The sequence below is a fragment of the Bombina bombina genome, chromosome 1 (assembly GCF_027579735.1).
Source record: "Bombina bombina isolate aBomBom1 chromosome 1, aBomBom1.pri, whole genome shotgun sequence".
Classification (NCBI taxonomy): Eukaryota; Metazoa; Chordata; class Amphibia; order Anura; family Bombinatoridae; genus Bombina; species Bombina bombina.
This window is the reverse complement of record NC_069499.1, coordinates 1444041903-1444186081: the sequence shown is the minus strand read 5'-3', so window position 1 is coordinate 1444186081 and position 144179 is coordinate 1444041903. Positions and strand designations below refer to the sequence as shown.

At 40.0% G+C, this 144179-nt stretch overlaps 1 protein-coding gene across 1 annotated transcript; it reads right to left on the bottom strand.

Moving 5' to 3' along the window:
- Positions 1-66971: 66971 nt before the first annotated feature.
- Positions 66972-140041, bottom strand: LOC128666095 (vomeronasal type-2 receptor 26-like). Its single transcript, XM_053720497.1, has 4 exons — positions 140012-140041; positions 139451-139678; positions 111890-112013; positions 66972-67879 (listed from the first exon to the last, which is right to left on the bottom strand). Exons 1-4 carry the CDS (start codon positions 140039-140041, stop codon positions 66972-66974), a joined length of 1290 nt encoding a protein of 429 aa, XP_053576472.1.
- Positions 140042-144179: the final 4138 nt, after the last annotated feature.

Sequence of the window (144179 nt, the reverse complement as noted above, 5' to 3'; positions counted from 1 at the left end):
TCTCGGTTCCTAAAATCGATGCCATACCTGTACTCTATTATTAAAAAGGATGGCATATGTGGTGTTTTATGCTGTTGTGCCTGTTGAGGGTCTTGGGCTATCGTATAAAAAGGCTGAAGGAGAACGACCTGTACTGGGTGTCCAAGCACGTTTTTTTGTTCAATTTCCCGGTTCCTAAAAATTATCTCTGGGTTCCTAAAATCAATGCCATATCTGTAATCTATTGTACAAAAGGATGGCATATGTGGTGTTTCCTGCTGTTGTTTCTGTTGAGGGTCCGGGACCCTCTTATAAATAGGCTGAAGGAGAACGAAGTGTACTGGTTGTCCAAGCATGTTTTTTTGTTCAATTTCCCGGTTCCTAAAAATGATCTCCGGGTCCCTAAAATCAATTCCATGTCTGTAATCTCTTGTGCAAAAGGATGGCATATGTGGTGTTTCATGATGTTGTGCCTGTTGAGGGTCGTGGGCCATCGTATAAAAAGACTGAAGGAGAACAACCTGTACTGGGTGTCCAAGCACGTTTTTTGTTAATTTTCCCGGTTCCTAAAAATTATCTCCGGGTTCCTAAAATCAATGCCATACCTTTAAGCTATTGTGCAAAAGGAAGGATGGCATATGTGGTGTTTCATGCTGTTGTGCCTGTTTAGGGTCGTGGGCCATCATATAAAAAGGCTGAAGGAGAACGACCTGTACTGGGTGTCCAAGCATCTTTTTCCATCTCCCCGTTCCTAAAAATTATCTCTGGGTTCCTAAAATCAATGCCATACCTATACTCTATTATTAAAAAGGATGGCATACGTGGTGTTTCATGCTGTTGTGCCTGTTGAGGGTCTTGGGCCATCGTATAAAAAGGCTAAGGAGAAAAACCTGTACTGGGTGTCCAAGCATGTTTTTTGTTCCATTTCCCGGTTCCTAAATATTATCTCCGGGTTCCTAAAATCAATGCCATATCTGTAATCTATTGTGCAAAAGGATGGCATATGTGGTGTTTCCTGCTGTTGTTTCTGTTGAGGGTCCAGGACCCTCTTATAAAAAGGCTGAAGGAGAACGATGTGTACTGGTTGTCCAAGCATGTTTTTTTGTTCAATTTCCCGGTTCCTAAAAATTATCTCCGGGTTCCTAAAATGGATGCCATACCTGTACTCTATAGTGCAAAAGGATGGCATATGTGGTGTTTCCTGCTGTTGTTTCTGTTGAGGGTCCGGGACCCTCTTATAAAAAGGCTGAAGGAGAACAAAGTGTACTGGTTGTCCAAGCATGGTTTTTTGTTCAATTTCCCGGTTCCTAAAAATTATCTCTGGGTTCCTAAAATGGATGCCATACCTGTACTCTATTGTGCAAAAGGATGGCTTATGTGGTGTTTCATGCTGTTGTTTCTGTTGAGGGTCCTGGAACCTCTTATTAAAAGGCTGAAGGAGAACGAGCTGTACTGGGTGTCCAAGCATGTTTTTTTGTTCAATTTCCCGGTTCCTACAAATTATCCGGGTTCCTAAAATCAATGCCATACCTGTACTCTATTGTTCAAAAGGATTGCATATGTGGTGTTTCCTGCTGTTGTTTCTGTTGAGGGTCCTGGACCCTCGTATAAAAAAGCTAAAGGAAAACGAAGTGTACTGGGTGTCCAATCATTTTTTTGTTCAATTTCCCGGTTCCTAAAAATTATCTCTGGGTATCTAAAATGGATATCAGGAAAAAAGAGTACTGGATGCTCCGGTAAAATTTAACAAATTTATTTATACTTCATTAAAACAACAAAATCATGGAGAAGCAGATAGACACGATTGCAGGCGCAGCACCAGGGCTTACGCGTTTCGGCTGTGAAGCCTTAATCATAGCATACAGGTGCTGGGCCTGACAGGTGCACTTAACACCTTAGGTTGATTCTCATTGGTTAAAAGAAAATTTAAAAGAAAAACAACCCGCCCGCTTGGAAGTGTCATAGACTGAATATAGTGTTAGAGAAGCAAATAACAATATCACAACTGGCATATATACAATGAATGATTGCAAAAAACCTTATATATGCAAAAAACAATTCAAATGATGTTTAGAGCATAAACTAAGATAAGATGATTTAAGGACAAAACACTGAATGTAATGAAATAGGGGAAAGATGAGACAAAGGTACTGATAATACAAGAGAGTGATATGCTCTAAATATCCACAAAACTATAATGCTAAACAAATGTCAGTACCTACTAAATCTGCGAGTATGACTTGCAATAAAATAATCATCAAAGGAATCAGGACTGCTAGTGAGAGCATACACGAAGTGTACATAATGATATATAATATGGAATGTATATTCGCAAAACGAAACAATAGATAAAGTTCAAAAAACTAACTAAATAGTGAACTAGATATATCATCTGTATCTAACCTGATATAGTGTGATGAAAAAAGAAGAAAAAAGGTATGAAAAAATGGCGAGCAAAAAGGCTATCTATAAGTGAGGCATTCAAACCCAGGGGAGATAACAAAGAACTGGAATTATTCCCAGTAATTTATTAAATCATACCTGGAGTTAAGTCCTTTAGGTATTCTGGTGTCAAGTTTAAACATCCAGAATGCCTCTCGTTTGGCCAGTAGTTTGCTGAGGTTACCACCTCTACTAGGCAGGACAACTTTTTCAATGATGCACCATTTCAATGATCTAAGATTATTGCCATGTTTACCATAGAAATGGAGTACCAACGGAGTAGTGGCTTTTCCTATGTTAAAAGATGACAAATGTTCCCTAAATCTGGAGTTCATATCCCTAGAGGTGAGTCCTACATACTGCAGATGGCATTCGGTGCAAGAAATGAGATATATGACATTGCTAGCTGTACAATTGAGACAGGTTTTGATGTCAAATGTTTGGCCAGTAATATAAGACGTAAAATTATTGGTGACCTGAACAAAGTCACAGGGTTTACAACGTCTGCTACCACATTTGAACATCCCACAGTGTCTCAACCAAGAGCTTTGATTAGTCTCAATCTTTTTAAGTTCTGTAGGTGCTAGGATGCCCCCTAGTGTGTTACTTTTTCTATAGGAACATTTAAGCCCCTTCTCATCTGTAGTCACTAGTTTGTCATCTGCAGCCAGTAAGGCGAAGTGTTTTTTAACTATGCTGCATACTTTGTTGTACTCTGTGCTGAACTGTGTAACGAAGTACACTCCTTGGGACGATTTTGACCTGTCACACTTTGGTTTATCTTGTAAGAGTGTCTTCCTATCTATATGTTCAAGGGACATTTTAGCCCTTGTAACATCGTGTGAAGGATACCCTCTTTCTCGAAGTCTTACTGACAGAGAATCAGCTTCTTTGTCATAGGTAGCTCTGTCAGAACAATTTCTCTTTAATCTGGTAAATTGTCCCTTGGCAACAGCGAATCTCATTTGTATGGGATGACTGCTGTTGCCATGCAACAGGGTATTCCCAGATATGGGTTTACGATACACACTCATGGAGACACCACTGTCCTGGGCACCTGTGAGAGTGAGATCCAAAAAGTTAATGTGCGTGTTGTGTACCTCATATGTGAATTTTAGATTCAAATCGTTAGAATTCAGAAATTCCAAAAAGAGTGGCACATCTGACTGACTGCCTGACCATACCAAGAGGAGGTTATCGATGTACCTCCTGTAAAATTTGATATCCTGTTTGAAGGGATTCCCATTTTCAAAGATGTGGCACAGCTCCCACCAACCTAGGTAGAGGTTGGCGTACGAGGGAGCAAACTTGGCTCCCATGGCCGTGCCACATCTCTGGAGATAGAACTCTCCCTCAAACCTGAAAAAATTGTGTGTAAGAAGGAACTCAATTACAGTGATGACAAAATTTTGGAACTCTGGGGAAAGGTCGCTGTGATTTTGGAGGAAGGAGGAAATTGCTTGCAGGCCTTGCGTATGAGGTATAGATGAATAAAGGGCTACTGCATCTATGGTTAACCATGCGTATTCATCCTTCCATTGAAACGTCTCCAGAATATTGATTATATGTTTTGTGTCACGAACATATGACACTAGGGATAGTACCATAGGTTGTAAAATCGAATCGACCCACTGTGAGAGGTGCTCCAAAAGGGAGTCGATCCCACTCACAATGGGTCTGCCTTGTACTTGTGTAGTGCTTTTGTGTACTTTTGGGAAATGGTGGAAACAGGGGATCCTTGGAAATTGTACATCTAAATATTTAACAGTCTTATCATCCAGGAAACCCTGTTCCCTACCATCATCTAAAATGTGTTTCAATTGTGATTTAAAGATGTTAGTAGGATCCCTGTGGAGTTTTTCATAGTCGTCTGTATTATGAAGCTGACGTTTAGCCTCAGCAATATAATCACTCCTGTTCATTACGACTACTGCCCCGCCTTTATCGGCGGGGCGTATGACTATCTGATTGTTACCCCTAAGTTCAGCTAGGGCATTTTTCTGTTTAAGTGTAAGATTTTGTTTAACTTTCTTGGTTTCTTTTTGAAGCTTAATTAAGTCCATCTCAACTCTCTGTTGGTAAGTTTCTAAAATTTGGCCTCTACTCATAATAGGATAGAAATTGGATTTCTCCATGAGTGTGGTACCTCTGTTGGTGAAATCTGTATCTGTGCTAGACTCAGTTGCTAGGGTTTGAAGGGCAACTACGTCACACATTTCTGCAAAATCACTGATGTTATTAGTCATGAATGGTATAGATGTAGCTCGTTCAACTGACGCAGTATGTGTACTGAAAAAATGTTTTTTCAGGGTCAGGTTTCTTATGAGACGATTTACATCTATAAGTGTTTGAAAAAGATTAAAATTGCTCGTAGGTGAGAAGCCTAAGCCTAAATCTAAAACAGAATGTTGTTGTGATGTCAAATTCACAGATGAAAGATTAATGACATTTGTAATCATTTGTATTTGCTCAGTGGCTTGTTCCCCCTGCGTGGGTATCTGGCTTGACCGACTTTGGTCGATCCTCCATTGTGTGTTTGATCTAGGGCCTGTGGAAAAACCTGTTCCAGATCATTGGAGGCTAGACTGGTACTTGGTGTAACTGTAGTAGGGGGAACGTTAGGCATATTTGTTGTGGTATATCGATTATTAGTATATTCTTGTGAGTGTTGCTCTTTATGTCTCACTATGGGTACATTTTCAGGGGCTGGGGTATATGTCTGTTTGTTCTTGAGTATGCCTGTAGGAATAGAGGGCATATTTTGAGCAATAGGAATATCGCTAGTCGTAGGAGGGGCAGCAGCAGACGTAGAGAGTTTATTACCCTCATCTGAGGAGCCATCATTATCGCTACTTGAGAAAGAGACATTTCTGGAATTAGATCTATGTCTTCTACGTCCTCTGTTGCCCCTCCATGTGCCTGAGGGGAATTGATTACGTCTGTACTCTCCCCTTTGCTTACGGTTCCAAATGTATACAGAGTCACTCTGATAATCAGAGCGATCTCTTAAAAATTTGGAGTGCTTATTCTCCATTATTAAACTCTTGCCTCTTGCTACCATGCCCCTGAGAATAGAGTCAAATTTAGCAAACTGAGGGTCTGAAATACGTTTGTCCATTTCCACTTGTAAGTCCATGATCTCTTTTTTGATAGTGTCCAGTTGTTTAGATTTATAGCTCCTTAGCATCATCATCAGTCGGGAAGAGCATTCGGAAAGGACCTCATTCCAATCTTTTACGAATTCTTTGTCGCTGGTATCCACATCAAAGGAAGGAAATTTATAGACTCTCAGTCCTCTGGGTATCATACCTTCTTGCATATATTTATCGAAGGCCCATACATCCCATTGTACTTTGCACTCTTTTAGGAGTAAGGATTCCATTAATTCAAAAAGAGAACTGAGTGAAAGAACTTCCTTGCTGTCTGAAAAGATCTGTTCGTAATCAGACTGATGATTACTCCTGGCTGTTGCAGGCATTAGTGAGAAGAAATCTCTGTTTATATTTGCTTGACTAGTATTAGACAGTTGGTTCTCCATGTTTATAAAGTAATAGAGTTCTCAAAAAGTCCCAAGTGTGAGAAAACTTCACCTGCTGTATCCTAAAGGTACCTCCAGTAGTACCTGAGAGAACACAATATAGGCAGAGGAAGATGACAGTCAGGTGAGTCACACTAACGTAGTATATACAGCAATAATCGTTGCACAATGCAACTGCCCAAAAACCCCAAACAACAAATGGATAAAGTCACTTTAGATACACACTCGCATATAGGCAGGTGTCAGCGTTAGGTAAATATGTAGATATCGTAGGAGACAATGGGAACACTGGCATGTCATATGCCAGACTCACCTCAAACTGGTGGTTCCTCAGCTCTCAAAAAACGAACTGCTGTCGGCTGACTCGTGCTAAACGGTATGTGATGAAGTCGCTGTGCAGTCGATAGCTGGTTCCGAGTCTGTGTAAACTTCCGAGGAATGGCAGCATCTAGATCGGCATTCACCTCTGTATCCACCTCCGTGTGAGTATATAGGAGGGATAGGAAATCCGATGATGTGCAGCGGGTAAATCTGCAGCAGCGGCAACTTATGATGTGCAGCGGGTAAATCTGCAGCAGCAGCAACTTAGAGGAGGGGGGTAGGGCAGTTGCAAAGAGGGACTGGAGGAACTCAGGAGCGGCAGCAAACCAGTGAGTCTGGAGAAATGAACATCAGGAAAAAAGAGTACTGGATGCTCCGGTAAAATGTAACAAATTTATTGATACTTCATTAAAACAACAAAATCATGGAGAAGCAGATAGACACGATTGCAGGCGCAGCACCAGGGCTTACGCGTTTTGGCTGTGAAGCCTTAATCATAGCATACAGGTGCTGGGCCTGACAGGTGCACTTAACACCTTAGGTTGATTCTCATTGGTTAAAAGAAAATGTTTTCATACCTTTTTTCTTCTTTTTTCATCACACTATATCAGGTTAGATACAGATGATATATCTAGTTCACTATTTAGTTAGTTTTTTTAACTTTATCTATTGTTTCGTTTGCAAATATACATTCCATATTATATATCATTATGTACACTTCGTGTACACTTCGTGTATGCTCGCACTAGCAGTCCTGATTCCTTTGATGATTATTTTATTGCAAGTCATACTCGCAGATTTAGTAGGTACTGACATTTGTTTAGCATTATAGTTTTGTGGATATTTAGAGCATATCACTCTCTTGTATTATCAGTACCTTTGTCTCATCTTTCCCCTATTTCATTACATTCAGTGTTTTGTCCTTAAATCATCTTATCTTAGTTTATGCTCTAAACATCATTTGAATTGTTTTTTGCATATATAAGGTTTTTTGCAATCATTCATTTTATATATGCCAGTTGTGATATTGTTATTTGCTTCTCTAACACTATATTCAGTCTATGACACTTCCAAGCGGGCGGGTTGTTTTTCTTTTAAATTTTCTTTTAACCAATGAGAATCAACCTAAGGTGTTAAGTGCACCTGTCAGGCCCAGCACCTGTATGCTATGATTAAGGCTTCACAGCCGAAACGCGTAAGCCCTGGTGCTGCGCCTGCAATCGTGTCTATCTGCTTCTCCATGATTTTGTTGTTTTAATGAAGTATCAATAAATTTGTTAAATTTTACCGGAGCATCCAGTACTCTTTTTTCCTGATGTTCATTTCTCCAGACTCACTGGTTTGCTGCCGCTCCTGAGTTCCTCCAGTCCCTCTTTGCAACTGCCCTACCCCCCTCCTCTAAGTTGCCGCTGCTGCAGATTTACCCGCTGCACATCATAAGTTGCCGCTGCTGCAGATTTACCCGCTGCACATCATCGGATTTCCTATCCCTCCTGTATACTCACACGGAGGTGGATACAGAGGTGAATGCCGATCTAGATGCTGCCATTCCTCGGAAGTTTACACAGACTCGGAACCAGCTATCGACTGCACAGCGACTTCATCACATACCGTTTAGCACGAGTCAGCCGACAGCAGTTCGTTTTTTGAGAGCTGAGGAACCACCAGTTTGAGGTGAGTCTGGCATATGACATGCCAGTGTTCCCATTGTCTCCTACGATATCTACATATTTACCTAACGCTGACACCTGCCTATATGCGAGTGTGTATCTAAAGTGACTTTATCCATTTGTTGTTTGGGGTTTTTGGGCAGTTGCATTGTGCAACGATTATTGCTGTATATACTACGTTAGTGTGACTCACCTGACTTTCATCTTCCTCTGCCTATATTGTATCTAAAATGGATGCCATACCTGTACTTTATTGTTCAAAAGGATGGCATATGTAGTGTTTCCTGCTGTTGTTTCTGTTGGGGGTCCGGGACCCTCGTATAAAAAAGCTGAAGGAGAACGACCTGCACTGGGTGTCCAAGCATGTTTTTTTGTTCAATTTCCCGGTTCCTAAAAATTATCTCCGGGTTTCTAAAATCGATGCCATACCTGTACTCTATTGTGCAAAAGGATGGCAAATGTGGTGTTTTCTGCTGTTGTTTCTGTTGAGGGTCCAGGACCCTCTTATAAAAAGGCTGAAGGAGAACGAAGTGTACTGGTTGTCCAAGCATGTTTTTTTGTTCAATTACCCGGTTCCTAAGAATTATCTCCGGGTTCCTAAAATGGATGCCATACCTGTAATCTATTGTGCAAAAGGATGGCATATGTGGTGTTTCCTGCTGTTGTTTCTGTTGAGGGTCCAGGAACCTCTTATAAAAAGGCTGAAGGAGAACGATGTGTACTGGTTGTCCAAGCATGTTTTTTGTTCAATTTCCCGGTTCCTAAAAATTATCTCCGGGTTCCTAAAATGGATGCCATACCTGTACTCTATTGTGCAAAAGGATGGCATATGTGGTGTTTCATGCTGTTGTTTCTGTTGAGGGTCCTGGACCCTTTTATTAAAAGGCTGAAGGAGAACGACCTGTACTGGGTGTCCAAGCATGTTTTTTTGTTCAATTTCCCGGTTCCTACAAATTTTCCGGGTTCCTAAAATCAATGCCATACCTTTACTTTATTGTTCAAAAGGATTGCATATGTGGTGTTTCCTGCTGTTGTTTCTGTTGAGGGTCCAGGACCCTCGTCTAAAAAGGCTGAAGGAGAACGACCTGTACTGGGTGTACTGTCCAAACATCTTTTTCCATCTCCCGGTTCCTAAAAATTATCTCTGGGTTTCTAAAATCAATGCCATACCTGTATTGGATTATTCAAAAGGATGGCATATGTAACTGGTACAACAGGATTTCTCTTATCTAGTACAGAAAAATGTAATATGTGTTACACCTGAATAGTTATTAACACTATGTAGAAGTATTAACAGATGTTTCAGGTGTGGTTATTATAATAATGTACCAGAAGATACAAAAGTATACTGAAGTTGATGGAATTAATTTTATCAGTATGACAACTTATCTTATTAACTTCATAAGACAAGAGTATAAAGATTAAGTGAGTAAAAGTCAATAGTATTCTATTAAGATTCAAATCTTATCAGATATTGCATCACATGTAGTTGGGTCTTTGAAAAGTATCCTTGCATAGTATGAGGACTTGCGTACAAGTTAAACTTAGTATAATCTTCAGCTAAGATATTGCATTAGTTAGGCGATTAGGAGGAAACAGTCATTCATAAGTAGTAAACTAGGGTAAAAGCGGACAACTGATAGAAGATTGTTTGATCAGGTTATTAGACTTTAGACACTCAGATAGATGAAGCTGTACCTTAAAGTCAGTCTCGCCTTCTTACCGGAGACTTTAGGCTGCTGAAATTAGTTGCGATGCAAAGACTTACTGTGTTCCGGTCTGTTCTGAGAATGGCGTCTGACGTCAGAGCACGAGTTGCGGCAGAAAGCCGAATGTAAGAAACTTAATCTGTAAATTGTAAGCGAATGATTAAATGTTCAAAGTATCTTTACCACTCTGTATGCAGAATCCTTGGTAAAGGTAGTTTGAGAGAATTGTGATAGTAAATCCACGAAGACAATCTGTAATCCGATGTAAACGTTAGCAGAAAAACTGAAAAGAGACTTGCACAAAGACTGTTAGAAATTAGTAGCAAGCAGAGAAATTGTAGCAGTATTTTTTAAAGGCAATAGTTCTGAAGAAATTCAGGATCTTAAATCCAGCTGATATTAGAGAATTTAAGTAATCCAGGAGCTTAGGAGAAGTTGTACTACCGTGGCAGTTGTAACAAATTACTAAGCAAGGAATGACAGTTTTGCAGGTGTTATAAAGGGGGTGTGGAAGCATGATAGGTCAGCCAGAATTTAAAGGTATACACACAACTTATGAAACCTGACAGCATATGTGCTGTTTCCTGCTGTTGTTTCTGTTGAGGATCCTGGACCCTCGCCTAAAAAGGCTGAAGGAGAACGACCTGTACTGGGTGTACTGTCCAAGCATCTTTTTCCATCTCCAGGTTCCTAAAAATTATCTCCGGGTTCCTAAAATCGATGCCATACCTGTACTCTATTGTTCAAAAGGATGGCATATGTGGTGTTTCCTGCTGTTTTTTCTGTTGAAGGTCCGGGACCCCAATTTCCTGGTTCCAAAAAATTATCTCTGGGTTTCTAAAATGGATGTCATACCTGTATTCTATTATTAAAAAGGTTGGCATATGTGGTGTTTCATGCTGTTGTGCCTGTTGAGGGTCGTGGGCCATCGTATAAAAAGGCTGAAGGAGAACGACCTGTACTGGGTGTTCAAGCATCTTTTTCCATCTCCCGGTTCCTAAAAATTATCTCTGGGTTCCTAAAATCGATGCCATACCTGTACTCTATTATTAAAAAGGATGGCATATGTGGTGTTTCATGCTGTTGTGCCTGTTGAGGGTCTTGGGCTATCGTATAAAAAGGCTGAAGGAGAACGACCTGTACTGGGTGTCCAAGCACGTTTTTTTGTTCAATTTCCCGGTTCCTAAAAATGATCTCTGGGTTCCTAAAATCAATGCCATATCTGTAATCTATTGTACAAAAGGATGGCATATGTGGTGTTTCCTGCTGTTGTTTCTGTTGAGGGTCCGGGACCCTCTTATAAAAAGGCTGAAGGAGAACGAAGTGTACTGGTTGTCCAAGCATGTTTTTTTGTTCAATTTCCCGGTTCCTAAAAATGATCTCCGGGTCCCTAAAATCAATTCCATGTCTGTAATCTCTTGTGCAAAAGGATGGCATATGTGGTGTTTCATGATGTTGTGCCTGTTGAGGGTCGTGGCCATTGTATAAAAAGGCTGAAGGAGAACGACCTGTACTGGGTGTCCAAGCATCTTTTTCCATCTCCCCGTTCCTAAAAATTATCTCTGGGTTCCTAAAATCAATGCCATACCTGTACTCTATTATTAAAAAGGATGGCATACGTGGTGTTTCATGCTGTTGTGCCTGTTGAGGGTCTTGGGCCATCGTATAAAAAGGCTGAAGGAGAAAAAACTGTACTGGGTGTCCAAGCATGTTTTTTGTTCCATTTCCCGGTTCCTAAATATTATCTCCGGGTTCCTAAAATCAATGCCATATCTGTACTCTATTGTGCAAAAGGATGGCATATGTGGTGTTTCCTGCTGTTGTTTCTGTTGAGGGTCCAGGACCCTCTTATAAAAAGGCTGAAGCAGAACGATGTGTACTGGTTGTCCAAGCATGTTTTTTGTTCAATTTCCCGGTTCCTAAAAATTATCTCCGGGTTCCTAAAATGGATGCCATACCTGTACTCTATAGTGCAAAAGGATGGCATATGTGGTGTTGCATGCTGTTGTTTCTTTGTTTCTGTTGAGGGTCCTGGACCCTCTTATAAAAAGGCTGAAGGAGAACGACCTGTACTGGGTGTCCAAGCATGTTTTTTTGTTCAATTTCCCGGTTCCTGAAAATTATCTCCGGGTTTCTAAAATCGATATCATACCTGTACTCTATTGTTCAAAAGGATGGCATATGTGGTGTTTCCTGCTGTTGTTTCTGTTGAGGGTCCGGGACCCTCTTATAAAAAGGCTGAAGGAGAACAAAGTGTACTGGTTGTCCAAGCATGGTTTTTTTGTTCAATTTCCCGGTTCCTAAAAATTATCTCTGGGTTCCTAAAATGGATGCCATACCTGTACTCTATTGTGCAAAAGGATGGCTTATGTGGTGTTTCATGCTGTTGTTTCTGTTGAGGGTCCTGGAACCTCTTATTAAAAGGCTGAAGGAGAACGAGCTGTACTGGGTGTCCAAGCATGTTTTTTTGTTCAATTTCCCGGTTCCTACAAATTATCCGGGTTCCTAAAATCAATGCCATACCTGTACTCTATTGTTCAAAAGGATTGCATATGTGGTGTTTCCTGCTGTTGTTTCTGTTGAGGGTCCTGGACCCTCGTATAAAAAAGCTAAAGGAAAACGAAGTGTACTGGGTGTCCAATCATTTTTTTGTTCAATTTCCCGGTTCCTAAAAATTATCTCTGGGTATCTAAAATGGATGCCATACCTGTACTTTATTGTTCAAAAGGATGGCATATGTAGTGTTTCCTGCTGTTGTTTCTGTTGGGGGTCCGGGACCCTCGTATAAAAAAGCTGAAGGAGAACGACCTGTACTGGGTGTCCAAGCATGTTTTTTTGTTCAATTTCCCGGTTCCTAAAAATTATCTCCGGGTTTCTAAAATCGATGCCATACCTGTACTCTATTGTGCAAAAGGATGGCAAATGTGGTGTTTTCTGCTGTTGTTTCTGTTGAGGGTCCAGGACCCTCTTATAAAAAGGCTGAAGGAGAACGAAGTGTACTGGTTGTCCAAGCATGGTTTTTTGTTCAATTACCCGGTTCCTAAGAATTATCTCCGGGTTCCTAAAATTGATGCCATACCTGTAATCTATTGTGCAAAAGGATGGCATATGTGGTGTTTGATGCTGTTGTTTCTGTTGAGGGTCCTGGACCCTCTTCTTAAAAGGCTGAAGGAGAACGACCTGTACTGGGTGTCCAAGCATGTTTTTTTGTTCAATTTCCCGGTTCCTACAAATTATCCGGGTTCCTAAAATCAATGCCATACCTTTACTCTATTGTTCAAAAGGATTGCACATGTGGTGTTTCCTGCTGTTGTTTCTGTTGAGGGTCCTGGACCCTCGTCTAAAAAGGCTGAAGGAGAACGACCTGTACTGGGTGTACTGTCCAAACATCTTTTTCCATCTCCCGGTTCCTAAAAATTATCTCTGGGTTTCTAAAATCAATGCCATACCTGTATTGGATTATTCAAAAGGATGGCATATGTGCTGTTTCCTGCTGTTGTTTCTGTTGAGGATCCTGGATCCTCGCCTAAAAAGGCTGAAGGAGAACGACCTGTACTGGTTGTACTGTCCAAGCATCTTTTTCCATCTCCAGGTTCCTAAAAATTATCTCCGGGTTCCTAAAATCGATGCCATACCTGTACTCTATTGTTCAAAAGGATGGCATATGTGGTGTTTCCTACTGTTTTTTCTGTTGAAGGTCCGGGACCCCAATTTCCTGGTTCCAAAAAATTATCTCTGGGTTTCTAAAATGGATGTCATACCTGTATTCTATTATTAAAAAGGTTGGCATATGTGGTGTTTCATGCTGTTGTGCCTGTTGAGGGTCGTGGGCCATCGTATAAAAAGGCTGAAGGAGAACGACCTGTACTGGGTGTTCAAGCATCTTTTTCCATCTCCCGGTTCCTAAAAATTATCTCTGGGTTCCTAAAATCGATGCCATACCTGTACTCTATTATTAAAAAGGATGGCATATGTGGTGTTTCATGCTGTTGTGCCTGTTGAGGGTCTTGGGCTATCGTATAAAAAGGCTGAAGGAGAACGACCTGTACTGGGTGTCCAAGCACGTTTTTTTGTTCAATTTCCCGGTTCCTAAAAATGATCTCTGGGTTCCTAAAATCAATGCCATATCTGTAATCTATTGTACAAAAGGATGGCATATGTGGTGTTTCCTGCTGTTGTTTCTGTTGAGGGTCCGGGACCCTCTTATAAAAAGGCTGAAGGAGAACGAAGTGTACTGGTTGTCCAAGCATGTTTTTTGGTTCAATTTCCCGGTTCCTAAAAATTATCTCCGGGTCCCTAAAATCAATTCCATGTCTGTAATCTCTTGTGCAAAAGGATGGCATATGTGGTGTTTCATGATGTTGTGCCTGTTGAGGGTCGTGGCCATTGTATAAAAAGGCTGAAGGAGAACGACCTGTACTGGGTGTCCAAGCATCTTTTTCCATCTCCCCGTTCCTAAAAATTATCTCTGGGTTCCTAAAATCAATGCCATACCTGTACTCTATTATTAAAAAGGATGGCATACGTGGTGTTTCATGCTGTTGTGCCTGTTGAGGGTCTTGGGCCATCGTATAAAAAGGCTGAAGGAGAAAAAAACTGTACTGGGTGTCCAAGCATGTTTTTTGTTCCATTTCCCGGTTCCTAAATATTATCTCCGGGTTCCTAAAATCAATGCCATATCTGTAATCTATTGTGCAAAAGGATGGCATATGTGGTGTTTCCTGCTGTTGTTTCTGTTGAGGGTCCAGGACCCTCTTATAAAAAGGCTGAAGCAGAAAGATGTGTACTGGTTGTCCAAGCATGTTTTTTGTTCAATTTCCCGGTTCCTAAAAATTATCTCCGGGTTCCTAAAATGGATGCCATACCTGTACTCTATAGTGCAAAAGGATGGCATATGTGGTGTTGCATGCTGTTGTTTCTTTGTTTCTGTTGAGGGTCCTGGACCCTCTTATAAAAAGGCTGAAGGAGAACGACCTGTACTGGGTGTCCAAGCATGTTTTTTTGTTCAATTTCCCGGTTCCTGAAAATTATCTCCGGGTTTCTAAAATCGATATCATACCTGTACTCTATTGTTCAAAAGGATGGCATATGTGGTGTTTCCTGCTGTTGTTTCTGTTGAGGGTCCGGGACCCTCTTATAAAAAGGCTGAAGGAGAACAAAGTGTACTGGTTGTCCAAGCATCGTTTTTTGTTCAATTTCCCGGTTCCTAAAAATTATCTCTGGGTTCCTAAAATGGATGCCATACCTGTACTCTATTGTGCAAAAGGATGGCTTATGTGGTGTTTCATGCTGTTGTTTCTGTTGAGGGTCCTGGAACCTCTTATTAAAAGGCTGAAGGAGAACGAGCTGTACTGGGTGTCCAAGCATGTTTTTTTGTTCAATTTCCCGGTTCCTACAAATTATCCGGGTTCCTAAAATCAATGCCATACCTGTACTCTATTGTTCAAAAGGATTGCATATGTGGTGTTTCCTGCTGTTGTTTCTGTTGAGGGTCCTGGACCCTCGTATAAAAAAGCTAAAGGAAAACGAAGTGTACTGGGTGTCCAATCATTTTTTTGTTCAATTTCCCGGTTCCTAAAAATTATCTCTGGGTATCTAAAATGGATGCCATACCTGTACTTTATTGTTCAAAAGGATGGCATATGTAGTGTTTCCTGCTGTTGTTTCTGTTGGGGGTCCGGGACCCTCGTATAAAAAAGCTGAAGGAGAACGACCTGTACTGGGTGTCCAAGCATGTTTTTTTGTTCAATTTCCCGGTTCCTAAAAATTATCTCCGGGTTTCTAAAATCGATGCCATACCTGTACTCTATTGTGCAAAAGGATGGCAAATGTGGTGTTTTCTGCTGTTGTTTCTGTTGAGGGTCCAGGACCCTCTTATAAAAAGGCTGAAGGAGAACGAAGTGTACTGGTTGTCCAAGCATGGTTTTTTGTTCAATTACCCGGTTCCTAAGAATTATCTCCGGGTTCCTAAAATGGATGCCATACCTGTAATCTATTGTGCAAAAGGATGGCATATGTGGTGTTTGATGCTGTTGTTTCTGTTGAGGGTCCTGGACCCTCTTCTTAAAAGGCTGAAGGAGAACGACCTGTACTGGGTGTCCAAGCATGTTTTTTTGTTCAATTTCCCGGTTCCTACAAATTATCCGGGTTCCTAAAATCAATGCCATACCTTTACTCTATTGTTCAAAAGGATTGCACATGTGGTGTTTCCTGCTGTTGTTTCTGTTGAGGGTCCTGGACCCTCGTCTAAAAAGGCTGAAGGAGAACGACCTGTACTGGGTGTACTGTCCAAACATCTTTTTCCATCTCCCGGTTCCTAAAAATTATCTCTGGGTTTCTAAAATCAATGCCATACCTGTATTGGATTATTCAAAAGGATGGCATATGTGCTGTTTCCTGCTGTTGTTTCTGTTGAGGATCCTGGACCCTCGCCTAAAAAGGCTGAAGGAGAACGACCTGTACTGGTTGTACTGTCCAAGCATCTTTTTCCATCTCCCGGTTCCTAAAAATTATCTCCGGGTTCCTAAAATCGATGCCATACCTGTACTCTATTGTTAAAAAGGATGGCATATGTGGTGTTTCCTGCAGTTGTTTCTGTTGAAGGTCTGGGACCCCAATTTCCTGGTTCCTAAAAATTATCTCTGGCTTTCTAGAATGGATGTCATACCTGTATTCTATTATTAAAAATGTTGGTATATGTGGTGTTTCATGCTGTTGTGCCTTTTGAGGGTCGTGGGCCATCGTATAAAAAGGCTGAAGGAGAACGACCTGTACTGGGTGTCCAAGCATCTTTTTCCATCTCCCCGTTCCTAAAAATTATCTCTGGTTTCCTAAAATCGATGCCATACCTATACTCTATTATTAAAAAGGATGGCATACGTGGTGTTTCATGCTGTTGTGCCTGTTGAGGGTCTTGGGCCATCGTATAAAAAGGCTGAAGGAGAAAAACCTGTACTGGGTGTCCAAGCATGTTTTTTGTTCCATTTCCCGGTTCCTAAATATTATCTCCGGGTTCCTAAAATCAATGCCATATCTGTAATCTATTGTGCAAAAGGATGGCATATGTGGTGTTTCCTGCTGTTGTTTCTGTTGAGGGTCCAGGACCCTCTTATAAAAAGGCTGAAGGAGAACGATGTGTACTGGTTGTCCAAGCATGTTTTTTGTTCAATTTCCCGGTTCCTAAAAATTATCTTCGGGTTCCTAAAATGGATGCCATACCTGTACTCTATAGTGCAAAAGGATGGCATATGTGGTGTTGCATGCTGTTGTTTCTTTGTTTCTGTTGAGGGTCCTGGACCCTCTTATAAAAAGGCTGAAGGAGAACGACCTGTACTGGGTGTCCAAGCATGTTTTTTTGTTCAATTTCCCGGTTCCTGAAAATTATCTCCGGGTTTCTAAAATCGATATCATACCTGTACTCTATTGTTCAAAAGGATGGCATATGTGGTGTTTCCTGCTGTTGTTTCTGTTGAGGGTCCGGGACCCTCTTATAAAAAGGCTGAAGGAGAACAAAGTGTACTGGTTGTCCAAGCATGGTTTTTTGTTCAATTTCCCGGTTCCTAAAAATTATCTCTGGGTTCCTAAAATGGATGCCATACCTGTACTCTATTGTGCAAAAGGATGGCTTATTTGGTGTTTCATGCTGTTGTTTCTGTTGAGGGTCCTGGAACCTCTTATTAAAAGGCTGAAGGAGAACGAGCTGTACTGGGTGTCCAAGCATGTTTTTTTGTTCAATTTCCTGGTTCCTACAAATTATCCGGGTTCCTAAAATCAATGCCATACCTGTACTCTATTGTTCAAAAGGATTGCATATGTGGTGTTTCCTGCTGTTGTTTCTGTTGAGGGTCCTGGACCCTCGTATAAAAAAGCTAAAGGAGAACGAAGTGTACTGGGTGTCCAATCATTTTTTTGTACAATTTCCCAGTTCCTAAAAATTATCTCTGGGTATCTAAAATGGATGCCATACCTGTACTTTATTGTTCAAAAGGATGTAATATGTAGTGTTTCCTGCTGTTGTTTCTGTTGGGGGTCCGGGACCCTCGTATAAAAAAGCTGAAGGAGAACCACCTGTACTGGGTGTCCAAGCATGTTTTTTTGTTCAATTTCCCGGTTCCTAAAAATTATCTCCGGGTTTCTAAAATCGATGCCATACCTGTACTCTATTGTGCAAAAGGATGGCAAATGTGGTGTTTTCTGCTGTTGTTTCTGTTGAGGGTCCAGGACCCTCTTATAAAAAGGCTGAAGGAGAAAGAAGTGTACTGGTTGTCCAAGCATGGTTTTTTGTTCAATTACCCGGTTCCTAAGAATTATCTCCGGGTTCCTAAAATGGATGCCATACCTGTAATCTATTGTGCAAAAGGATGGCATATGTGGTGTTTGATGCTGTTGTTTCTGTTGAGGGTCCTGGACCCTCTTCTTAAAAGGCTGAAGGAGAACGACCTGTACTGGGTGTCCAAGCATGTTTTTTTGTTCAATTTCCCGGTTCCTACAAATTATCCGGGTTCCTAAAATCAATGCCATACCTTTACTCTATTGTTCAAAAGGATTGCATATGTGGTGTTTCCTGCTGTTGTTTCTGTTGAGGGTCCTGGACCCTCGTCTAAAAAGGCTGAAGGAGAACGACCTGTACTGGGTGTACTGTCCAAACATCTTTTTCCATCTCCCGGTTCCTAAAAATTATCTCTGGGTTTCTAAAATCAATGCCATACCTGTATTGGATTATTCAAAAGGATGTCATATGTGCTGTTTCCTGCTGTTGTTTCTGTTGAGGATCCTGGACCCTCACCTAAAAAGGCTGAAGGAGAACGACCTGTACTGGTTGTACTGTCCAAGCATCTTTTTCCATCTCCCGGTTCCTAAAAATTATCTCCGGGTTCCTAAAATCGATGCCATACCTGTACTCTATTGTTCAAAAGGATGGCATATGTGGTGTTTCCTGCAGTTGTTTCTGTTGAAGGTCCGGGACCCCAATTTCCTGGTTCCTAAAAATTATCTCTGGCTTTCTAGAATGGATGTCATACCTGTATTCTATTATTAAAAAGGTTGGCATATGTGGTGTTTCATGCTGTTGTGCCTTTTGAGGGTCCTGGGCCATCGTATAAAAAGGCTGAAGGAGAACGACCTGTACTGGGTGTCCAAGCATCTTTTTCCATCTCCCCGTTCCTAAAAATTATCTCTGGGTTCCTAAAATCGATGCCATACCTATACTCTATTATTAAAAAGGATGGCATACGTGGTGTTTCATGCTGTTGTGCCTGTTGAGGGTCTTGGGCCATCGTATAAAAAGGCTGAAGGAGAAAAACCTGTACTGGGTGTCCAAGCATGTTTTTTGTTCCATTTCCCGGTTCCTAAATATTATCTCCGGGTTCCTAAAATCAATGCCATATCTGTAATCTATTGTGCAAAAGGATGGCATATGTGGTGTTTCCTGCTGTTGTTTCTGTTGAGGGTCCAGGACCCTCTTATAAAAAGGCTGAAGGAGAACGATGTGTACTGGTTGTCCAAGCATGTTTTTTGTTCAATTTCCCGGTTCCTAAAAATTATCTCCGGGTTCCTAAAATGGATGCCATACCTTTACTCTATAGTGCAAAAGGATGGCATATGTGGTGTTGCATGCTGTTGTTTCTTTGTTTCTGTTGAGGGTCCTGGACCCTCTTATAAAAAGGCTGAAGGAGAACGACCTGTACTGGGTGTCCAAGCATGTTTTTTTGTTCAATTTCCCGGTTCCTGAAAATTATCTCCGGGTTTCTAAAATCGATATCATACCTGTACTCTATTGTTCAAAAGGATGGCATATGTGGTGTTTCCTGCTGTTGTTTCTGTTGAGGGTCCGGGACCCTCTTTTAAAAAGGCTGAAGGAGTACAAAGTGTACTGGTTGTCCAAGCATGGTTTTTTGTTCAATTTCCTGGTTCCTAAAAATTATCTCTGGGTTCCTAAAATCAATGCCATACCTGTACTCTATTGTTCAAAAGGATTGCATATGTGGTGTTTCCTGCTGTTGTTTCTGTTGAGGGTCCTGGACCCTCATATAAAAAAGCTAAAGGAGAACGAAGTGTACTGGGTGTCCAATCATTTTTTTGTACAATTTCCCGGTTCCTAAAAATTATCTCTGGGTATCTAAAATGGATGCCATACCTGTACTTTATTGTTCAAAAGGATGGCATATGTAGTGTTTCCTGCTGTTGTTTCTGTTGGGGGTCCGGGACCCTCGTATAAAAAAGCTGAAGGAGAACGACCTGTACTGGGTGTCCAAGCATGTTTTTTTGTTCAATTTCCCGGTTCCTAAAAATTATCTCCGGGTTTCTAAAATCGATGCCATACCTGTACTCTATTGTGCAAAAGGATGGCAAATGTGGTGTTTTCTGCTGTTGTTTCTGTTGAGGGTCCAGGACCCTCGTATAAAAAAGCTGAAGGAGAACGAAGTGTACTGGTTGTCCAAGCATGTTTTTTTGTTCAATTACCCGGTTCCTAAGAATTATCTCCGGGTTCCTAAAATGGATGCCATACCTGTACTCTATTGTGCAAAAGGATGGCATATGTGGTGTTTCATGCTGTTGTTTCTGTTGAGGGTCCTGGACCCTCTTCTTAAAAGGCTGAAGGAGAACGACCTGTATTGGGTGTCCAAGCATGTTTTTTTGTTCAATTTCCCGGTTCCTACAAATTATCCGGGTTCCTAAAATCAATGCCATACCTTTACTCTATTGTTCAAAAGGATTGCATCTGTGGTGTTTCCTGCTGTTGTTTCTGTTGAGGGTCCTGGACCCTCGTCTAAAAAGGCTGAAGGAGAACGACCTGTACTGGGTGTACTGTCCAAACATCTTTTTCCATCTCCCGGTTCCTAAAAATTATCTCCGGGTTCCTAAAATGGATGCCATACCTGTACTCTATTGTGCAAAAGGATGGCATATGTGGTGTTGCATGCTGTTGTTTCTTTGTTTCTGTTGAGGGTCCTGGACCCTCTTATAAAAAGGCTGAAGGAGAACGACCTGTACTGGGTGTCCAAGCATGTTTTTTTGTTCAATTTCGCGGTTCCTGAAAATTATCTCCGGGTTTCTAAAATCGATATCATACCTGTACTCTATTGTTCAAAAGGATGGCATATGTGGTGTTTCCTGCTGTTGTTTCTGTTGAGGGTCCGGGACCCTCTTATAAAAAGGCTGAAGGAGAACAAAGTGTACTGGTTGTCCAAGCATGGTTTTTTGTTCAATTTCCCGGTTCCTAAAAATTATCTCTGGGTTCCTAAAATGGATGCCATACCTGTACTCTATTGTGCAAAAGGATGGCTTATGTGGTGCTTCATGCTGTTGTTTCTGTTGAGGGTCCTGGAACCTCTTATTAAAAGGCTGAAGGAGAACGACCTGTACTGGGTGTCCAAGCATGTTTTTTTGTTCAATTTCCCGGTTCCTACAAATTATCCGGGTTCCTAAAATCAATGCCATACCTGTACTCTATTGTTCAAAAGGATTGCATATGTGGTGTTTCCTGCTGTTGTTTCTGTTTAGGGTCCTGGACCCTCGTCTAAAAAGGCTGAAGGAGAACAACCTGTACTGTACTGGGTGTATTGTCCAAACATCTTTTTCCATCTCCCAGTTCCTAAAAATTATCTCTGGGTTTCTAAAATCAATGCCATACCTGTATTGGATTATTCAAAAGGATGGCATTATTCAAAAGCATGGTTTTTTTTTCAATTTCCCGGTTCCTAAAAATTATCTCTGGGTTCCTAAAATGGATGCCATACCTGTACTCTATTGTGCAAAAGGATGGCTTATGTGGTGCTTCATGCTGTTGTTTCTGTTGAGGGTCCTGGAACCTCTTATTAAAAGGCTGAAGGAGAACGACCTGTACTGGCTGTCCAAGCATGTTTTTTTGTTCAATTTCCCGGTTCCTACAAATTATCCGGGTTCCTAAAATCAATGCCATACCTGTACTCTATTGTTCAAAAGGATTGCATATGTGGTGTTTCCTGCTGTTGTTTCTGTTGAGGGTCCTGGTCCCTCGTATAGAAAAGCTAAAGGAGAACGAAGTGTACTGGGTGTCCAATCATTTTTTTGTTCAATTTCCCGGTTCCTAAAAATTATCTCTGGGTATCTAAAATGGATGCCATACCTGTACTTTATTGTTCAAAAGGATGGCATATGTAGTGTTTCCTGCTGTTGTTTCTGTTGGGGGTCCGGGACCCTCGTATAAAAAAGCTGAAGGAGAACGACCTGTACTGGGTGTCAAAGCATGTTTTTTTGTTCAATTTCCCGGTTCCTAAAAATTATCTCCGGGTTTCTAAAATCGATGCCATACCTGTACTCTATTGTGCAAAAGGATGGCAAATGTGGTGTTTTCTGCTGTTGTTTCTGTTGAGGGTCCAGGACCCTCGTATAAAAAAGCTGAAGGAGAACGAAGTGTACTGGTTGTCCAAGCATGTTTTTTTGTTCAATTACCCGGTTCCTAAGAATTATCTCCGGGTTCCTAAAATGGATGCCATACCTGTACTCTATTGTGCAAAAGGATGGCATATGTGGTGTTTCATGCTGTTGTTTCTGTTGAGGGTCCTGGACCCTCTTCTTAAAAGGCTGAAGGAGAACGACCTGTATTGGGTGTCCAAGCATGTTTTTTTGTTCAATTTCCCGGTTCCTACAAATTATCCGGGTTCCTAAAATCAATGCCATACCTTTACTCTATTGTTCAAAAGGATTGCATCTGTGGTGTTTCCTGCTGTTGTTTCTGTTGAGGGTCCTGGACCCTCGTCTAAAAAGGCTGAAGGAGAACGACCTGTACTGGGTGTACTGTCCAAACATCTTTTTCCATCTCCCGGTTCCTAAAAATTATCTCCGGGTTCCTAAAATGGATGCCATACCTGTACTCTATTGTGCAAAAGGATGGCATATGTGGTGTTGCATGCTGTTGTTTCTTTGTTTCTGTTGAGGGTCCTGGACCCTCTTATAAAAAGGCTGAAGGAGAACGACCTGTACTGGGTGTCCAAGCATGTTTTTTTGTTCAATTTCGCGGTTCCTGAAAATTATCTCCGGGTTTCTAAAATCGATATCATACCTGTACTCTATTGTTCAAAAGGATGGCATATGTGGTGTTTCCTGCTGTTGTTTCTGTTGAGGGTCCGGGACCCTCTTATAAAAAGGCTGAAGGAGAACAAAGTGTACTGGTTGTCCAAGCATGGTTTTTTGTTCAATTTCCCGGTTCCTAAAAATTATCTCTGGGTTCCTAAAATGGATGCCATACCTGTACTCTATTGTGCAAAAGGATGGCTTATGTGGTGCTTCATGCTGTTGTTTCTGTTGAGGGTCCTGGAACCTCTTATTAAAAGGCTGAAGGAGAACGACCTGTACTGGGTGTCCAAGCATGTTTTTTTGTTCAATTTCCCGGTTCCTACAAATTATCCGGGTTCCTAAAATCAATGCCATACCTGTACTCTATTGTTCAAAAGGATTGCATATGTGGTGTTTCCTGCTGTTGTTTCTGTTGAGGGTCCTGGACCCTCGTGTAAAAAAGCTAAAGGAGAACGAAGTGTACTGGGTGTCCAATAATTTTTTTGTTCAATTTCCCGGTTCCTACAAATTATCCGGGTTCCTAAAATCAATGCCATACCTGTACTCTATTGTTCAAAAGGACTGCATATGTGGTGTTTCCTGCTGTTGTTTCTGTTGAGGGTCCTGGACCCTCGTCTAAAAAGGCTGAAGGAGAACAACCTGTACTGTACTGGGTGTATTGTCCAAACATCTTTTTCCATCTCCCGGTTCCTAAAAATTATCTCTGGGTTTCTAAAATCAATGCCATACCTGTATTGGATTATTCAAAAGGATGGCATTATTCAAAAGCATGGTTTTTTTTTCAATTTCCCGGTTCCTAAAAATTATCTCTGGGTTCCTAAAATGGATGCCATACCTGTACTCTATTGTGCAAAAGGATGGCTTATGTGGTGCTTCATGCTGTTGTTTCTGTTGAGGGTCCTGGAACCTCTTATTAAAAGGCTGAAGGAGAACGACCTGTACTGGGTGTCCAAGCATGTTTTTTTGTTCAATTTCCCGGTTCCTACAAATTATCCGGGTTCCTAAAATCAATGCCATACCTGTACTCTATTGTTCAAAAGGATTGCATATGTGGTGTTTCCTGCTGTTGTTTCTGTTGAGGGTCCTGGTCCCTCGTATAGAAAAGCTAAAGGAGAACGAAGTGTACTGGGTGTCCAATCATTTTTTTGTTCAATTTCCCGGTTCCTAAAAATTATCTCTGGGTATCTAAAATGGATGCCATACCTGTACTTTATTGTTCAAAAGGATGGCATATGTAGTGTTTCCTGCTGTTGTTTCTGTTGGGGGTCCGGGACCCTCGTATAAAAAAGCTGAAGGAGAACGACCTGTACTGGGTGTCCAAGCATGTTTTTTTGTTCAATTTCCCGGTTCCTAAAAATTATCTCCGGGTTTCTAAAATCGATGCCATACCTGTACTCTATTGTGCAAAAGGATGGCATATGTGGTGTTTTCTGCTGTTGTTTCTGTTGAGGGTCCAGGACCCTCTTATAAAAAGGCTGAAGGAGAACGAAGTGTACTGGTTGTCCAAGCATGTTTTTTTGTTCAATTACCCGGTTCCTAAGAATTATCTCCGGGTTCCTAAAATGGATGCCATACCTGTACTCTATTGTGCAAAAGGATGGCATATGTGGTGTTTCATGGTTTTGTTTCTGTTGAGGGTCCTGGACCCTCTTATTAAAAGGCTGAAGGAGAACGACCTGTATTGGGTGTCCAAGCATGTTTTTTTGTTCAATTTCCCGGTTCCTACAAATTATCCGGGTTCCTAAAATCAATGCCATACCTTTACTCTATTGTTCAAAAGGATTGCATATGTGGTGTTTCCTGCTCTTGTTTCTGTTGAGGGTCCTGGACCCTCGTTTAAAAAGGCTGAAGGAGAACAACCTGTACTGTACTGGGTGTATTGTCCAAACATCTTTTTCCATCTCCCGGTTCCTAAAAATTATCTCTGGGTTTCTAAAATCAATGCCATACCTGTATTGGATTATTCAAAAGGATGGCATATGTGCTGTTTCCTGCTGTTGTTTCTGTTGAGGATCCTGGACCCTCGCCTAAAAAGGCTGAAGGAGAACGACCTGTACTGGGTGTACTGTCCAAGCATCTTTTTCCATCTCCCGTTTCCTAAAAATTATCTCCGGGTTCCTAAAATCGATGCTATACCTGTACTCTATTGTTCAAAAGGATGGCATATGTGGTGTTTCCTGCTGTTGTTTCTGTTGAAGGTCCAGGACCCCAATTTCCTGGTTCCTAAAAATTATCTCTGGGTTTCTAAAATGGATGTCATACCTGTATTCTATTATTAAAAAGGTTGGCATATGTGGTGTTTCATGCTGTTGTGCCTGTTGAGGGTCGTGGGCCATCGTATAAAAAGGCTGAAGGAGAACGACCTGTACTGGGTGTCCAAGCATCTTTTTCCATCTCCCGGTTCCTAAAAATTATCTCTGGGTTCCTAAAATCGATGCCATACCTTTACTCTATTATTAAAAAGGATGGCATATGTGGTGTTTCATGCTGTTGTGCCTGTTGAGGGTCTTGGGCTATCGTATAAAAAGGTTGAAGGAGAACGACCTGTACTGGGTGTCCAAGCACATTTTTTTGTTCAATTTCCCGGTTCCTAAAAATTATCTCTGGGTTCCTAAAATCAATGCCATATCTGTAATCTATTGTACAAAAGGATGGCATATGTGGTGTTTCCTGCTGTTGTTTCTGTTCAGGGTCCGGGACCCTCTTATAAAAAGGCTGAAGGAGAACGAAGTGTACTGGTTGTCCAAGCATGTTTTTTTTTTCAATTTCCCGGTTCCTAAAAATTATCTCTGTGTTCCTAAAATCAATTCCATGTCTGTAATCTCTTGTGCAAAAGGATGGCATATGTGGTGTTTCATGCTGTTGTGCCTGTTGAGGGTCGTGGGCCATCATATAAAAAGGCTGAAGGAGAACGACCTGTACTGGGTGTCCAAGCACGTTTTTTGTTAAATTTCCTGGTTCCTAAAAATTATCTCGGGGTTCCTAAAATCAATGCCATACCTTTAAGCTATTGTGCAAAAGGAAGGATGGCATATGTGGTGTTTCATGCTGTTGTGCCTGTTTAGGTTCGTGGGCCATCATATAAAAAGGCTGAAGGAGAACGACCTGTACTGGGTGTCCAAGCATCTTTTTCCATCTCCCCGTTCCTAAAAATTATCTCTGGGTTCCTAAAATCGATGCCATACCTATACTCTATTATTAAAAAGGATGGCATACGTGGTGTTTCATGCTGTTGTGCCTGTTGAGGGTCTTGGGCCATCGTATAAAAAGGCTGAAGGAGAACAACCTGTACTGGGTGTCCAAGCATGTTTTTTGTTCCATTTCCCGGTTCCTAAAAATTATCTCCGGGTTCCTAAAATCAATGCCATATCTGTAATCTATTGTGCAAAAGGATGGCATATGTGGTGTTTCCTGCTGTTGTTTCTGTTGAGGGTCCAGGACCCTCTTATAAAAAGGCTGAAGGAGAACGATGTGTACTGGTTGTCCAAGCATGTTTTTTGTTCAATTTCCCGGTTCTTAAAAATTATCTCCGGGTTCCTAAAATGGATGCCATACCTGTACTCTATTGTGCAAAAGGATGGCATATGTGGTGTTGCATGCTGTTGTTTCTTTCTTTCTGTTGAGGGTCCTGGACCCTCTTATAAAAAGGCTGAAGGAGAACGACCTGTACTGGGTGTCCAAGCATGTTTTTTTGTTCAATTTCCCGGTTCCTACAAATTATCCGGGTTCCTAAAATCAATGCCATACCTGTACTCTATTGTTCAAAAGGATTGCATATGTGGTGTTTCCTGCTGTTGTTTCTGTTGAGGGTCCTGGACCCTCGTATAAAAAAGCTAAAAGAGAACGAAGTGTACTGGGTGTCCAATCATTTTTTTGTTCAATTTCCCGGTTCCTAAAAATTATCTCTGGGTATCTAAAATGGATGCCATACCTGTACTTTATTGTTCAAAAGGATGGCATATGTAGTGTTTCCTGCTGTTGTTTCTGTTGGGGGTCCGGGACCCTCGTATAAAAAAGCTGAAGGAGAACGACCTGTACTGGGTGTCCAAGCATGTTTTTTGTTCAATTTCCCGGTTCCTACAAATTATCCGGGTTCCTAAAATCAATTCCATACCTGTACTCTATTGTTCAAAAGGATGGCATATGTGCTGTTTCCTGCTGTTGTTTCTGTTGAGGATCCTGGTCCCTCGCCTAAAAAGGCTGAAGGAGAACGACCTGTACTGGGTGTACTGTCCAAGCATCTTTTTCCATCTCCCGGCTCCTAAAAATTATCTCCGGGTTCCTAAAATCGATGCCATACCTGTACTTTATTGTTCAAAAGGATGGCATATGTAGTGTTTCCTGCTGTTGTTTCTGTTGGGGGTCCGGGACCCTCGTATAAAAAAGCTGAAGGAGAACGACCTGTACTGGGTGTCCAAGCATGTTTTTTTGTTCAATTTCCCGGTTCCTAAAAATTATCTCCGGGTTTCTAAAATCGATGCCATACCTGTACTCTATTGTGCAAAAGGATGGCATATGTGGTGTTTTCTGCTGTTGTTTCTGTTGAGGGTCCAGGACCCTCTTACAAAAAGGCTGAAGGAGAACGAAGTGTACTGGTTGTCAAAGCATGGTTTTTCGTTCAATTACCCGGTTCCTAAGAATTATCTCTGGGCTCCTAAAATGGTTGCCATACCTGTACTCTATTGTGCAAAAGGATGGCATATGTGGTGTTTCATGCTGTTGTTTCTGTTGAGGGTCCTGGAACCTCTTATTAAAAGGCTGAAGGAGAACGACCTGTACTGGGTGTCCAAGCATGTTTTTTTGTTCAATTTCCCGGTTCCTACAAATTTTTCGGGTTCCTAAAATCAATGCCATACCTGTACTCTATTGTTCAAAAGGATTGCATATGTGGTGTTTCCTGCTGTTGTTTCTGTTGAGGGTCCTGGACCCTCATATAAAAAAGCTAAAGGAGAACAAAGTGTACTGGGTGTCCAATCATTTTTTTGTTCAATTTCCCTGTTCCTAAAAATTATCTCTGGGTATCTAAAATGGATGCCATACCTGTACTCTATTGTTCAAAAGGATGGCATATGTGCTGTTTCCTGCTGTTGTTTCTGTTGAGGATCCTGGACCCTCGCCTAAAAAGGCTGAAGGAGAACGACCTGTACTGGGTGTACTGTCCAAGCATCTTTTTCCATCTCCCGGCTCCTAAAAATTATCTCCGGGTTCCTAAAATCGATGCCATACCTGTACTTTATTGTTCAAAAGAATGGCATATGTAGTGTTTCCTGCTGTTGTTTCTGTTGGGGGTCCGGGACCCTCGTATAAAAAAGCTGAAGGAGAACGACCTGTACTGGGTGTCCAAGCATGTTTTTTTGTTCAATTTCCCGGTTCCTAAAAATTATCTCCGGGTTTCTAAAATCGATGCCATACCTGTACTCTATTGTGCAAAAGGATGGCATATGTGGTGTTTTCTGCTGTTGTTTCTGTTGAGGGTCCAGGACCCTCTTATAAAAAGGCTGAAGGAGAACGAAGTGTACTGGTTGTCCAAGCATGTTTTTTTGTTCAATTACCCGGTTCCTAAGAATTATCTCCGGGTTCCTAAAATGGATGCCATACCTGTACTCTATTGTGCAAAAGGATGGCATATGTGGTGTTTCATGGTTTTGTTTCTGTTGAGGGTCCTGGACCCTCTTATTAAAAGGCTGAAGGAGAACGACCTGTATTGGGTGTCCAAGCATGTTTTTTTGTTCAATTTCCCGGTTCCTACAAATTATCCGGGTTCCTAAAATCAATGCCATACCTTTACTCTATTGTTCAAAAGGATTGCATATGTGGTGTTTCCTGCTCTTGTTTCTGTTGAGGGTCCTGGACCCTCGTTTAAAAAGGCTGAAGGAGAACGACCTGTACTGTACTGGGTGTATTGTCCAAACATCTTTTTCCATCTCCCGGTTCCTAAAAATTATCTCTGGGTTTCTAAAATCAATGCCATACCTGTATTGGATTATTCAAAAGGATGGCATATGTGCTGTTTCCTGCTGTTGTTTCTGTTGAGGATCCTGGACCCTCGCCTAAAAAGGCTGAAGGAGAACGACCTGTACTGGGTGTACTGTCCAAGCATCTTTTTCCATCTCCCGTTTCCTAAAAATTATCTCCGGGTTCCTAAAATCGATGCTATACCTGTACTCTATTGTTCAAAAGGATGGCATATGTGGTGTTTCCTGCTGTTGTTTCTGTTGAAGGTCCAGGACCCCAATTTCCTGGTTCCTAAAAATTATCTCTGGGTTTCTAAAATGGATGTCATACCTGCATTCTATTATTAAAAAGGTTGGCATATGTGGTGTTTCATGCTGTTGTGCCTGTTGAGGGTCGTGGGCCATCGTATAAAAAGGCTGAAGGAGAATGACCTGTACTGGGTGTCCAAGCATCTTTTTCCATCTCCCGGTTCCTAAAAATTATCTCTGGGTTCCTAAAATCGATGCCATACCTTTACTCTATTATTAAAAAGGATGGCATATGTGGTGTTTCATGCTGTTGTGCCTGTTGAGGGTCTTGGGCTATCGTATAAAAAGGTTGAAGGAGAACGACCTGTACTGGGTGTCCAAGCACATTTTTTTGTTCAATTTCCCGGTTCCTAAAAATTATCTCTGGGTTCCTAAAATCAATGCCATATCTGTAATCTATTGTACAAAAGGATGGCATATGTGGTGTTTCCTGCTGTTGTTTCTGTTCAGGGTCTGGGACCCTCTTATAAAAAGGCTGAAGGAGAACGAAGTGTACTGGTTGTCCAAGCATGTTTTTTTTTTCAATTTCCCGGTTCCTAAAAATTATCTCTGTGTTCCTAAAATCAATTCCATGTCTGTAATCTCTTGTGCAAAAGGATGGCATATGTGGTGTTTCATGCTGTTGTGCCTGTTGAGGGTCGTGGGCCATCATATAAAAAGGCTGAAGGAGAACGACCTGTACTGGGTGTCCAAGCACGTTTTTTGTTAAATTTCCCGGTTCCTAAAAATTATCTCGGGGTTCCTAAAATCAATGCCATACCTTTAAGCTATTGTGCAAAAGGAAGGATGGCAAATGTGGTGTTTCATGCTGTTGTTCCTGTTTAGGTTCGTGGGCCATCATATAAAAAGGCTGAAGGAGAACGACCTGTACTGGGTGTCCAAGAATCTTTTTCCATCTCCCCGTTCCTAAAAATTATCTCTGGGTTCCTAAAATCGATGCCATACCTATACTCTATTATTAAAAAGGATGGCATACGTGGTGTTTCATGCTGTTGTGCCTGTTGAGGGTCTTGGGCCATCGTATAAAAAGGCTGAAGGAGAACAACCTGTACTGGGTGTCCAAGCATGTTTTTTGTTCCATTTCCCGGTTCCTAAAAATTATCTCCGGGTTCCTAAAATCAATGCCATATCTGTAATCTATTGTGCAAAAGGATGGCATATGTGGTGTTTCCTGCTGTTGTTTCTGTTGAGGGTCCAGGACCCTCTTATAAAAAGGCTGAAGGAGAACGATGTGTACTGGTTGTCCAAGCATGTTTTTTGTTCAATTTCCCGGTTCTTAAAAATTATCTCCGGGTTCCTAAAATGGATGCCATACCTGTACTCTATTGTGCAAAAGGATGGCATATGTGGTGTTGCATGCTGTTGTTTCTTTCTTTCTGTTGAGGGTCCTGGGCCCTCTTATAAAAAGGCTGAAGGAGAACGACCTGTACTGGGTGTCCAAGCATGTTTTTTTGTTCAATTTCCCGGTTCCTACAAATTATCCGGGTTCCTAAAATCAATGCCATACCTGTACTCTATTGTTCAAAAGGATTGCATATGTGGTGTTTCCTGCTGTTGTTTCTGTTGAGGGTCCTGGACCCTCGTATAAAAAAGCTAAAAGAGAACGAAGTGTACTGGGTGTCCAATCATTTTTTTGTTCAATTTCCCGGTTCCTAAAAATTATCTCTGGGTATCTAAAATGGATGCCATACCTGTACTTTATTGTTCAAAAGGATGGCATATGTAGTGTTTCCTGCTGTTGTTTCTGTTGGGGGTCCGGGACCCTCGTATAAAAAAGCTGAAGGAGAACGACCTGTACTGGGTGTCCAAGCATGTTTTTTTGTTCAATTTCCCGGTTCCTACAAATTATCCGGGTTCCTAAAATCAATGCCATACCTGTACTCTATTGTTCAAAAGGATGGCATATGTGCTGTTTCCTGCTGTTGTTTCTGTTGAGGATCCTGGTCCCTCGCCTAAAAAGGCTGAAGGAGAACGACCTGTACTGGGTGTACTGTCCAAGCATCTTTTTCCATCTCCCGGCTCCTAAAAATTATCTCCGGGTTCCTAAAATCGATGCCATACCTGTACTTTATTGTTCAAAAGGATGGCATATGTAGTGTTTCCTGCTGTTGTTTCTGTTGGGGGTCCGGGACCCTTGTATAAAAAAGCTGAAGGAGAACGACCTGTACTGGGTGTCCAAGCATGTTTTTTTGTTCAATTTCCCGGTTGCTAAAAATTATCTCCGGGTTTCTAAAATCGATGCCATACCTGTACTCTATTGTGCAAAAGGATGGCATATGTGGTGTTTTCTGCTGTTGTTTCTGTTGAGGGTCCAGGACCCTCTTACAAAAAGGCTGAAGGAGAACGAAGTGTACTGGTTGTCCAAGCATGGTTTTTCGTTCAATTACCCGGTTCCTAAGAATTATCTCTGGGCTCCTAAAATGGTTGCCATACCTGTACTCTATTGTGCAAAAGGATGGCATATGTGGTGTTTCATGCTGTTGTTTCTGTTGAGGGTCCTGGAACCTCTTATTAAAAGGCTGAAGGAGAACGACCTGTACTGGGTGTCCAAGCATGTTTTTTTGTTCAATTTCCCGGTTCCTACAAATTATCCAGGTTCCTAAAATCAATGCCATACCTGTACTCTATTGTTCAAAAGGATTGCATATGTGGTGTTTCCTGCTGTTGTTTCTGTTGAGGGTCCTGGACCCTCATATAAAAAAGCTAAAGGAGAACGAAGTGTACTGGGTGTCCAATCATTTTTTTGTTCAATTTCCCTGTTCCTAAAAATTATCTCTGGGTATCTAAAATGGATGCCATACCTGTACTCTATTGTTCAAAAGGATGGCATATGTGCTGTTTCCTGCTGTTGTTTCTGTTGAGGATCCTGGACCCTCGCCTAAAAAGGCTGAAGGAGAACGACCTGTACTGGGTGTACTGTCCAAGCATCTTTTTCCATCTCCCGGCTCCTAAAAATTATCTCCGGGTTCCTAAAATCGATGCCATACCTGTACTTTATTGTTCAAAAGAATGGCATATGTAGTGTTTCCTGCTGTTGTTTCTGTTGGGGGTCCGGGACCCTCGTATAAAAAAGCTGAAGGAGAACGACCTGTACTGGGTGTCCAAGCATGTTTTTTTGTTCAATTTCCCGGTTCCTAAAAATTATCTCCGGGTTTCTAAAATCGATGCCATACCTGTACTCTATTGTGCAAAAGGATGGCATATGTGGTGTTTTCTGCTGTTGTTTCTGTTGAGGGTCCAGGACCCTTTTATAAAAAGGCTGAAGGAGAACGAAGTGTACTGGTTGTCCAAGCATGGTTTTTTGTTCAATTACCCGGTTCCTAAGAATTATCTCCGGGTTCCTAAAATGGATGCCATACCTGTACTCTATTGTGCAAAAGGATGGCATATGTGGTGTTTCATGCTGTTGTTTCTGTTGAGGGTCCTGGACCCTCTTATTAAAAGGCTGAAGGAGAACGACCTGTACTGGGTGTCCAAGCATGTTTTTTATGTTCAATTTCCCGGTTCCTACAAATTATCCGGGTTCCTAAAATCAATGCCATACCTGTACTCTATTGTTCAAAAGGATTGCACATGTGGTGTTTCCTGCTGTTGTTTCTGTTGAGGGTCCTGGACCCTCGTCTAAAAAGGCTGAAGGAGAACGACCTGTACTGGGTGTACTGTCCAAACATCTTTTTCCATCTCCCGGTTCCTAAAAATTATCTCTGGGTTTCTAAAATCAATGCCATACCTGTATTGGATTATTCAAAAGGATGGCATATGTGCTGTTTCCTGCTGTTGTTTCTGTTGAGGATCCTGGACCCTCCGCTAAAAAGGCTGAAGGAGAACGACCTGTACTGGGTGTACTGTCCAAACATCTTTTTCCATCTCCCGGTTCCTAAAAATTATCTCTGGGTTTCTGAAATCAATGCCATACCTGTATTGGATTATTCAAAAGGATGGAATAGGTGGTGTTTCCTGCTGTTGTTTCTGTTGAGGGTCCTGGACCCTCGTATAAAAAAGCTAAAGGAGAACGAAGTGTACTGGTGTCCAATCATTTTTTTTTTCAATTTCCCGGTTCCTAAAAATTATCTCTGGGTATCTAAAATGGATGCCATACCTGTACTCTATTGTTCAAAAGGATGGCATATGTGCTGTTTCCTGCTGTTGTTTCTGTAGAGGATCCTGGACCCTCGCCTAAAAAGGCTGAAGGAGAACGACCTGTACTGGGTGTACTGTCCAAGCATCTTTTTCCATCTCCCGGCTCCTAAAAATTATCTCCGGGTTCCTAAAATCGATTCCATACCTGTACTTTATTGTTCAAAAGGATGGCATTTGTAGTGTCTCCTGCTGTTGTTTCTGTTGGGGGTCCGGGACCCTCGTATAAAAAAAGCTGAATGAGAACGACCTGTACTGGGTGTCCAAGCATGTTTTTTTGTTCAATTTCCCGGTTCCTACAAATTATCCGGGTTCCTAAAATCAATGCCATACCTTTACTCTATTGTTCAAAAGGATTGCATATGTGGTGTTTCCTGCATATGTGGTGTTTCTGTTGAGGGTCCTGGACCCTCGTCTAAAAAGGCTGAAGGAGAACGACCTGTACTGGGTATACTGTCCAAACATCTTTTTCCATCTCCCGGTTCCTAAAAATTATCTCTGGGTTTCTAAAATCAATGCCATACCTGTATTGGATTATTCAAAAGGATGGCATATGTGGTGTTTCCTGCTGTTGTTTCTGTTCTCGGCTAAAAAGGCTGAAGGAGAACGAAGTGTACTGGTTGTCTAAGCATCTTTTTCCATCTCCCGGTTCCTAAAAATTATCTCTGGGTTCCTAAAATGGATGTCATACCTGTACTGGATTGTTAAAAAGGATGGCATATGTGGTGTTTCCTGCTGTTGTTTGTGTTGAGGGTCCGGGACCCTCGTCTAAAAAGTCTGAAGGAGAACGAAGTGTACTGGGTGTCCAATCATGTTTTTTTTTCAATTTCCCGGTTCCTAAAAATTATCTCCGGGTTACTAAAATCGATGCCATACCTGTACTGGATTATTCTAAAGGATGGCATATGTAGTGTTTCCTGCTGTTGTTTCTGTTGAGGGTCCGGGACCCTCGTATAAAAAGGCTAAAGGACAACAAAGTGTACTGGTTGTCCAATCTTTTTTTATTCAATCTCCCGGTTCCTAAAAATTATCTCTGGGTTTCTAAAATGGATGCCATACCTGTACTCTATTGTTCAAAAGGATGGCATATGTGTTTCCTGCTGTTGTTTCTGTTGAGGATCCTGGACCCTCGCCTAAAAAGGCTGAAGGAGAACGATCTGTACTGGGTGTACTGTCCAAGCATTTTTTCCATCTCCCGGTTCCTAAAAATGATCTGCGGGTTCCTAAAATCGATGCCATACCTGTACTTTATTGTTCAAAAGGATGGAATATGTGGTGTTTCCTGCTGTTGTTTCTGTTGGGGGTCCGGGACCCTCGCCTAAAAAGGCTGAAGGAGAACGACCTGTACTGGGTGACCAATCATTTTTTTTTTCAATTTCCCGGTTCAGAAAAATTATCTCCGGGTTTCTAAAATTGATGCCATACCTGTACTCTATTTTTCAAAATGATGGCATATCTGCTGTTTCCTGCTGTTGTTTCTGTTGAGGGTCCTGGACCCTCACCTAAAAAGGCTGAAGGAGAAGGACCTGTACTGGGTGTACTCTCCAAGCATCTTTTTCCATCTCCCGGTTCCTAAAAATTATCTCCGGGTTTCTAAAATCAATGCCATACCTGTACTGGATTATCAAAAAAAGGGTGTCATATGTGGTGTTTCCTGCTGTTGTTTCTGTTGAGAGTCCTGGACCCTTGTATAAAAACGCTGAAGGAGAACGAAGTGTACTGGGTGTCCAATCATGGTTTTTTTTTCAATTTCCCGGTTCCTAAAAATTATCTCCGGGTTCCTAAAATCGATGCCATACCTGTACTCTATTGTGCAAAAGTATGGCATAGGTAGTGTTTCATGCTGTTGTGTCTGTTGAGGGTCCTGGACCATTGTCTAAAAAGGCGGAAGGAGAACGACCTGTACTGGATGTCAAAGCATCTTTTTCCATCTCCTGGTTCCTAAAAATTATCTCTGGGTTCCTATAATCCATGCCAAACCTGTACTCTATTGTGCTAAAGGATGGCATATTTGGTGTTTCATTATATTGTTTCTGTTGAGGGTCCGGGACACTCGTATAAAAAAGCTGAAGGAGAACGACCTGTACTGGATGTCAAAGCATCTTTTTCCATCTCCTGGTTCCTAAAAATTATCTCTGGGTTCCTAAAATCGGTTCTACTTTCAGGCAGGCTAGCTCTTTGCACACCAGCCCACAGATTATGTAACAGATCTATCTTACAGGTAGAGTTGCAGCAAGAATGCAGGTTCAGAACCACTGCATTCTGGTATGCCTGAAAGAATCAGACGGTCCAAGGCCACATGTATGTCTTATTGTTGAACTTTGTTAGTATAATTATAGATCATGATGGCCATGTAGACCTCCCCCGATAGGTGGGAGTAACAGGGATGAAAGTGCTAAGCTTAGTACTACTTAACACAACCTTACCATGGGTCTCAGAACGCATGTTTGATTATTATAATTTGTAAGGGTAATCATGCAGGCCATATAGACATCCCACCGTAGGTCCCAGACCACATGTCAGATTGTTGTACTTTGTTAGGCTAATTATATATCATGCCGGCCATATACACCTCCCCCGATATGGGGAGTAACTGGTATTAAACTGCTAAGAATAGCAATACTTAACACAAACTTACCATGGGTCACAGGCCGCATGTCTTATTATTATACTTTGTAAGGGTAATTATACATCATGCAGGCCATATAGACCTCCCCCAATAGGTGGGAGTAACAGGGATGAAAGTGCTAAGAATAGTACTACTTAACACAACCTAGTTACCCATGGATCCCAGTCCCAGACCGCATGTCTTTTTGTTTTATTTGGTCCGGGTAATCATGCAGGCCATATAGACCTCCCACCATTAAGGGTTGTAACAGGTATTAAACTAATAAGAACAGTATTACTGAAATAAACTTAGTTACCATGGGTCCCAGACCGCATGTTTTATTGTTGTACTTTGTTAGGCTAATCATGATGGCCATATAGACCTCCTCCGATAGGGGGGCATAACAGGGATGAAAATGCTAAGAATAGTACTACTTAACACAACCTAGTTACCCATGGGTCCCAGTCCCAGACCGCATGTCTTGTTGTTTTATTTAGTCTGAGTAATCATGCAGGCCATATAGACCTCCCACCATTAGGGGTTGTAACAGGTATTAAACTAATAAGAACAGTACTACTGAAATAAACCTAGTTACCATGGGTCCCAGAATGCAAGTTTTATTGTTGTACTTTGTTAGGCTAATCATGATGGCCATGTAGACCTCCCCCGATAGGTGGGAGTAACAGGAATGAAAGTGATAAGAATAGTACTACCTAGTTACCCATGGGTCCCAGGCCCAGACCGCATGTCTTGCTGTTTTATTTGGTCCGGGTAATCATGCAGGCCATATAGACCTCCCACCATTAGGGGTTGTAACAGGTATTAAACTAATAAGAACAGTACTACTGAAATAAACCTAGTTACCATGGGTCCCAGAACGCATGTTTTATTGTTGTACTTTGTTAGGCTAATCATGATGGCCATATAGACCTCCCCCGATAGGTGGGAGTAACAGGGATGAAAGTGCTAAGAATAGTACTATTTAACACAACCTAGTAACCCATGGGTCCCAGTCCCAGACCGCATGTCTTGTTGTTTTATTTGGTCCGGGTAATCATGCAGGCCATATAGACCTCCCAGCATTAGGGGTTGTAACAGGTATTAAACTAATAAGAACAGTACTACTGAAATAAACCTAGTTACCATGGGTCCCAGACCACATGTTTTATTGTTGTACTGTGTTAGGCTAATCAAGATGGCCATATAGACCTCCCCCGATAGGTGGGAGTAACAGGGATGAAAGTGCTAAGAATAGTACTACTTAACACAATCTAGTAATGGGTCCCAGGCCCAGACCACATGTCTTGTTGTTTTATTTGGTCCGGGTAATCATGCAGGCCATATAGACCTCCCACCATTAGGGGTTGTAACAGGTATTAAACTAATAAGAATAGTACTACTGAAATAAACCTAATTACCATGGGTCCCAGACTGCAAGTTTTATTGTTGTACTTTGTTAGGCTAATCATGATGGCCATATAGACCTCCCCCGATAGGTGGGAATAACAGGGATGAAAATGCTAAGAATAGTACTACTTAACACAACCTAGTTACCCATGGGTCCCAGTCCCAGACCGCATGTCTTGTTGTTTTATTTGGTCCGGGTAATCATGCAGGCCATATAGACCTCCCACCATTAGGGGTTGTAACAGGTATTAAACTAATAAGAACAGTACTACTGAAATAAACCTAGTTACCATGGGTCCCAGAATGCAAGTTTTATTGTTGTACTTTGTTAGGCTAATCATGATGGCCATGTAGACCTCCCCCGATAGGTGGGAGTAACAGGAATGAAAGTGCTAAGAACAGTACTACCTAGTTACCCATGGGTCCCAGGCCCAGACCGCATGTCTTGCTGTTTTATTTGGTCCGGGTAATCATGCAGGCCATATAGACCTCCCACCATTAGGGGTTGTAACAGGTATTAAACTAATAAGAACAGTACTACTGAAATAAACCTAGTTACCATGGGTCCCAGAACGCATGTTTTATTGTTGTACTTTGTTAGGCTAATCATGATGGCCATATAGACCTCCCCCGATAGGTGGGAGTAACAGGGATGAAAGTGCTAAGAATAGTACTATTTAACACAACCTAGTTACCCATGGGTCCCAGTCCCAGACCGCATGTCTTGTTGTTTTATTTGGTCTGGGTAATCATGCAGGCCATATAGACCTCCCAGCATTAGGGGTTGTAACAGGTATTAAACTAATAAGAACAGTACTACTGAAATAAACCTAGTTACCATGGGTCCCAGACCACATGTTTTATTGTTGTACTGTGTTAGGCTAATCAAGATGGCCATATAGACCTCCCCCGATAGGTGGGAGTAACAGGGATGAAAGTGCTAAGAATAGTACTACTTAACACAATCTAGTAATGGGTCCCAGGCCCAGACTACATGTCTTGTTGTTTTATTTGGTCCGGGTAATCATGCAGGCCATATAGACCTCCCACCATTAGGGGTTGTAACAGATATTAAACTAATAAGAATAGTACTACTGAAATAAACCTAGTTACCATGGGTCCCAGACCGCAAGTTTTATTGTTGTACTTTGTTAGGCTAATCATGATGGCCATATAGTCCTCCCCGGATAGGTGGGAGTAACAGGGATGAAAGTGCTAAGAATAGTACTACTTAACACAACCTAGTTACCCATGGGTCCCAGTCCCATACCGCATGTCTTGTTGTTTTATTTGGTCCGGGTAATCATGCAGGCCATATAGACCTCCCACCATTAGGGGTTGTAACAGGTATTAAACTAATAAGAACAGTACTACTGAAATAAACCTAGTTACCATGGGTCCCAGACCGCATGTTTTATTGTTGTACTTTGTTAGGCTAATCAAGATGGCCATATAGACCTCCCCCGATAGGTGGGAGTAACAGGGATGAAAGTGCTAAGAATAGTACTACTTAACACAATCTAGTTACCCATGGGTCCCAGGCCCAGACCGCATGTCTTGTTGTTTTATTTGGTCTGGGTAATCATGCAAGCCATATAGACCTCCCACCATTAGGGGTTGTAACAGGTATTAAACTAATAAGAACAGTACTACTGAAATAAACCTAGTTACCATGGGTCCCAGACTGCATGTTTTATTGTTGTACTTTGTTAGGCTAATCATAATGGCCATATAGACCTCCCCCGATAGGTGGGAGTAACAGGGATGAAAATGCTAAGAATAGTACTACTTAACACAACCTAGTTACCCATGGGTCCAAGGCCCAGACCGCATGACTTGTTGTTTTATTTGGTCCGTGTAATCATGCAGGCCATATAGACCTCCCCCAATAGGGTTAGTACCAGGTATTAAAATGCTAAGAACAGTACTACTTAACACAACCTTACCATGGGTCCCAGGGCGAATGTTTTATTATTATATTTAGTAAGGGTAATCAAGCAGACCATATAGACCTCTCCCGATAGGGTAACAGGTATTAAAATGCTAAGAACAATACTACTTAACACAACCTTACCATGGGTCCCAGAGTGCATGTTTTATTATTATATTTTGTAAGGGTAATCATGCAGGCCATATAGACCTCCCCCGATAGGGTGAGTGACAGGTATTAAAATGCTAAGAACAGTACTACTTAACACAACCTTACCATGGGTGTCAGACCGCATGTTTGGTTGTTATACTTTTTCAGGGTAATCATGCAGGCCATATAGACCTCCCCTGATAGGGTGAGTAACAGGTATTAAAATGCTAAGAACAGTACTACTTAATACAACCTTACAATGGGTCCTAGAACGCATGTTTTATTATTATATTTTGTCAGGGCAATCATGCAGGCCATATAGACCTCCCCCGATAGTGGGAGTAACAGGGATTAAAGTGCTAAGAATAGTTCTACTTAGCACAACCTAGCTACCATGTGTCCCAGACCGCATGTTTTGTTGTTATATTTTGTCAGGGTAATTATGCAGGCCATATAGACCTCCCCCGATAGGGGGAGTAAGAGGGATTAAACTGCTAAGAACAGTACTACTTAACACAACCTAGTTACCATGGGTCCCAGACCTCGTGTCTTGTTGTTATACTTTGTCAGGGTAATCATGCATGCCATATAGACCTCCCCCGATAGGGGGAGTAACAGGGATTAAAGTGCTAAGAATACTACTACTTAACAAAACCTAGTTACCATGGGTCCCTGACCGCATGTTTTATTATTATACTTTGTCAGGGTAATTATTTATCTATCAAATCGATCTATTTATCTTCTATTGATTCTATCTGACTATCAATCTATGTATATCTATCTATCAAATCTATCTATCTTGTGGCCAGACTGTTTTGAGACAGCCACTTGTGTTTAGGACAAATTTGAAGTAGGAGGACAGACCAATCATCTTCTTCCATCTCCCTGTTCGAAAAATGCAGGCCATATAGACCTACCCGGATAGGGAGAGTAACAGGTAGTAGTAAACTGCTAAGAGTAGTACTACTTAACACACCACGGGTCCCAGACCGCATGTCTTATTGTTATACTCTGTCAGGGAAATTATATATCTTTCAAATCTATCTATTTATCTATCGAATCTATCTAACTATCAATCTTATCTATCAAATTTATATTGCATCTATTGATCTATGTAATTCGTATCTATCAAATGTATATTGCATCTATTGATCTATGTAATTTGTATCTATCAAATCTATATTGCAACTATTGATCTATGTAATTTGTATCTATCATATGTATATTGCATCTATTGATCTATGTAATCTATGTATCTATCTATCAAATCTATCTATCTCATGGTTGTGCAAATGGACTGTTTACGGTTGTTTGCGGTGCGTTACACGGAGAGTTTGGTCTGTCACTGTGAAGCGGGCGTAACCCTTACACTACCTGATCGATACAACATCATACCTGATGTTTTAAAGCATGTTATTCCAAACAATTTAGGAATGTTAGGTGATTTAGGCCCTTTATGGGTTAAAACCAGTCTCTGCATCAACTATGTAATTTTCCATGGGAGTTTTGCCATGGATCCCCCTCCAGCATGCCACAGTCCAGGTGTTAGTACCCTTGAAACAACTTTTCCATCACTATTGTGGCCAGAAAGAGTCCTTGTGGGTTTTAAAGTTCGCCTGCCTATTGAAGTAAATGGCGGTTCGCTGGTTCGGGAACAATAGCCGAAGTTCGAGTCCGCAGTTCGTGAACTGAAATTTTTAAGTTTGCGACATCACTAATTAGAGAACACATTTATATCCACAAGGACTCAATAGCTCTTTTGATCTAAACCCTCTAATCTAATATAGTCATAATAATACATACATACCCTTAGTTCAGTTATATACATAATGTTTACCCTTCATATTTCCTTTCCTTATTTTCAAAAATATTTTTGAACATTTTTTTAAATTTTTTATCTTTTAACCATGGATACATTTAACAGGCACATACATACCTTATTATATATCAATATATTTATATTTGAGGGCAGCTTTGTGAGTGTGAAATTATTTTATGTTACAAAAAATAAAGTGTGACTTTACAGTATATATTTCACTTAGATTGTGGATGCTCTCTATCTTTTCTCTTTCCTTAGAGAGTTTTTCGATATACAACTGTTAGAGCCTGAAAACAGACACCGTTGGGCATAAAAGGAGCAGCAACTCCAGTACATTACGGACAAAGTAGAAATAACTGTTCATTTGAACCTTTTACTTTTTGCTTATTTGGATTGTAACATACAAAATTGTATTTTTGTTGGACAAAAATCCTTTTTATATTGGAATTATCTACCATCCTTATATAAGTAACTATGTGGCTATATAATGTAATTGATTAATTTACAGTGTGGCGCAGTCTATTTTGGAGTTTGAGTATATATTTAACATATCTATATATTTGTCCTTATACATTTGGTATGACAAAAAAATAATAATTATACAAGCTGCTTTTCGTAAACCAATCAGTCCTAGGACTTATGTAATACTGTATTAATAAGATTTATTAAATAAATCTATTCCTTCAAGAGGTATTGTACTATCTATACCGATGGACAGGACCCAGACATTTAATGGTTAACCTTCTGTTCTATGTCCGACTCCTGTATTATGGAAAAGATTCTCTATTAATAACCAGCAGTCTTGTTAGCAAATAATTTGAATATTGCATAGACAGTTATAATTTTTTGAGTTATATAAATAATCCTATATGCATAAACTATCTAATTATGTTTGCTTATTGTTTTCACATTTTTTCCGCAAAATTTTTTCTAATCACATGAGAATGCAATATTATAGCTTTTCTAAATATTCTATATAATCTTACTTATATAGCACCTAATAAGTCTAAAGTATCATTATAGAACTTATTAATAATAGATACAACAATATCACAAATAAAGTTCAACTATGTTTGCCCTTTTTTTCTTGTTACAGTTAAATCACAGGTGAGAGAAAAATACACACACCCACATTGTCTTATTGGACAAACACACCCTGACCTATCACTACTTCCGTTACACTTATTGTTCCCTGTTTAAGGGCACCTATTAGTACCAGTAAGCATCTTGATAAAGGTAGTTCAGTCTAACGAAATGAGTAGATATTAGCTTACTGACTAATATGTTTTATACTCATTTGGGATTTATACTCGCTCGTACAGGTTCATCTCTATTTCTAAATATTTTGTAATACAGACATATGAATAATCCATGTATCTAGCTTGTATTCCCTTCACATTGCACAGATCAAGTTCATTTGTTTGTTTTATCATACAAGTGAACAAACTATCGGCCAGATTACGCATTTTTCATTATGAGCTGTGCGGTGCTAACGAGCAGTTTTGTCTCACCGCTCACTTACCTGCAGCGCTGGTATTACAGGTTTTCACAAACCCGGCATTAACAGGCAAGAAGTGAGCGTTGAGCAAAATTGAGCTCCTTACCATACTCCAATACCAGCGCTGCTTAAGTCAGCGGTGAGCTGGTCGTACGTGCTTGTGCACAATTTCCCCATAGGAATCAACGGGGAGAGCCGCTGAGAAAAAGTCTAACACCTGCCAAAAAGCATCGTAAAACACAGTAATGCAGCCCCATTGATTCCTATGAGGAAATACATTTTATGTTTACACCTAACACCCTAACATGAACCCCGAGTCTAAACACCCCTAATCTTACACTTATTAACACCTACATTATTCTTATTAACCCCTAATCTGCCACTCTGGACACCGCCGTCACCTACTTATGAACCCCTAATCAGCTGCCCCCAACATCGCCAACACCTACATTATATTTATTAACCCCTAATCTCCCTTCCCCAATGTCTCCGCAAACCTAACTACAATTATTAACCCCTAATCTGCTGCCCCCAACATCGCCACAACTATAATAAACATATTAACCCCTAAACCGCCGCACTCCTGCAAAATATTAGTTAAATATTATTAACCCCTAATTTGCCATCCCTAACATCACCACCACCTACCTACATTTATTAACCCCTAATCTTCCGCCCCCAACGTTGCCGCCACTATAATAAATTTATTAACCCCTAAACCTAAGTCTAACCCTAACCCTAACACCCCCAACTTAAATATAATTACAATAAATCTTAATAAAAATTAATATTATTACCTAAATACTTCCTATTTAAAACGAAATACTTACCTATAGAATAAAACCTAAGCTAGCTACAATATAACTAATAGTTACATTGTAGCTAGCTTAGGGTTTATTTTTATTTTACAAGCAATTTTCTATTTATTTTAACTAGGTACAATAGGATGAAGACTTAAATACTCCAGCAGGGATAATAGAGGTTATGCCAAATAATTGAACGTGTACACGTGAAACATAAAGATAAAAATATATAAAATTACAAATTAAAAAATACAAAAAATTAAAAATGTAATTGGAATGATAAGTTTGCAAAAAATGTGATAACATATATATATATATATATATATAAATAACGATCCTGGATAAAAAGCCTTACAAATCCTGGTGGGGAAACTGGTGAACGCTTTTCAGCCCTTGTATAGGGCCTTTTTCAAGACATAGTGAGGCCAGACAAAGATGGGGCTTATATAGGGTATAAGCACCATCCTATTGGGTCAGAACGTACTACCAAAGGGAAGAACAGCCTTTGTTTTGGTGCCAAATGGTTTGGAGCCAATTTTGCGGCAAAATAACATCACTTCCGGTATTTGTTACGTCACTTCCAGTTTCAACGTAACTGGATTTTCCGCCTCTTCCGGTTTACCATAGTTTACGGAACCATTTTGAGTGAGGGAAGTTCTTAATCTACATATGGTTTCTCCATAGCGTGCCCTTTCTCCCCCTTGTGGGGAGAGGGTCAGGGGGGCACTCTCAATGGGTTATTAACTAATAACCATCGAGGAACTGTGGAAGGAAGGAGAGCTCAGCTGAATAGTGACAAGTGAAGTCCTGGCCTGGCATTAAGGCAGAGGGGAGTCCCTGCACCTGAAATATGTGGACCAGGTGTTGATGACTCCAGTCTACATATTAATGATCACCCTGTGTCACCAGACAGATTAGCCTCCTGCTCCACCCACCCCGTGCACAAAATTTTGCCTGCTAGTGCGCAGATATAGGCGGCACTGCAGCAGCATAGATGCATGGACACGTGTTAGAGCAGTGGAGGTTGCGAGTTACACAGTTCACACAGTCACACAGACGAGGCAGGTCTGCATCCCCAAATAATTTATAGTTGGTAAGTAAGATACTGCTGCTAGTGCTTGCTTGATTCAGATTTCTTCACTTCCAGCTAAAAACGTCCATAGTGGATGGGTGGTCAATATCGATCTGATCTCACAAATTTAAATATTTATTTTTATGATCATTACACTTTGACCCCCCCCCCCCCTCCCAGGCCTTTGTTTAGGGGCAACCAGACAGCTGCCAGGGGCGCCAGTCACACAGCAGGGCTTCTCCTGAGGATGAGCTTTAATCCTGTTGATACATGTAAAGTCATATGCCATTCAGGTATAGCTTACCACCCCTATAAAAAAGTGCTTTCTTTATTTTGAGGGATGGGTGGGGGTAATGAAGAGATGGGTACTCATAAATGAAAAGCCTAATCAAGGGAACGGAAGAGAAACAAGTTTGGAAACTGCTGCTCTACAGAAAAGGACATTAAAAATACTTAGACACATTGTGTAATATCTTCTAACTGGCTACATGTAAATAGGATTATTGTGAACTGGTGCTAGTATGAAAATACATGCATGTCTTAGCTCAAGCTATCCTAATATTGGCCTGGTCTGGAATTGAAAGGGGAGAAAGACTCCCACAGATGCACTTTTTTTCTGTATTGGGGGGGCAGTTAGAACAAGTGGACAACCTCAAAACTAGCATTTAAGCCTTTGGGATAGATACAGTCCAAATGAAATATCCATTTAGATTCTGTCCTAAACATTTTGAGTTCCATAACTCCCCCTCTCCAATCATTGGGTACTTTGCTAATACCCATATATTTGAAGCTGGTGTCACTGCCTCCATGTACATCTCTAAAGTGTGTGTAAATGTGTAGGTCTGCTTTCTTCCATTTAATTTGCAACAGATGTTCTCTGATTCTATCTCTGAGTCTTCATGTGGTCTGCCCAACATATTGCAGTCCACACCCACACTCAATGACATATATAACAAATGTATCTGTGCAACAGATGGTATTTCTGACTCTGAATGTTTCATTTGTGGTTTTAGATTTAAACATTCCAGTCTTATTATCGTCGTTTTTAACTGTAATACCCAAACTGTATGGATGAACCTTGCTAATGGCAATACTAAGAGCTAAGATATTCTTAAGATTATTCACTTTTCTGTAAATTAACCTATAGTTCACCTATAGTATCATCTTCTTTGAGTAGGTGCCAATGTTGTTTTATGATATTTTCTATAGTACTCTATTTTTCATTGTACTGTATGATGAAAGGTACTCTCAACTCTTTCTCGTTAATGGTAGCTATTTTGGGTTTGTAGGTCAAATATGATTTCCTTTCTATGCCACTCACTTCAATAATGGTATTATCTATAGAAGTTGCATTGTAGCCTCTCTCTAGGAATATTTCTTTCAGCACTAGAGATTTTTCTTGCTAAGCTTTTTCACTGGAGCAATTTTTCTTGATCCGTAAAAGTTGTCCTTTGGGAATGTTGGTAATCCATTTTTGTGATGACAACTAGTCTGGTGTATGTAGTTATTACAATTGACCTCTTTAAAGTAGGTTGATGTCTCAATAATCCAATTTTGTACACGTATGTCGAAATCCAAGAAAGTGATATGCTCTTTGCTTATTTGATGGGTAAATTTGAGATTCACTTGGTTTTGATTCATGACCTCTAGAGTATGTGTCAGGTCTTCTAAATTCCCCTTCCAAATAATAAGTATATCGTCTTTGTATATTTTATATAGGACCAGGTCCGCGCTCGCTGGGCATGAGTCCTAGAATATGGACTCCCATTTCCCCATGTACAAATTCACATAGCTGGGCGAGAACCTGGTCCCCATAGCTGTACCACATATTTGCCGGTAGAATTGACTCTCAAGGTTAAAATAGTTATGATGTAATATATATTCTATACCATCAAGTATAAATGTCTTTTGGGCCTGAGGCATGTCTGCATCTTTGTTCAGATAATGTTCCACTGACTCAATGCCATCTTTGTGGAGAATACAGGTGTACAGTGATATTTTATCACAGGTTACCAGTGTGTAACTATCATTCCATTCTATATTGTTCAGAATATTCAAAACTTCAGTAGAATATCTTAGGAATGAGGATAATTCCCTTACAAACTTCTGCAAATTCTTATCAATATATTCAGATAAGTTACTAGACAGAGAGTAAATTTTACATTTATGGTATTTTTTGAATTTTTAATTTTATATATTTTTATTTTTATTTTTCATGTGTACAAGTTCACTTATTTGGCATAACCTATATTATCCCTGCTGGAGGATAAATAATAATTGATCTCTGTTTAGTGTTGATACTTGTATACCTCAAGTTATTATTGTTTTATCTCCAATAATTGTTTTTATCTTCTATAATTATTTATAATTATATCTATCATTCACTATATTTGGATTGGGATTTTTATCCCAATCTGTTTGTAAATAAACTTGTTTTTAATAACACATATATGTTTAAATTGTGATCGACCCCCCTTTTCAACATAGGTTTCCTGATAAGCATACATTAGCCATTTTGGCGCTCCTATATTGCTTCTATTTGCCTTGAGAACAATGCCATCCTAAGTGGTTTCAAGCGCCAAGGTGCGAAACTCGATGGCAAATTGTGCACAGTTCTATTGCCCTGGCGGAGATCCAGGAGAGAATATTCAGAGGTATGGCCAGAAGTCCCAAACACAGAAGATAAAGCAGAAATGAAATCATCAGCATCATGCAGGAGTGGAGCGTTCTGTTCCAAAAGGGGAGAGACCCAGGATAGGGCCTTGTCTTTCAGTAAGAAAATGATACAGGTGACCCTTGACTGGTGAGACTGAAAGGTATGAGGATCATTGCAGAAGTGCAGCCTGCATTGGTTAAGAAAGCCCTGAAATCAGTAGTGCCTTCATACTTGTCAGGCAAAGGTATCCGGGGTATACTTCCAGAAGCAGAGGAAGAAGTCACAGTACCAGGAGTAGGGACTGGTGGTGAAACAACAGGAGCAGTATTCCTCTCTGTAACTAGTAAGGAGAGTTGAGCGGTAATAGCCTCTAGCTTGGAATCCATATTCTGCAATTGTGTGATATGGGTTACCAACATCTGTCACTGAAGATAAACAGCTCGTGCTAACCTCTGCTGGCTCCATGGCCCAAGTATAATGTAATGCTCGTGGGATACTCCTCTATCAAACCGAACTCGGCCAGTAGTCTTGTTATCCCAGCGTCAAGCCGGAATGATAGGGAATATCCCAGAGGAGAGAAAGTTGGTAAGATGAGGAAGGCGGCACTCACCACAGGCAGGATAGTCCCCAGTGGCAACAGTAGAGCAGTCCAAGGACAAACCACTAGAATTGCCAGGCAGGGTTTGGCAATAGTAAAGTAGTCCAAGGGCACACCACTAGAATGGTCAGGCAGGCAGGGTTTGGCAACAAAGAGGCAATCCAGAACAACAGGGGTTAATAAGCAGAGTAGTCAGACAGGCAGGGTTCAGCAGCAGTATATTGATCCAGAAAATTCGGGGTTAAACAGGCAGAGTAGTCAGACAAGCAGGGTTCAGCAGCAGTATATTAGTCGAGCAATTTAGGGGTTAAACAGGCAGAGTAGTCAGACAGGCAGAGTTTAGCAGCAGTATATCAATCCAGCAATTTAGGGGTATAACAGGCAGAGTAGTCCGACAGGCAGGGTTTAAACACATTAAGGCTATACTGTAGAAACGATCTATCACACACAGGAGCAGACAAAGTAGCACCTATACTTGGGCAGTGAAAGATCATTATTGAGGGACTTACATAGGTGCAGGATTTGTGCCACAGGAATCCAGACCGGCATCTGAGAGAGAGGAGCGTGCGGCGATGATGTCAGTGCCGCACAGCCCCTGGCAAAGAGCAGGGAAGGAGACACAATGGCTAGAGAAGTGCGGAGTAACAATTATGCAATATACAAACATGCATAACTGTTTAAATATTGAATATCAATGCAAGGCCTGGCTACCTTATATCTACAATCTTTGAAATACAATTTGAAATAAAATTTAAATTCTAATTATCCATTTCTATTGGATGATTAGAATTAAAAAAAAAAAATTCCGCCACTCACGAGATATTTTCGCTACAAGTCATGATTTATCATGATGTAAGATGGGTGTGTAATGACACTACGACATGATTGGCCAATAGGTTTTATTTATATAGCAAGTATTCCATATCTAACTCACAGACTGATGAAACGGCAATTATCTATGCTGAGAAACACGTTGCTGTAATCATAGTGTGTTTAATAAAGTTCTCACTTTTTAATATTACTTGCCCTTTTGGCCCGGTATACTCGGGCGTTGTTTGGCCTCTCCTCCGAGGGAGCCCCGCTATGGTGGCTGGTGCTCCTATCCACGTACTCTGATGTTGGTGTATGGGCGTTCCGCCTTAGTCTTACGGGCTACTCTTTGGTCCCGTACCGCTCTGTGAGGCACTCCGGCTGTGCCGCTGCGTATGTGAGTAGCCATCTGGAGGGGACTACTTGCTACAGGCATTATTGTCTCCTACATTATCACCCTATGTGGCACCACTTCTATTTCCTTGTTCCTACAGGATCCATTCTCCACGTTTACTTCTAAGAGTGCTGCCGGATCTTGTTCATCTTCTTCTCCTTCTACACACTAGCGCACCTCCTTAGAATTGACAGGTTCTAATTTCATTTGACTTGCTTGCTGTTGTTTTGGCCTTGAGGATTGCTGCTTTGTTGACTCCTATTCGATCTGGCATCTACACACTCCAACAAATGTATGGCATATACTGTAATGGGACTCTGGTAATGGTCTGATGCATTTATCTATTATTGGTTAATTATATTTTCATTGTCAGCCTTTTTATGCACGTCTATATGCACTTCTTTATTATTAGCACAGTCAATTAGTGACTATTTTTTATTATGTTGCACTATTAATATGAAGTAACAATATCAATATCAACATTAATATGAAGTAACAATATCAGCATCATCTGTTTGTTCTTTAACAACTTTTGTAGTTATACACTTTTACATTTTTTAGAAGCCTAGTATTTTCACGTTGTTTTTTTCCACATTGGTATCTTCATTACCGAGGTCTGGCCTCAACCTTTTAGGTATAATTGCAATTTATTTCAATACTGTACCACCCATTCTCACTTTTTGTCTATCTAATTAGCACACCTTAGGGTAGATATATTAAGTTTTGATTACATATTATAAATATTTAGTCTAATTATGAGACTAATCTTATCATGATCATCATAATATTATTATTTTAATTGACACTGGTTGTCATCATACCTTAATTATTTTTTTATTTTTTTTAACATGTTATCTATGAATGAAAGAAACAATAAACAATAAATGACTATTATTGGTCTCCTATATTACACCTATAACTGTAACACCTAATGAGGAATATTCTATTTAGAATCTCTCCATCCATGCTTTATTTGCCAAATTGGAAGATGCAATCAATGTCGAGTGTAGACACTGGCTGGATGCAGAAATGTTACAAAGATATATAGATAGGGAAATGGGAAAATGCACTTAATGAGCGCTCACAAACGCTCATGAAGATCTTAATAGCCCATAAGAAAATTCCGGTAGAGAAAACAGCTAAGGAGATTTATTTAATCCAAACTAGTTTAGACAAATTTAGAACTTTACAACTTTATGACGATTTGAATAAAATGGTCCTTCAAACGACAGACTCTTATCAGGGTGAACTGATGGAGATTAAAAACCATAAAATTTCGGAGGATTATGTGAAGAGAGGTTTACACATTTAATAAAAAGAAAACTACCCAGCTCAAATCTCCAGTGGCACAGGAAAATATCAATCATAATAGTCTATTTACTCCCACCATAGAAGGTCCGATGAATAATGAATGGATCATAGTTAACCATCATAGAAATAAAAATAAAAATATTTTTTTTTAGGAAAAACCATAAAAACTCCTATATTACTCGGTAGCAGAATGGAGGGAACAGGTAGAAAAAATAATTCAACTGGAGAGATACCATCACCTTAGATCTGGTACCATAGAAACACACCAGTTAATGTTAAACATGTGGAAACAATATATCCCAGATCCACCATCTAACTTACCTGAAGGGGTGTCTCTTTTAACTGGAATACACTCTTAGGACACTTGACAAAGAACATGTGACTTAACCAACAGATAGATAGCTTCTACTGATTATATTAATGTATACAACCTTATTTTGGATACATTCCATATATGAAACGTACTGAATGAGCCCAGGTTTCTCTTATTGTGTTGTTATGATGTTTTCCCGACTTGCATACCAATCTTACAACTAAGAATTAAGGAATAGCATGCCTCCAATTACGGTGTGGATGCAGACCATGATATGGACTTTGAGTAAATCATCTTAACAGAAGCTTGGACATTATTAATACAACTTTTACTTGTGAAAAGAACATTTAAATACATAAAGGGAAATGATGATAAACTTATGTCAGTCATGTATGTATAGACATTAGATACGTGCTAACTGTGGCCTAGTTTGCCTTGTCACAACTTTATTAATTGCTATATACATTTAATTAATGTTTTGTATATAACACGGTTTCAATAAAGCTCTTTTGAAAAAAAAAAAAAAAAAACTCCTATATTACTAATCACAATCCTTTATATCAAGAAAGGAAATACTAGCCTTACCCTAAGCAGTATGAGGGCACTAATGATAGGTATTAGGAATATCCTTATAATTCCCTCCCCAATTTGAAAGATGCAACTCTGATGTAGGTCAAAATTATCCATCAAGACGTGAGTCGGAGGCAGGTTATAACTATCACCAGAGAATTAATATCCCTAGACAATTTAATCCTGCCCATAGGAACAAACAATACCACTCATTTAATAGGATTAATTATGGGTCAGGATACAGAGATAGAACTTCAGGTGATTATTTCCAACCTAGAGGCCCACAAAACCCTAATAAAATACCTGTAGCACATGAATCAAATCATGACTTCAATACTAACCACAAGACCTTTAATAGGCCGGCACCAGCAACTATTAGTGGCAAACGGTATTCTGAAAATAATATACCATCTAATCCTGGTTTGGGGCCATCAAATTCCAATGGGATTCATGCACATCTTTTTTTAGAGCTAGGTCCATGCCAACAATTGTGGAAACAGAAAACTATATCCAATTATCTGGAGCCTGTAGTCTCTCTGACAACCTCTCAAAAAGGAAAAAGGCCTTACGGCCACGAGGGTGTAGAGGATGGCGAACAGTCATCAAAAAGCATAGACTACAGACGCTAAATAAGGGGATTATCAATTTATTCTCACACATTAACAGATGATGAGGTAAGGATTTTGGGCAAAGGACTTTCTTTCAGCCCCACTAATAACCATAGTATGTTTTCCTTATTTGTAGATCTGAAACGTTTCTCTCAAAAAGTATCAATGCAAAAGCATTTTGCGGAAAAACAACTAAAGGATAAAATCACATTTCCAATTTTGACTGACAGTATAGATATTAGATTAAATCAAAATGAGGTTCCCGTTTTTTAACCCGATTCTCTGGCTTTGTGAGGGTTATCTCCATACTAACTTTAGAAATAAATCCAACTTTGTACCTAGGCTAACTAACAATGCACATATTGAAATTTTTAAACAGTTAGTTGGTGAGCAGTTCGATTGGATTCCTAAAAATAACAGGCTTGTTAGAGATGAATTATATCCCAATGAGAAGAGAGCCTTAAAGAGTCTCAGAGGAGATAACTCCCTTGTCATCAGACAAGCCGATAAGGGCAGTGGGATAGTGCTTCAGAATTTAGAGGATTATCTAATAGAAGCAAAAAAAATACTTCATGATACATCCTATTACATTCATTTGGGGCACGATCCTACCACCCAATATAAGGCTATTTTAAAAAGTCTTGTGGCTGATGCCTTTGATGAAGGAATTATCCTCAAAAAAGAAAAATAATTTTTGATCCCAGATAAACCTAATTTGGCATTTTATTATAATTTGCCCAAGGTTCATAAGAACGCTATTTGTCCTCCGGGTCGCCCAATTATAGCCAGCATAGGTAGTCTCACTGACAATGTGTCCTCTTATGTCGATAGTTTTTTTCAAAAATACGTGTTAGGGCTCGAATCATATATTTGTGACTCTTCTGATCTGATTAAAAAATTAGATTCAGAGCCTGAAAGCATCAAGCTGTGACAGTCCCCAAAGCCCTTTTGGATTTGCTGCCCTCAAAAAAGGACTTCTCTTCCCTAATACAACAGGTCAGAGATTGCATCCACGAAGAAATTGCAGATATTAAGAAAGTCCTCACTGAGGTGGGGGAAAGGGTAGTCAAATTGGAGGAGTTTACAGCAGCCCAACACACAGTGGTTTCCAACTTTTCAAGCAAATTCTCCCAACAAGATTCTACAATTCTTCAACTAGAAAACAAAATAGATCATTTGGAGAATAGGAAACGCAGGCATAATATTAGGATGAGAGGGATACAAGAGGAGGTGTCCCCTCAGGACTTGGAGCCGTATGTTCAAAGTCTATTTGCCTTCTTATCAGATGAGGGAGATGATTCCTCTTATGCCCTGGACAGAGTACATAGATCATTGAGAACAAGGCCCTCAGAGAACCAACCTCCACGGGACGTAATTGTAAAAGTTACAAGCTATCCAATTAAGGAAACACTGATGAAAAAGGCTAGATTAAAACACCCAATCAAGTTTAAAGGAACGGAGCTGCAACTTTTTGAAGATCTGTCTACAAGAACACTTCAAAAAAGAAGGGATATGAGACCTCTAACAAATATACTGCGCCAACAGAATATTCCCTACAGATGGGGCCATCCTTTTAACTTACAGATACAGTGGAAGGGCAGACGTATTCTATGTGATAATCCAGATGACATCCCATCAGTGTGTAAGGAGCTTCACTTAGAACCACCTTCATTGTCAGATACCATCAGGCCACGAATGAACAGACCCCTGCAAAAGGACCCGCCTCTACCTCAAAGGCCAAAATGGAAAAGAGTTTCATCAAAAAAGAACGATAATCCTTCTAAGCCTTTTGTGAGAGAGACAGCCACAAGAGAAGCTACTTGAAATGGACTTGAGTGTAATTTCTGATTCTCCCTTTTTCTCGGGTAGTTTTGAAGTTGTGGCCATGTGAGTGTGCTATAGAGGGCCACATCTCTACCTTGATATAACTGGGGAAGGTGACTCCCTATCTCATTTCAGGTTGAAGATGAATAGATGGAGAGACATCGCTCTCAATATTCGATGTGGGTAAGAGGTTTGTGACTATGTATTTTTCTGCCGTAGGAAAATACAATGGGATGTAATTCAGTTTAAGTTTTATTAATATATACAGCTCCTAAATTATGTTCACCCCCAATAATTTGAAGCTTTATGCTTCTATGCTGTTGTAATGTTAATGTTATCTGTTTTTTGTTTTTATTTTGCCTATGGTGTGTCCACAAAAGCCTTTCAGACATGTTATACGTATTATACAGAGAGGGTAAGTTAACATATGCCATCTGATGCCGAATTATAGTAGTGTTCAGCAATTAAGTATAGTCACTCAGAATGTTCAAGGTTTTAACTGCCCGAATAAAAGATCAATGGCATTAGGGGATATATACAGGAGAGGAGGGCAGATTATCCTATTGCAGGAAACCCATTTCAAAGCAGATAGAATCCCAAAGTATTTATCTTTGCAATATACACAATATTTTCATAGCACTAACTCTCAGAATGTTCAAGGTTTTAACTGCCCGAATAAAAGATCAATGGCATTAGGGGATATATACAGGAGAGGAGGTCAGATTATCCTATTGCAGGAAACCCATTTCAAAGCAGATAGAATCCCAAAGTATTTATCTTTGCAATATACACAATATTTTCATAGCACTAACTCTCAAAAAAAAAATATAATGGTGTGAGTATTCTTATACACAAGTCCATTCCCTTTAAAGCTCTGCAAACCAATAAGGACAAAGAGGGTAGATATTTTAAGATAATGGGTTTGTTATATGGTAAACCTGTCACTATTATAATCTTTATGCACCTAATAGACACCAAGGTGTCTTTGTTAACAAAGTAACTACAAACATTTTAGAAATCCTGAAGGGCCCTCTAATAGTAGGGGGGGTTTAAACACCCCACTTGACCCTAGAGTACATTGCTCAAGCACTAAAACTTGTATTCCACAGAAAGCCCTCCAATCGTTGTGGAGGTATTTTAAGCCATTAGCCTTGCATGATACGTGGAGATATCTCCATCCAGATAAAAAGGACTTTATTTTTTTTTCTGATCCGCATAATACCTATTCTAGGTTAGATTACATATTAGTAGACCATAGTGCCCTCTTTTATATTACACAGTGTCATATAAAACATACTACTTGGTCTGACCATTCTATGGTGAAATGCCTTGTGAGGTGGCCATCTATGCCTGTTAGACCATTCTGCTGGAGATTGGAAGACACTTTATTATTAGACCCCAAAAATCTAGAGAATTATACTGAACACTTAAATACATATTTTAAAATAAATAATACAATGGACACTAATCCAGATATGCTATGGGAAGCGCATAAGGCGTACTTAAGAGGAGAATTTATAAAAACTAGGGCGGTTAGACAAAGGGAAAGTAGATAAGCTTACTCGACTTTGGCTAAAGAAATCTCAGAATTAGACTATTTGGTAAAATTGAACCTGGAGAACAGCCACCAACAGCAATTGCTTTCTGAAAAAAGAAGTAAATTAAATGAGCTACTACACATTGAAACCCAAAGAAAGCAATTGTTTTTAAAACAGAGGTTTTATGGGGAGGGTAACAAGACGGGGACATTTTTAGCGAAAGCCTTGAAGAAACAACAGTTGAAGTCCTATTTACACTCACTAGAATCCCCTTCGGGTAAACAGGTGGAAGATACGGTGGGTATAGCTTTTTTTCACTACTTTTTTTCACGACTTTTATAACAGACTCTATAATATCTACCATGATATTCCATCTAATTTGCATAAAGCTGCATGTGACAATTACTTGCAAAACATAGACCTCCCACACATTTCAGATGAGGAAGTGACCTTATTAGAATCACCTATACATGTAGAAGAAGTTATGGCAGCTATAGTAGACATTAAACCAAACAAAGCACCTGGCCCAGATGGCTTTACAACTCTGTTCTACAAAACCTTTAAATCCCTGTTAAACCCACACCTAGCGGCTCTATTTTCTCAAATAGCTAGTGGTCATGTATTTCCTGATACTATGCTTCAGGCACATATAACGATACTTCCGAAACCTGGAAAGCCCGCCTCTACGCCGGTAAATTTTAGGCCAATATCTCTACTAAATGTAGATATCAAAATTTATGCTAAAATTCTAGCTGGTAGAGGGAATACGTTATTACCTAGTCTACTGGATGGAGATCAGGTGGCTTTTGTACAAAATCGAGAAGCCAGAGACAATATAAGTAAAGTTATTACTCTCATAGACTATATTAAATCTGTAGGGGTGCCGTCAGTCTTTCTGTTGACGGATGATGATAAAGCATTCGACAGATTAGATTGGACCTTTCTGCATTCCATTATGATCAAATTCGGCCTACCTTCCAAATTTATTTCTCAGGTTTTTGCCCTTTATTCTGGTCCCTCAGCTCAGATTAGAGTGAATGGACATTTGTCTGAAGCGTTTGAGATCAGCAATGGTTCAAGGCAGGGCTGCCCATTGTCGCCCCTATTGTTTGTTTTGTCCCTGGAACCTCTAGCAGCTAGGTTGCGATGTAACCCCAATATAAAAGGGATAGAAGTCCTAGATCACTCGTATAAATTGGCTATGTTCGCGGACGACGTATTATTAACGTTATCGTCCCCCGTAGAATCCCTACATTATGTCCAGAAAGAACTTTGAGCTTATGGTGAAGTATCAAATTTTTTAGTTAACCCTTCTAAATCAGAACTATATCCAATAAACATTGCCATTTTTACAAGCACAATAGACCCCAAAACCATGGTCTTTCTTGATCTGAAGCTTGAGTTTGTTAATGGTAGGGTTGCTAGTACTACTCACTTTAAGACAGTGGACTGTAATAGTTACTTTGATTTTACTAGCAACCATTACCTCCCATGGAAGGGGAATGTCCCGTATGGTCAATTCAAGCGGGTGCGCCGCAATTTCAGCACACTTGCTGATTATGGAACTCAAAGTCTAATCCTTATCTACCATGATAGACCATCTAATTTGCATAAAGCTGCATGTGACAATTACTTGCAAAACATAGACCTCCCACACATTTCAGATGAGGAAGTGACCTTATTAGAATCACCTATACATGTAGAAGAAGTTATGGCAGCTATAGTAGACATTAAACCAAACAAAGCACCTGGCCCAGATGGCTTTACAACTCTGTACTACAAAACCTTTAAATCCCTGTTAAGCCCACACCTAGCGGCTCTATTTTCTCACATAGCTAGTGGTCATGTATTTCCTGATACTATGCTTCAGGCACATATAACGATACTTCCGAAACCTGGAAAGCCCGCCTCTACGCCGGCAAATTTTAGGCCAATATCTCTACTAAATGTAGATATCAAAATTTATGCTAAAATTCTAGCTGGTAGAGGGAATACGTTATTACCTAGTCTACTGGATGGAGATCCGGTGGGTTTTGTACAAAATCGAGAAGCCAGAGACAATATAAGTAAAGTTATTACTCTCATAGACTATATTAAATCTGTAGGGGTGCCGTCAGTCTTTCTGTTAACGGATGCTGAGAAAGCATTCGACAGATTAGATTGGACCTTTCTACATTCCACTTTGACCAAAATCAGCCTACCTTCCAAATTTATTTCTCAGGTTTTTGCCCTTTATTCTGGTCCCTCAGCTCAGATTAGAGTGAATGGACATTTGTCTGAAGCGTTTGAGATCAGCAATGGTTCATGGCAGGGCTGCCCATTGTCGCCCCTATTGTTTGTTTTGTCCCTGGAACCTCTAGCAGCTAGGTTGCGATGTAACCCCAATATAAAAGGGATAGAAGTCCTAGATCACTCGTATAAATTGGCTATGTTCGCGGACGACGTATTATTAACGTAATTGTCCCCCGTAGAATCCCTACATTATGTCCAGAAAGAACTTTGAGCTTATGGTGAAGTATCAAATTTTTTAGTTAACCCTTCTAAATCAGAACTATATCCAGTAAACATTGCCACTGATACACTAGATGTGATAAAGCAGCAGTGTCCCTTTAAAATTAACCTTAAAGCCTTGAAATACCTTGGGGTATATTTGACCTCAGATGATGAACAATTGCGTAGCTTAAATTACGGGAAGAGTTTCAACTTTTAACATCCAGATGGATGCCTAAACAGAATATATCATGGCTAGGGAGGATTTTAGCAGCAAATATGACTCTCTTACCTAAGGCACTTTATATAATGCAGGCCCTTCCAATATCTGGAGTATCCAAATATATTCAAAGATTACAAAAGGTGCTAAATTTGTACATTTGGCAAGGGAGAAAACCCAGAATGTCACAGTATACTATATATACTCCTAGAGAAGGCGAGGGTTTGGGATTTCCTAATTTGAATTGGTACAAATCGGCCATCTTCCTGGGTAGAGTAGTAGATTGGTGTGGTCAGGGTAAGCATGCATTCAAAAAAGTACAATTTTTGGAAACACAACTATTAAAGGTCGTACATATGAGGGGTTTGTGTTGGACACCCACAGAGTTGGTTAAAATTAGAGAAGGTAAACCCTATACTAGACATGTGCGATTCGTTTCGGATCGATTTGGAAATTCGGAAAATTCAGAGTTTCGGATCGATTCGAATTTCCGAATTAAAATACTGCCGAATCTACCGATTACATCCGAATCGAATTGAATACATCCAAATCAATTCGAATACATCCAAATCGATTCAGATGTATTCGGTAGATTCTGATGGCCGTGTATTACACTAGTATTGTACAGTATATTAGGTTTTATCACTCTGCTATGGGTTAAACCTAATATACAGTACATAATACTAGCGTAATACACAGCACATCCCACCTAACACTTACCGAAATTCCGAATTTCCGAATCGATTCGAACCGAATCAAATTGAATCGAACCAAACCAAATTTTTTCCGAATTCGAAAGAATCCGAATGAATCCGAAACGAATTCATTCAAATTTTTCAGAATTCGAATAGAACCGAATTTAAATTTGAATCAATCCGAATCGATCTGAACCAAAACAAATTTTTCGAAGCTGCACAAGTCTACCCTATACTATATTTAGTGAAACCTGGAATACTTTGAAGTCTCTCAGGGACAAGTTTCCTAAACTGGCTACTGCTTACTCGCCACTGACTACATTGACAGATAAAAAAGAGATTGGTGCAAACTGGCTTCATGCTAGACCCATATCTGGAAAAATGAGTGAGTTTCATGAATTGATCCCTATTTGTGCCTTGGTGGAACTTGGAAATATTAGTGATAGACAGAAAATGTTAGATCAGGGGTATGACGGCTTTTCCAATTGGTTTGCTCTGCACCAAGTTATATTTCAACCCATAGACACAGGGGTAATTTTTTATGTAACTTTACAGTTTTTGAAAACTTATGTTTAAAGGGTAAAACAGCAAAAAGGAGCATCATGTCCTCTATATACAAGCAACTTTTGATATTATACCTACCGGCTAAACCAGGTTATGTACGGAAGTGGGAGGAGGAGTTGAATGTACAGATCACTCCCCAACAATGGAAAAAGTGGGCTATGTATACAGCCAGATCCGCATGTTCGTCTCTGTATTTCGAAATGAATATGAAGGTACTTACAAGGTGGTATCTCACACCCCATAAATTAAGATTTATGTTCCAGAATGCAAGCAATAAATGCTGGAGGGGATGTGGGCAGGTAGGGACATTAACTCATATATGGTGGGAGTGTCCACAACTCACCCCTTTTTGGAGGGATATATTTGATGCAGTTAGACTTGCCACAGGGCTGGATTTGAACTTTTCCCCAACACTCCCCCTGTTTAATGATTTATCTAGCATTCCATGTAAGATAAGGCGCTGTATTACTCAGATTATGTTTAATGCAGCAAAGAAGTTGGTCCCCACATTCTGGAAATCAGTAGAGGTTCCCACCATGAGTAGGTGGAGACAACAGGTTGATCATGTCATTGCTATGGAAAGATATTTTTACCTATCTAAGGGGCGATTACATTTCTATTATGATATAGTGTTTCTGTGGGAACAATATAAGTATGCAGGGAATGGGTAAAGATGAGGTTTAATTCAGTCAATTAGGCGTAACGTAAAGATGTTTGGTATACTTTTTGTTGTTTGGAGATTATACCACAGATAATATTGGTATATGGTATGTCCGATTTTGTATAGATTCAAGGCAGTGGGCACACCTTGGGGTTTTTGGTTAGATATTTGTCTCAGGTTTGTCTCAGGTTTGGGACTGTTTTATTGTTTAATTTTCTGACAATATGGTAAATTTAGCATTTTATTGTTACTTAACAAGTGTCTGCCGACAACCAATATATTCTTCTGGTCTGCATTCTTAGAACTTTGCTGGACATTCGCTCACATGGTGAGTAGGAATCAGACTTGTATTCTTCTATCTAAGAGAGTCTTGAAAAAATTTTGTTGATTGAAGTCATCCTTATATGTTGTACATTCAGATTATTGTACTATACAACCTTTCTTCTCTTGTGAAGTTGTTATGTATTGGAACAGACACTGATGTTTTGCTATATGTTTGTCAATATTTCAAAAAAAAAATAAAATATAAAAAAAAGAAATTAGAGGGTCTGCACATCACTTCGGACATATTATGGATCACTTGTACAGGCCCTTTATTCAAATATACCTCATCATTTGGGCCTTCGAGCTATCTCATATTACCTTGAACCAGACCAATATCTACCTATCAATCAATGTGACTTTCTGTTGTCACTAATTTCTTTTATTTTGAGATACAATTATTTTTTATTTCAAGATTTTATTTGCAGACCAGGGGGACGGCCATGGGCACCAGGTTCGCCCCCAGTTATGCCAATTTATACATGGGGTCGTTTTAACAATATTTTGTTTACGACCCTATGTATGGGGTGAACCTGGTGCTGTATGGCCGTTATATTGATGATCTGATTTTTGTTTGGAGGCGTGACATTATTTCTGCCAACCTATTTGTTGAACACCTAAACATGAATGATAGGGGCCTCATTTTTACAAGCACAATAGACCCCAAAACCGTGGTCTTTCTTGATCTGAAGCTTGAGTTTGTTAATGGTAGGGTTGCTAGTACTACTCACTTTAAGACAATGGACTGTAATAGTTACCTTGATTTTACTAGCAACCATTACCTCCCATGGAAGGGGAATGTCCCGTATGGTCAATTCAAGCGGGTGCGCCGCAATTTCAGCACACTTGCTGATTATGGAACTCAAAGTCTAATCCTTAAGGAGAGGTTTATTGGAAATAAATACCCTACACACATTATTAATAGTGGTTACATGAGATTTTAAAGATAGGAACCACCGCACTCCTTCCTTGCAAACACTAGTTAAAATTACCTACATTAAATACAAGTAAATAAATTAAAATAAATTAGCTAAATCACAAAAACAAACAAACACTAAATTATAGAAAATAAAAAACAAATTACAGATCTTTAAACTAATAACACCTAATCTAAGAGCCCTATCAAAATAAAAAAGCCCCCGCAAAATAAAAAATAACCTAGCCTATACTAAACTACCAATAGCCCTTAAAAGGGCCTTTTGCGAGGTATTGCCCCAAATAAATCAGCTCTTTTACCTGTAAAAACAATACAAACAACCCCCCCAACAGTAAAACCCACCACCCACAAACCAACCCCCCAAATAAAACCCTAACTAAAAAAACATAAGCTCCCCATTGCCCTGAAAAGGGCATTTGGATGGGCATTGCCCTTAAAATGGCAATTAGCTCTATTGCTGCCCAAAGCCCTAACCTAAAAATAAAACCCACCCAATACATCCTTAAAAAATCCTAGCACTAACCCCCAAAGATTCACTTACCGGGAGAAGTCTTCATCCAAGCGGCAAGATGTCCTCAATGAAGCTGGCAGAAGTGGTCCTCCAGACGGGCAGAAGTGGTCCTCCAGATTTGCAGAAGTCTTCATCCAGACGGCATCTTCTATCTTCTTCCTTCCGACTAGCGAAGTAGCTCCACCTTCAAGACATCCGGCGCGGAGCATCCTCTTCAAACAACGTCTTCTTCTGAATGAATATTACTTTAAGTGATGTCATCCAAGATGGCATCCCTTAGATTCTGATTGGCTGATAGAATTCTATCAGCCAATCGGAATAAAGGTAAAATAAATCCTATTGGATGATGCAATCAGCCAATAGGATTGAACTTCAATCCTGTTGGCTGATCCAATCTGCCAATAGGATTGAGCTCACATTCTATTGGCTGATTGGAAAAGCCAATAGAATGCCAGCTCAATCCTATTGGCTGATTGCATCAGCTAATAGGACTTTTTCTACCTTAATTCCGATTGGCTGATAGAATTCTATCAGCCAATAGAATTCTAAGGGACGCCATCTTGGATGACATCGCTTAAAGTGATATTCATTCTGAAGAATGCTTTGTTTAAAGAGGATGCTCTGCACCGGATGTCTTGAAGACGGAGCCGCTCTGAGTCGGAAAGATGAAGATAGAAGATGCCGTCTGGATGAAGACTTCTGCCTGTCTGGAGAACCACTTCTGCCCATCTGGAGGACCACTTCTGCCAGCTTTGTTGAGGACATCTTGCTGCTTAGATGAAGACTTTTCCCAGTAGATGAATATTTGGGGGTTAGTGTTAGGATTTTTTAAGGGTGTATTGGGTGGGTTTATTTTTTAGGTTAGGGCTTTGGGCAGCAATAGAGCTAAATGCCCTTTTAAGGGCAATGCCCATCCAAATGCCCTTTTCAGGGCAATGGGGAGCTTAGGTATTTTTAGTTAGGTTTTTATTTGGGGGGTTGGTTGTGTGGGTGGGGTGTTTACTGCTGGGGGATTGTTTGTATTTTTTACAGGTAAAAGAGTTGATTTATTTGGGGCAATGCCCTGGAAAAGGCCCCTTTAAGGGCTATTGGTAGTTTAGTTTAGGCTAGAGGGGGTTTTATTTTTTTTGGGGGGGGGGTTCATTTGATAAGGCTCTTACATTAGGTGTAATTATTTTAAAGATCTGTATTTTTTATTTTCTGTAATTTAGTGTTTGTTTGTTTATGTGATTTAGCTAATTTAATATAATTTATTTAATTGTATTTAATGTAGGTAATTTATTTCATTGTAGTGTAGTGTTAGGTGTTAGTGTAACTTAGGTTAGGTTTTATTTTACAGGTCAATTTGTATTTATGTTAGCTAGGTAGTTATTAAATAGTTAATAACTATTTAGTAACTATTCTACCTAGCTAAAATAAATACAAACTTGCCTGTAAAATAGAAATAAACCCTAAGCTAGCTACAATGTAACTATTAGTTATATTGTAGCTATCTTAGGGTTTATTTTATATGTAAGTATTTAGTTTTAAATAGGAATAATTTAGTTAATGATAGGAATTTTATTTAGATTTATTGCAATTATATTTAAGTTAGGGGGTTAGGGTTAGACTTATATTTAAGGGCTATTGGTAGTTTAGTATAGGCTAATAGGTAATTTTAACTAGTGTTTGTGAGGCGGGAGTGCGGTGGTTTAGGGGTTAATATGTTTATGTCGGGAGCGGCAGATTAGGGGTTACAAATTTTTTTATAGTGTTTGCGATGCGGGAGTTCCTCGGTTTAGGGGTTAATAGGTAGTTTATGGGTGTTAGTGTACTTTTTAGCACTTTAGTTATGAGTTTTATGCTACAGCGTTGTAGTGTAAAACTCTTAACTACTGACTTTAGAATGGGTTACGGATCTTGCGGGATAGGCTGTACCGCTCACTTTTTTGCTTCCCAGACAGACTCGTAATACCGGGGCTATGGAAGTCCCATAGAAAAAAAGGTTTATGAAGTTTACGTAAGTCAGTTTGCGGTAAGGCCAACAAAGTGTGAGTTACACCTATACCTGCAAGACTCGTAATAGCAGTGGGCGTAAAAAAGCAGCGTTAGAACCTGATAATGCTGCTTTTTTACCTTAACGCACAACTCGTAATCTAGCCGATAGTATCCCTAGACATTGTAGCCTATCACATAATGGCAATACCAATTATTTCTCTATCACTCCAATAGAATTTATTCCTAAATCTCACCTATATAACCGTCTTTTTAGATTGAGACAGAGAGAGACATACTGGATCCATGTACTTAAAAGTTTACATCCTCTAGGCCTCAATCTTAACATTGATTTGGCCACATTTCACTAATTACCTTTTGAATCCAGGTGTGTCTCTCCCTAGCTTCTATCGGTTTGGCATTTTTTATGACTTCAAATATGATTATTAATTAAGATTTAACTGTTAGAAGTGTGATTATAGTCACTCTCACTTTTACATATATTTACGAGTTAGGGCCTCAAATTTACCCCACCTCCTTTTTCGGTTTTGGGGATATAGTCTCCTCTTTACGTTATGCCAGTGACTCTTATTTGGGTTGGGGAGCTTTTTATAGCTCTTGACTCCCACCTGAAAGGTGTAATCACTCATATTATATTAGGTCATTTTCTATATCAGGCTTATCTATATATATTTACATTGGTAATCTGATTATCTTATTTTTACACCTAAATCCCTCCCTTGGTCAATGTTCATCTGTGACTTGTTACCACTTATGCGGATTAGTTTCCCTAGACTCACACATACTGCTAATATGATTAGCTCCTATACATTTACACATTTTTACGATCTCCTAATAACATAGATGTCAAGTGATGGTTAATAGGGACCAGTATATTCCTGCGTGCCACCGTAGCTAGCTGCCTGTTTGATGACGTCAGTGGGTTATCCTCGCTTTGTCACTGTATTAACAGTATGAGTTACCTTCAAGGTGACATCTATGTGTTCATTTTCTTTATTACCTAGAGATCTATAATTTAAGGGAATTACGATGCCACTTATCTTCCGAGACATCAGGACTCTCTCCGTTCTGGGTGTTTATATTTCTCTTTCTCTCTTTTTCTCTCTTTCTATACATTTTTCTAAATTTCTTTCTCTCTCCCTGTCTATCTCAGCATTTCTCTCTCCCTCTCTATCTTACTCTATCTATATTTCTCACTCTCTCTATTTTATATCTGTCTTTCTCTCTTTTTCTCTCTTTCTCAATATTTATCTCTCTCACTCTTGCTCAATCTCTCTTTTTTTCTCTTTCTCCCTTTCTCTCTCAATATCACTATCTATCTCTCTCTCTACCTATCTTTATATTTCTATCTATTTCTTTGTATCTCTCTCTTGCTCTTTCTCAATGTCTCTATTTTGTTTTCTCTCCCCCTCTCTAAAAAAATAAAAAATTTCAAGTTGAAAATCAAAAATGTTCGCACAAGCACTAACCAGGCACATGTAAAAAAAAAAAAAGTTTGAATATCGTGACCACGCTAACGTATTCCCACATAGACCTCAATAGAATGTGAAAAGTGGATAAAGCCTAACACTCTTACTCTTATTTTATCAAATTGATTACCACTGAAAAGAATAAAGGAACAGCTCAAGATGTTACCTATTAATGGTTGAGATTGCCAGATAATACAGCGTTGCCTGGGTAAGCATCCTCCTGGAACAATAAAATCTGTGTCAAGTTGTCTTTTCTTCAATTCTGCTATTGGAGATTTACAACTTGAAGATGCTGTAAAAGGTAAAAGTTTTAATAAATGTTGTAGATAGCTTTAAAAAACAATATATATTGTTTTCCTTTACTATATCTCCAAAGGATGGCTGTATGAAAAACATCCTCTATAGTTTGTTTTGACATCTCTGGTGAGTTTTATCTGGATAAAATAACAGTGAATGATCATTTTTTTAAACACAAAAGAGTTATCCTCATAAAATTCTTCCAAGCAGTAATGCTAGACAGACTGATGATCCTGGACGCATAGGGGAAATATTACTAATTGTGGTATACTTATTGGAGATAAGGATGACAGTTTTTAAGATTTGCCTATAAACCAGCATTCACTTTAAAGTAATAATTATTTGTCTGTTAATGTAATAAATTAGATGGGAAGAGGAAGGCCACTAAGTAGTTTATTGCATTAGTCAAGTTGGGAAATTACAAGGGAGTGGATTATTTGCTTTGTGGTTTCAGCGCTTAGAAATGGGCAAATATTGGAAATAATACGTAGGATGGATGTGGCAGGATGAAGAAAGGGAATGAATGTGGGGGGTGAAGGAAAATTACGTTTAACTCTAAGGCAGTGGACTTGGACTGATTGGGAGATGGTGATGCCTTTGACAGTGATAGAAAAGTCAGTAGTTGGGTAAAGCTAGAGGCAGAGTTAGAAGGAGCTCTGCCTTGAATGTTAAACCTTAGGTGATGAGAGGCCACCCAGAAAGAAATGCCAGGTAAGCAGCCGCTGATGTGAGAAAGGAAAGAGGGAGAGAACAGTGGTGGAGAGATACCGGGTATTGGATTAAAGAGCCCAGGAACACCACTATCACTTGTGGTTATTTGGAAATCTAAAGGAGCGAAAACGAAAATATCCAGTGTAAGCATCTAATTACACCATTTTGTCAACTGTTTTACTGCCTGTAAAGAGACCTTTCCTGTCTCTTTGTGCCTCTAGACATCACCAGCTCTGGAAGCATTTATTCCTGAACTTTAATTTTGAAGACTCGTTATAGAGTACTTGGCTCTATTAAGAGACATTTTATGTATGCATATCTTTTACCAAGCGTTCTTCATGAAATGTTACTTCTATGTTATTAACCATCTATTTTATTCATGTTCTGTTTTATTTAATCAAATCTTTGAATGTTTTGTATTTGTTTTGATTTTTTAATAATTAAAATTGTTTTGATAAAATTTTTAGCATATGCATTTGCATTTATAATTTATTTGTGATACTGCAATTTTTAAGTTTATTAAAGGGATACTGGCTAGCAGGTTCATGGTCAGGGGAATTTTATAAACCTATTAGTGTACCAGTGCTTCCTTTTCAATGTTAAAATAGCTGTTTGTTTTTTTATCTCTTCTCTGGATCAATTATAAAGGGAACACTGTATCTCAAAATTGTGCTAGACCCTAACCTTTTGTTTTGCTTCCCAAACACTGGCTCTCCCCCCTCCAATCTATTATGAATGCTTCAGCAAGACTCATCCACCTAAGTCGTCAAACCACATCAGCTGCTCCGCTCTGCCAATCTCTACACTGGCTATCCATACAATTTAGAATGCAATTTAAAGTATTAACTCTAACCAATAAAGCACTCAACAACCTCGCTCCCAACTATATTTCCTCTCTCATATCCAAATACTCTGTCTTCTTTGATAAACCTCTGACCTATGTCCCTCAATAACAATTTGTAACATTCTAATTCTTAAAGGCTCCTGAAATTATTTGGTATGTTTATTTATTGCAAGACTTTAAAAAGGTACTTTATTTGCAAGATGTCCATTTAATAAAAAAACATTATTCAGTTTTACTTAGATTGCTTCTTAACATTAATTTGTGCTCGGCTATTGAGCTGAGGCTTCAGTATTATTATATAACATTTAGGTGCAAATATACATAACAAAACACCAGAAGTGGAGGCTAGAATGCTAAATATTTCTACAGCTATAACATATTTGCCTTTAGTACTAAGGTATGATGGGATAAAGGAGACCCAGATACTGCAAAACACTAACATGCTAAAGGTAATGTATTTCGACTCATTGAAGCTGTCCGGCAATTTTCGTGCTAAAAAGGCAATAATGAAGCAAAATAACGCTAATATTCCAATGTATGAAACCACCAGAAAGAATGCAATGATGTGACCTTCATTACACAGCAGGATTATTGATCCAGGTGAAGTCTTTATATCAATATCCACAAATGGTGGGTAACATGATAACCAAGTAAAACATATCACAAGTTCCCCCAAGGTGCAGACAAAAACCAGTGCAGTTGACATCTTAGATCCCATCAGTTTCTTTAATTTACTTCCAGGCTTTGTGGCATTAAAGGCAATTACAACTGTCATTGTTTTCCCAAGAATAGCAGAAATTGCAACAGTGGAAACAAATCCAAAGGTCGGTTGTCTCAGACGACACAATAGCTGCACAGGTTTTCCAATAAACAAAAATGTACAGACATAAGATAAAATAAGGGCCACAAGCAGGATGTAGGTGAGGTTACGATTATTAACTCTAACTATGGGAGTGTCCCTGTGTTTAATAAAAATCCACAAAACTGCAATTGTGATCAGAAGAAAAATGGAAGCAAAGCACGCTAAACTCATGCCCAATGTATCTTCATAGGATAGAAAGTCTATAGTGCGTCTGATGCATTCATTTCTAGCGGGATTAGACCAGTGATCTTCAGGGCACTTCTCACAGTTCTCCATACCTGCAAGCAATTGGCATTATTTTATTATCAGTCTAAAGAACATAGTCTCAAGTAAAAAACAAACTAAGTAAATGAAAATATTGCACAATCCAAACAATACAATACATATCAAAGAAATAATAATAATTATGAAGAAAAAAAATAACTATCTGTGGGTCTATCACTATCTATCAGTCGAGGCTTTTTCAGCTCTTTTTTCAGAAAAAAAAGGCCATGTTTCTATTTGACATGATCACAATAGCGTGTTTTGTCCTATTTCCTAAATCTAAGTTTGCATGTTCAGCTCCTTGATAAAAGCTGTATTTTTACTATGGGGCCGGAATCTTCTTGATGATCACAATTCCTTTTCAAGAGACTTTTCAACACCTTTTTGAAACCAATGTTGGCTTTTCAAGTTTAACACTTTAAGGCACTTGATAAAGCCCCAAAATTGTATTTCAACACTAGTTAGAATGATTATATTGTGATGCACATGTGCAAGACACTCCAAAATGGCCAAAGAAGACATTTTAGAGGTGTATTACCATACATGGTATTGATTCATTAAAGATCTATTCATCACTATTGTACAATACTTCACAAAAGTGTGCATGAGTGAAAGATTTGGTCCGGTCAAATGTTTTGTACTGAATATTCAACAAACTTTTTGAATATTCGGCTACTGTGCAATTTTGTATTTGCGTGATCTAAAAACAATATGAAGACTAACGGCTAGATTACGAGTTTTTTGTTAGAGGCTATGCAGTGCTAACAAGCAGTTTATTCTCACCGCTCACTTACATACAGCGCTGGTATTACAGGTTTTTACAAGTCAGTGGTGAGCTGGTTGTACGTGCTCGTGCACGATTTCCCAATAGGGATCAATGGGGAGAGCTGGCTGAGAAAAAGTCTAACACCTGCAAAAAAGCAGAGTGAAACTCAGTATCGCAGCCCCATTGGTTCCTATGGGGAAATTAAAATTTATGTCTACACCTAACACCCTAACATGAACCCCGAGTCTAAACACCCCTAATTTTACACTTATTAACCCCTAATCTACCGCCCTCGAAATCGCCACCACCTACATTATAATTATTAACCCCTAATCTGCCGCTCTGGACATCGCCGCCACCTACATTATACTTATGAACCCCTAATCTGCTGCCCCCAACATCGCCGACACCTACATTATTTTTATTAACCCCTAATCTGCCGCCCCCGACATCGTCGCCACCTACCTACACTTATTAACCCCTAATCTACCGCCCCAATGTCGCCGCCACTATTCTAAATTTATTAACCCCTAAACCTAAGTCTAACCCTAACTCTAACACCCCCTAACTTAAATATAATTTAAATATAATTTAAATAAATCTAAATAAAATTCCTATCATTAACTAAATAATTCCTATTTAAAACTAAATACTAATAGTTACATTGTATCTAGCTTAGGGTTTATTTTTATTTTACAGGCAAGTTTGTATTTATTTTAACTAGGTAGAATAGTTATTAACTATTTAATAACTACATAGCTAAAATAAAGACAAATTTGCCTGTAAAATAAAACCTAACCTAAGTTACACTAACACCTAACACTAGCCTACAATTAAATAAATTAACTAAATTAAAAACAATGAAATAAATTAAATTAGCTAATTCACAAAAAAAAAAACCCACTAAATTACAGAAAATAATAAACAAATTACAGATCTTTAAACTAATTACACCTAATCTAAGAGCCCTATCAAAATAAAAAAGCCCCCCAAAATAAAAAAAACCCTAGCCTAAACTAAACTATCAATAGACCTTAAATGTGCCTTTTGCGGGGCATTGTCCCATCAGCTCTTTTACCTGTAAAAAAAAAAAATACAAACACCCCCCAACAGTGAAACCCACCACCCACACAACCAACCCCCCAAATAAAATACTATCTAAAAAAAACTTAAGCTTCCCTGAAAAGGGCATTTGGATGGGCATTGCCCTGAAAAGGGCAGTTAGCTCCTTTGCGGCCCTAACCCTAATAAAAAAAATAAAACACACCCAATACACCCAGTCAATAGGATTGAGCTCGCATTCTATTGGCTGATTGGATCAGCTAAAAGGATTGAAAAGGATTGAAGTTAAATCCTATTGACTGATTGCATCAGCCAAAAGGATTTTTTCTACCTTAATTCTGATTGGCTGATAGAATTCTATCAGCCAATTGGAATCTAAGGGACACCATCTTGGATGATGTCACTTAAAGGAACCATCACTCAGTAAGAAGACTCCGGATGAAGAGGATGCTCCGCGTCGTATGTCTTGAAGATGGAGCCGCTCTTGCATCGGATGGATAAAGATAGAAGATGCAGTCTGGATAAATAGTAAACTATTGGGTGACATCCCCTTTTTAAGGTCCCAGTACAGGGGAGGGAATGGTCTCTGATGAAGCGCATTTACGCATGCGCGAAACACGTCAGGTATTAGGGAGCACCTTATTGTCCATCACTGGCTCTGTTCCAATAAACCTTTGGATCTACGTTACACCGGGACTCAGTGTTTGATTTTTTCCTCACTACATGTGCAACTAGAGCTTTGAAGCGCCGCTTTATGCTGAGTCCCCCCTATTACTCTAGTTCTAAGTACTCACAGTTTCATCCACATATGGTTCTGGTCTATAAGCAACAGCCAGGGGTTTCCTAGGAGCCATGTACCAGCACGAACGTGACAGACGTGATTGGAGATTTGGCTTAGACTTAGAGATGCTGGCGCATACTGATGGCGTCAACCACCAATGCCTAACCTCACTGCCAGTACAGGAGATCGAACACCGAACAGCCATTACTTCACAGAGGATGACTGAACTGCTTGAGATCTACAGGGGGTCCTACTCTGGATCAGAAGCATCAATCATCCACCTCAGCACCAATACAAGATAAGAGGCGTAGTGACACCGTCAGCTCTATAATCGGTACCCCACAACTAAGGCTGACTACGGACACCACCATAAGACCACCAACTGTTAGTACTATCTTGCACATAAAGGTCACTATAGAGACCCAAAACATATGTACTGCTCTCCCTGTGACATACAGAGGAGTTTCCCATAAAAACTCATTTCAGCGTTTTAGACTACCAATGACCAGGCAGTGTGAAAAACACACCAAGCACTGAGTTTAACATCAAATGCACCTATATGACAAATGGACATTGTTCCTAATACACTGAACCGTAATGAGATGGGACAGTAATTGAACACAAAACACTGGTCTAAAGGATTGTGGGTACATTGTGAAATACAACTCACCTGAGGGAGTAACCAGACCTCTTCTCTCATATGGACTACAAAACTAACTTCAACTACCAATAGTTATATACTATTTACTGTTTCATTGTGCATTATAACACAATTTTTTTTCTTTGTGCATTATAACACTGATTTTCATATGTTGCATATGCTATTTCATAATGCATGATTTAACAACATATGCTAGAATTAGCTAATAGAAAGAAGTTTTTCATATTTTGAGAGTAATTAAAATTCTTCTTTTCCCTCTACTTTGCTTTGAGACTATACTACTTTTATAATATATCACTTTACCTTTTTTGTTTCTTGACTTTAATGGGGTATTTATACCCTATCTTAAATATATTTTTAGGAAAAGTAGTTTCTAGCTACATTGTGATCATTATGGCTGAAAGTAACAATCCCACGGGGGTATTAGATATTGATAGAAGAAAGTACATAATTAATGTAGCCTTTAAAGGTGACTCCCTTCCAACAGATAATATAGCAGTAGGGGATTTGACATCTATATTCTCTAATTCAGAGAATAAAAATGATAAGGAAACTAATCTTTGGTGGGACATTGAGTTCCTAGATCTATACATTCAAGAAAATAAAGTTCCTAGAGAACTTAGAAGGAAGAAGTACCCATCAATTGTACTACATATCCCGGAATTCATGGAAGAGTGGAATGATAATCTTACTAGTTGTTCCATTATCCTCATGATAATGGACATAACAAAGAAGAAAGGGAAAACATTTTAGTGCAGATTGATGCCTTACTTTACCACCCTTAAGCCCTTTGAAAATACCAAAAAAGTGCAACACTTATACAGATTCCTAGTGATCTGATAGTTGTATGGCAACAACCCTTTTGAATATATAATAGTTTCGTGTAGCTACTATGTAGCAAATACAGTTCACACTGAGAACTATGGAAAGCTACTATGCAGCACAAATAAATAAATAAATATATATATATATATATATATATATATATATATATATATATATATATAGTGGGGCAAAAAAGTATTTAGTCAGCCACCAATTGTGCAAGTTCTCCCATTTAAGAAGATGTGAAAGGTTAGAATTTTCATCATAGGTATATCTCAACTATGAGAGACAAAATGTGGAAACAAATCCAGACAGTCACATTGTCTGATTTGTAAAGAATTTATTTGCAAATTATGGTGGAAAATAAGTATTTGGTCAATATCAAAAGTTCATCTCAGTACTTTGTTATATATCCTTTGTTGGCAATGACAGAGGTCAAACATTTTCTGTAAGTCTTCACAAGGTTGTCACACACTGTTGCTGGTATGTTGGCCCATTCCTGCATGCAGATCTTCTCTAGAGCAGTGATGTTTTGGGGCTGTCGCTGGGCAACACAGACTTTCAACTCCCTCCAAAGGTTTTCTATGGGGTTGAGATCTGGAGACTGGCTGGGCCACTCCAGGACCTTGAAATGCTTCTTACGAAGCCATTCCTTCATTGCCCGGGCGGTGTGTTTGGGATCATTGTCATGCTGAAAGACCCAGCCACGTTTCATCTTCAATGTCCTTGCTGATGGAAGGAGGTTTGCACTCAAAATCTCTCAATACATGGTTCCATTCATTCTTTCATGTACACGGATCAGTCATCCTGTTCCCTTTGCAGAGAAACAGCCCCAAAGCATGATGTTGCCACCTCCATGCTTCACAGTAGGTATGGTGTTCTTTGGTTGCAACTCAGCATTTTCTCTCCTCCAAACACGACAAGTTGTGTTTCTACCAAACAGTTCTACTTTGGTTTCATCTGACCATATGACATTCTCCCAATCCGCTTATGGATCATCCAAATGCTCTCTAGCATACTTCAGATGGACCTGGACATGTACTGGCTTAAGCAGGATCACATCTGGCACTGTAGGATCTGAGTCCCTGGTGGCGTAGTGTGTTACTGATGGTAGCCTTTGTTATGTTGGTCCCAGCTCTCTGCAGGTCATTCAATAGGTCCCCCGTGTGGTTCTGGGATGTTTGCTCACTGTTCTTGTGATGATTTTGACCCCACGGGTTGAGATCCTGCATGGAGCCCCAGATCGATGGAGATTATCAGTGATCTTGTATGTCTTCCATTTTCTAATTATTGCTCCCACAGTTGATTTCTTCACACTAAGCTTCTTGCCTATTGCAGATTCAGTCTTCCCAGCCTGGTGCAGGTCTACAATTTTGTTTCTGGTGTCCTTCGACAGCTCTTTAGTCTTCACCATAGTGGAGTTTGGAGTGTGACTGTTTGAGATTGTGGACAGGTGTCTTTTATACTGATAATAAGTTCAAACAGGTGCCATTAATACAGGTAATGAGTGGAAGACAGAGGAGCCTCTTAAAGAAGAAGATACAGGTCTGTGAGAGCTAGAAATCTTGCTTGTTTGTAGGTGACCAAATACTTATTTTCCACCATAATATGCAAATAAATTCTTTCCAAATCAGACCATGTGATTGTCTGGATTTGTTTCTACATTTTGTCTATCATAGTTGAGGTATACCTATGATGAAGATTACAGGCCTCTCTCTTCTTCTTAAGTGGGAGAACTTGCACAATTGGTGGCTGACTAAATACTTTTTTGCCCCATATATATATATATATATATATATATATATATATATATATATATATATATATATATAAAATAAATTCACTTTTAGGAAAAAAAACTAATTTCCTTAATGCAATAATGACTTGTACACTAAGGAAAAAAGTAAATAAACCATAATGCAATAATGACTTGCACATTAAAGGGAAAAGTAAAATAATCCTTTATACTAGCAAAAAGGTTTTAGGCAGAGGTTTGAATGATACTTGAAGTTTTAGTTGAATTTCTCTGAATTCTGTGCTACTGTAAAAAAGGGTTAAGATTCTTGTGCAGCTGCATTCTGAATGAAAGCTGGAGGAGGGATCTCTGGATTGCATTTCAGGAGTGATTGAAGAGATTTAAAAGATATCCTTGTGCAGCATGCAAAAATAGTCCCAAAGGCTGTGTACTGTTATCAAGAAACAGAGCATTCCCAGACTGGCAGTTGTTTTTCTCACTGTAGCAATGGATCAGAATATAACTCAATAAAGTTATACCAAAACGTACATGAAATTAACATACAATCCTACAGAGAAATATAAAACATAACCCACTTGATACATCGGTAGAAGAGGGCTTACTTACAAAGGAATTAGCAGAGTTTTGCCTTATTGATTATCCCACTATACCCACCTTTCGCCTAGTCCCTAAGATTCACAATACCTTGCTGAACGTATCTGGCAGACCCATTGTGGCCCGTAGAGGGTCACTATGCGAAAGAGTGGGAGACTGGTTGGATAATGTTCTCCAACCAATAGTGAAGTCCTTACCAGGATACATTCGAGACAGAACACACACAATTCAACAACTGAGTGAAGTCAAATGGCATAGTAATTACAAATGGCTTGCCATAGACGTATCCGCATTATATTCAAGTATACCTCATGAGGAAGGACTGAAAGCACTTGAACACATGCTCAAACTTTACACCAGTTTCCCAGACACATTTATAATCTTTCTTGTACAATTAACACAGTTTCTGCTTACCCATAACTACTTTGTCTTCAAGGGCCATTATTACCTTCAACAATGTGGTACGGCGATGGGGGCTAAATTTGCCCCTCATATGCCAAGATATATATGGGATACTTTGAAACCCTATATGTGTTTGGTGGCTGCCTAGCCCTAGAAGACAAAGTAGTTATACATGGTTGATTCATTGATGAGCTCATACTTATCTACAAAGATGATGGTAACTTATCCATAGAAGATATGATACAATATTTTAATAACAATGAGCTCAAATTAGAGTTCACATTTAAGATGAGTGACACATCAATAAAATGTTTGGACTTAAGATTGGATCATGATCAAAAGGACAAAATCATTACCAATACATTCAGGAAGCCCCTAGCTAGAAATACCATACTAAGAGCTGACTCCTACCATGCCCCTCATATGAGAAGAGACATTCCTAAGGTACAATAGTTTCGCATTTGGGGAAACTGCACTACCTTAACACGATACATTAAACAAGCAGACAAGTTAACAAAAAGATTAATAGCTAGAGGCTATAATAAAAACACACTCAATAACATCAAACAGCAAGTAGCTAGGCTTGATAGACAAACTCTTCTTAATAACACTACCAGAAGAAACAAAAATAAAAAAAAACACACCAGATACCAAGATGAGAGACATGACAAAAGATAACATATATTTGTTTATGAAATATAGCAACCAATTTTATGCCATTTCCAATCTTATCAGAAACTATTTACTAGTTCTCAATAGGGACATTTCCCTAAAAAACATACTTGAAAATGGTATAAAACATGTGACCAAAAGAGCTCCTACTATAGGTGACATGTCACTAAAAAATTCCATAAAAGGTGAACATCACCACCAACAGATTGTCATTTATTAAGGGCAACTATAGGTGTATGTGAGTTTCATGCAGAATCTGTTCCCATACAAAGAAGAGCCTTACATTCACCTCTACACAAACTAACCAAACATATTACATCAAACAGAGAATAGACTGCACATCTAAGTATGTGATATACCTGATTACATGTAAACATTGTCTAAAACAGTATGTAGGCATCACAACTCGACCTCTCAAAGACAGAATTAGAGAGCACTTGAACTAAATTAAAGAAGACACACCCAGAACTCCAGTAGTGAAACACTTTCACTTACATGAACAAGGTATATCCAACTTTTCTTACATTAAACTCCCTCCTTGACCCACTGTAATCTGGATTTCACCCCATCACTCCATAGAGACAGCAATTGTTAAGGTTTTCAACAACCTACTTACAGCAAAATCCAAAGGCCACTTCTCTCTGCTTATCCTCCTTGATCTGTCTGCAGCCTTTGATACTGTCAACCACCCTCTTTTGCTGCAAACCCTCCAATGGGGCATTCTCTTTTCCTTTATCACTTTCTGTTGAGGTACCGCAAGGCTCTGTCCTCAGTCCCCTACTCTTATAAATCTACACATCATCATTAGGTTCCTTAATAAAGTCCCACAGGTTTCAATATAATTTCTATGCTGATGACACCAAAATCTACCTCTCTGCACCAGACCTATCTCCTTCCTTGCTAACCCGTGTCAATAACTGTCTTTCTCAAATCTCATCTTGGATATCCTCTCACTACCTTAAGCTAAATCTCTCCAAAACTGAGCTCCTTATTTTGCCTCCTTCCAAAATCTCCACCACCCATTTCTCTATAACTGTCAATAACTCCATCTTTACGCTACCCTACATGCCCGATGTCTTAGGGTCACACTTGACTCAGATCTTTTTTTTTACTCCTCACATTCCACCTTAAAAACATCTCTAAAATTAGACATTTCCTTACACAAGACACAACTAAGATTTTAAACCACTCTCTCATCCTTTCCCGCCTCAACTACTGCAACTCCATCCTCTCTGCCGCCTAGCTCCTTTACAATCCATTATAAATGCCTCTGCCAGGCTCATTTTCCTTACACATTGCTCTTTATTTGCTGCACCTCTCTATCAATCCCTTCACTGGCTTTCTCTTTTCTCCAGATTTAAACACAAAATTCTCACTCTGACATACAAAGCCCTCAACTACCCTGCCCACCACCTACCTTGTCTCCAGTCCTCTTCTCTTGTTACCTCCTCCAATTTTCGTTTACAAGACTTCTCCAGACTGACTTCCATCTTATGGAACTCTCTACCTCGCTATTGCTCCCACTAGTTTTGAAAACTTCAGTTCCCTAGAGATTCTACTATTCAGAGGTGCATACAACCTACACTAACCTTTCTTAACTCCATCGCTATCCCATCAGTGGCGTATTCTGCTGTCCACCCCCCACCCCAAATATTTTTTTGGGTCAGCGTGTAATTTTTTTTCTTTCTTAACTATTCAAAAGAAAATGGTCTAGCAAAAAAAAAGCATACAGGTGGGTTGAACTGCATGCATCTCATACCATTTTCTCCCTGAGAGAAAAGAAAGGGAGGGGAGAAAATGGAGGGAAAGGAAAGAAGGAAGGGAGGGAGAGAAGAGAAAAATGGGGAGGGAAAGGAGAAAAGGGGGAGAAAGAAAGGAGTGAAAAAAGGGAGCAAGGGAGGGAGTTGAGAGACAGAAGGAAGTGAGAGAGTTGAGGCAGGGAGTTGAGGGAGGGAGAAAGGGAAAGAAAGGAGAGAGGAAGGGAGGGAAATAAGAAAACACTTTCAAACAATCACTTGCAACAGCATACAGTAATTACCACTATTTAAGTAATGAAACTTTTTAAGTGTCAATTTACTATTTACTCCGTGGGTTCATGAATGCAGAGAAAGCTAGCTATTAGTAGCTAATATACATTAGCATTGAGAGTTTCATCACAAACTGATCTAAGCAGTGCACAGACGCATCCAGTCTGTTAGTTACTAAGACCTGCAATAAGCAGTACGCTCACAGACCCACCACAACTGACAAGAGAAGGCAGCATATTGGCACAAGGTCTTCTCATCCAGCCTTACCTTGTAATCATATCAAGTTTCTCACCAAGAACGCTTCCACTGCAAAAATGCTGGCTGCTCTAAATGAAGCAACTGTTTAAAGGAGCACTGCCTGTGAAGAGCGACCTTAGTCAGCACACATGCCTTGTCTTTTCTGTAAAAGCCTCCACTTTATCGCTCACTGTACTGTGTGCTGGCTTTTAGAGAGAGGATGGGGCAGATGTGCTGCCCCTCCCAAATCTGCTGCCCTAGGCACCGGCCTTGTTGGTCTAGGCCATAATACACCCTTGCCATAATCCCCTTGAACCCTTAGTATGTAAGCCTATGAGCCCAGCTGTTTGTAGAACACCTTCATAAAAGCTGACTACAGCAGTGCAACTCTCGGCAGGGCCCTTTACCTATTTGATCCCTATAAATGTTATCTTGTATACCAACCTATGTTTATAGCGCTGCAGAATCTGTTGGTGCTATACAAATATCTCATAATAATAAATAATAATATAACAGGTACCTTGGTTTTACAAGTAATTTTAAGGATATTTATCAGAAACATTAAATAACTTTACATAATACAAAAGTGTGAAGGGAGTAGGAAATACTACTGGTGGATTATGAGAGAAGCAATGGCGGTTTTTATGACCCCAATCTGAAAGACTGTGTATGTAGTTATAGAAGTGTGGTCCTAGACAGTGAATGCATACTAAACTTTTCATCACATCTTATAAGCTACCTTAGTAGCGTGACCAACTAGAAATACCATCTTGTGCTCTTTTCAGTCTAAGATCAGTTTGGTAGGGTTATCTACCTTTAGTGTTGGAGGCCCATCCCATCGGGGGAGAAACAGAAAGAGAGAAAAAAATTATATAGAAAGGAAGGGGGGGGGATTTATTTGCCTAAGAAATCCTTTGTAGCGTCCACTTTGGGTTTGATCTTATCTAATGGGTTCCAAGCTAGCTTGCCTAGTAGAGTGTAGTGTAGGGCATTCCATCGTTCCCAGGGATCTTGCAATGGAGGTCTGGGTTTCCCCTATTTAGGAATACACTTTTCTCCATGGATTTGATGTAGTCAATAATTTCTCGTACATTAAGCATTGCTGGGGCTGAATTATGTTTCCAATATCTAGCTAGGGATAGCTTTGCTGCTATCATTATGTATATAAATAAGTATTTCTTTGGTTTGACCATTTTTGAAAGATTTAGGGGCAGGGGATATTGGCCTGAGCTAAAGCTAGTCGGGATGCCTAATCTCGTGCAGAGTCGCTATCTGGAGCCAAAGGCTTCTTATTTTCGCAATGGAGGGCTCGGTTTCACCTATTTAGGAATATGCGTTCCTCCATAGATTTTGTGAATTCCACAATTTCTCATACTTTAAGCATCCTTGGGGCTGAATTTTATTTCCAATATCTAGCTGCACTGCCATCATAATGTATATGAATAAGTATTTCTTGGGTTTGGACATTTTTGGGAGATTTAGGTGCAGGAGATATTGGTCTGGGTAAAGCTAGTAGAGATGCCTAATATCATGCAGAGAGTCACTATCTGTAACCAAAGGCTTCTTAATTGAGGACACTCCCACCAAATATGGAGGTCTGTGCCTTTGGCTATACAATTTCTGCAACAAGTAGGAGGATGGTTTTTAGAGATCTTGTGCAACCTGGAAGGGATACAGTGTCAATGGGTTAGTCTTTTTAAGTATAACTCATACAGCGTAATGCAGTGTTTCACATTTTTAAAGGTATTAATGGATATGCTCCATTGTTTACCATCGATTTCTCTTCCTAAATCCCTTTCCCATGCTAATAAATTATGATTCTTTTGTACGTTTGGACAGTCTAAGAGACACTGGTAATGTGTTGAGAGAGGTCTCCCACCCTGCACTCCCACGTGCCAATGGGCATCACAGATAGAGAGTGGTCTTGGGTTGTCCTTAAACTTTCCCCAGCTGTTTAATAGCACCTTGAAGTGGGGGGCCTTGAAATTAAGCCAGGGGTGCATGTTATAGGTGTGTTAGATCTTGGTGTGGGAGAGCCAAGTAGATCCTCTATAGAGATATGAGATGAGGTTGCAATCAACATTTTCCCAAGCCTTTGGATTCAATTCCGGGAGGCCTATTAATGGTCCTCTAATACCATGGATTGGTGAAGGATGGGGATTAACTAATTGAGAATGGTGTAATTTATGCCAAGAGTCTAGACCATCATTAATGATTGTATTTGTGATGAACAGAGAGGGAATGCATTGCTTTGGGATCCAGATCAAGTCTTTGAGGTAGATACTATGTGGGAGTGAGGCCTGTTCTAGCTTGTACCATTTGGGTTTCTCTTTTGAGGTTCACCAATTGGATACATATGTTAACATAGCTGCTTCATAGTAGAGCTTGATGTTCGGGAGCCCTAACCCTCCTTTGCTAATTGATTTTTTTAGAATGAATCTAAATATTGTAGGTTTACGGTCCGCCCAGACATAGTTGTTGAGTAGGGACTGATAAGAGTCTAAAAAAAACATGGGGAGTTTAAAGTGAATGTAAATTTTGATGCTAAAGTGCCCGGTTTTTAAAAATTTGATTAAAAACAGGGGCATTTTAAAGGGACATTAACCCCTTAACGACCGAGGACGTGCAAGGTACGTCCTCAAAAAAAAGGCAGTTAACGCCTGAGGACTTACCCGTCACGTCCTCGGTGTGGAAAGCAGCTGGAAGCGATCCTGCTCGCTTCCAGCTGCTTTCCGGTTATTGCAGTGATGCCTCGATATGGAGGCATCCTGCAATAACTCTAGATGGCCATCCGATGCAGAGAGAGCCACTCTGTGGCCCTCTCTGCACCGGAGCTCGGTGACTTACTCCGTTGGTGGGTGGGAGCAGGACCGGGAGGCGGGTGGCGGCCATCGATGGCCCTGGTTGATGCGGAGGGGGGCGGGATCGTGGGCGGCGATGTCAGGGCGCGCGCACAGACGCACGCACGTGCACGGGGAGGCGGGGGCGGGAGCGTGCACGGGGAGGGAGCGGGTGGGAACCGCTACACTACAGAAATATTTTATGTAGAAGTGGGGGAAAAGGGGGATATTATTTAAAATTTAGCAAGATCGGGTAGCAAGATCGGTATGGTGGGGTGTTAGTCTGTGGGGGGGGGAAGCTACACTACAGAAAAAAAATAAAATAAAAATAATAAAACCCTTTTTTTTGTTGCAAACTGGGTATTGACAGCCAGTACCCAAGATGGCCCCCAATAAGGCAGAGAGGGGGGCTTAGAGAGCTATTTTTGGGGGGATCAGGGAGGTTGGGGCTAAGGGGGGATCCTACATAGCAGCATATGTAAATATGCTCAATTTTTTTTTAAAGAATATTCAAAGATGCCTTTTATTTTAGTACTGGCAGACTTTCTGCCAGTACTTAAGATGGCGGGGACAATTGTGGGGTGGGGGATGGAAGGGAGCTGTTTAGGAGGGATCAGGGTGTGTGATGTGTCAGGTGGGAGGCTGATCTCTACACTAAAACTAAAATTAACCCTGCAAGCTCCCTACAAACTACCTAATTAACCCCTTCACTGCTAGCCATAATACATGTGTGATGTGCAGCAGCATTTAACGGCCTTCTTATTACCAAAAAGCAATGCCAAAGCCATTGCACAAGCTGTTTGTAAATAATTTCAGTGAGAAACCTAAAATTGTGAAAAAATTTACGTTTTTTTTTAATTTGATCGCATTTGGCGGTGAAATGGTGGCATTAAATATACCAAAATTGGCCTAGATCAATACTTGGGGTTGTCTACTACACTACACTACAGCTAAAATTAACCCTAGAAGCTCCCTACATACGCCCTAATTAACCCATTCACTGCTAGGCATAATACACATGTGGTGCGCAGTGGCATTTAGCAGCCTTCTAATTACCAAAAAGCAACGCCAAAGCCATACATGTCTGCTATTTCTAAAGAAAGGGGATCCCAGAGAAGCATTTACAATCATTTATGCCATAATTGCATAAGTTGTTTGTAAATAATTTCAGTGAGAAACCTAAAGTTTGTGAAAAAATTTGTGAAAAAGTGAACAATTTTCTTTATTTGATCACATTTGGCGGTGAAATGGTGGCATGAAATATGCCAAAATGGGTCTAGATCAATACTTTAGGATGTCTTCTAAAAAAAATATATACTTGTCAATGGATATTCAGGTATTCCTGACAGATATCAGGGTTTCAATGTAACTAGTGCTAATTTTGATAAAAAATGGTTTGGAAATAGCAAAGTGCTACTTGTATTTATGGCCCTATAACTTACAAAAAAGCAAAGAACATGTAAACATTAGGTATTTCTAAACTCAGGATAAAATTTTGAAACTATTTAGCATGGGTGTTTTTTGGTGGTTGTAGATATGTAACAGATTTTGGGGGTCAAAGTGAGAAAAAGTGTGTTTTTTTCCATTTTTTCCTCATATTTTATAATTTTTTTTATAGTAAATGATAAGATATGATGAAAATAATGGTATCTTTAGAAAGTCCATTTAATGGCAAGAAAAACGGTATATAATATGTGTCGGTACAGTAAATGAGTAAGAGGAAAATTACAGCTAAACACAAACACTGCAAAAATGTAAAAATAGCCTTGGTCCCAAACGGACAGAAAATGTAAAAGTGCTGTGGTTATAAAGGGGTTAAACCCAAATTTTTTCTTTCATGATTTGGATAGAGAATACAATCTTAAACAACTTTCTAATTTACTTCTATTATCTAATTTGCTTCATTCTCTTGATATTCTTAACTGAAAAGCATATCTAGAAAGGCTCAGTAGCTTCTGATTGGTGGCTGCACATAGATGCCTCATGTGATTGGCTCATCCATGTGCATTGCTATTTCTTTAACTAAGGATATCTAAAGAATGAAGCAAATTAGATAATAGAAGTAAATTGGAATGTTGTTTAAAATTGTATTCTCTGTCTGAATAATGAAAGACAAATTTTGGGTTTAATGACCCTTTAATTCATCAAAATTTACATTTCACTCCTGTTGTGAAAAAAACTTACCTTTTACTCTTGACAGCAGCTCCAGCTTCCTCCACCCATCGCAAAGCCTCTTCCCATCCATCATTTCTGACATCAGAAATGGATAGTGATGACCAGAGGAAGCTGGAGCAGCTGTCAAGTTTAAAAGGTAAGTATTTTTTCACAACACAAGTGAATTATAAATTTTGATGAATTAAAGTGCCCCTGTTTTTAATCAAATTTTTACGAACCGGGCACTTTAGCATAAAAAATTACATTCATTTTAAGTGGGAGTCATCTGAAAAGATAAGTGATCTTGGATAGCAACATCATCTTAAGGCCGATATTCTACCCATCCAAGAGACTTCTCTAAAAGTGGATAACGAGATACGACTCCTAAGTACAGTTAGCAGCGCTGTATAGTTTTTCTCAATTATCCATTTGCAATCATGTGAGAGTGCAACCCCTAAGTGTTTAATACTGTATCAGCTCCATTTAAAGGAATAGAAGGCATTTAGGCTCTGCAATTGACTTTCAGTGAAACTTATTGTGAAAATCTCAATCTTTTCTATATTTAAATTATAATGTGAAAGAGTACTGAAGAAGTGAAATAGTTCAAAAAGGGCTGGGAGGGATTTATTTGGATTAATGAGAAATACTTTGAGGTAATCTGCACATAAACTTAGGTTTTGGTACATGCCATGTATGTGTATTCCTCTAATTCTCTGACTATTGCAGATTGCTGTAGATAAGGGTTCAATAGAAAGAGCAAACAGTAATGGATAGAGGGGGCAACCCTGTTGGGTTCCATTACTGATAGAGAATGGCTAGGAGCAGAATCCCACAGCTCTAACTCTAGCAGTAGGGTTAGAATATAAAGCTCCAACTGCTCTACGGAAGTTCTCTGGGAGGCCAAAGGCCTCCATGGTCACATGCATGTAGTCCTATCTAACTCTGTCAAAAGCCTTTGGACAATATATTGATCCAAGCCCGGTCCTTTTCTCTAGCATCCTCTAATACTGAAAAGGTAATTTCCTCCCTTCATGATCAGGGATGGAACATCAATGTTCCTAAGAGTTCTTTATCCCCAGCTACAAGGGTAGTCTTTCTGGGAATGATAACGGACAAAGTACCTATTGCTCAGTTTCATCTTCGATCCCTTCTGCTATCCATGCTTCATCAGTTGTCAAAATATTACTTTCATCTAGAACAGGAAATAGAGCTCAGTTCATGAGGCAAGGTTACCTATTAGAAATTTGTATGATCCTTCAGGCTCTTCATTCTTGGCCCCTTCTCAGGCAGGAAAAATTCAATTATTTTGAGTCAGATGTTACTGTTGAAGCATACTTGAATCTTCAGGGAGGAATTCGGAGGTCTGCTTGCCATGCAAGAAGTTTCTCTCATTCTGTCTTGGGCAGGGGAGTGAATCTGCTATTCACATTCTGGGAGTGAACAACTGTGAAACAGACTTCTTAAACCATCAGTCAATACATCCAGGAGAATGGTCTCTTCATTAGGATATGTTCGATCAGCTAGTCCTAAAATGGGGTCTTCCAGAAATTGACCCTTTGGCATCCAAACTGAACCAAAAACTTCTGGTTTATTGTGCAAGTTCAAGAGATCCAAGAGCTTAAATGATTGGTGCTCTAGAATGATCGATGCTCTAATCTCTCCTTTCAAATTTCAATTGACTTATATATTTCCCCTGTTTTTTCTTGTTCCAAGAGTCATTGTGAGAATCAAACAGGAATTGGCTTCAGTAATTCTCATAGCTCTGGCTTGGACATGCAGAACTTGGAATGCGGATCTCATCCAGATGTCATCCTCCCCTCCTTGAATTATTCCTCCCAGGGAAGATCTGTTGTCTCAATGTCCATTATATCATCATGACCTTAGATCTCTGCATTTGATGGCATGGAGGTTGAATGCCTAGTTCTCAAGAGTAGAGGTTTCTCAGATTCTGTAATCTCTACTCTTTTGCAAGACAGGAAACCAGTCACACAGAAGATTTACCATAACATTTGGAAATCTTATTTTTTGGGGTGTTTTTGTAGAGTTTTTTTTGGAAATCATTTCAAATATTTCTTCAGTTTCTCCAGGATGGTCAGGACAAAGGTTTATCAGCTAGCTGTTTAAAAAGTCAGATTTTCAGCCTAGTCTGTTTTGTTTCATAAAAAGTTGGCTTTCCTGATGTTCAAACTTTTGTCTAAGGCTTGGTGAGAATTCACCCTCTTATTAGGCCTATTTCTCCACCTTGGAATCTTAATCTTGTTCTATCTGTTATGCAAGACCCTCCCTTTGAAACTATGCAAAATTTGGACCTACAATTTTTGTCTTGGAAGGTTCTTTTTCTACTAGCCATCTCTTCAGGTAGACAAGTTTCTGAACTCGCAGCCCTTTTTCTGACCCCCTTTTAAAGTTTTTCATCAAGATAAATTGGTCCTTAGAACTAAGTATGATTTTCTTACGAAGGTTGTGTCTTCTGCAAAAAATAATCAGGAAATTGTTGTTCCCTCTTTGTGCCCAAATCCTTCTTATTCTAAGTAACGTCTACTACACAATTTGAATGTTGTTAGAGCTTTACAATGTTATATTCAGGCTACTAAAGTTTTAGACAGGCCTCTAGCTTGTTTGTCCACTTTTCAGGTAACAGAAAGGGTCAAAAGGCTACAGTAGTGACTTTAGCATCATGGCTGCAGCAAATTTGCAAAACTTTCTTAGTTGTGCAAAACCACCTCCAAAATGAGTTACTGCACACTCTACTGGAACTGTAGTAGTATCTAGATTGTAAGTTCCCATTGGAACAGGGCCCCCAGTTCCCCCTGTATTTGTTTGCTAAATTTTGTCTGGTGTCTCATATTATAATGTACTTTTATCTTTTTTACCTATGGACAGCGCTGCAGAATCTGTTGGCTCTTTATAAATAAAGAATAATAATAATAAATAATTACTGTATCTACTTCTTGGGCCTTAAAGAATTTTGCTTCCTTGGAACAGATTTGCAAGGCAGCTACTTGGTCTTCTCGTCTAAATTTTAACATTTTGATTTTTTATGCTTCTTCTGAAGCTGCTTTTGGCAGGAAAGTCCTTCAAGTCGCAGTGTCCAGCAAATAGGAACTGTCTTTTCTTTGTCTCACCCATCCTTGACATGGACTCTCAGCTTGGATATTTTATCCCACTTGTTATGGACACCTGGGACTCTCCTCATCTTAGGAAGAAAAACAGAATTTATACTTACCGATACATTTCTTTTGGGATAAGGAGAGTCCATAGGACCCATCCTATTTTTTGTTGAATCTAAAGTGTGACTGTTTTTATTTGCACCTCTAAACCCTGCTTTTGGTTTTTCATTCCATTTTTTTCTTCCTCTCTCCTTTGCTCTTTTATTCTTTAACTGGAGAGGAAGTGGAGCTGGGAGGGATTGAAAGCTCTTGTGAGGTTTATTGACCCTTACCTAGTGGTGGTAAGTATATCCCACATGTTATGGACACCTATGGAATTCTCATCCCGAAGGAAATTTATCGGTAAGTATAAATACTGCTTTTTTCCCTTTTACTTGTAATACCAGACTGTGTGATTATTGGTGCTCCAATTTCAATCTGGGTTTATGCTATTCTATTAAATATAATTTTGATTGTCCTAGATTTGTGTTGGAATAATCTCAATTTTATTAAAGACACATAAACAAATATGTTGCTTACTTTTATGTACTACTCAATGCAGCTTTTTAAAGCTTTTTTTTTGTTTTTATATAACATTACAATAAGATACATATTACAAAAATAAATGCAAGAAAACGGTGACCAATTACAGTACAAGTGAGCAGATGACAGCGGCCAATTAGTATTTTTGCAGTGACAATAAACTGTCCATATCTGGGTATATCCTTAGTGAGAAAAGTAAAAATATCTTTAACCCAGTAGTTGTTATGATGACTGTTAGACATAGCAAAATAATCAATCATGTGAGGCTGGAAAATATAAAATAAGTTATTTATGAAAAATAATAGAGCATTTTTTTCTGGGTTATGGATTTAGTCATTAATTTCCCACATAGTTGGCCTCCTAACATTCTTTTTCTCAAACTGCTTTCTGTTAAACTTTCTACTCTTCTCTATTTTTTTTGTATAGTTTTTGATGTTAAGGCCATAGATTAAAATTCCAAAATAGTTTCTTCCTCTGGTGTCACTTTTGTTAGTAAAGTATAACAATGTATATCCCATTTTATATCCTTACTTTTCTGACCTGTCTAATCCCTGTGTGGTTAACTAACTTAAAAAATATGAATGTGGAACTGAGAACATTCAACTGTCTTGCCATATTATTATCGCAATACATGAGTATTGAGAATTTTAAAGTCAGTGATTAACCATTATTTTTTAGCACCAATCCACTTTATACACACATATATACAAACAAACACACACAGGGACACACACAGAAGGATATGCAGTAATAGCCTCGTCTTGCTTCTGTGACTTCTGCCTCTTTTAAGTCTGAGATCCAGCTCACTTGGTATGGACTCCTGCTCAATCACAGTTACAGTGGAAGCCAGATGGCTGAGGGAGGAAGAATAAGGAACCCATCCCTCCCTGGTGCCAGTGGAGGGTGCAAACAATTCCTTTTTTTTTTTTATTTCCACCACTTTACAGCTAGGCCAGTTGTTAAAACTTACACCAGCACCACTGCTTCACTGCCAGATGGCATTGTCTCTCCTTAGAGCTGGTAAACCCATAGTTAAATCACTCCCATCCTCTACCAGAAGTCTGCATGTTGTACTTGGTTATAGTCTCTGTGCAGGCAACTTTTAAAGGGACAGTAAAGTCAAAATTAAACATTTATGATTCAGATAGAGCTTGCAATTTTAAAAAAACCCTTTTCAATTCACTTTTATTGTGAAATGTATTTTATTCCCTTGGTTTCCTTGTTAAAGAGTAAACCTAGGGAGGCCTATAGCAGCTAAGAAGCATGCACAACCGTGTCTTTAGCATTCTATGGCAGCAATGTTTGCAATTATGTATAACATTGCTATAAACACGGTTGCAAACACTGCTGACAGATAGCTAAAGACATATGCACACTCCTGAGCTCACCAATAACACTGTATTACAATTATTATTTCTGAAATACCATTTGGAAAAACGTGTATTTTTAATCAATGCATTGGCCTCTAGTTATCAACGTGTCTACTTACCTGCCTTTGCCGGCCCAATACGAAGCTCACCTACCATCGTCGCCACGGACTTGAAAAATCTCGCCAAAGTTATCAATAAATCTGTCAAAAAGCCGCGCACAAAGTACGGGGCGATGAGCAGCGGACTGTGATAGTTATCACTCATCCGATCTCGCTGCTCTTCGACTTTTTGACAGCTTTATTGACAAGCTTTCACTAAGCACCCACACTAAACTACACTGTTCTACCCCCTATACTGGCGCCCCCAGAGCCCCCTGAACTAAAAAAAGTTATTAACCCCTAAACCGCCGCTCCCGGACACCGCCGCAACTATAATAAATGTATTAACCCCTAAACTGCCACTCCCAGAGCCCACCGCCACCTACATTATACCTAGTAACCCCTATCCTGTCCCCCTATACCGCCGCCACTTATAATAAATTTATTAACCCCTATCCTGCCAATCCCGGACCCCGCCGCAACTAAATAAATTGTTTAACCCCTAAACCACCGCTCCCGGATCCCGCTGCCACCTATATTAAACTTATTAACCCCTATCCTGCCCCCCCTACACCGTCGCCACTTATAATAGATTTATTAACCCCTATCCTGCCCCCCTACACCGCCGCCACTATAATAAAATTATTAACCCCTAAACCTAAGTCTAACCCTAACCCTAACACCCCCCTAACTTAAATATTAATTAAATACATCTAAATAAAGTTAACTCTTATTAAATTAATTATTCCTATTTAAAACTAAATACTTACCTTTAAAATAAACCCTAATATAGCTACAATATAAATAATAATTTTATTGTAGCTATTTTAGGATTTATTTTTATTTAACAGGCAAATTTCAATTTATTTTAACTAGGTACAATAGCTATTAAATAGTTATTAACTATTTAATAGCTACCTAGTTAAAATAAAGAGAAATTAACCTGTAAAATAAAAACTAACCTAAGTTACAATTACACCTAACACTACACTATACTTAACTAAATTATTCCTATTTAAAACTAAATACTTACCTGTAAAATAAACCCTAAGATAGCTACAATGTAATTAATAATTACATTGTAGCTATTTTAGGATTTATATTTATTTTACAGGTAACTTTGTATTTATTTTAGCTAGTTAGAATATTTATTAAATAGTTATTAACTATTTAATAACTACCTGGCTAAAATAAATACAAAAATTACCTGTAAAACAAATCCTAACCTAAATTACAATTAAACCTAACACTAAACTATCATTAAATGAATTAAATAAATTACCTACAAATAACTACAATTAAATACAATTAAATAAACTAACTAAAGTACAAAAAATAAAAAAGCTAAGTTACAAAAAATAAAAAAAATAAGTTACAAACATTTAAAAAATATTACAACAATTTCAAGCTACTTACACCTAATCTTAGCTCCATAATAAAATAACAAGCCCCCCAAAATAAAAAAATGCCCTACCCTATTCTACATTAAAAAGTTAACAGCTCAATTACCTTACAAGCCCTTAAAAGGGACAGCCAATAGAATGCAAGCTCAAACTGATTGGCTGATTGGATCAGCCAATCGGATTGAACTTCAATCTGATTGGCTGATTGGATTGTGTAATTTAGTGTAGGGTAGGGCTTTTTTTATTTTGGGCTTTTTTATTTTGTTAGGGGGATTAGAGTAGGTGTAATTAGTTTAAAAATCTTGTAATTATTTTATTATTTTCTGTAATTTAGTGGGGGGGTTTTTCCGTTAATAAGTGTAATATTAGGGGTGTTTAGACTCGGGGTTCATGTTAGGGTGTTAGATGTAGACATAAAATGTATTTCCCCATAGGAATCAATGGGGCTGCGTTAAAAGCTGAACGCTGCTTTTTAGCAGGTGTTAGATTTTTTTTCAGCCGGCTCTCCCCCATTAATTCCTATTGGGAAATCGTGCACATCACTACTAGTGATGTCGCGAATAGTTCGCCGGCGAACATAGCTTGTTCGCGTTCGCTGCGCCGGGCGAACATATGCGATGTTCAATCCGCCCCCTATTCGTCATCATTGAGTAAACTTTGACCCTGTATCTCACAGTCTGCAGACACATTTCAGCCAATCAGCAGCAGACACTTCCTCTCAGACCCTCCCAGCTCCTGGACAGCAGCCATTTTAGATTCATTCTGATCCTGCATTCTTAGTGAGAGGAGGGATAGTGTAGCTGCTGCTAATTTTATAGGGAAATTGATAGCTAGGCTAGTGTATTCAGTGTCCACTACAGTCCTGAAGGACTCATCTGATCTCTGCTGTATGGACAGCACCCCAAAAAGCCCTTTTTAGGGCTAGAACATCTTTTTTTTTTTGCCTGTGTAATTTTGACTGTGAAACATCAGTCTGCTAGTGTAATCTAATTGCAGTTGCCTGCCTGCAGTGCCACCACTCATATCTGTTGTAACAGTAGTGTAAATTTTGTAAAAAAAAAAAATTTGACTGTGAAACATCAGTCTGATAGTGTAATCTAATAGCAGTTGCCTGCCTGCCAGCGTGTGTGCCAGGCCCACTTGCCAACTAGTGCCACCACTCATATCTGTTGTAACAGTAGTGTAAATTTAAAAAAAAAAAAAACTTTTTTGACTGTGAAACATCAGTCTGCTAGTGTAATCTAATTGCAGTTGCCTGCCTGCCTGCCAGTGTGTGTGCCAGGCTCACTTGCCAACTAGTGCCACCACTCATATCTGTTGTAACAGTTGTGTAAATGTAAAAAAAAACTTTTTTGACTGTGAAACATCAGTCTGCTAGTGTAATCTAACTGCAGTTGCCTACCAGCCAGCGTGTGTGCCAGGCACACTTGCCAACTAGTGCCACCACTCATATCTGTTGTAACAGTTGTGCACATTTTAAAAAAAAACTTTTTTGACTGTGAAACATCAGTCTGCTAGTGTAATCTAATTGCAGTTGCCTGCCTGCCAGCGTGTGTGCCAGGCCCACTTGCCAACTATTGCCACTACTCATATCTGTTGTAACAGTAGGGTAAATTTAAAAAAAAAAAAATTTGACTGTGAAACATCAGTCTGCTAGTTTAATCTAACTGCAGTTGCCTACCTGCCAGTGTGTGTGCCAGGCCCACTTGCCAACTAGTGCCACCACTCATATCTGTTGTAACAGTAGTGTAAATTTAAAAAAAAATATATATTTTTTGACTGTGAAACATCAGTCTGCTAGTGTAATCTAATTGCAGTTGCCTGCCTGCCAGCGTGTGTGCCAGGCCCACTTGCCAACTAGTGCCACCACTCATATCTGTTGTAACAGTAGTGTAATATTTTTTTTAAAAAAACTTTTTTGACTGTGAAACATCAGTCTTGCTAGTGTAATCTAATTGCAGTTGCCTGCCTGCCAGTGTGTGTGCCAGGCCCACTTGCTAAGTGCCACCACTCATATCTGTTGTAACAGTAGTGTAAATTTAAAAAAAAAAACTTTTTTGAGTGTGAAACATCAGTCTGCTAGTGTAATATAATTGCAGTTGCCTGCCTGCCAGTGTGTGTGCTAGGCCCACTTGACAACTAGTGCCACCAATCATATTTGTTATAACAGTAGTGTAAATATTTAAAATAAAAACTTTTTTGACTGTGAAACATCAGTCTGCTAGTGTAATCTAATTGCAGTTGCCTGCCTGTCAGCGTGTGTGCCAGGCCCACTTGCCAACTAGTGCCACCACTCATATCTATTGTAACAGTAGTGTAAAAAAAAATAAAAAAAATTTTTTGACTGTGAAACATCAGTCTGCTAGTGTAATCTAATTCGTAGTTGCCTGCCTGCCAGCGTGTGTGCCAGGCCCACTTGCTAAGTGCCACCACTAATATCTGTTGTAACAGTAGTGTAAATTTTGTAAAAAAAAAACTTTTTTGACTTTGAAACATCAGTCTGCTAGTGTAATCTAATAGCAGTTGCCTGCCTGCCAGCGTGTGTGCCAGGCCCACTTGCCAACTAGTGCCACCAATCATATTTGTTATAACAGTAGTGTAAATATTTAAAATAAAAACTTTTTTGACTGTGAAACATCAGTCTGTTAGTGTAATCTAATTGCAGTTGCCTGCCTGCCAGTGTGTGTGCCAGGCCCACTTGACAACTAGTGCCACCAATCATATTTGTTATAACAGTAGTGTAAATATTTAAAATAAAAACTTTTTTGACTGTGAAACATCAGTCTGCTAGTGTAATCTAATTGCAGTTGCCTGCCTGTCAGCGTGTGTGCCAGGCCCACTTGCCAACTAGTGCCACCACTCACATCTGTTGTAACAGTAGTGTAAATTTTTTTAAAAAAACTTTTTTGACTGTGAAACATCAGTATGCTAGTGTAATCTAATTGCAGTTGCCTGCCTGCCAGTGTGTGTGCCAGGCCCACTTGCCAACTAGTGCCACCATTCATATCTGTTGTAACAGTAATGTAATTTTTTTTTAAAAAAAACTTTTTTGACTGTGAAACATCAGTCTGCTAGTGTAATCGAATTGCAGTTGCCTGCCTGCCTGCCAGAGTGTGTGCCAGTCCCACTTACCAACTAGTGCCACCACTCATATCTGTTGTAACAGTAGAGTACATTTTTAAAAAAAAAACTTTTTTGACTGTGAAACATCAGTCTGCTAGTGTAATCTAATTGCAGTTGCCTGCCTGCCAGCGTGTGTGCCAGGCCCACTTGCCAACTAGTGCCACCACTCATATCTGTTGTAACAGTAGTGTAAATTTAAAAAAAAAAAACTTTTTTGACTGTGAAACATGAGTCTGCTGTTGTAATCTAATAGCAGTTGCCTGCCTGCCAGCGTGTGTGCCAGACCCACTTGCCAACTAGTGCCACCACTCATATCTGTTGTAACAGTAGTGTAAATTTTGTAAAAAAAAAATTTTTTGACTGTGAAACATCAGTCTTCTAGTGTAATCTAATTGCAGTTGCCTGCCTGCCAGCGTGTGTGCCAGGCCCACTTGCTAAGTGCCACCACTCATATCTGTTGTAACAGTAGTGTAAATTTTGTAAAAAAAAAACTTTTTTGACTGTGAAACATCAGTCTGCTAGTGTAATCTAATTGCAGTTGCCTGCTTGCCAGCGTGTGTGCCAGGCCCACTTGCTAAGTGCCACCACTCATATCTGTTGTAACAGTAGCGTAAATTAAAAAAAAAAAAACTTTTTTTACTGTGAAACATCAGTCTGCTAGTGTAATCTAATTGCAGTTGCCTGCCTGCCAGCGTGTGTGCCAGGCCCACTTGCTAAGTGCCACCACTCATATCTGTTGTAACAGTAGCGTAAATTAAAAAAAAAAAAACTTTTTTGACTGTGAAACATCAGTCTGCTAGTGTAATCTAATTGCAGTTGCCTGCCTGCCAGCGTGTGTGCCAGGACCACTTGCTAAGTGCCACCACTCATATCTGTTGTAACCAGGGCCGGATTTCCCATTAGGCACAGTAGGCATGTGCCTACAGGCGCCTTGCAGTGAGGGGCGCCTGCCTGTCAATAATAAAAAAAAAAAAAAAAATTTTTTTTTTTTTTTTTTTTTTTTTTTTTTTTTTTTTTTTTTATGAGGGCATTTATTTTAGTAAGAATTGTGCTGCCAGGTGCCTACAAAGTCGAGTGTTTCATTGGGAATATGTTACAGCAGTTGAGGGAGCCATGAAGGAGAGAGGGGCAAAGATTAAAACTAAACCCCTCCCATTGAATTTCTAAATTCTAATTTTAAACACATTTGTTGACCCCTGGATTACATATAATCTACAACATTCCATGTTTTCCTTTGAGAGCAACATCATATGATATTTATATTTCAGAACAAAATAAATGTAACATCTGTGTGTGTTTGTACCAAAAATATCAGAGTTTACAAGATTTTTTTCCCTACATTTTATATTTTCTTCCACTGGCTGCACAGGTTGTTGATGGTGATGAGCTTGCATGCTGCTAGTTTTAATATTGCTATTGTTTACACAAAACTGTGTTTGACTCCAACAAAATGTTAAGCACATAGTCAAAGTCATCTCCAGAAAAGCAATACACTAATGGCTTGTCAATAAACATGTCCTATGAGCCCATCTGGGTCTGCACAGATGTGTATTGCTGTCTCAGAACTGACATTGACTATGTGTTTAACTCTTTTGCAAGAGGCTAACACACTTCTCTGCAAGCACTAGTGCAATAATAAAATGCCCAGCAAACTGTCACATTTGATGTCCCTTTAAATAGGGTTTTCTTTAGAATATTTTGCATTAAAAGTTTAACATGATTTGTTTTTGTTATACATAATAGAAATTGTATGGCCATTTGAGTCAAGTGAATATTGATTTTTGGTGTAGCTTCCATTACAACAAATATTGCAATTGGTGTGTGTATTTGTGTATCTCCATAAAAGGGAAAATGTAATTTTACATCTAATATTTATTTTTAGTTGTCCTAAATAATAATAAAAAAAAGTCCTCATTTTTTCCACTTTTTTCTAGGGGGGGTGGGGGGGTGGGGGGGGCGCTTCAGGTTTTTGTGCCTACAGGCACCTGAGATGTAAATCCGGCCCTGGTTGTAACAGTAGTGTAAATTTTGTAAAAAAAAACTTTTTTGACTGTGAAACATCAGTCTGCTAGTGTAATCTAATTGCAGTTGCCTGCCTGCCAGTAGTGATGTCCCGAACTGTTCACCCGCGAACGGTTCACAGCGAACATAGTTTGTTTGCGTTTGCGTTTGTGAGCGAACACATGGCGATGTTTGATCTGCCCCTATGTGTCATCATTGTGGAAACTTTAACCCTTTATGTCACAGCCGCCTGACACATTAGAGCCAATCAACATCAGACACTCCCTCACAGACACTCCCAGCTACTCGGAATCCGCCATTTTAGACTCATAACGACCTTGCTTTTTTAATGAGAGGACGTGTTGTGTTTTTGCTCCTGACATTAATAGGAAAAACATAGCTAGGCTAGTGTATTTACAGTCCAGAAGGACTCCACTCATCTCTGCTGCAAGCACAGCACCCCAAAAAGCCCTTTTTAGGGCTATATTTCGTGCCGTTTTTTTTTTTTTTCTTCGTTTTTTTTTATTAGCATTTGCCTGGCTTTCAGCTGTGTGTTTAAGGCTCACAGCATATGCTGTGACTACTGCCACCACTGATATCTCCCTAACAACATTAGTTTAAATTTAACTAACCCAAAAATATAATTATTTTTCTAGTGTAATTTTTTTTTCAATTTCTATTAGGCCAGTGTCACACAGCATATACTCTGGTTCATTGCTCTGTGCCAGCCAGCAGCCACCAGTGTTAATATCCATTTATACCAAAAAATAGACTTAAGTGACCAGCGCCAAAAAATATAAATTACTACAAACTCCAACTAGAAAAAATAGGTTACCCTCAAAGACCTACAGGACTAATCAATACAAAATACAAAGCACTAGGGAGCGCTGAAACCAGCTTAAGAGTAAGGATATATAGAATATATATAATAATAAAAAACACCTAACCTGATACTAATATGATACTACTATAATAGGCAATATGTATAATACATGTAAATTGTGAATTATGAATTATGTGTGAAAAAAATCTTTTCAAAATTGGAAAAAATTATATATGAAAAAATTCAATTCTATAGAAGATGCCAGCAACAAATATTAGAATTGCATATCTATATATAAAAAACTTTATTACAATATAGGTCGACCTATTCAAGACATACAATAATAAATCACAAAATTAAGAAAAAAAAATAAAAATATAGAAAAAAATAAAATTAGTATAAAAAACTCCTTAAACCAAAAACCAGAAGTTCATGCATAAGAAACAGTTCCCAGGAGTGGACGATTTTTCGACTTGTTACTATGTGGACCCACGCTCATACAAGGATGCTGTTCAGTGCGACCACTCATAGAGTCATATGTGCATTGCACTTATTAACATAATTTTAATATTAAAATCTAAAATTTTCAAATATTTTGATAGTGTAATGTAACTTAATTTTCTATCAGTCCTGTGTTTTTGTCACTTACACAGCATACTGTGTTAAATTGCTGCCCTACCTACCATCCACGACTCATATCTGCCAGCCTGTCTGCCAGGCCCAAGTAGCCAATTAGTGGCACCAATCACAATTCTTGTAACAGTAATAAAAAAATAAAAAAAAACATAATTTTTTGGACTGCAAATATTCAGTCTCCTAGTGCCATTGAATTTCATTTACCTCCTGCCTGCCACTGCCAGCCTTTTGTGCCAGGCCGTCTAGCCAACTATTTACACCAATCATAATTGTTGTCACAGTCAGACAGTATAGTTATTAATTTAAATAAAAAATGTTTTTAGTGTTGATCTTAATCCTCAGTTTGCTCGTGCCTTTGAATTTCACTTTTCTACAGCCTTCCAAGCCTGTGTGCCAGGCCTACTTAAAAAATATTTACACCAATCATATTTGTTGTGACAGTATTCTAATAATTAAAAATTAAAATTTTTGGTAATATTTGCTGTGATTTATATCCTCAGTTTGCTGGTGCCATTGAATAGCACTTTCCTCCTGCCTTGCAGCCTGCTGTGAGCCAGGCCCACCTAGCCAATTGTTGTCAGCAATCATATTTCTGTTAACAGTATTCCAAAAATTGTCAATCATCACTGTTTAGACTGTCAGTAATCAGTCTCCTAGTTTCCTTGAATTGCATCTACCTCCTGCCTGCCATCCTTTTGTGCCAGGCCATCTTGCCAACTATTTACACCAATCCTAATTTTTGTCACAGTATAGTTACTAATTACAATTAAAAAAATCTATATTGCTGATGATCTTAACCCTCAGTTTGCTCGTGCCTTTGAATTGCACTTTTCTACAGCCTTCCAAGCCTGTGTGCCAGGCCTACTTAAAAAATATTTCCACCAATCATATTTGTTGTGAAAGTATTCTAATAATTAAAAATTAAAATTTTTGGTAATAGTTGCTGTGATTTGAATCCTCAGTTTGCTGGTGCCATTGAATAGCACTTTCCTCCTGCTTTGCAGCCTGCTGTGAGCCAGGCCCACCTAGCCAATTGTTGTCAGCAATCATATTTCTGTTAACAGTATTCCAAAAATTGTCAATCATCACTGTTTAGACTGTCAGTAATCAGTCTCCTAGTTTCCTTGAATTGCATCTACCTCCTGCCTGCCATCCTTTTGTGCCAGGCCGTCTTGCCAACTATTTACACTATTTACAACTATTTTTTCTAATTTCACGGTTGCAAATAATGATCTGTGGGTTTCTAAAATCAATGCCTTTACTGTAATCTTTTATTCAAAAGGATGACATATCTCCTCTTTCATGCTGTTGTTTCGGTTGAGGCTCCGGGACCCTTGTATTAAAAAGGCCTGAGCATAAATAAGTGTCACGGGTGTGTAATCAATGTTTTTTTCTAATTTCACGGTTGCAAATAATGATCTGTGGGTTTCTAAAATCAATGCCTTTACTGTAATCTTTTATTCAAAATGATGACATATCTCCTCTTTCATGCTGTTGTTTCGGTTGAGGCTCCTTGACCCTCGTATTAAAAAGGACTGAGCATAAATAAGTGTCACGGGTGTCTAATCAATGTTTTTTTCTAATTTCACGGTTGCAAATAATGATCTGTGGGTTTCTAAAATCAATGCCTTTCCTGTAATCTATTATTCAAAAGGATGACATATCTCCTCTTTCATGCTGTTGTTTCGTTTGAGGCTCCGGGACCCTCGTATTAAAAAGGCCTGAGGATAAATAATTGTGTAACGGGTATCTAATGAATTTTTTTTTTATTTCACGGGTCATATAAATGATCTCTGGGATTCTAAAATCAATGCCTTTCCTGTAATCTATTATTCAAAAGGATGACAGTACTACCAAAATACAGCCAATGAATGGCCTTAGGAAGACTGAGCCAAGGTTGGATTGTAGTATTTGGTTAGGCTAATCATGATGGCCATGTAGACCACCACCACCGAGAGTCCTGGAAGTAACAGGGATGATGAGATGAAAGAGCTAAGAATAGTAGAACTTGAAACAACAGAGTTAGCCATGGGTGTTAGTGCAAAACCGCTTGGCTTTTTTTTGGCTTTGGGTGCGGCTATTCATGCAGGCCATATAGAGCTGACAACATTCGGTGTCGTATCAGCTATTAAACTAATAAGAACAGTACTACCAAAATAGATAACAAAAGATATAAGGAGGGTGGTGCACATAGAACATACACCACACTCCTAGGGGGCGCTAACAATAAGCAGCAAACAGTAAGCATATATATACAGATAATTAAGAGAATATACAATAAACCTAGCACACTTATATCAGATTATTAGAGATGATATGCTCACAAGTGGACCCAGATGATATTGGTATAATCAAATAACAAAATGTCCACACAAAGAATAATCCAAAAGAAAGAAGGCAGCTCTCTGTCATAGGACGGTCGTCCTGGTGTGGCGTGATCTATAAGAGAAAGAAGCACAGAGGCTACGCTTGTGAGTATATTTCCTATCCTGCTGATGTTTTGTATCCGTGACGTTACTAGGCCATGTTGGCGCCTCTGTGCTTCTTTCTCTTATAGACTACCAAAATAGAGCCAATGAAGGGCCTTAGGAAGAGCTGACAACATTTGGTGTCGTATCAGCTATTAAACTAATAAGAACAGTACTACCAAAATACAGCCAATGAAGGGCCTTAGGAAGACTGAGCCAAGGTTGGATTGTAGTATTTGATTAAGCTAATCATGATGGCCATGTAGATCACCACCACCGAGAGTCCTGGAAGTAACAGGGATGATGAGATGAAAGAGCTAAGAATAGTAGAACTTGAAACAACAGAGTTAGCCATGGGTGTTAGTGCAAAACCGCTTGGCTTTTTTTTGGCTTTAGGTGCGGCTATTCATGCAGGCCATATAGAACTGACAACATTCGGTGTCGTATCAGCTATTAAACTAATAAGAACAGTACTACCAAAATACAGCCAATTAAGGGCCTTAGGAAGACTGAGCCAAGGTTGGATTGTAGTATTTGGTTAGGCTAATCATGATGGCCATGTAGACCACCACCACCGAGAGTCCTGGAAGTAACAGGGATGATGAGATGAAAGAGCTAAGAATAGTAGAACTTGAAACAACAGAGTTAGCCATGGGTGTTAGTGCAAAACCGCTTGGCTTTTTTTTGGCTTTGGGTGCGGCTATTCATGCAGGCCATATAGAGCTGACAACATTTGGTGTCATATCAGCTATTAAACTAATAAGAACAGTACTACCAAAATACAGCCAATGAAGGGCCTTAGGAAGACTGAGCCAAGGTTGGATTGTAGTTTTTGGTTAGGCTAATCATGATGCCCATGTAGACCACCACCACCGAGAGTCCTGGAAGTAACAGGGATGATGAGATGAAAGTGCTAAGAATAGTACTAATTGAAACAACAGAGTTAGCCATGGGTGTTAATCCAAGACCGCTTGGATTTATTTTTGTATTGGGTGCGGCTAATCATGCAGGCCATATAGAGCTGCCAACATTCGGTGTTGTATCTGCTATAAAAATAATAAGAACTGCACTATCAAAATACAGAGAATGAAGGGCCTATGAAGACTGAGCAAAGGTTGGATTGTAGTATTTTGTTTGGCTAATCATGATGGCCATGTAGACCGCCCGTAACAGGGATGAAAGTGCTAAGAATAGTACTAATTGAAACAACAGAGTTAGCCATGGGTGTTAGTCTAAGACCACTCGGCTTTTTTTTGGGTTTGGGTGCAGCTAATCATGAAGGCCAGATAGACCTGCCACCATTTGGTGTTGTAACACGTATGAAAATGCAAAGAACAGTACTACTTAACACAACCTACTTACCATGGGTCCCAGAGCATATGTTTGGTTGTTATATTTTGTAAGGGTAATCATGCAGGCCATATAGACCTCCACCGATAGGGTGAGTATGAGTAACAGCTATCAAAATGCGAAGGACATTACTAATTAACACAACATAGTTACCATGGGTCGAAGACCAAGAGCAGATGTCTTATTATTATATTTTGTATGGGTAATCATCCAGGCCATATAGACATCACCAAATAGGGGGAGTTACAGAGATTAAAGTGCTAAGAATGGTAGTACTTAAAACACAACCTCGTTAAAATAGGTAGCAGACCACATGTCTTATTATTATAATTTTTCAGGGTAATCTGGCAGGCCATATATAACTCCCACGATAAGGGGGGGGGAACAGGGATTAAAGTGCTAAGAAAAGTACTAATTGACACAAGCTAGTTGGGTCCAAGAATGCATGTTTGATTATTAGAATTTATTAGGGTAATTATATATCTAACAAATCTATCTATTTCTCTTCTATCGATTCTATCTAACTATCAATCTATGTATATCTATCTATCCTATCTATCACTATCAATCTATCTTCTGTCCGGGATGTTTTGAGACAGCCACTTTGGGAATGTTAGTTGATTTAGACCCATTATGGCTTAAAAGCAGACTCTGCATAAACTATGTAATTTTCCATGGGAGTTTTGCCAGGGATCCCCCTCCAGCATGCAACAGTCCAGGTGTTAGTACCCTTGAAAAAACTTTTCCATCACTATTGTGGCCAGAAAGTGTCCTTGTAGGTTTTAAAGTTCGCCTGCCTATTGAATTCAGTGGCGGTTCGCGCGTTCGCGAACAATACCGGAAGTTCGAGTCCGCGGTTCGCGAACAGAACATTTTAGGTTCGAGACATCACTACCTGCCAGCGTGTGTGCCAGGCCCACTTGCTAAGTGCCACCACTCATATCTGTTGTAACAGTAGCGTAAATTCAAAAAAACAAAACTTTTTTGACTGTGAAACATCAGTCTGCTAGTGCAATCTAATTGCAGTTGCCTGCCTGCCAGCGTGTGTGCCAGGCCCACTTGCCAACTAGTGCCACCACTCATATCTGTTGTAACAGTAGTGTAAATTTTGTAAAAAAAAACTTTTTTGACTGTGAAACATCAGACTGCTAGTGTAATCTAATTGCAGTTGCCTGCCTGCCAGCGTGTGTGCCAGGACCACTTGCTAAGTGTCACCACTCATATCTGTTGTAACAGTAGTGTAAATTTAAAAAAAAAAAAATTAACTGTGAAACATCAGTCTGCTAGTGTAATCTAATTGTAGTTGCCTGTCTGCCAGCGTGTGTGCCAGGCCCACTTGCCAACTAGTGCCACCACTCATATATGTTGTAACAGTAGTGTAAATTTAAAAAAAAAAAAAACTTTTTTGACTGTGAAACATCAGTCTGCTAGCGTAATATAATTCTAGTTGCCTGCCTGCCAGCGTGTGTGCCAGGCCCACTTGCCAACTAGTGCCACCACTCATATCTGTTGTAACATTAGTGTAAATTTAAAAAAAAAACTTTTTTGACTGTGCAACATCAGTCTGCTAGTGTATTCTAACTGCAGTTGCCTGCCTGCTAGCGTGTGTGCCAGGCCCACTTGCCCAGTGCCACCACTCATATCTGGTGTAACAGTAGTGTAAATAATTAAAAAAAAAAAAACTTTTTTGACTGTGAAACATCAGTCTGCTTGTGTAATCTAATTGCAGTTGCCTGCCTGCCAGCGTGTGTACCAGGCTCACAGCGTATACTGTGTCCACTTGCTTACTAGTAGTGTAAGTGTACATTTAAAGAAATAAAAAAATTTTGGACTGTGAAATATCAGTCTGCTTTTTTGTGTCAGGCTCACAGCGTATACTGTGCCCACTTGCCCAGTGCCACCACTCATATCTTGTTTAATAGTAGTGTAAGTGTACATTTAAAAAAAAATGACAGGCAGAGACAGGCCACCCCGCAGGTGCTGTCGTGGTCGTGGTGCTGTGATTCCCTTTGGCGATAGAATAATGCCCAATGTTCAGAGGCTACGTCCCATGAACTCGAAAAGTTCTGAGGAGGACATAGTTGACTTTTTAACCCAGTACACCCAATCTTCTATATCTTCTGCTCCGAACCTTGACGCACCATCCTCCTCCAGCTTAGCTTCGGGCACCTCTCAAGTTACCACCACTCGCCCGCCTGCCACCACCACCAACACTAGCACCACAGCCGCTTCACTTGATGTATCAGAGGAGTTTTTTCAGTTGGAAGAAATGAGTGATGTGCAACCATCATTGACAGAGGATGTAGATAACAGTGATATGTCTCAGTCAGGCAGCATTACAGACATGGATGTACGGTGTGATGATGATGATGTTGTACCCGCTGCTGCTTCATTTGTTGATTTGTCAGATACAAGTGAAGCGGCTGATGATGACAATGCGTCCGTGGATGTCACGTGGGTGCCCGCTAGAAGCGAAGAAGAACAGGGGGAAAGTTAAGATGGGGAGACAGAGAGGAGGAGGAGGAGGAGACGAGTTGGAAGCAGAGGGAGGTCATCGCAAGGAGCTAGTGGCACAGTCAGACAGCATGCATCGTCACCAGGGGTCAGCCAGACAGCATGCCAATCAATGCATGCTGTTGCCACCACCAGAATGCCATCATCACAGAGCTGAACAGTGTGGCATTTTTTTGTGTGTCTGCCTCTGACAACAGCGATGCCATTTGCAACCTGTGCCAAAAGAAACTAAGTCTTGGGAAGTGCAACACCCACCTAGGTACAACTGCTTTGCGAAGGCACATGATCGCACATCACAAATGCCTATGGGATCAACACATGAGTAGAAGCAGCACACAAACTCAAAGCCGCCATCCTCCTCCTGGTCCAGCATCTTCAGCCACATCAACCACTGCTGTCCTCCATGCCCCATCTCAACCATCCACCACTCTCTCTTCTGGAGCAGTTCCTGCTCATCTGCCCACAGTCAGGTGTCTGTCAAGGACATGTTTGAGCGTAAGAAGCCAATGTCACAAAGTCACCCGCTTGCCCGGCGTCTGACAGCTGCCCGGCGTCTGACAGCTGGCTTGTCTGAACTCTTAGCCCACCAGCTTTTACCATACAAGCTGGTGGAGTCTGAGGCTTTCAAAAAAATTGTAGCTATTGGGACACTGCAGTGGAAGGTACCCGGCTGAAATTTCTTTTCATAAAAGGCAATCCCCAACCTGTACTCAATTGTGCAAAAGGACCACTGATAGCTGGTCTGCAAAGCATGGTCAGGGCAGGTATATCACCTACACTGCGCATTGGGTAAACCTGCTGACGGCTGCAAAGTATGGAATGCATGGCACTGCAGAGGAGGAGTTGGTGACACCGCCACGACTTGCACCTCCTCTACTCCTCCTACTCCATCCTCTTCCATAACCTCCTCGGCTGAGTCCTCTTCTGCTGCTGCGTCTTGCTCCACATCAACAGCACCCCCCCAGCTCCGCAGGTACTATTCCACATCCCGGATATGGAAGTGTCACGCCGTCTTGGGGTTGACTTGCCTGAAAGCAGAGGGTCACACCGGACCAGCACTCCTGTCCGCCCTGAACGCACAGGTGGATCAGTGGCTGACTCCGCATCAACTGGAGATTGGCAAAGTGGTTTCTGACAACGGAAGTAATTTGGTGGCGGCATTGAAATTGGGCAAGTTGACACATGTGCCGTACATGGCACATGTGTGTAATCTGATCGTACAATGCTTTGTGCATAAGTACCCAGGCTTACAGGACATCCTGAAGCAGGCCAGGAAGGTGTGTGGCCATTTGAGGCGTTCCTACATGGCCATGGCACACTTTTCCGATATCCAGCGACAAAAAAACATGCCAGTGAGGCGCTTGATTTGCAACAGCCCCACACGTTGGAATTCATCACAACTAATGTTCGACCGCCTGCTCCAACAAGAAAAAGCCATTAACGAGTATTTGTATGACTGGGGTGCTAGGACAGCCTCTGCGGAGCTGTGATTTTTTTGCCACGTTACTGGGCGCTCATGCGCAATGCCTGTAGGCTCATGCTTCCTTTTGAGGAGGTGACAAACCTAGTCAGTCGCAACGAAGGCACCATCAGAGACATCATACCATTTGTTTTCTTCCTGGAGCATGCCCTGCGAAGAGTGCTGGATCAAGCCTTAGATGAGCATGAAGAGGAAGAGTTGTGGTCAACATCACCACCAGAAACCGCCTTATCAGCATCGCTTGCTGGACCTGCAGCAACGCTGGAAGAGGATTGTGAGGAAGAGGAGTCAGAGTAGGAATGTGGCTTTGAGGAGGAGGAGGAGGAAGACCAACCACAACAGGCATCCCAGGGTGCTCATTGTCACCTATCTGGTACCCGTGGTGTTGTACGTGGCTTGGGGTTAGAAGATACCTTCAGTGACATCACTGAGGATGAGGAACGGGACATGAGTAGCTCGGCATCCAACCTTGTGCAAATGGGGTCTTTCATGCTGTCGTGCCTGTTGAGGGACCCTCGTATAAAAAAGCTGAAGGAGAACAACCTGTACTGGGTTTCCACGCTACTAGACCCCCGGTATAAGCATAGAGTGCCAGAAATATTATCGAATTACAACAAGTCGGAAAGGATGCAGCATTTCCAAAATAAATTAAAAAGTATGCTTTACACAGCGTATAAGGGTGATGTCACAGCACAACGTGAATCTAACAGGGTAAGAGCTGAAAGTAATCCTCCGACTCCCACGACCACGCCAGCAAGGACAGGACGCTTTACAGACGTGTTGTTGATGGAGGACATGCAGAGCTTTTTAACTCCTATGCATTGCCACAGCCCTTCGGGGTCCACCCTCACGACTCGACCGACAGGTAGCAGACTACCTCGCCTTAACTGCAGAACTCGACACTCTGAGGAGCGATGCACCCCTTGACTACTGGGTGTGCAGGCTTGACCTGTGGCCTGAGCTATCCCAATTTGCAATAGAACTTCTGGCCTGCCCCGCTTCAAGTGTCCTGTCAGAAAGGACCTTCAGTGCAGCAGGAGAGGAGGTATTGTCACTGAGAAGAGAAGTCGCCTAGGTCAAAAAAGTCTAGATTACCTCACCTTTATTAAGATGAATGAGGGATGGATCCCGAAAGGACTGACATTGGGCCATACATTTGAGTAAAAAAGGCCTGATGACATGAGCTGCCTTGGGCTAAAAATGGTCCACACGCTGCTGTATTTTATCTTCAAATGCCGGATGACTTGCGTGACTTATCCGCCACCAACTCGGGTTCAAGCCGCAATGTTTTAGGGCACTTTCTGCATGGGAAACAAACATCAATTTTTCTGGCCACTGCTACAGCAGCGGCTGCAACAATACCTAATTTTTCAGGCATGTGTACATGCCAAATTTTTCTGGCCTCTGGTGCTGCACTGTGGCTTCAAAAACAAAAACAAAAAAAAAGACACTTAACAAGATTAAACTGATAGGAATAGTACTACTTAACACACCACTCCTATCTGGTGGCACATTACATTGCACGCGCAGTGCCCCAAATTTGAAGTAGGAAGACCGACCAAGCATCTTTTTCCATCTCCCCGTTCCTAAAATCCATGCCATATACACATCCCTTGATAGGGGACAACGCAGTGGAAGGTACCCGGCCGAAATTTCTTTGCACAAAAGGCAATCCCCAACCTGTACTCGATTGTGCAAAAGGAAGTAATCTTACCATGGGTCCCAGACCGCACGTCTTGTAATTCTCTGTCTGGGAAACTATATATCTATCAAATCTATCTATTTATCTATCAAATCTATCTAACTATCACTCGTATCTATCAAATGTATATTGCATCTATTGATCTATGTAATCTATGTATCTATCTATCAAATCTATCTATCTCGTGGCCGGACAGTTTTGTGACAGCCACTTGTGTTTCGGCCAAATGTCCGTTGGCCAAATATCCATCGGCTAAAAGTCCAGCCATGATTGCATGCGCAGTGCCCCAAATTTGAAGTAGGAGGACTGACCAAGAGTCTTTTTCCATCTCCCGGTTCCTAAAATCCATGCCATATACACATCCCCTGATAGGGGACACCGAAGTGGAGGGTACCCGGCCGAAATTTCTTTGCACAAAAGGCAATCCCCAACCTGTACTCGATTGTGCAAAAGGAAGTAACCTTACCATGGGTCCCAGACCGCACGTCTATTTATCTATCAAATCTATCTAACTATCAATCGTATCTATCAAATGTATATTGCATCTATTGATCTATGTAATCTATGTATCTATCTATCAAATCTATCTATCTTGTGGCTGGACTGTTTTGTGACAGCCACTTGTGTTTCGGCCAAATGTCCGTCGGCCAAATGTCCGGCGGCCAAATGTCCGGCGGCTAAAAGTCCGGCCACGATTGCACGCGCAGTGCCCCAAATTTGAAGTTGGAGGACCGACCAAGCATCTTTTTCCATCTCCCGGTTCCTAAAATCCATGCCATATACACGTCCCCTGGCACCGCAACTGCCTCTGGGAACCTTACCATGGGTCTCAGCCCGAACGTCTTGTAATTCTCTGTCTGGGAAATTATATATCTATCAAATCTATCTATTTATCTATCAAAATTATCTAACTATCAATTGTATCTATCAAATGTATATTGCATCTATTGATCTATGCAATCTATGTATCTATCTATCTATCTATCTATCTATCTATCTAATCTATCTATCTATCTCGTGGCCAAATTTTTCTGGCCTCTGGTGCTGCACTGTGGCTTCAAAAACAAACAAAAAAAAAAGACACTTAATGTCAGGTTAGGAAATATCCAGAAGTAGACCCAAATGCAAGGGCGAACTTAAACAACACCCTTGCACTCTGAGTTTAATCCAGGACGTGACCCCACGACAACCTCCAAAAAACTAAGTACTCACGATATGGAGCAGGGTTAGCCTGTGCCAAAGTAATTCATGATATCAGCCAGATAGACTTCTGAATAAGGAACTGGTTTCAGGAAATGCCTTCCACAGAATCAGGAGAGCAGGGATAGTCACTTATACTCAGACAGAAGAAGGGTAAAACAGGAAACAGTTAATAATGCAGGAGTAGGTAATTTGTTATCAGGCAGTCTGAAGGTTAACACTGTGTAGACAGTCTTTGCAGAATATGCAACAGGTAATCAGGCAGTTTGAGGGTTAACACTGAGTAGACAGTCTTTGCGGAGTATGCAACAGGTAATCAGGCAGTTTGAGAGTTAACACTGTGTAGACAGTCTTTGCAGAGTATGCAACAGGTAATCAGGCAGTTTGAGGGTTAACACTGTGTTGTCAGAACTTGCAGTGATAGCAACAGGTAAGCTGGTAGTTTGAAGGTTAACACAGATTAATCAGTACTTGTGGAGATTGGCAGCAGGATATCCAGCAGTTTGAAGGTTTACACTGAATAATTGTATTTGCAGAGTTTGGAAACAGGTAAACATGCAGATTGAAGGATTCACAGAAATAACAGTATTTGAATAGTTTGCACTACACAGAGTAGTCTGAATATGCAGGGTTTGCAGCAGGTAAACAGGAAGTTTGAAAGTTTCACAAAACAAACAGTACTTGCATTGTTTGGAGACAGGTATTCAGGAGGTTGAAGGTTAATCCAGCATAGTAAGTCCTTGAAGAGATTGGCAACAGAAAAGCAGCAGTTAGAGAGATTCCTCAGCGAAATCCTAACAGAAGCCTCAAAGTTAACAAACAAACGGACACTGGAGAAACAGGAAGCCAGAATAAAAAGCCTGGTTGTGACATCATCAGGAAGGGGTGGCTCAGACACCTGTCAATCAAGCACACATAGGGGACTGCAGAGCTTCCCAGCAGCTGAGCGTGACACTTAACAGGATTAAACTGATAGGAATAGTACTACTTAACACACCACTCCTATCTGGTGACACATTACATTGCACGCGCAGTGCCCCAAATTTGAAGTAGGAGGACCGACCAAGCATCTTTTTCCATCTCTCCGTTCCTAAAATCCATGCCATATACACATCCCATGATAGGGGACAACGCAGTGGAAGGTACCCGGCCGAAATTTCTTTGCACAAAAGGCAATCCCCAACCTGTACTCGATTGTGCAAAAGGAAGTAATCTTACCATGGGTCCCAGACCGCACGTCTTGTAATTCTCTGTCTGGGAAACTATATATCTATCAAATCTATCTATTTATCTATCAAATCTATCTAACTATCACTCGTATCTATCAAATGTATATTGCATCTATTGATCTATGTAATCTATGTATCTATCAATCAAATCTATCTATCTCGTGGCCGGACTGTTTTGTTACAGCCACTTGTGTTTCGGTCAAATGTCCGTCGGCCAAATATCCATCGGCTAAAAGTCCAGCCATGATTGCATGCGCAGTGCCCCAAATTTGAAGTAGGAGGACCGACCAAGAGTCTTTTTCCATCTCCCGGTTCCTAAAATCCATGCCATATACACATCCCCTGATAGGGGACACCGCAGTGGAGGGTACCCGGACGAAATTTCTTTGCACAAAAGGCAATCCCCAACCTGTACTCGATTGTGCAAAAGGAAGTAACCTTACCATGGGTCCCAGACCGCACGTCTATTTATCTTTCAAATCTATCTAACTATCAATCGTATCTATCAAATGTATATTGCATCTATTGATCTATGTAATCTATGTATCTATCTATCAAATCTATCTATCTTGTGGCTGGACTGTTTTGTGACAGCCACTTGTGTTTCGGCCAAATGTCCGTCAGCCAAATGTCCGGCGGCCAAATTTCCGGCGGCTAAAAGTCCGGCCACGATTGCATGCGCAGTGCCCCAAATTTGAAGTTGGAGGACCGACAAAGCATCTTTTTCCATCTCCCGGTTCCTAAAATCGATGCCATATACACGTCCCCTGGCACCGCAACTGCCTCTGGGAACCTTACCATGGGTCACAGACCGCACGTCTTGTAATTCTCTGTCTGGGAAATTATATATCTATCAAATCTATCTATTTATCTATCAAAATTATCTAACTATCAATTGTATCTATCAAATGTATATTGCATCTATTGATCTATGTAATCTATGTATCTATCTATAAAATCTATCTATCTCGTGGCCGGACTGTTTTGTGACAGTCACTTGTGTTTCGGCCAAATGTCCGTCGGACAAACGTCCGTCGGCTAAAAGTCCGGCCACGATTGCACGCGCAGTGCCCCAAAATTGAAGTAGGAGGGCCAACCAAGCATCTTTTTCCATCTCCCGGTTCCTAAAATCCATGCCATATACATGTCCCCTGGCGCCGCAACTGCCTCTGGGAACCTTACCATGGGTCCCAGACCGCACGTCTTGTAATTCTCTGTCTGGGAAATTATATATCTATCAAATCTATCTATTTATCTATCAAATCTATCTAACTATCAATCGTATCTATCAAATGTATATTGCATCTATTGATCTATGTAATCTATGTATCTATCAAATCTATCTCGTGGCTGGACTGTTCTGTGACAGCCACTTGTGTTTCAGCCAAATGTCCGTCGGACAAATGTCCATCGGCCAAATGGCCGTTGGCTAAAAGTCTGGCCACAATTGCACGCGCAGTGCCCCAAATTTGAAGTAGGAAGACTGACCAAGCATCTTTTTCCATCTCCCGGTTCCTAAAATCCATGCCATATACACGTCCCCTGGCGCAGCAACTGCCTCTGGGAACCTTACCATGGGTCTCAGACCGCACGTCTTGTAATTCTCTGTCTGGGAAATTATATATCTATCAAATCTATCTATTTATCTATCAAATCTATCTAACTGTCAATAATATCTATCAAATGTATATTGCATCTATTGATCTATGTAATCTATGTATTCTATGTATCTATCTATCAAATCTATCTCGTGGCCGGACTGTTTTGTGACAGCCACTTGTGTTTCGGCCAAATGTCCGTCAGACAAATGTCCATCGTCCAAATGGCCGTCGGCTAAAAGTCCGGCCACAATTGCACGCGCAGTGCCCCAAATTTGAAGTAGGAGGACCGACCAAGCATCTTTTTCCATCTCCCAGTTCCTAAAATCCATGCCATATACACGTCCCCTGGCACCGCAACTGCCTCTGGGAACCTTACCATGGGTGTCAGACCGCACATCTTGTAATTCTCTGTTTGGGAAATTATATATCTATCAAATCTATCTATTTATCTATAAAATCTATCTATCAATCCTATCTATCTCGTGGCCGGACTGTTTTTTGACAGCCACTTGTGTTTCGGACAAATGTCCGTCGTCCAAATGGCCGTCGGCTAAAAGTCTGGCCACAATTGCACGTGCAGTGCCCCAAATTTGAAGTAGGAGGACCGACCAAGCATCTTTTTCCATCTCGCGGTTCCTAAAATCCATGCCATATACAACTCCCCTGATAGGGGGAGTAACAGGTATTAAACTGCTAAGAATAGTACTACTTTACACACCACTCATATCTGGTGCCACAGTATTTGAAGTAGGAGGACTGACCAAGCATCTTTTTCCATCTCCCGGTTCCTAAAATCCATGCCATATACAACTCCCCCAATAGGGGAAATAACAGGTATTAAACTGATCAGACTAGTACTACTTAACACACCACTCATATCTGGTGCCACAGTAGATTGCACGCGCAGTGCCCCAAATTTGAAATAGGAGGACCGACCAAGCATCTTTTTCCATCTCCCGGTTCCTAAAATCCATGCCATATACACCTCCCCTGGCGCCGCAACTGCCTCTGGGAACCTTACCATGGGTCCCATACCGCACGTCTTGTAATTCTCTGTCTGGGAAATTATAAATCTATCAAATCTATCTATTTATCTATCAAATCTAACTATCGTATCTATCAAATGTATATTGCATCTATTGATCTATCTATCTAATCTATGTATCTATGTATCTATCAAATCTATCTCGTGGTTGTGCAAATGGATTGTTTGCGTTGTTTTAAAGCACGTTATTCCAAACAATTTAGGAATGTTATGTGATTTATGCCCTTTATGGCTTAAAAACAGACTCTGCATCAACTATGTAATTTTCCGTGGGAGTTTTGCCATGGATCCCCCTCCGGCATTCCACAGTCCAGGTGTTAGTCCCCTTGAAACAACTTTTCCATCACTATTGCGGCCAGAAAGAGTCCCTGTGGATTTTAAAATTTGCCTGCCTATTGAAGTCAATGGCGGTTCGCCCGGTTCTCCTGTTCGGGAACAGTTGTGGAAGTTTGAGTCCGCTGTTCGCGAACGGAAAATTTTAAGTTCGTGACATCACTACTCACCACTGACTTAAGCAGCGCTGGTATTGAGGTGAGATGTGGAGTTAAATTTTGCTCTACGCTCACTGTGAGCATAAACTGCTCATTAGCACCGCACCCCTGTTAACGCAAAACTCATAATCTAGGTGACAGTTTGTATACTGACATATTTATGAAGCCTGTCACAATTGTTTAACTGCATTTATTTTATAACATCAGCTAAGGCCAGTTAGGGACACGTATATTGCAGAGTTAGGCTTGTAAAGTTCTTAGACCTGGAAACTTAGAATTGTCAAAGTGCAGGAATAAAATATAAAATTATGACAATGTATTTTTACTAGACATAATGATTTTATATTAAAAACTCGATGTGTCCAATGTCCCTTAAATCAAATCAATCTTATATAAAAGATAGTAGTATATGAGACTGTGTCTTTGTCTTTCTCTCTGTTTTGTATTTTCACTCCATCTGTCTCTCCCAGTCTCTCTCTCTCTCTCTCTCTCTGTTTCTCTTGGTTTCTGTCAGTATACTTTCTTCCTGCCTGCTGTCTCTCTGTTTCACTGTATTTTTCTCCCTCTTTTTCGCTTTCGTTCATTCGTTCTTTCTTACCATAATGGTGAGAAGCAATAGAAAGAGGAAGCCTGGTTTATGGTCACTCTAACAATGTTTATTGGCTGCTGTTATCTGACCACCTGACCTCTGCTTTGTCAATGGTCACCATTTTAATTGTATTTCCATTTATCATGAATCCTCTATTGGCACATGGCTATTTTTTTTTAAAAAAAAAGCTGCATTGAGTAATAATAGATAGGAAAGCAAAAGCCTTAATGGAAGATCACATACAACAACATACAAATAGGAGAAATTAAGTGCCTTTACATTTAATGGAAATGAAGTAGGAATGTGTTAACTTCTCCAAGCAGTATAAAGAAACAGACTACCTCAAGAATACGATATAAGAAGGGGAAAATAGAAAATAATTACTATGTAAATTACACATTCCTGTTACTTAATATTTTTTAATGTGGTTACCTGATGAGTTTGCAATTTCACCATCAGAACATGGTACACAATAAAAACAGCAAGATGGTTTTCCAGTCTGAGGAATTTTCCTATGACCAGAAGAGCAGATCTCACTGCATATGGAAGTAGGAGTCTAAAATCAAAATAAAAAGTCAAATGCGGTCTTGTATGGTTAAATGAAACATTACAGGAATTATAATTTATATACATGTATGTATGTGTATTCATTATAATTATATTTTAATAAGATTGTGTTAAACACAGTAAAAACAACATAACTGTTATCTATATTTGTTTTGCAAAATTGATTGAATCCAGCTGTTAATGCTTATTAATGGGACATTAAATTCAACACTTAATCCCCCCTTACATTGCACAATTAAGGAAAATAAATAATCATTGCAATGTCTATTTATTTTTGCTTTATTTTTGCATTTGTTTTAAAATGCCTCTGTAACATGTTCCAGCTACACAACCTCCATAGAGGAATCTACCAGAGTCTGCACTATTCTATGCAGTAGTTGGTTAGCACAGAGCATATGTTCCTAATTGTCTGCAGGAGACAAGTTACATGGATTCCAGCAGGTTTTTACAAGGTTTGAAAAAACTTGAGAATTGTGATAACAAAATTACATTGTTATTTTAAAAAACAAACAAAAGATTTAGGGCCAGATTACAGCGTTTTCGTTAAATCTTTGCTAGAAGTATTTATTATTATTATTATTATTATTATTATTATCAGGAATTTGGAGAGTGGCAACAGATTCCACAGTGCTAAGTAAGAAGTAAGCTTTCTGTGCATGTCAGGTAGCGCACGTATTACAAGTTGAAAGTAAAAGATTTGTGCGTGAGCAAAACCCTAAGCGGGCTTCCCAAATATAGTGACTGCGTTAATGTATTCTCCCCAAAGAAGTCAATAGAAAGCGTACAAGAAAAAACCTAACACCTATCACTAGCACACTAACCTGAAAGCAGTTGTGAATATTTTATATTCCAATGTTCCTAACATACAGAACAATGTAATTTTTATTGTCAATACAAAAATAATAATTCTAGAGATATCTATTTTACATTAACATTATATATATATATGTATATGTATATAAGTTGGAGCTTGTTGGTGAGAGTGCACATACTACAAAACCTGGTTATATATATATATATATATATATATATATATATATATATATATATATATATATATATATATATATATATATTGTATGTATATATATATATATATATATATATATATATATATCCATATCCAAAGTCCAAGCTACAGTATTGCCCTCCAAAGGTCATCCGCCTGGGTGCAAAGATGTAATAAATGTTTTGTGGAATATAGCTCAAATCGTTTAACCTAGGAATGTGAAATTTGGAAGTTACGTTGTTTTTATGACATAGGCACCCACTACTAAAGGATTATTGGAAATTACGTCCCTAAGGGGGTGAAAAAGGGAGGTGAACTTTTTTATAAGGATACCTAGATCTCAAAACCCAACGATGTTACAGACGTTAAAATTGGTATTTAGATTCTCCTTGAAAAATAAAGAAACACATGTTTTATCATATCACAAAATCGACTTAAGGTGGGTCAAAAGAGGGGGGGGGGGGGGGGCTGATTTATGAGGATACCTATATCTCAAAAACCAACAATGTTACAGACAGGAAAATTGGTATTTTGATTCTCCTTGAAAAATAAAGAAACACATGTTTTATCATTTCCCCAAAATCCACTTAAGGGGGGTCAAAAGAGGGGGGGGGCTGATTTATGAGGATACCTATATCTCAAAAACCGACAATGTTACAGACGGGAAAATTGGTATTTAGATTCTCCTTGAAAAATAAAGAAACACATGTTTTATCATTTCCCCCACTTAAGGTGGGTCAAAAGAGGGGGGGCTGATTTATGAGGATACCTAGATCTCAAAAACCGACAATGTTACAGATGGGAAAATTGGTATTTAGATTATCCTTGAAAAAAAAGAAACACATGTTTTACCATTTCCTCAAAATCCACTTGAGGGAGGTCAAAAGGGGGGGGGGGGGGCTGATTTATTAGGATACCTATATCTCAAAAAGCGACAATGTTACAGGCGTGAAAAAAATTAGCATTTAGATTCTCCTTGAGAAATAAACACGTGTTTTACCATATTCAGATAGAGAATACAATTTTAAACAACTTTCTCATTTACTTCTATTATCTAATCTGTTTTATTCTCTTGGTATCATTTGTTGAAGGAGCAGCAATGCACTAATGGTTTCTGACTGAACACATGGGTGAGCCAATGACAATCAGTTTATATATGCAGCCACCAATCAACAGCTAGAACCAAGGTTCTCTGCTGCACATGAACTTGCCCAGATAAACATTTCAGCAAAGGATAACAAGAGTAAGAAGCAAATGAAATAACAGAAGTAAATTGGAAAGTTGTTTGAAATTGTATGTTCTTTCAGAATCATGAAAGAAAAAAAATTGTGTTTCATATCCCTTTAAGGGGGTCAAAAGGGGAGGCTGATATATGAGGATACATATATCTGAAATAGCAAAGATGTTACAGACGTGAAAATTGGTATTTAGATTCTCCTTGAAAAATAAAGAAACACGTGTTTTACCATTTCCCAAAAATCTACTTAAGGGGATCAAAAGGGCGGGCTTATTATGAAGATACCTATATGTAAAAAAACTAAATTGGTATTTAGATTACAAGAAACACAGAGAATTAACAAAAACTCAAAAAGTTCATGTCGGTGAGTGTGCAACCCGAACGGCACACACGTGAGGGCACATGTCGCTGGGAGTGGTCGTATTTTTTCGCTATTTTTTACAATTCACAAAATTCACGCGAGCAACAGCTAGTATATATATATATATATATATATATATATATATATATATATATATATAATTTGCATACAAAGAGAGAAGCGCTCTACCAGGAACGAACAACAGCTCAGTGGCTTGTTCTATGGCGATTTACCACCCGGAAGCAGCCTCTTTTAGACCAGTGTGCTTTTCACAGAAGAAAACTTTCCTGAAGTATATCAGTCTGATCCTGCCAAGTAAGGTCAGTCCAGCCTCGAAATACCAGGCAATTCTCCTCAGAACAAGGAACATGACAACCCCAGATGATCGTTTCGGCCTCTTATGGGCCTCGTCAGTGAGGTGCAGCCACATTCCTCTAAGCACACTGGGCAAGGAGTCCACGTCTGGTTTCCCCCATCACCCATAGGGAGACTTCCCCAGGGTCATAATAATTTACATACAAAGAGAGAAGCGCTCTACCAGGAACGAACAACAGCTCAGTGGCTTGTTCTATGGCGATTTACCACCCGGAAGCAGCCTCTTTTAGACCAGTGTGCTTTTCACAGAAGAAAACTTTCCTGAAGTATATCAGTCTGATCCTGCCAAGTAAGGTCAGTCCAGCCCCAAAATACCAGGCAATTCTCCTCTGAACAAGGAACATGACAACCCCAGACGATCGTTTCGGCCTCTTATGGGCCTCGTCAGTGAGGTGCAGCCACATTCCTCTAAGCACACTGGGCAAGGAGTCCACGTCTGGTTTCCCCCATCACCCATAGGGAGACTTCCCCAGGGTCATAATAATTTGCATACAAAGAGAGAAGCACTCTACCAGGAACGAACAACAGCTCAGTGGCTTGTTCTATGGTGATTTACCACCCGGAAGCAGCCTCTTTTAGACCAGTGTGGTTTTCACAGAAGAAAACTTTCCTGAAGTATATCAGTCTGATCCTGCCAAGTAAGGTCAGTCCAGACCCGAAATACCTGGCAATTCTCCTCTGAACAAGGAACATGACAACGCCAGACGATCGTTTCGGCCTCTTATGGGCCTCGTCAGTGAGGTGCAGCCACATTCCTCTAAGCACACTGGGCAAGGAGTCCACGTCTGGTTTCCCCCATCGGGGTGGTAAATCGCCATAGAACAAGCCACTGAGCTGTTGTTCGTTCCTGGTAGAGCGCTTTTCTCTTCGTATGCAAATTATTATGACCCTGGGGAAGTCTCCCTATGGGTGATGGGGGAAACCAGATGTGGACTCCTTGCCCAGTGTGCTTAGAGGAATGTGGCTGCACCTCACTGACGAGGCCCATAGGAGGCCGAAACGATCGTCTGGGGTTGTCATGTTCCTTGTTCAGAGGAGAATTGCCTGTTAATTTGGGGCTGGACTGACCTTACTTGGCAGGATCAGACTGATATACTTCAGGAAAGTTTTCTTCTGTGAAAAGCACACTGGTCTAAAAGAGGCTGCTTCCGGGTGGTAAATTGCCATAGAACAAGCCACTGAGCTGTTGTTCGTTCCTGGTAGAGCGCTTCTCTCTTCATATGCAAATTATTATGACCCTGGGGAAGTCTCCCTATGGGTGATGGGGGAAACCAGACGTGGACTCCTTGCCCAGTGTGCTTAGAGGAATGTGGCTGCACCTCACTGACGAGGCCCATAGGAGGCCGAAACAATCGTCTGGGGTTGTCATGTTCCTTGTTCAGAGGAGAATTGCCTGGTATTTCGGGGCTGGACTGACCTTACTTGGCAGGATCAGACTGATATACTTCAGGAAAGTTTTCTTCTGTGAAAAGCACACTGGTCTAAAAGAGGCTGCTTCCGGGTGGTAAATCGCCATAGAACAAGCCACTGAGCTGTTGTTCGTTCTTGGTAGAGCGCTTCTCTCTTCGTATGCAAATTATTATGACCCTGGGGAAGTCTCCCTATGGGTGATGGGGGAAACCAGACGTGGACTCCTTGCCCAATGTGCTTAGAGGAATGTGGCTGCACCTCACTGACGAGGCCCATAGGAGGCCAAAACGATCGTCTGGGGTTGTCATGTTCCTTGTTCAGAGGAGAATTGCCTGGTATTTCGGGGCTGGACTGACCTTACTTGGCAGGATCAGACTGATATATTTCAGGAAAGTTTTCTTCTGTGAAAAGCACACTGGTCTAAAAGAGGCTGCTTCCGGGTGGTAAATCGCCATAGAACAAGCCACTGAGCTGTTGTTCATTCCTGGTAGAGCGCTTCTCTCTTCGTATGCAAATTATTATGACCCTGGGGAAGTCTCCCTATGGGTGATGGGGGAAACCAGACGTGGACTCCTTGCCCAGTGTGCTTAGAGGAATGTGGCTGCACCTCACTGACGAGGCCCATAGGAGGCCGAAACAGTCATCTGGGGTTTTCATGTTCCTTGTTTAGAGGAGAATTGCCTGGTATTTCGAGGCTGGACTGACCTTACTTGGTAGGATCAGACTGATATACTTCAGGAAAGTTTTCTTCTGTGAAAAGCACACTGGTCTAAAAGAGGCTGCTTCCGGGTGGTAAATCGCCATAGAACAAGCCACTGAGCTGTTGTTCATTCCTGGTAGAGCGCTTCTCTCTTCGTATGCAAATTATTATGACCCTGGGGAAGTCTCCCTATGGGTGATGGGAGAAACCAGACGTGGACTCCTTTCCCAGTGTGCTTAGAGGAATGTGGCTGCACCTCACTGACGAGGCCCATAGGAGGCCGAAACAATCATCTGGGGTTGTCATGTTCCTTGTTCAGAGGAGAATTGCCTGGTATTTCGGGGCTGGACTGACCTTACTTGGCAAGATCAGACTGATATACTTCAGGAAAGTTTTCTTCTGTGAAAAGCACACTGGTCTAAAAGAGGCTGCTTCCGGGTGGTAAATCGCCATAGAACAAGCCACTGAGCTGTTGTTCGTTCCTGGTAGAGCGCTTCTCTCTTCGTATGCAAATTATTATGACCCTGGGGAAGTCTCCCTATGGGTGATGGGGGAAACCAGACGTGGACTCCTTGCCCAGTGTGCTTAGAGGAATGTGGCTGCACCTCACTGACGAGGCCCATAGGAGGCCGTAACGATCGTCTGTGGTTGTCATGTTCCTTGTTCAGAGGAGAATTGCCTGGTATTTCAGGGCTGGACTGACCTTACTTGGCAGGATCAGACTGATATGCTTCAGGAAAGTTTTCTTCTGTGAAAAGCACACTGGTCTAAAAGAGGCTGCTTCCGGGTGGTAAATCGCCATAGAACAAGCCACTGAGCTGTTGTTCGTTCCTGGTAGAGCGCTTCTCTCTTCGTATGCAAATTATTATGACCCTGGGGAAGTCTCCCTATGGGTGATGGGGGAAACCAGACGTGGACTCCTTGCCCAGTGTGCTTAGAGGAATGTGGCTGTACCTCACTGACGAGGCCCATAGGAGGCCGAAACAATCGTCTGGGGTTGTCATGTTCCTTGTTCAGAGGTGAATTGCCTGGTATTTCTGGGCTGGACTGACCTTACTTGGCAGGATCAGACTGATATACTTTAGGAAAGTTTTCTTCTGTGAAAAGCACACTGGTCTAAAAGAGGCTGCTTCCGGGTGGTAAATCGCCATAGAACAAGCCACTGAGCTGTTGTTCGTTCCTGGTAGAGCGCTTCTCTCTTCGTATGCAAATTATTATGACCCTGGGGAAGTCTCCCTATGGGTGATGGGGGAAACCAGACGTGGACTCCTTGCCCAGTGTGCTTAGAGGAATGTGGCTGCACATCACTGACGAGGCCCATAGGAGGCCGAAACGATCGTCTGGGGTTGTCATGTTCCTTGTTCAGAGGAGAATTGCCTGGTATTTCGGGGCTAGACTGATATACTTCAGGAAAGTTTTCTTCTGTGAAAAGCACACTGGTCTAAAAGAGGCTGCTTCTGGGTGGTAAATCGCCATAGAACAAGCCACTGAGCTGTTGTTCGTTCCTGGTAGAGCGCTTCTCTCTTCGTATGCAAATTATTATGACCCTGGGGAAGTCTCCCTATGGGTGATGGGGGAAACCAGATGTGGACTCCTTGCCCAGTGTGCTTAGAGGAATGTGGCTGCACCTCACTGACGAGGCCCATAGGAGGCTGTAACGATCGTCTGTGGTTGTCATGTTCCTTGTTCAGAGGAGAATTGCCTGGTATTTCGGGGCTGGACTGACCTTACTTGGCAGGATCAGACTGATATGCTTCAGGAAAGTTTTCTTCTGTGAAAAGCACACTGGTCTAAAAGAGGCTGCTTCCGGGTGGTAAATCGCCATAGAACAAGCCACTGAGCTGTTGTTCGTTCCTGGTAGAGCGCTTCTCTCTTCGTATGCAAATTATTATGACCCTGGGGAAGTCTCCCTATGGGTGATGGGGGAAACCAGACGTGGACTCCTTGCCCAGTGTGCTTAGAGGAATGTGGCTGTACCTCACTGACGAGGCCCATAGGAGGCCGAAACAATCGTCTGGGGTTGTCATGTTCCTTGTTCAGAGGTGAATTGCCTGGTATTTCGGGGCTGGACTGACCTTACTTGGCAGGATCAGACTGATATACTTTAGGAAAGTTTTCTTCTGTGAAAAGCACACTGGTCTAAAAGAGGCTGCTTCCGGGTGGTAAATCGCCATAGAACAAGCCACTGAGCTGTTGTTCGTTCCTGGTAGAGCGCTTCTCTCTTCGTATGCAAATTATTATGACCCTGGGGAAGTCTCCCTATGGGTGATGGGGGAAACCAGACGTGGACTCCTTGCCCAGTGTGCTTAGAGGAATGTGGCTGCACATCACTGACGAGGCCCATAGGAGGCCGAAACGATCGTCTGGGGTTGTCATGTTCCTTGTTCAGAGGAGAATTGCCTGGTATTTCGGGGCTAGACTGATATACTTCAGGAAAGTTTTCTTCTGTGAAAAGCACACTGGTCTAAAAGAGGCTGCTTCTGGGTGGTAAATCGCCATAGAACAAGCCACTGAGCTGTTGTTCGTTCCTGGTAGAGCGCTTCTCTCTTCGTATGCAAATTATTATGACCCTGGGGAAGTCTCCCTATGGGTGATGGGGGAAACCAGATGTGGACTCCTTGCCCAGTGTGCTTAGAGGAATGTGGCTGCACCTCACTGACGAGGCCCATAGGAGGCCGAAACGATCGTCTGGGGTTGTCATGTTCCTTGTTCAGAGGAGAATTGCCTGGTATTTCGGGGCTGGACTGACCTTATTTGGCAGGATCAGACTGATATACTTCAGGAAAGTTTTCTTCTGTGAAAAGCACACTGGTCTAAAAGAGGCTGCTTCCGGGTGGTAAATCGCCATAGAACAAGCCACTGAGCTGTTGTTCGTTCCTGGTAGAGCGCTTCTCTCTTCGTATGCAAATTATATATATATATATATATATACACACACATATATATATATATATATATATATATATATATATATATACTGTATATATATAAATAAATAATACAAACGTTTCTTTGTGAAGAACATGGGAATGTAAAATATGCATAATGTGCATTGGGGTTTGCAAATTAGGTCTAATGCAGTGTCAGGTTAGCGCACATGAAGAATTGATAACTTTAATATGTGTTAAATATTAAAAAATATTATTAGAAAATATTAATAATTATTATACATACTGTAAAAAGTATATATATATATATATATAATGCCAAACAAAACATCAACAAACCAGGATTTGCATCAAAATAAAGGTCAAATGTATTTTTATGCAAATACTGGTTTGTTGCTGTTTTGTTTGGCATTATTATAATTCACAGACCTACAAGATGTTTATATATATATCCTGTGGATTATTTTGAATTTTTTTACATTATTTATAATAATTTTTAATAATTTGTATTAATATTTTATATTTAATATTTCAACAATGCCCAATTAAATATATATATATATATATATATATATACACACACACACAAGATGAGGTACACTGTATTTCCACAAAGTCTTACTTCAAGTGCTCGTAGACTGCTAACCCCATTGTTTATCCAATCCAAGAAAATAGAAGTAGTCTCAGCACTGCTTAATCAAAATAAATCCTTTATTGAGGTGAAGAGGGTAAAACGCAGCGACGTTTCGGGCCTACATTGCACCTATTCATGCTGTAATACACAGGTAACTATTTCCTTTTAAAGCACCTGAAACCTTAAAGGACCAGTCAACACATTAGATTTGCATAATCAACCAATGCAAGATAACAAGACAATGCAATAGCACTTAGTCTGAACTTTAAATGAGTAGTAGATTTTTTTATAACAAATTTCAAAGTTATGTATATTTCCACTCCCCTTCTACCATGTGATGGCAATCAGTCAATCACAAATGCATATACGTATAGTCTGTGAATTCTTGCACATGCTCAGTAGGATCTGGTGACTCAAAAATAGTAAATATAAAAGACTGTGCACATTTTTTTTAATGGAAGTAAATTGGAAAGTTATTTAAAATTACATGCTGTATCTGAATCATGAAAATTTAATTTAACCTGAGTGTCCCTTTAATTACATTGCCAAACTATGTCTATGCTTGTACAAAGGCGCGATCTAGTGGTTAACATACATTTATACAATGAAAACAATGGGATCCGCACTATCACAACTGAGTATTTCTCAGTAAATATACATAAATGTCTGGTGCAACACCATGGAGACCACCCTCTTAAGGCCTCAGGATACAGTATAACAGAATACAAGGTGGCACGCGGTATGAAGGCTATACATTTATTAAGAGCAATGTTTTGGGGCACCAGCCCCTTTCTCAAGCTAATCACTAATACAAGCAAAACACATTATATAGACACACTAGTAAAACCGGTAACCAATCAGCAGGAGTGGGAGGGGTTAGAAAGGTGACATCATCACATGCCATTTCATTGGGTAAGAAATTTAATCACATACAAAATATTTAACCATTTACACCCAATTGCTGAATTGGAAACCTGATTAAAAACAAATGCAGCAAAAATCCAACCATAGCATGTTAACATATAAAGCCTGTGGCCCCATCCTATGCCAGTTTGGTAATGGATGCCATTGAAGAGAGGCATGTGTATACAAATCCACTTTACACTAAATACTGCCATGGCTGGTTCTGCTACATTGATGACCTGTTCATCGTGTGGCTGGGCCCCCCTGAAAAATCTGCAGAATTTAGATTCAGCATTGAAAATGCTGTCCCTTTTTGAAATTTAGCAGTAAATCTGATAAGAATAAAGTGGAATTCCTAGACATCATGGTCTCCAAACGAAATGGCAGATTGACAACCAACCTTTTTGTGAAACCGACGGACATGAATACCCTGTTACACAGGAGCAGTTTTCACCCACCACAGGTTTTTCAAAGTGTGCCCCAATCACAGCTTTTAAGAGTTGACAGGAACTAGTATCAGACCCGGAAGCTAGGCTGGTCAGGTCTAGGGACATGTAAGAAAAAATTTTCAGTAGGGGATAGAGTGCTCAGGAACTAGCTGAAGTAAAACATTCTCTGAAAAATCCCCCTGTCAGAAGCAGGATATATAATCCAATCCGATTAAATTTTGCAAATTCATATAACACTATGAGCAAAAAAGTATTTAACATTATTAAAATAAATTGGTTCATGTTAAAGGAAGCATGTCCAGATATTGAGGAGTTTCAGGAAAGTCCCAGAGCCTTGTATCGCAGAGGCAACACAATAGGCAAAATGTTGGTCCATGCCATGTCCACCAAGAAATTTGACAGTGCCCAATGCCAGTTCTTTGGGACCCCCAAGCAGGGAACTTCCCCATGCTTGGGGTGTGACCAATGCAACAATGTCATTAAGGGAGGTATCATGTCCCACCCTTACACTGGTAAACAGTACCACATCAAAGGTTTTTACACCTGTGATTCAACTTATATTGTTTATGTGCTAAAGTGCCCATGTACGTTGGCGAAATGACCCAAAAGATAAGAGATCGCATTTGCCAACATAAGTTGACCATTCGCAACAACAAAATGTTGCACCTCCCATTTACAGACCATTTTACACAAATGGCCATCAGGCCAATCAGTTGAGGTACATAATCATTGATAGTGCCCCCAAAAAACAAAGAGGGGGCAACAGAGTTAAGGACCTTCTCAATAGAGAAGCTAAATGGATCTGGCAGCTTAACACCATGTTTCCAAATGGACTTAATAGAGAATTTGATCTACTCCCCTTAATTTAATTACATTTTATATATGTTATGTACTCTATTCTTAGCTCCACAATGAAAGGAGGTTAAGATTAAATTTAATCTATACAGGCTTTATATTTTAACATGTAATGGTTGGATTTTTGCTGCCTTTCGCCTACATTTAGAGTTTGGCGTTAGCCGTCAAAACCAGCGTTAGAGGCTCCTAACGCTGGTTTTGGGCTACCGCTGGTATTTAGAGTCAGTCAGGAAAGGGTCTAACGCTCACTTTCCAGCCGCAACTTTTCCATACCGCAGATCCCCCTACGCCATTTGCGTATCCTATCTTTTCAATGGGATCTTTCTAACGCAGGTATTTAGAGTCTTGGCTGAAGTGAGCGTTAGAAATCTAACGACAAAACTCCAGCCGCAGAAAAAAGTCAGGAGTTAAGAGCTTTCTGGGCTAATGCCGGTTCATAAAGCTCTTAACTACTGTGCTCTAAAGTACACTAACACCTATAAACTACCTATGTACCCCTGAAACGAGGTCCCCCCACATCGCCGCCACTCTAATAAAATTTTTTAACCCCTAATCTGCCGACCGCACACCGCCGCCACCTACGTTATCCCTATGAACCCCTAATCTGCTGCCCCTAACACCGCCGACCCCTATATTATATTTATTAACCCCTAATCTACCCCCCCAACGTCGCCTCCACCTACCTACAATTATTAACCACTAATCTGCCGACCGCACACCGCCGCCACCTACGTTATCCCTATGAACCCCTAATCTGCTGCCCCTAGCATTGCTGACCCCTATATTATATTTATTAACCCCTAATCTGCCCCCCCAACGTCGCCTCCACCTACCTACAATTATTAACCCCTAATCTGCCGACTGGACCTCACCGCTACTATAATAAATGTATTAACCCCTAATCCGCCTCACTCCCGCCTCAATAACCCTATAATAAATATTATTAACCCCTAATCTGCCCTCCCTAACATCGCCGACACCTAACTTCAAGTATTAACCCCTAATCTGCCGACCGGACCTCACCGCTACTCTAATAAATTTATTAACCCCTAAAGCTAAGTCTAACCTTAACCCTAACACCCCCCTAAATTAAATATAATTTTAATCTAACGAAATAAATTAACTCTTATTAAATAAATTATTCCTATTCAAAGCTAAATACTTACCTGTAAAATAAACCCTAATATAGCTACAATATAACTAATAATTACATTGTAGCTATTTTAGGATTAATATTTATTTTACAGGCAACTTTGTATTTATTTTAACCAGGTACAATAGCTATTAAATAGTTAATAACTATTTAATAGCTACCTAGTTAAAATAATTACAAAATTACCTGTAAAATAAATCCTTACCTAAGTTACAATTAAACCTAACACTACACTATCAATAAATACATTAAATAAACTATCTACTATTAAACATTTTAATTTTGGGGGGGCTTTGTTATTTTATTAGGGGGCTTAGAGTAGGTGTAATTAGTTTAAAATTGTTGTAATATTTTTCAAATGTTTGTAAATATTTTTTTATTTTTTGTAACTTAGTTCTTTTTTATTTTTTGTACTTTAGTTAGTTTATTTAATTGTATTTATTTGTAGGTATTGTATTTAATTAATTTATTGATAGTGTAGTGTTAGGTTTCATTGTAGATAATTGTAGGTATTTTATTTAATTAATTTATTGATAGTGTAGTGTTAGGTTTAATTGTAACTTAGGTTAGGATTTATTTTACAGGTAATTTTGTAATTATTTTAACTAGGTAGCTATTAAATAGTTATTAACTATTTAATATCTATTGTACCTGGTTAAAATAATTACAAAGTTGCCTGTAAAATAAATATTAATTCTAAAATAGCTACAATATAATGAAGTTGTGGGTAGTAATGGTAGTAATTGTTGTAAATATAATCTAACAGGTCTAACAAATATGTATATAAATGCATGCTATAACAGAAAGCAAGGTGTCACATGGTATGAAGGCTATACCTTTATTAAGAGTAACGTTTTAAGGCACCTACCCCTTTCTCAAGCTAATCACTATTACAAACAACACACATTATATAGACACACTAGTAAAACTGCTAACCAATCAGAAGGCGTGGGAGGGATTAGAAAGGTGACATCATCACATGCCATTTCATTGTGTACAACGATTAATTACATACAAAATATTTAACCGTTTACACCCAATTGCTGAATTGGAAACCTGATTAAAAATAAACGGCTAGATTTAGAGTTTTGTCGGTAACGATCCGCGTATCTAACGCTGGCTTTTTTTTGCCCGCACCTTTTAAATACCGTTGGTATTTAGAGTTCACAGAAGGGCTGCGTTAGGCTCCAAAAAGGGAGCGTACAGGCATATTTAACGCCACTGCAACTCTCAATACCAGCGGTGCTTACGGACGCGGCCAGCTTCAAAAACGTGCTCGTGCACAATTCCCCCATAGAAAACAATGGGGCAGTTTGAGCTGAAAAAAAAACCTAACACCTGCAAAAAAGCAGCGTAAAGCTCCTAACGCAGCCCCATTGTTTCCTATGGGGAAACACTTCCTACGTCTGCACCTAACACCCTAACATGTACCCCGAGTCTAAACACCCCTAGCCTTACACTTATTAACCCCTAATCTGCCGCCCCCGCTATCGCTGACCCCTGCATATATTTTTTAACCCTTAATCTGAAGCTCCGTACACCGCCGCAACCTACGTTATCCCTATGTACCCCTAATCTGCTGCCCCTAACACCGCCGACCCCTATATTATATTTATTAACCCCTAATCTGCGGCCCCCAACATCGCCTCCACCTACCTTCAATTATTAACCCCTAATCTGCTGACCGGACCTCACCGCTACTATAATAAATGTATTAACCCCTAATCCGCCTCACTCCCGCCTCAATAACCCTATAATAAATAGTATTAACCCCTAATCTGCCCCCCCTAACATCGCCGACACCTAACTTCAAGTATTAACCCCTAATCTGCCCTCCCTAACATCGCCGACACCTAACTTCAAGTATTAACCCCTAATCGGACCTCACCGCTACTCTAATAAATTTATTAACCCCTAAAGCTAAGTCTAACCTTAACCCTAACACCCCCCTAAGTTAAATATAATTTAAATCTAACGAAATAAATTAACTCTTATTAAATAAATTATTCCTATTTAAAGCTAAATACTTACCTGTAAAATAAACCCTAATATAGCTACAATATAAATAATAATTATATTGTAGCTATTTTAGAATTAATATTTTTTTTACAGGCAACTTTGTAATTATTTTAACCAGGTACAATAGATATTAAATAGTTAATAACTATTTAATAGCTACCTAGTTAAAATAATTACAAAATTACCTGTAAAATAAATCCTAACCTAAGTTACAATTAAACCTAACACTACACTATCAATAAATAAATTAAATAAACTATCTACTATTAAACATTTTAATTTTGGGGGGCTTTGTTATTTTATTAGGGGGCTTAGAGTAGGTGTAATTAGTTTAAAATTGTTGTAATATTTTTAAAATGTTTGTAAACATTTTTTATTTTTTGTAACTTAGTTCTTTTTTATTTTTTGTACTTTAGTTAGTTTATTTAACTGTATTTATTTGTAGGTATTGTATTTAATTAATTTATTGATAATGCAGTGTTAGGTTTCATTGTAGATAATTGTAGGTATTTTATTTAATTAATTTATTGATAGTGTAGTGTTAGGTTTAATTGTAACTTAGGTTAGGATATATTTTATAGGTAATTTTGTAATTATTTTAACTAGGTAGCTATTAAATAGTTATTAACTATTTAATATCTATTGTACCTGGTTAAAATAATTACAAAGTTGCCTGTAAAATAAATATTAATTCTAAAATAGCTACAATATAATTATTATTTATATTGTAGCTATATTAGGGTTTATGTTACAGGTAAGTATTTAGCTTTAAATAGGAATAATTTATTTAATAAGAGTTAATTTATTTCGTTAGATTTAAATTATATTTAATTTAGGGGGGTGTTAGGGTTAAGGTTAGACTTAGCTTTAGGGGTTAATAAATTTATTATAGTAGCGGTGAGGTCCGGTCGGCAGATTAGGGGTTAATACTTTAAGTTAGGTGTCGGCTATGTTAGGGAGGGCAGATTAGTGGTTAATACTATTTATTATAGGGATATTGAGGCGGGAGTGAGGCGGATTAGGGGTTAATACATTTATTATAGTAGCGGTGAGGTCCGGTCGGCAGATTAGGGGTTAATAATTGAAGGTAGGTGGAGGCGATGTTGGGGGCCGCAGATTAGGGGTTAATAAATATAATATAGGGGTCGGCGGTGTTAGGGGCAGCAGATTAGGGGTACATAGGGATAACGTAGGTTGCGGCGGTGTACGGAGCTTCAGATTAGGGGTTAAAAAAATATATGCAGGGGTCAGCGATAGCGGGGGCGGCAGATTAGGGGTTAATAAGTGTAAGGCTAGGGGTGTTTAGACTCGGGGTACATGTTAGGGTGTTAGGTGCAGATGTAGGAAGTGTTTCCCCATAGGAAACAATGGGGCTGCGTTAGGAGCTGAACGCTGCTTTTTTGCAGGTGTTAGGTTTTTTTTCAGCTCAAACTGCCCGATTGTTTTCTATGGGGGAATTGTGCACAAGCACGTTTTTTAAGCTGGCCGCGTCCGTAAGCACCGCTGGTATTGAGAGTTGCAGTGGCGGTAAATATGCCTGTACGCTCCCTTTTTGAAGCCTAACGCAGCCCTTCTGTGAACTCTAAATACCAACGGTATTTAAAAGGTGTGGGCGAAAAAAAGCCAGCGTTAGATACGCGGATCGTTACCGACAAAACTCTAAATCTAGCCGTTTGTTTTTAATCAGGTTTCCAATTCAGCAATTGGGTGTAAACGGTTAAATATTTTGTAAGTAATTAATTGTTGTACACAATGAAATGGCATGTGATGATGTCACCTTTCTAATCCCTCCCACGCCTTCTGATTGGTTAGCAGTTTTACTAGTGTGTCTATATAATGTGTGTTGTTTGTAATAGTGATTAGCTTGAGAAAGGGGTAGGTGCCTTAAAACGTTACTCTTAATAAAGGTATAGCCTACATACCATGTGACACCTTGCTTTCTGTTATAGCATGCATTTATATACATATTTGTTAGACCTGTTAGATTATATTTACAACAATTACTACCATTACTACCCACAACTTCATTTTATACGTTTATATTATTTATTTTTATTAAAAACAATCTATTAAAGATCTAAAAACATTAAAGAAATTTGGTTGATTCAAAAATTAGGGACTCTACACCCAGTAGGTTTATATAAAGATTCTGATTTACATTTATTTTTTTAATGTTTTTTAATATTTCTTAGATTGTTTTTAATAAAAAAAATAATATAAACATATACAATGAAGTTCTATGTAGTAATTGTTGTAAATATAATCTAATAGGTATAACAAATATGTATATAAATGTATGTTAACCACTAGATGGTACCTTTGTACAAGCATAGACATAGTTTGGCAATGTATTAGTTAACTAATTAAGGTTTCAGGTCCTTTAAAAAGAAGTAGTTACCTGTGTAGGCCCGAAACGTTGCTGTGTTTTACCCTCTTCACCTCAATAAAGGATTTATTTTGATTAAGCAGAGCTGAGACTACTTCTATTTTCTTGGAATATATATATATATATATATATATATATATATATATAGTATTCCAAATGGATCCCACACTCACTATTACAACACAGCTTCCGGGGTGCACTTTAAATAATGTGATATAGAAATAAAGCAAGTAAGGCACTCTCCGTGTTAATCACCAAACTATATAACACATAGAAACACCCAGCACTCACCAGCTAGCTCACAGCTAAGATAAAATCACAACTGGAAAGGTTAGTCACCGCATCTGGCCAAATGGGAAAGCTCAGGCACCACGTCAAGGTCCTTTCCATTGCCTGAATCCCTAACACAGACACACCATCATGCGAGCTCACAAAGCCAAACAGACTGAGAACAAAGAAGGGGTGCACAGGTGGATGTAATCACCCAGAGAAAATACAAAACATGGAAGGGAACTGAACTCCAAGACCGGACCAGGTACACATCCTGTGACTCAGCAACATCCAGCCCTGGGTGCTAAATAGCACTCCAAAAAAGCTGTGATGTCACCAGAGCCACAGGCAGTTAACCCCAGTCCAGAATGGGTGTAAGAAACAAGGAGGATTACAAACAAAAAGTAATACAACACATAGAAACACCCAGCACTCACCAGCTAGCTCACAGCTAAGATAAAATCCCAACTGGAAAGGTTAGTCACCGCATCTGGCCAAATGGGAAAGCTCAGGCACCACGTCAAGGTCCTTTCCATTGCCTGAGTCCCTAACACAGCCACACCATCATGCGAGCTCACAAAGCCAAACAGACTGAGAACAAAGAAGGGGTGCACAGGTGGATGTAATCACCCAGAGAAAATACAAAACATGGAAGGGAACTGCACTCCAAGACCGGACCAGGTACACATCCTGTGACTCAGCAACATCCAGCCCTGGCTGCTAAATAGCACTCCAAAAAAGCTGTGATGTCACCAGAGCCACAGGCAGTTAACCCCAGTCCGGAATGGGTGTAAGAAACAAGGAGGATTACAAACAAAAAGTAATACAACACATAGAAACACCTAGCACTCACCAGCTAGCTCACAGCTAAGATAAAATCCCAACTGGAAAGGTTAGTCACCGCATCTGGCCAAATGGGAAAGCTCAGGCACCACATCAAGGTCCTTTCCATTGCCTGAGTCCCTAACACAGCCACACCATCATGCGAGCTCACAAAGCCAAACAGACTGAGAACAAAGAAGGGGTGCACAGGTGGATGTAATCACCCGGAGAAAATACAAAACATGGAAGGGAACTGCACTCCAAGACCGGACCAGGTAAACATCCTGTGACTCAGCAACATCCAGCCCTGGCTGCTAAATAGCACTCCAAAAAAGCTGTGATGTCACCAGAGCCACAGGCAGTTAACCCCAGTCCGGAATGGGTGCAAGAAACAAGGGGGATTACAAACAAAAAGTAATACAACACATATAAACACCCAGCACTCACCAGCTAGGTCACAGCTAAGATAAAATCACAACTGGAAAGGTTAGTCACCGCATCTGGCCAAATGGGAAAGCTCAGGCACCACATCAAGGTCCTTTCCATTGCCTGAGTCTCTAACACAGCCACACCATCATGCGAGCTCACAAAGCCAAACAGACTGAGAAAAAAGAAGGGGTGCACACGTGGATGTAATCAACCAGAGAAAATACAAAACATGTAAGGGAACTGCACTCCAAGACCGGACCAGGTACACATCCTGTGACTCAGCAACATCCAGCCCTGGGTGCTAAATAGCACTCCAAAAAAGCTGTGATGTCACCAGAGCCACAGGCAGTTAAACCCAGTCCGGAATGGGTGCAAGAAACAAGGGGGATTACAAACAAAAAGTAAAACAACACATATAAACACCCAGCACTCACCAGCTAGCTCACAGCTAAGATAAAATCACAACTGGAAAGTTAGTCATGGCATCTGGCCAAATAGGAAAGCTCAGGCACCAAGTCAAGGTCCTTTCCATTGCCTGAGTCCCTAACATAGCCACACCATCATGCGAGCTCACAAAGCCAAACAGACTGAGAACAAAGAAGGGGTGCACAGGTGGATCTAATCACCCAAAGAAAATACAAAACATGGAAGGGAACTGCACTCCAAGACCGGACCAGGTACACATTCTGTGACTCAGCAACATCCAGCCCTGGCTGCTAAATAGCACTCCAAAAAAGCTGTGATGTCACCAGAGCCACAGGCAGTTAACCCCAGTCTGGAATGGGTGCAAGAAACAAGGGGGATTACAAACAAAAATTAATACAACACATAGAAACACCCAGCACTCACCAGCTAGCTCACAGCTAAGATAAAATCACAACTGGAAAAGTTAGTCACCGCATCTGGCCAAATGGGAAAGCTCAGGCACCACGTCAAGGTCCTTTCCATTGCCTGAGTCCCTAACACAGCCACACCATCATGCGAGCTCACAAAGCCAAACAGACTGAGAACAAAGAAGGGGTGAACAGGTGGATATAATCACCCAGAGAAAATACAAAACATGGAAGGTAACTGCACTCCAAGACCTGACCAGGTACACATCCTGTGACTCAGCAACATCCAGCCCTGGCTGCTAAATAGCACTCCAAAAAAGCTGAGATGTCACCAGAGCCACAGGCAGTTAACCCCAGTCAGGAAAGGGTGCAAGAAACAAGGGGGATTACAAACAAAAAGTAATACAACACATAGAAACACCCAGCATTCACCAGCTAGCTCACAGCTAAGATAAAATCACAACTGGAAAGGTTAGTCACCGCATCTGGCCAAATGGGAAAGCTCAGGCACCACGTCAAGGTCCTTTCCATTGCCTGAGTCCCTAACACAGCCACACCATCATGCGAGCTCATAAGTGCCAAACAGACTGAGAACAAAGAAGGTGTGCACAGTTGGATGTAATCACCCAGAGAAAATACAAAACATGGAAGGGAACTCTACTCCAAGACCGGACCAGGTACACATCCTGTGACTCAGCAACATCCAGCCCTGGGTGCTAAATAGCACTCCAAAAAAGCTGTGATGTCACCAGAGCCACAAGCAGTTAACCCCAGTCCGGAATGGTTGCAAGAAACAAGGGGGATTACAAACAAAAAGTAAAACAACACATATAAACACCCAGCACTCACAAGCTAGCTCACAGCTAAGATAAAATCACAACTGGAAAAGTTAGTCACCGCATCTGGCCAAATGGGAAAGCTCAGGCACCACGTCAAGGTCCTTTCCATTGCCTGAGTCTCTAACACAGCCACACAATCATGCGAGCTCACAAAGCCAAACAGACTGAGAACAAAGAAAGGGTGCACAGGTGGATGTAATCACCCAGAGAAAATACAAAACATGGAAGGAAACTGCACTCCAAGACCGGACCAGGTACACATCCTGTGACTCAGCAACATCCAGCCCTGGGTGCTAAATAGCACTCCAAAAAAGCTGTGATGTCACCAGAGCCACATGCAGTTAACCCCAGTCTGGAATGGGTGCAAGAAACAAGGGGGATTACAAACAAAAGTAATACAACACATAGAAACACCCAGCACTCACCAGCTAGCTCAAAGCTAAGATAAAATCACAACTGGAAAGGTTAGTCACCGCATCTGGCCAAATGGGAAAGCTCAGGCACCACGTCAAGGTCCTTTCCATTGCCTGAATCCCTAACACAGCCACACCATCATGCGAGCTCACAAAGCCAAACAGACTGAGAACAAATAAGGGGTGCACAGGTGGATGTAATCACCCAGAGAAAATACAAAACATGGAAGGGAACTGCACTCCAAGACTGGATCAGGTACACATCCTGTGACTCAGCAACATCCAGCCCTGGGTGCTAAATAGCATTCCAAAAAAGCTGTGATGTCACCAGAGCCACAGGCAGTTAACACCAGTCCGGAATGGGTGCAAGAAACAAGGGGGATTACAAACAAAAAGTAATACAACACATAGAAACACCCAGCACTCACCAGCTAGCTCACAGCTAAGATAAAATCACAACTGGAAAAGTTAGTCACCGCATCTGGCCAAATGGGAAAGCTCAGGCACCACGTCAAGGTCCTTTCCATTGCCTGAGTCCCTAACACAGCCACACCATCATGCGAGCTCACAAAGCCAAACAGACTGAGAACAAAGAAGGGGTGCACAGGTGGATGTAATCACCCGGAGAAAATACAAAACATGGAAGGGAACTGCACTCCAAGACCGGACCAGGTACACATCCTGTGACTCAGCAACATTCAGCCCTGGGTGCTAAATAGCACTCCAAAAAAGCTGTGATGTCACCAGAGCCACAGGCAGTTAACCCGAATCTGGAATGGGTGCAAGAAACAAGGGGGATTACAAACAAAAAGTAATACAACACATAGAAACACCCAGCACTCACCAGCTAGCTCACAGCTAAGATAAAAGCACAACTGTAAAGGTTAGTCACCGCATCTGGCCAAATGGGAAAGCTTAGGCACCACGTCAAGGTCCTTTCAATTGCCTGAGTCCCTAACACAGCCACACCATCATGCGAGCTCACAAAGCCAAACAGACTGAGAACAAAGAAGGGGTGCACAGGTGGATGTAATCACCCAGAGAAAATACAAAACATAGAAGGGAACTGCACTCCAAGACCGGACCAGGTACACATCCTGTGACTCAGCAACATCCAGCCCTGGGTGCTAAATAGCACTCCAAAAAAGCTGTGATGTCACCAGAGCCACAGGCAGTTAACCCTAGTCCGGAATGGGTTCAAGAAACAAGGGGTTAACTGCCTGTGGCTCTGGTGACATCACAGCTTTTTTGGAGTGCTATTTAGCACCCAGGTCTGGATGTTGCTGAGTCACAGGATGTGTACCTGGTCTTGTCTTGGAGTGTAGTTCCCTTCCATGTTTTATATATATATATATATATATATATATATATATATATATATATATATATATATATATATATATATATATATATATATATATATATATGGAAATAGATATATAGGTATAGGTATATACATATAAATATAGAAATATGTATTTACAATAAATATTACATTATCCTGTAAGTGAAGAACATTGGAATGTTAAATATGTACAGTAAATGTATAGTAAAACACATAAATACTTAAATACATATGTAAACACACACATATGTGTGTATGTATATATATATATATATATATATATATATATATCCTCCGTGTGTGTCTGCACTCCCAATGCTGTGTAGTCATCAACCAGGGTGCAAAGTCAAACAAGTATACAGTCTATATCCAATAAAGGACTGCACTCACTGGATTTAGTTTCAGAAACCTTCAAATCTGTATTGTGGTAACGTTTCGGGGTTCGCAGACCCCTTCCTCAGACCAGACAACAGTGCAAGTGAACAAAGTGTGCAATATATAGCACTAGCCCCACCCATCACAAACATCAAAATTGCGCCAAAAATCCATCACCATGGTAACACACAAACAAGGCCCCATGACTATACCACCAGAAAACACAATCAAAATACAAAATAAAATAAAACAAACTGCATATGCAAGTATTTTGCATAACCTCATAGTTGAACACTAATATATACAATCATCAGTAGTAGTAGATATTCAGTAGTTACAATAGAATCACTGTAATTAGTTACTGATCCAGTTTAAGTAGCTTAAAGTATATTTAGACAAGCAATGATGGAAAACACACTAATCAAATAATCAAATAATCAAAGTAAACATCATGCAAGAAGAGGAATCTATCTATCAGTTGCACTGTTTAAAAACATATCCACCTCCCTGTATCAAGTTACAGGACTCAATCTTAAGGAAATATACACATAAGCCATATCATATAAACATGGCAACATAGATTAGGCATTTAAACTTCTAGCATTTGAACTAGATGAAAAATAAACAAATAATAAAAGTCAATCAGATATGTATAGATATATATGAGGTCTGTTACTGCTAATTCAATGTCCCCCATATTTATCCCAAGGCTTGCTATGACCAATCCTATGTAAAAGTATGTGAGCTATAAGTACTAATCTGACATTCTGGCAGATACAAATATACAAAAATACAAAATTGTCAAGCCCCCTGGGCGCGCAGAGCAATGTGTTGTGTCCCATGCGAGTTGAATATAACAAAAAGGCCCGTAGTTCCCAGTGTCAGGGTTCTATGCAGGATGTCTTAGCCGGTGTATTATACCCTAGTGTTGGGAGCTAAGATAGATGTAAACATGGGTGCGTGTATTTACCTATGTAGCAAGTCTGTGTACCGAGTCTGTAGTGCATCAGTGAAACAGGCGCGGCTCAACCCGGTATAGCGTGAGTGAGCTTGGAGCACGACCGCATGGCTAATTAGCATAGCCTGTCAGTCAGTCAATGGGCGTAGCTAGGTAACGGAGTGACAGCGGAGCCTGTGATTAGAGTTATGCCGGGCTGCTACTATACCTATCTCAACTGAGCTTCTTTGTGAGCCCCAAGAAAATCAAAGCTAGTATATCAGGCTTATATTAAATGGTCACATAGGTCTTAAATATGGTCTATTGTGAATAAGTATGTATAATCATATGTGTGCCTAAACATCAGAGCATTTGGTGGGAGCTATCAAAAACCGCTGTGTGCGTGATAATGGGAGGCAGGCAGATTCAGGATAAGACGAACCTAGAGCAACACGGATTTACTGCTTAAAACGTGAATCATTAGAAATTAAAAGATAAAAAATATAAAAAATTAAAAATAACCAAATTAATATTAAACCGTTAGTGAATAAATTAAATTAAATCAATAGCCAGCCTGCATCACAGGCCAAGTAGAGAAAAAAGGGGGGTAGTTGGGTACTGCCATCATGGGTCTTACATGCTCATAAGAGCCACTAGGGTGTAATTTATATGAATGTTATATCATGCACCACAGATATTATTACGGGGTAATTCTATTTAGAATAGGCACCATAGTAACAGTTTGACGAATGGTATACCATAGTTCAATGGTCTAATACCCCTACAGGTCCTCCCAAATGTAACATGTATAAAACATACTTGTGCCCGAGAAGGTCACTCGTACAGTAGGATCTCAATACAGATATCATTGACCCCCTGTATACATATGGCAATCAAGTTGAGTTAGAGAGACACAATCAAAAGATGGCACGCTACAGGTAGACATTTCAGTTGAGCCAAAATTTGCAGAGAATAGCAAAAGACAGAAAATATCAAAAAATCAAAAAATATATATCAAGGCAATATCAAGATGCTAAATGCACAGCGCCTACGGGTCACCATATCAAAAATGTATAGTACAAGTGCACCCTAACCAGCATATATAATACACTAAGTGCTGTCAATACGAATACATTATTGTGCACAAGGACATATACAACTATGGTGAGTCAAGGCATCAGAGGAAACAGTGCCAATCATTCGACATGTTTAATCCTCTGGGGTAGATGGTATCTAGTCTATGGATCCATCTAGCCTCCATCTGCAAGAGTGTCCTGCCCCGGTCACCCCCACGCCTGAGGGGGGGGACGTGGTCAATTAAAATGAAGCGTAAATCTGTTACCTTGTGGCCTGCTTGCAAGAAATGTCTTGCCACCGGTTGATCCGAGGTCCCTTTGTCGATAGCAGTTCTTATCGCCGAGCGATGATTTGCCATTCTTAAGCGTGCGTTGTCTGTTGTTTTGCCAACATAAAAACGTCCACAGCAACAGCTCAGTAGGTATACGACATGGCTTGTCGTACAGGTGATGAAGTGCTTTATAGTGAATTTCTGGGTAGTATGGGGGTGTCTGAATACTTTGCATGGGATCATACCGCTGCAAGTTGTGCAGCCCTTGCATCTGTAACAACCCATTTTGTTAGTTCTAAGCCATTTCTTGGTGTAACTATGTTGAGGATCTGTTTGCATAAGTATGTCCCTTAGACTTCTACCTCGTCTATAGCCCATGATTGGTGGATCCATATGCCCAAAGGGTAGTGTCCGGTCTGTGCCCAGAATCTCCCACCTGTTACGAATTGAATCTGCCAATGGTTTCTTTCCTCTGTCAAAGGTGGTTGTAAAGACCATCCTTGGGGTCTCTTTCCTAGTGATTGCTGGAGTGTCTTGTGCCATGTTTGTTTCAATTTCCTCTCTCACCTTCTTAATCAGGTTATCCTTATATCCCCTTTGTTGGAATTTCTCAGCCATCTGGTCCAGTTGGAGATCTCTATTTGTGGTCTCCGTGTTGTTTCGTACAACCCGTATCAGCTGTGATTTAATTATTGCCTTCCGGGTATGTGGGGGGTGATTGCTTGTGGCTTCTAGCAATGAGTTTCAGTCAGTAGGTTTAGAGAAAAGGGTTGTGAAAAGTCTATCATGTTTCTTATAAATCCGTAAATCAAGGAAATCTATCTTCTCTGGATCATATTTCAACTCAAATTTGATTGGGTTTGGTAGTGCATTGAGTTCGGTTACCCATTCAGTGAGGAGTCCCACTGGTCCACACAAAGAAGACATCATCAATGTACCTTCTATAGTGTCTTATCATTCCATGATTGAACACATCCATGACGTATCTTTCAAATTGCTGCATGTAAAGGTTTGCATACGACGGTGCCATATTAGATCCCATGGCTGACCCTGTCAGTTGCTGGTAGAAAGTATCTTCAAAGCGAAAATAGTTCAATTTTAGACATTTCTCAAGAAGATTTAGGATAAAGGTTGTGGGTGGTCCTATGTATGGGTACTGGTCCAATGCTGCTGCAATTGCATTTATACCCCCGGCATGAGGGATCACCGTGTACAAACTTCTCACATCCATAGTTACCAGGATATCATCCTGGGTGATACCCTCCACAGTGTTAAGTATCTTAATAAGTTCACCTGAGTCTTTGATGTAGGAGTCCATGGATCTAACGATAGGTTGTAGAACTACATCAACATATTGAGCCAATGGTTGTAGCAGAGAGCCCCTTGCGGAGACTATCGGTCTTCCAGGTGGGTTTATTTGGTCCTTGTGTATTTTTGGCAGGGTATAAAGTATCGGATGGGTGGGATGTATAGTGCAGAGGAAGTCAAATTCATCCTGATCAATCCACTTAAGTTGTAATGCTTCTGTCAGTGTTGTATCAATCTCCATTTTGAATTCTTCAGTGGGGTTCCAGGTGAGTTTTTTGTATGTCACTCCATCATATATATATATACACATATGCATGTACTGTATATGTGCAATATATCCCTTTGCAGTCAAATACCTTGTCATATACCACATACCTTTTTACCATTATAACTGTTTTCTTTTAATATTTCTATGAATATTTTTTAGATAGTGTTTATATGAGTGTAACTGCAATTTTAAATGTATTTATGTTGTGTTTTATGCAACTTTTTTTAACTCACTACCCGTTACGCAAGGATTTCAGTTGTGCTATTCTTATGAGTGCAAAATGCGATTGTGCTCTCACGATATTCTTCACTTTCAACTTGTAATAAGTGTGATATTTCAGACGTGCGCAAAAAATCTGATATCGCTTGTGCGCCACTTGTAATCTTGCCCTTATATTACAGTGCAATGGTGAATTAATGATTTATGATATGAGTTTAATTTCTATTTAAGCCTAGTTACAAATCATGACATCCCAGTGCAAGCAGAATTGCTTTTTTAGATAATAATCATTCTGAAAAGAATCGAAGCAAAATGAACTAATACAATATTTAAATAAACTAAAAATACCCCATTTAAGGTTGTTGTACTCATAGATAGATACACTTAAGTTTTTGTGCAGCAATACATTGTCTGATCACTGGGGATTATTATGTTAAATGTCTTTAAATTATGATATAATGCATATAAATTCTGTGTTCCTGAAATAAATATCTTATTGAATAAAAATGAAGAATTCATTAAAATGTATACTCTCTCCTCATCACGAGGTGCAATATCTGCACCGTTATATGCCTAGATTACAAATGGAACAGTATTTTGTGCAAGATTGCGCCGTAACCGTGTTACTATGAGTATATCATGAGCATCTGTGCTCTTGTATTGCAAGTTTAAAGTAGTTTTCCTGCTAGAGTGTTAGTATTGCTCGAGTGAAAACTTACCAGAGATGAAAGGGAACCATGATTGTCATTGTGAAGTTACCAGAAAACTAGAAACCTACTAGTTACACCTTATACAAATGCATCTTCATCACCGCAAGTTTTTGGTCATCAGGCCCCAAATCAATAATGGAGTTTCCATTTTTTTCTTTTGAAGCTATGTACGATTTACCATTTGTTGGACCAACATGATACGCTGCAGTGATCATGTCTGCCTGACATTGCTTGTGCACTGCTTGTGCAATGCTGCCCCCTGCAGATTTGCAGTTAATTGGTCGCTAGAAGGGATGTCAATCAACCTGATCATATCTGATCAGGTTGATTGCTGTCCGCCACTCAAAGTGGCGAATCAGTTAAGGAGCAGCAGTCTTAAAACCGCTGCTTCTTAACTGTTGTTTCCGGCGAGCCTGAAGGAAACATTCGGCCCTTTATAATTCGGCTCCATTGTACTTAAATTATCTGTAATTCATTTAAAATCAGGCTATAAACATGCTGGTATTTTGTATATTCCTGAAATAAATGTGAAACAAAAGCTTTCCATATTTAAATTGAACCAAACTGTGCAGTGTCAGTACTACTCCTCATTGTTGTATAAGTTCAAATGCTCATCCAACCTGTCAGAAAATGACCATTTTTAGGAAGTGCCTATCACCCAATGCACATTAGTAGTAAGTATTAAAATGATAATGATGTGCAAGTTTATTTTTAAATTTTAACAGCTTTTACTTATTATTTTTTAAAGGCAAAAGAAAAACAAAGAAGTTTAATTCTGGTATTTTGTATGGATGAAACATCTCTGAGTACAATATTCCTTTAAGGTTTAGTGGGTGGACATTTAGAACCCACCTTTGTCATGCGTATCTGAGCAAAAACTAGGGATTTTTGTTATGATAGTAACAAGCAAAATAAAAAAAATAAGTTGTACCTGATTAAAATAAGGGTTCCAGATAATAGCATTATCATAAATAAGGTATTTCTGATCAATGGAATCAATGGAGGAAAAACTACCAATAATGGTTTTCTTGATAGTTCCATTTGTATGAATCACCCAGTTTAAGATATCAAATCTTCCTGGAACATATCCTTTTTCGTTGAAGAAAATCTCTTCCCCAGAGGTCGTTTTAAAGTAAACATTTTTCAAGTAATCATTAAGCTGAAGAAAAAAATCAATAAAAAGATAATGCAATAATTGTTTATTCAAAAGACATAAGAACTTATTTCCCTTTTGCCACCCTCAGAAGTGATCAATTAATGGATATTGTGTACTAGAAGTATCTGATATAACAGTAGATAGAGTTGTCTGGTCTAAACACTATTTAAACATCTAGGAGCCAATTTAAAAAAAAAAAAAAAACTGACCCTCATGGAAAGAAATGATTGGCTTATTTTATAAAGAAGGTGTCTCTCCTTTACATAACGCATGTTTGTGAGGTACCCATAATGAGATACACAATTCCCAAGTTAAAATTTGCCTTTAAAACAATACCTGAGGGGCCTTGCAATAATGATGAGGCATCTTATAGAATCTCATCAGACCACAGAGTTTTTCAGAATCAGATCCATAGTAACTTTAATAGCTTACACCATATAGAGATGACTAATTAGACAGATTACTATTCAGTAATAGGACCTATTCTTTCCATGATTTATTTATTTTCTTGTGATGGACAACTTTGAGAATATTTGAACTCTGACTAATTATTTTAACATCGAAATAGACAGTTCAAGGTCCTAGTGCCCAAATGAATGTACATCACTTGACCATTCATCAAAGTACACTTTGTGTTATAGATACAAATGAAATTGCTGTGTTCTTTAAAGGAAGAAAACTGATCCAGTTTTCTTGCTGATAGGATCTTGCTGATTGGATCATACTCAATGTTAAAGGATGCAATAATGACCACTCTCAAAGTAACCCAACAAGCGCAAAAAGCTGAACTTAGAATTTTATGTGCGCATTAATGTATTCCCCCATAGAAGTGAATGGAGCCAAAAAAGTGTGTGTGTGTGTGTGTGTGGAGGGGGAACTAACACCCTACTTCCACGCAAACCCAACATGAAAATATGAATATTCCACATGACATGAAAATATGAATATTCCACATTCCAATGTCCTTCACATAGAATATGTTCTATTTATTCATAAATAAAAAAAGTTACATATATCTGATTTTTTTTTTTGTACAATATATATCTTTAGCTACATATATACATGATTATATATTGGTATAGATATATACAGATATATACAGGTATATCTATTTAAAAATACTTAGAACGGGGGGCGGAGCTTGGCCACGAACCGAGATGGCAGCTTGTTAGCACAGCTCCTAGGCCCTTGTCCCCAGATTAGTCTAATTAAATACAAATGGCAATCTAAACAAACCCTACCTAACAGCTTTATTGCCCTAATTGCTAGTACAGGGTGAACCGGAGGTCTCATGTGCAGCAGCTCACATATACGGCACCACGCAACAGCCATAGGGGCACCGCAGACGGATCTTGGCGAGTAGGAAAAAACTAACCCCACGGATGCGGATAAGGAGAGGATTGGGTCATACCTGCAAAGTCCAGCGTAATATACACAGCCACTGAGACCCGCCGCTACCTGATTGATAACGGAGCAGGGAGACTTTAAACTAAAGTGAGGATTGCAGCATACACGGCCGCAAGCGGGAGGCGGGAGAGTGCGCAGGCCACACGACGAGAAGAAGTGCTTATAAGAGAGGCCTTGGCACCTGTAACAAAACACAAGGGACCAACCTGGCATAACAGGTTGACATATAAGGCTGTTGTGACAAACCGGCTGACACCGCTGCAGAGCAAGCACAGCGGACAGGGACATAAGAACGGATCACTCCGGCACGCCACGTGGAGGGTAAGCAGTGATTATCGTACTATGATTGTGAATTGACAGCAGGGACAAACACACAGCCCTAACACAAATCCCATCAGACCCGACAAACACTATATAACTCAGGGTCCAACAATCACCAGGGGGCCAAAGAGACTTAACAGTGTGCGATATTGTGTGACAAGCACAATTCATCAGCCATAGAGACAATACACATAAACACCCCACGTGGCAGTCCGGCGGCGGAGGAGAGAGCACTGCAAGTGAAAATTAGTATCACACTCACCTTCCTAGGTGTGTATCTCAGCCTAACCATTACATCTCCCATAGCTACCAGCAGCTTAGGCTGGTGCCTAACACCCTGAGGGCCGGACTCAGGTTGCACACGAAACAGCACCCACAGAGAATATAAGCAACTAATTAATAATAAGACCTGCTTAAAATATAAGCTTTATAGACATGCAGAAGGGTAATGCCGGCCAAAAGAATATTGAAAACAGATATTAACCCTCAGACAAAGATGATAGACCACTACTTAAAGTCTACAGAAGAGCCAGTACAAGCCCCTCTAGAAATCACACAGACTCCATCCCCATCAACAGAGCTAAGCGGGATTGAACTGATAGCCCCCGCCATCCCTATCAAACAAGTGGAAATCACAAGAGAAGACCTGAAACTGTTAGCCTCTAAAGAGGACATCAAATCCGCCATGGCGGACATGAGGAACATGTTTCAAGAGATGAAAAGGGACATTAAAAGAATAGATAACAGAGTGGTTAATCTTGAAGAAAGTCATGATATCGTCACTCAAGATATGCACCATTTATCACAACTCCTGTATAATCAAGAAGAAACTATCCAGAACCTACAAGAAACGGTAGAGGACCTTGATAATAGAGGGCGCAGAAACAATCTGAGGATCAGGGGCATACCAGAGAGAGTGCAACCCTCAGCTCTATTGGGGTATCTACAGGACAGGATTTGTTCAGAACCCTTAAAGGCTCCAGTACCACGGCAGAAGTGATAATGGAACGGGCACATAGGGCCCTGAGGGCTAAACCCTCCCCGAAAGCACCGCCAAGGGATGTGATTATAAAATTTCTTAATTATCAAGAAAAAGAAGAAATACTACGGCATGCAAGGCAAAAACCACAGTTCACCCATGCAGGAATACCCATACAAGTATTCACGGATCTTAGCCCAGTAACCCTGCAGAAACGTAGGGAGCTCCACTTTATCACATCGGTCCTGAGAGAAAAAGACATACAATACAGATGGGGGTTTCCAGTCTGCATAAATGCTTCAAAAGGAGACAAGTCGGCCATATACAGAGGCCCAGATGATCTGGACAGATTTTGCGAAGTCCTTCAAGTGAACATTGCACCGCCCAAAGAAAGCTCTTCACAAGACAGAAACACCCCGTTGGAACCACGGGTACGGAAAGATAGAGCCCAAAAAGAACTATAGTCTTCTGTGCAGGGACAATGTTGCAGAACTTACTTATCTCACGGAAGGACTGATCTGGACTCTCTCAGCAAGAGTTACTCGTAAAAGGATGGGTAAAGTTATCAAAGTTGTAGAGTTTTAAGTTTCTTATATATGTCAGAATGTTAAAGTTTTACATTGTTATTGCTAAAGCTGCTGCGTTATGGGTTTTCTAGTAATAATTGCAGCTGAAAGGCTGATACCAAAGTAAGAGGTTTTATTGAGGCATACCGGTTCACTGTTATAGCTAAAACTAATAACCAAAGGTTTTCATATTGAGAAGACGAATTGTTGATTGTTGATAATTTATATCTTAATGCAAGTAAAATACTGAGTGTCATACTACCCCACCCAATTATTTACCAATGTATGAGAATCGCACAGGGACATTATCAAGGGGCCCTACTGTACTTTACTCAGTGGGACCTGGATATACCCAAAAGGACTTACGCATGAAAGACTGATATAGTTTTAATAGAAACTACAATTTAGATTGTTATGCAGTAATTGCTGAAATGTGTGGAGGTGACCATGTTTTTGCAGAATATAGCGCAAACTAAATTTTCTTAAGAGTGCCTTAGATAAAAAAAAAATGATGTTAAATTTGATATTGTATGAAGTGATACTGGCACTATACACTGTTTAAATGTTTGAATACTAATAGTTAAAGGTAACTGCACTGATCCGACAAATAGATATATGTTTCATGTTTTAAGAATAATTATATTAACCTGCCCAATAACACTCACACACACACTGCGGTTGGCTGGAGACCACAGATAGCAGGAGAAAGGATAGTTCAGCAGGCACACATATAAACTGAGGTGAAAGTATGATAAACACAATGATATAAGATATAAAAAGGCACACATATATAGATAACACCAGGACAACAAGACTCATTCCATACACTAGGCAACTACGAATGCAGTACGGAACAGGGTACGGGGATTACACAATAGCAAATGACCGCAAGCTTTATGAGAACTCTAGATTACCGTGCCCCATAGAATTTGAAATAGGCATACAGTTTTACCGGGCACTCACTAGTCACCCTGAGAAAATAAATGAGCTAAGTAAAACAAGACAAGGCAACTAAGTTTAAATACACATAGGGTTAATACATAGCAGAGGACTGGTCTGGGGACATTGGATAACACCCCTCATTTCAACGTAGACGTCTGAGACACTACGTGATACACAGCATACAAGTAGCACTAGCCGTTTCATAGGTAATACTGCACTCACGGTACAGGGGTCGATATCTCTTACAATAGACTGAATCATGGCCGCGCCTATCAATATGGCAATAAGA

What these genes read in the sequence shown, in the direction of transcription:
- LOC128666095 (XM_053720497.1), bottom strand. Translation starts at nt 140,041, where the DNA reads ATGCCTCATCATTATTGCAAGGCCCCTCAG. An exon ending in ATTATTGCAAGGCCCCTCAG is followed by an intron (nt 139,679 to 140,011) that starts GTATTGTTTTAA and finishes TTTTTTCTTCAG; the next exon opens with CTTAATGATTACTTGAAAAA. An exon ending in TGAAATTGCAAACTCATCAG is followed by an intron (nt 67,880 to 111,889) that starts GTAACCACATTA and finishes AATTGCTTGCAG; the next exon opens with GTATGGAGAACTGTGAGAAG.